This window comes from Lagopus leucura, unplaced genomic scaffold, assembly GCF_019238085.1.
Source record: "Lagopus leucura isolate 7727_CA_CO unplaced genomic scaffold, USGS_WTPT01 Super-Scaffold_100009, whole genome shotgun sequence".
Classification (NCBI taxonomy): Eukaryota; Metazoa; Chordata; class Aves; order Galliformes; family Phasianidae; genus Lagopus; species Lagopus leucura.
In genome coordinates this window covers 23,740,189-23,844,021 of record NW_024962266.1, presented here as the reverse complement: position 1 = coordinate 23,844,021, position 103,833 = coordinate 23,740,189, and the positions used below count along the sequence as shown (strand labels likewise).

Here is a 103,833-nt window from a genome sequence, read left to right as displayed (position 1 = left end):
AAGCCTTTTTTTGTGAATCTAAGTAATTGCAAACACTGTATTTATATCTTTTTTTGCTCTGTAAAAACGTTTCACCAAAACTGCTAAAGATACTAATGTTGTCTAGGATTCTTTATCTACAGACTTTGTGTTTAGTTTTAGAACAGCAGTAAGAAAATCACACTGATTTCCTGATCTCAAAATGTTGTACTTATCACCAAACAACACCTCAAGCCAAGGTGAAGCAAAGTGTGCATTTTTGCAAGCAAGCACAGCAAGGTAATGCTGAGGGGCAGCTTTCAGAGACAGGCATTCAAGTGTGATACATAACACCATGATCCTAAGTCACTGAAGAGCACAGTTTGCCTTCCAAGTGCCAGATTTATGAACCTTTTTTTAACCTAACTCTTCAGTAGAGTCAGTACCATGCACACACAGCGGCAGAGGCAGTGTGAGCCCAAATCCATAAGCACTGGTGCTAATGCGTCCTCCCCTGCAGCTCATAGGCCCTTCTGTGTAAATATGTACCAATCTGAAGCTCAAGCTCTTGAACTGTACACTTCACCCTAAGGGCAGACTGAACTCAAACTAGGACACGATGCTGGCTAATATTGGGGTTTTGTGGGGAGTCTCCCGGGGGAACTGGACTGCTACTTTTCATGATTCAGTTGTCAAACTACATTGAAAGTTATATCCCTTGCATAATTTACTGAATCAATTGCAATAAAATCTGCTGAGTACGTTTCCAATGTTTGTGATAGAGCACATTTTTAATAAACTTGCCGTTTCAAAACCAGGTGTCCGTGCACTTCTACCATTGGTGCCTTCTTTCTCTGCCAGAAAGAACAGGGGAAGTGAGGAGACCTTTTCAAAATTGGAGGTTGATCCAGAGGTTACATACCAGTTCCTACCAAGACACTTGACATATTATATGTAGCTACTCAGGACAGATCAGTTTCAAATAATACGTGCTTGCTATTCTAATACTCTTCTCCCACCTACAGCAAAAAAGAACCCAGTCAAAAAGGACAATGCCTACACTTAGCAGAAGCAGGAATGATTCATGCACATGATTAGTGGTTTTCCTGGTATGTGCATGTACACCTCTTCTTTGAGGGGTCCTTGTTCAGAAAATTCTTTTCCTACACGCTAATTAGTTACCCCAGATGGCTATAGAGTAGAGGTAGCTTAAATTACAAATGGGGAAGCCAGAACCAACAAATACATTTTATTTGCCCACAATTCCAGAGGTCCAAGTCCCCGTTGCTTCCACAAGGTCTGGCCTTGAGACTTGCTTCTTTTTTGTCCATTTCAAAACAGTGTATGCCACAATTCAGCAGTTTCCCACCACACAGGGGGAAATTCGTAGATTTTAAATGCAGCAATACAATTAATACAGTTGTTTTTGTTGTATGGACACTTGCAAGAAGCCTCTTACTGCTGATCAGCCACTGCTGATGTGCCCTCTGCCCAATTTGTATGCTGCACAAACACCCATCCCACACATCCCAGTGCAGTCACTCCTTCTGGTTGCTTGTTAAATAATCCCTTTTTGATTGTTCAGAGCTTTTCAGACAGTTGTCAGGTACTCAAGGCAATTAATCTGCAATCAAGAGATGTCCATCTTTAACAGAACTATTTTCCTGATTGATCCTAGAGTGTAGAACAATGAACACAGAACGCATGGAATAAAAAAACTCTCACATTATTCAGAACAATTTGCTCTGAACAAGTCCTGTAATGCGCCTGCTCTGCAGTGCCATTAAAATGTGTGATTTCAGGGGGCTGAAGCTCTCTGAGTGGGCAGCAGCACCAGCCAGCAGGCAGCATCTTGCTTTGACCTCAGCCCACCTGGTTCCCCAGGCCTCCCCTCCTCCCCAGCTCTACAGACCCAACTAGTTAGAAGGCCAGATGAATAAGCAGATGAAGAGCAGTTTTAATTCAAACCAGTTCACATATGTTTTTAGTGCAGTCCTAACAAACAGTTGTGTCAACACAAGTGGAGGGGTGACACAGGGACAGGAACAAACAGACAGGGATGAAGCAGTGTAAGCTCACATGGAGAGGGCAGGATCTCTGCACACTGGCTCTGCCAGCAGTCACTTTACAATCACTTGGAATACAGAGAAATGATGAAGCAAAGCCATGTAGATCCACTACCTAGTTCCAAACTAGAAGATTTTGGATGGGTCTGCCCACACCCCATGCCAAAGCACCTTGGTTTGCCAAGCAGAAAGTGCTGCCAGCCTTACCACCACCTTCCTCTCCATCCACATATAACTTTTGGCTGACTGCAAAGTGCAAATCCCTTTGCCTGCTTGCCTGAGCCAGCTAACCCAGCGTGCCACCCCTTAGCTTAGGAACATCTCCAGATATCCAAGCCAACTCCAGTGCAAAGAAGCTGTGTGACTTCTACAAAGTGAACTTCAGATGAATAAATCAGCAACAGAAGCAGCTGGTTGTGGTGCACAAGCCCTGCACAATACTGAAATCCACAGCTGTACCCTGTGTACCTACTCTATTTGCCACGAAGGGAATGGGAAGTCTCACGTGCGAAGGGCACAGTTTTATGGAATCAACAGGACATTTCAAAATCAGCCTTCTGCATACAAACTCTATTCACAGACTGTCCAGTTCTGCTTTGCCACTTTGAAAAGAATCGTTACTTCATATTGTTTTATAGATATCTGTCTTAAACTTGGGTTTTATACCAATACTTGCCTCCATTCATCCTAAAAATTATGCCAATTTAGCAGACTGCAGCACTTTAGTTCTTCATTCTGGTAAATATGTATATGTAGCTCAGCATAGCATGAGCTTGTCTGCAGCATCTGACTGCTACTGCAGTCATTCTGTGTTAAGAACATAAGACATTACTGTTAGCTGTACAGAATCAAAGACAGAGGTTATAGTCTTTTTTACTATGAGCTTTCCTCCATGTTTGCTATTTTTTGTGTCTCATGGTGTTTGTTGTCAAGCAGCTTGACACACAGTGCAATTAGGCTAGCAGCAGGTTCCACAGCATATTTGCATGTACAGATCTGTTCATATTTTCCAGCTATCACTGCACTTCAGTCTGATAAAAATAATGGAGCTGTTCACCATTGAGTTGGAGTGCAGGCTTTGTGTTGCTAAATATCTTCCTCCCACTGTCAGAGCATATAAGCAAGCACATGACCCTCACAAACTCAAAACATCTATGTAAAAATCAATCAATCACTAATTGCAACAGTTTGCATGGAATACATTCAAGTACACGTGGGAGGAACATATTTCTGAACTGGCAACATTCAATAGCATTTTGAAGTTACCTCCCCCTGCTGAGAGGAAAGGGAACTTAGCTGTTAAAAGTAGACTCATGACATCCTAGGGGAATGTGCTGGAAGGAGAGGAGAAAATGAAGAAGGATGATGTATTCCGTAGCGGAAGAAATAATTGGGGAAATACCCAAATTAACACATACTTATCAGAGGCACTAGTTTTATGTTGGTTCATCTGCAGCTGCATTATTCTGGAGATACTACTGAGAAGACATTGCTGATAAAACATCATCAAAGACATCTGACAGCAGGTTTCTGAGGATTTTGCCAACATCCAGGAAGCTCTGAAGTGCCAGATTTCTGTAATGAATCCTTGTGCAAAAATTAGAACTGAGAGAAGAAGCCCCAGCTGGGGCACTCACACATCCCACTGGCTCCTGGAGCTTCTGGTTGCCAACCCAAATAAAGTTGTTCATGGAACTGATGTCTTACTTGCAGCTAAGCTTATTTATAGCACCTGAATTGGCCCTATATACAAATCCCAATATACAAATAAAATAATTTAATAACTAGTTGAAGCAAATTGTGTAGTCTCTCTCCATGTTACACACGCAGTTCTAAAGCGCTTAGAAAACACAGTAGCTCTGTAGCATCCCTATTTGATGAGCTCTCTCTTTCAAAGCTACAACAAATATCAACATCAATATTAGTCCCTCTTTAACAACGGCAGAGCAGATCTGACATATTTTCTGGGCAGTCGGAAAGTCAGGTCTTCAAGCCGGATGCACAGCCTTGAAAATGACCTCAGCCTTTCTTGTGCTTTCCACAAAAAAAAATGAAGTAACTACTAACAGAAGGTGGTTGCTGTGTGCAAGCAAAATGTATAACCTGGGAACTGAACTGGGTCTGGAAAACTCAGGCAGCCTTTGATCATGCACAATGCTGAGTACTCCCGTGGCTGTCTCTAGTGAAAGCCCAGGTGCATTTTTACATCAATACAGCTCCCTTTCATTACAGTGGCAGTGGCCATGAGGAATTGCTGGTTTTCCCCTCCAGGTGCTGAGCTGGCTGAGATTGTAGCCTTCAAGCTGAGGAGAAAATCAAGGTAGGTTTTTCCAAGGTGATTCTACTGCACATCTTTTTGCAATGATAATTTTTGCAATAATAATAACAGCTGAAAAATGCCTGATTTTGCAGCACTCTTAAAGGAATCCACAGAAGAGATTACCTGAATGCATCCATTCTCTAAGGGCTGGGTTGCAAATGAAGTGGATGTATTAAATTTCTCACTTTAGCCTACGATGGCTAAAGATGCTCAAATTCCATCCCCTACTAAGTGCTCTGGAGCATGCTGAATGATCCTTCAGGAATTTATAAGACAGTTTGTTCCACATAACCCCAAATGGGAAAGAGTAATAGAACAAGAAGGCTGACCACTGCCTTAGTGGTCATTATTCACTACCTCAGACTTCTCATGTGATCCATGGTCAAAAGACCACAAGAATGTAGGGCTTGCTTCCCATCTGTAAACAAAGAAAACACACTTTTTAATTCAACAGGGTGTTGCACAGCAAGGATAAATCAGCTGCCAACATGTCAACAATCAGGGGTCTCATCTGGTTACTTCTGTCTCGCTGGAAGCACAGAATCACTATCCAGAATATTTACAGGAACCGTCACTTTTCTAGGTGACAAAACTTCAGATTCCATCATTTATATACTAACAGTTACATCTCCATAGCCCACATGATGATTCATGGGAATGGATTTGGCACAGCTGAGACCTTTGGCACATCTGTGACACAGAATATTTCAGATATTTTATAGGCTGTGAAAGTAAAAACACAGCAGTCTGTTACTGAGTGGTATTTGGGGGAAGGAATGAAGAAGGCTTCAAAGAGACAAGATGGTGAGTACTGCTAGGTGAAGAGAGAATGCTTTTTGTGGGACAGTGTGCGCTGCCATCCAAACCAGCACTGAACATTCAGTTCAGCACAAGAACCAGCAAGTGTTGTTGCTGAAGTGCTTTCAGTTAAAAGTCATTACAAAACCCTAGATTTCCCATGTCGCTGGGAAATACAGAAGAGCTCAGGATAGGTCTTGGTTTTCCTTTTCAGGTTCCATCATAGCAGGTTTTTTTTTTTTCTTTAAGATATAGAGTTCTATATCTGTTTCTTTAAATGCAGTCATCTTTCATCACAAAGAGGTATCTGCGTTTCGTTTAGAAATGAAACATATGCTTGTATGTGCATGCAAACAACACTAGCTGAAAGCCAGAATGTGACCCACCACATGAAACATACTGTAGTTAATTGTGGCCTTAGAACTTCCCTACCAAGGATGTAATACCTCCAGTTGGTGGTTATTTCCTCCCAAAGATGGGTATTTTAATAAGATGGAAAAAGCGGGGGAAGCAAAACAAGAAGTGTTTTATGTTCACAGATATCTCAAATTACATCAGCTACAAATACTGTATGGGCTGGATGGCAAAACCAAAAGAAAAACAAAACTGACCTCAAGATCTTTCATTATGATTTCATTGCTTCTAGTGGCTTTATTGGGCTTTACCTCTAGGCTATTAAAGGCATATGGAAATTGTACAGAACTCAGTTAAACCATATCTTTAACCCTAATCTTCCACCTTCTTCTCTTTTTTTAATACTATAAATAGTTTGAAGTGTAGAGATCTGGGCAGTGTGTGTGTAACTGATAGTTTACTCAATTAATGTGTATTCTTTCCTTTACAATAGATCATCTAATCTTCCCCCTCTCCTAACTGAAGAAAATACCCCTCTGCCATTACGTCCTTTCTAACCAAATATGTGAAGAGAGTGGAACTAGGAGGCAGGAGGGTACTGCAACCAGCACTCTGGTTGAACATAACTCCAGCAGGAAGTTCAGAATAGGTCTCTGAGCTCTCTTCTGATGGAGAGACGCTCCACTGAAATTTCTCATTCTCAATTGTTTTATCATTGGAGCCACATGTAGGACTAAAGTATGGTTCCTTACGATATTTTTTGTGCAAGTGATCTGCAGTTCTCCAGAGGAAATTTCACAAAAGGAGATTATCTGCATCACAGATGTACTGTTCCTTCCCTCTGCATAAAGCAGGTGGGAACAGCCTGGCAGACTCATTTCAGTTGTTCCTATTTAGCGTGGCATTGAAAAATTCACTTCGGTTGTTCCTGCTTGCTTTAAAGAAAGGGTACAAACTACTGAGGTGGGTCTTCCAATGTCAAATCTTTGAAGCTGAGGATGATGAAGGCACATCATGCTGTAGCAGCTTTGTCTTAGGTGTGCCAATAAAGGGCCTATGGGTTTCATTTTGCAGCTGCATTTGAATTAAACAGCCCTGACTAAGAGGTACACAAAGAAGGAAACTGTGATACATAAGCAATCAAAGTTCATTTTAATCCTGCAGAAAATATATACCCTAAGTAAAACCTCTCAAAGCTAATTACTGTCAACAAACACACAATTATATTCTAAGTAATAAAAGCAGGAGACTCACTCATTTCTTGTCTGCAACTGGAGCTGAGAATATTGTAAATCAATAAGGATTTTTATCAGAACCAACATTCTCAGTAAGATGATGATCACAGACTAAAAACAGATTCTGGAACTACCATGGGGAAAACTTGAGATAGCCTGTGCAACTGTGCTCTAAAACAGCTTTAGCCTGGTTTAAAACCATTTAAAGTTGGTATTTATTGATGGACTGTTTTATGTCCTTGGATACTACTGAAGAATTTTTATGGAAACACTGTATACTGCATTATTAGAACACATTTATCATCTGCTGCCTCCACATACATCTCATACAGCTGGCTGACTTTACAATAGCAGTATGAATCAGAGCTACAGGGCATACCAATATTTTCCTCACTAAAGGAAATGGAGCTCTTTGGGGAGTTTACTCACTGTTTTTACATTAGCAACACAATAAAGCAATCACAATGATAAATTAATGCCTTGAATAAAGCTTAATTCAGATTACATAAAACTCTAAATATATTTGAAGTTTTTAGAACAATAGTCCCAAACCCACAGAAAAAGACTCACCAATAACAGTACATAGTGAAATTGATTAACAGAATATTGGAATGTATCACAGAAGAGACTGCTTCCCAACAAAAATATTGTTTGAAAAATGTATCTACTCTTACTAAATTTTTGTAAGTAAAATTTGTAAAAATATCAGTGGGCTGGGCCAACACGGTGACAAATAGATCATGAACTATCAGGAACGACTGTCAAAAGAGAGCAAGCATGAAGCTTCAATCACAGTCTGCTGCCTTAAGCCACTGAAAGCATATGAAGAAGAGTCAATTGTGTCTCTGCTTTACAAAGTTGCAGATAAAATAGGCTCTTTGTTTCTAGAATTATCTAACAAGACTGACATAGGAAGCAAAGGAGCGTGAAGGCAGTTCGATCAGCTACCGGTAGTACTTCCTTCTGCTGCCCTGAAAGAAATACAGCAGGGCCAACCTAAGAAGTTGCTACAGTGAAGTACAACTTCAGCCTAGATCCTTCCATGGCTGCTCAGCCCGTGCAGCCAAGGATAACTGCTGGCAAAGCACCAGAAATTCAAGGCAGTTCAGCTGCTATGCTGGCACAAAGGAGGAGCTGAGAAGCACAAGGAAAGGCAGTGGTGTGCTCCTGCTTTCCCCTCTGCATGGACCAGCAAGGAGCAGGAAAAAGGCAATTGGGTCCTAAGGAAGACACTTCCTAACCTCACCTACTTTGTTAATGCATATCCATAGCTTCACTCCTGACCATATGTAACTTCTACTACTCTGGATCCTAGTTCTTTTCAGAAGTTCCTTTCCTGCAAAACAAATGATCAGTGGGGGGTTGCACCACAGGTGCCTCAAGGGCCGGGCTGCCAGCCCAACCCCTCAGCAGGGGTTGGAGGATCCTTTCCCCAGCTGCCCTCTTAATGGACACTGCAGTGATATTTGTGGGAGGGAGCTAAGAAAAACAATCTCCAAGTCTCCAAAGCAACTTATGTTTTCCACAGAACATCAACCGATGGTAGCAGGCTGATAGGGAGGGGGCTGCACAGAGGGTGGATGGTGACTGCTGGGGGAAGCAGCCCTGCAGCAGTGCTGTCACAGCACAGAGCTGGGTGCTGGTGGCTCCCTAGGGCCCCCCCACTCCCATTCTGACCCACCACAACTCACCTCTCCTGCCTGCACGGTGCTGGGGATGGCCGGTCACCTGCAGGTCCTGCTGTCCCTCACACTGGGCCTCGCTGGGCGCCATCTTGGCTGGAAGGACTCAGCAGGCACCACTGCCCTCCCCACAGAGCGCTGCTGGGCTGCACCTCTGCTCCTCACAGCACGCGGGATGGCGGCACTCCTCTGTGAGGCCTTTCTGCCCGCCTGGGGCAGGGAGATCCCTTCACTTCTCTGAACACGGGGAGTGGAGGGAAATGGGCTCCCACGGATGGCCCCAGTGCCAGCCTGGCACCCAAAAAAGACAAACGGCCACAACCCCTCTTGGAGGGAGATAAAATTGCTGCAGATTACCTATCCTTCTATCCTTGGCCTTTTTTTCCAAGGAAATCCACAACAACAAGCCCCCAGGATTAGCCAGAGGGGAATGTGCTAAAGAGAGGGGTGCGGATGTGGGAGCAGGTGCTGGGGCCCTCCTTTGGACGGCACGGCCATGGGGCCAGGAGCTGAACACAGACAGACGGGAGAACGGCTGCAAAGGGCCCCATCCACACTGTAAGCACAGCTGGGCTACGTGCCCACCATCTGAAGGAAAAGCTTGTTATACACAGGCTATTTTTGGCGTCTACTCAGTTCTTTAAAGCTTATGTGCTGCATTTGCAGTCTTGCTGCTGGGTAAAACTGTATCCAGTCTCAGAAAAATGCCATTTTCTGCAATACCCTCTGTAATGAGGAAACATGGTCTTAAAAGAAACATAGCAAATAAACCCAGATCTCAGTTTACATACAGACCACACATGAATACCGAGCACGGCCAAATGCACACTTAGGATTAAAGTTGCCAACTGAATGTTTCAGACTTCAGCATTTCACTATCCAGAACATCTATGTCAGCATTAAAAACTTGCTGTTCTTCTCTTTCTCAAATCTGAGCATCTCACAGGAAGAATGTCACATGGTTATGTTGTCTCTTTTTGCCCCAACTTTTTGGCCTAAAGAGAAGTCAGCTTCCCACCTCTCCCCATTTTCAGTTGAAGGCCATAAAAAGTAAGATTTTGTATGTGGGTCCTGTTCCACCAAAGGTTTGGGTTGGAACTTGGGAACAGAGTTACCATCCATAGCCAGGAAAAACGTGCGTGCTAAGTCTTGTGGACATGACTTTTCCTTATAATCTCTCAGGGCCTTTTATCCCTTTAAAGGAACTAAACAAACTATGAGCTTGGTTTGGCTTTTAATGTGCTGAGGAGCAGTGGGTTATTTTTCTTGTTGTTGCTGGGAAAAATTGTCCCATTCAAAGGACAGATTCCATTTGCAGATTCTCACAGAATCACAGAGCAAGGCATCAAAGTTTAAAAATAATCAAACACTTCTACATCAAACTGTATAATTGTGCAAACTGTCAGCTTATTCAGGAGTATAATAAATAGATCTATTTCACCAAAGACTAGCAAAACTTGCCACTGGGGTTTGCCACTAGCAATTACTCATTGATTTGAACTACATTCTGTAAATATTTCACATAGAAATCTATCCCAAAAGTCAGAATGCTATTCTATTTCTCATCTGTATGGATGATATTAAAAAATGTGTTTGTCTGGTTTGTTGGTTTTTTTTGTTTGCAATTGTTCAGGGCCAAGTTATGGGTTATTTGTTTGTTTGTTTGTTTCAATAATTAATCTTTCCTTCTGTGATCTACAACCATCATAAATTGTCTTAAGAAAATATCAGCTTGAAATTACTGTCATGTGCTACCCCAAAGGGAGAGTGTGGAATTAAGCCTTCTCCATCAGAAAAACAGCTGGTTAAAAAGCAGGCCAACTGTTTCCAAGTAAATCCTGGAATACAGCATGCAAAACAACATGTGTTCAACCAGAAATCCTCAAAAGAAAAGAGCATTTCCTCAAACATATTAGCCACCTCAGATGAAGGCTATTATAAACAAATAGGAACCCTGCCATCCTAGTACCTCTGTATATCTTCTTCTCGTTGGTTTCTTTATTTTCCATGATTTGGACAGGACCTGAAAATGACTCAACAGTGAGGTTTTAAATTAAGAGATTATGAGAACAAGTACCGTCACGAGACTTGAAATAAACAAAGAAATTTCTGTTGACACTTCACAGTTTCCACTCACTTATCTCTTTTGCTTCATTAGTCTCACTTCTGACATAAAATATGTAAAAAATTCTACTGCATATATCACACTGCATACTGATATTCAGTCTTCTGGGTGTATCCTCCAAGACAGTCACACCACTGCCACACGGTCGAACAACAGCAACACACAAACTATACCAAACCTTTGGAAAGTAGGCATAGGTTTTTTATATATATTCATAAGACCAGTTGTTGTATCTTAAAAACTTTCTGAAAAGGCATATACTGCAGGCAGTGGCAGTAGAGATAAAATATTATGGGATCCAGCCTTATTTTTTTTTTCTCATCCAAATATACACATTGTTCTAGCAGATGAACAGTTTAATCCAGACTTATTGCTGCTGCTTGATGACTCAAATGCTTCATATACTGCTCCACACATGAAACTACTGCAAATATCCATCTCGTCTGATCAACAACAGCTTCTTTGGGGTGCAAGAAAAGAAAAGAAGCATAATACATAGTTCACTTAAAATGCAGTGACAAAAACAGCATTTGAAGGCATGTGTTCAAAATAGTTCCATATTGTTATTACAGATGGAAACAGTAAAGGAAGAGAAACAAGGAACAAAAGCCAGCTTTTGTGAGTTCCAAAGCAATCCCTTATGATCCTGGGTCTTGTATAAGATGATTTGGAAGCTTTGGAAAGGCATTCAGGGTCTCTCCCTGAATAAGGCACTGCAACACACTGTCTTCCATAAGCCTGGCCCAGTGCCATGACAGTTTCTGTATAATTCATTGCACATTCTGCTAAGTGTTCTATATATATCTATATAGATATATACACATAGAAATATATGTAATTTTCCATATGCTTTGCTGCAAAACAAGAGAAAAACAAAATCAGTTACATAACAGAATACAGAATTCATAACAGGCTAAATTTAGTATCTGCTGAAAAGTTGCACATGCTCCAAACCACAGATGTGCTGATAAAGCTGCATATATTCTAATAATTATATTGGATTACATTTCTTTTTTTTTTCTCACAAAGGTTTGACACAGCCTAGCCCAGAGGTCTACTGTTCGACTTTCTGAGTAGCTTTTGTCCTTTCCAATCCTCATCATTTTTTCAGTGAATTAGTACTATTTCTAGCAATTCCTTGTGTCACCCTCCATGACAAAATATTCATCTGGGACTAAGCTAAACATTTATTTCCATTTCAAAGTCTTGGAGCTTAAATCCTCAGCAGTAAACAGTAGTACCTTGAACCTCATCATCTCTTTTAAGTATGAAAAGCTTAAGAGATGTCTTTTCTTATGGAAAAATACATACTCTTCAAATACCAATTTATCCTCGTTGTTTCTTTTGCCTTTGAAAACAAGAGTGGCTGGCCAGATTGGTTACGGAATACTGAGATCTTAAATTCAGGATTACCAGTCTGGAATTAAAGTCAACAGCAAACAATTTGTAACCACCCAGAGGCTTTTCAATAAGTCTGAGTGAAGTGATCGATGTACACTTGCCAAGACTTACCAGTAGCAAATCGTAGGCTGTTTTAAGAACTTAAGCATGGCTATCCTGAACCAGGCATCAACTCAGCTGTGCGTACTGTCTCCCAAAGTGACCTGAAGTGGATATTCTTTCCATAAGAAATATTCCAAGTATAGAACTATCTTCCTACACACTCCAGTGGTCAGTGATTTAAGGATTGTCTAAAATAGATGTTGCTTCTTAGCCTGGTGTTTAACAGACACTGATGGGCCTATCTTCCTTTAAATTGTCTTATTTTTTTAATCCACTTTCAGCTCACATGGTCTTCTGCATCATTGAACTCTGCAGTTTGTTCTTTATTTTCCTTTTAAACCAGCTACTTAATAATATCATGAAATATCTTCATTAAAAACTAAAAATTAAAAAAAGGAGAAAAAAAAACAGAGCTGGTAAATAAGATCCACAATCTTTACCTACTGTATCTTTGTGGTTATAAGCAGGAGTCACCATGAGGAGTCCACTGCCTCCAATAAAATAAAGATATTTACTGATTGTTTCATTTTAAAATTAATGTATTTTCCGCCTTTTTGTATTCTGCAATTCCTGGTCATACTGGGGTGAAAGTTGTTGAACCTATGGCTCAGACACCTCCTGTTAAGTTTCAATCATACTTGTAAATTGGAGTTATTTACACAAGTCTGAGAACTGAGTCCGTGATTTAACTAAACATCAGCTGTTACCTTCCACATGGTGTGCCTGTGTGAGTTCACATTTTATCTCAGTTTTCCTCATCTTCCTCATCTTCTAATTCCTCTTCTGAGTCATCCTTGTTCTTTGAAGTGTTGCTGAATTCAAGGTTCCCTTCAATATCCAGTACTTGTAAGTGCTGTAGACTTTGGAAGATATTTACCTTCAGTGCTCCAACTGCAATCTTATTAAACCTTTAAGCAAACAAAAAAAGACCCTCCTGTTAAAATAAGCCCGTTCCCATATCCAAGAGAGAAATGAGAGGAAACGAGGAGGAAATCATTCAGCAGTTACTCTAATTTTACAATGGCACACAACAGCACTTAGAAATGAAAGCCTTTGTAAAGAAAGCAGAGCTGCTAAAACGCTGGCATTGAATTCTTCATGTGTAGAACTGAACAGTGTGGAACTGTGGAATGATGAATATGTGAAGATAATTATCTTTCAAGGGTCCCAACAGTGTGCAAAGGTCCTGGCTGACAACAAAAAGCCAAAGCTCAAAACCAATGCTCCCCCTTCCAGATCCATCATTATTTTTTCCTCCAGACACACTGAGCTGCAGAGTACTGACTTTTCTGGAGAGAAAAAGAGAAGGAAAGTAGGTAAAAGTTATGAAGCAGGCAAACACAGTGACTGAACAAAGTTTTCTGATGGCGCTATGTATCATTGCAAAGGACCTTGCAGGAAAATAATAGGAAATGTTAAGCATCTCACACTGATTTCTAGTTCACTACTCAAGCTCTCAGAAGATTTCTGCCCCAGCCCATATGACCACCTCTTTAACTGTATTCTGCAAGGAAAAAAATCATAGTATTGGAATTCCTCCCTCACAGATTCTTTCTCTTGGCATACTGCTTTCTCCCTCCCAGGCAGAATCTATCTGCCTCATAGCCCACATTTCAAAGTGCAACTTGCTTTTCCGTGAGATTCCATGTCATCCCTTGACAGCTGAATTCTTCTCCCACAATACATGCAATGCTGGTGCAAAGAATCTCCTTAGAAACATATGCAGAAACTTTTCATCTGTTACATTGTTTTCCAAAAATGTAAATAAGCAAATGTAAAGTCTCAGAACCCCTCACATTTCCTGCTTCATTCTTTTGAACATGCTTCAAATTGTATTTTGTCTAATATTCCAGATGTATGTCATTGTTTCACACTATTAAAGGGATTAATAGCCTCCCATTAGGAAATACAGTTCAACTTGGGTGGAGTTGCCTCCTAACCATGTTAGCAAAAAACAGATCTGCAATTTTTTGTTTCTCTTTATATAGAAATATAGAATGTGGAATGTGGTTTTTGGTTTGCATCCAGGCATTCACAAAAATCTCATAAATGTGAGCAGCTGAATAGACAGACTGCTCTAATTTACACCAGGCTTTTTAATTTTATTTGCTTGGTATGGGACCTTTCATCTAAAAAGGTACGATTCCAAACTACAGAACAGTGCTGCTGCATACAGACAAAACAAGGCCATATTTAGTCTTGTGCTGAAGGGCATTCCAGGCTTTTTGAACACAACCACAGGATCAGCTTAATCACATATTCCATAGGTTTTCATAAGTAAGTTACTTCTAAGTACTATTTTCATTAATGTTCTGTTTGATTAAAATTGAATATATTATTTGGCCAGATCCTGGCTTCCCTTCTTGTGCTTAAGTCCTCAGTAACTCTGCTTAAAGTTACTTTATTGTGAGTTTACATTTGGTGTGAAACAAGTTTGGCATCTGCCACTTGTAAAATATTAGGTTTAATAAACAAGGTTCTCATCCAGTTGACAGAATAGGAAAAAAAACAGAAAATCTTTCTAAATTTAGTTGCAATTGTCACATTTGTGATAGCTGACAGCATTGACATCTGTTTCTGACAAAACTATTGCAGAAAAGCACACCACGTCAAGATCAGATGTGCAAGGCTCATGACAGGAGGTTTTTGTACACTATGAAAAGCCAGGGGCAGCAGACAGAGGCAGAGCTGTAGTCTTACAACTGAGCTGTATTTAGTCTGAATATTGGAATATGAGATAGTGTTAAACATTGACTTCCCAGAATTTCTAACACGCCTAATCCATTCTCATAAAGACAGAAAGGAAAATCTCTGAAGAGCACGTTTTATGTATCCATGTCTTTCCTCAGCAGATGAGCATAGCTTCATTGAATTTCTATAAAACAAAGATGCTTATTTAGAAAGTTAAAATTTTAAATAATTTCTAGAAAGTAAGCAACAGTAAAGTGAATAAAAAAGAAAAATCTTGTGTGTTGAAGTGGAAACCTGAACTCACCTGAGGTAAATTCCCTTTAGTTTGGGTGTGGACTCAAAAACATCCTCTGAAACAACTGTGATCTTGTTGTTCTGAAGATACAGATACTCTAGAGATTCTGGCAGGCCTGAGGGGATCGAAGTCAGCTGGTTGCCAGCCATGTCTAGTGACTGTAAGAGACAGCAAGGGGTTAAATAAATGATCAAATGTGAATATCAGCAACACTCCAAAAATAGAAGTTTCACAATAAATGAGCTTTCAAAAGCTGGCTGTGTACATACACCTCTCCTTCTACATGTTATCCACTGTTTTTATGTATATATATACATGTAAATATACAAACATTCATATGTGTATAACACACTTATAAGAAATTAGGATGATAACAGTACAGAAGTGATGTTAATGTAAAGCTCTATCCAGGATTTTTGTTTGCAAATCATCTGGAAACAAGCTTTATTTTTCAGATGTTGCTTTAGTGAGTCTGCTCACTACACCTTTCCCTTCTGGTGAGGTCAGGAAAAGAACACTGTGTGCAGAATGGAAACTGTAGGGTGTCATCCATGCAGAAAGGTTCTGTTTGAGTTCATAGTGGAAAACTGAAGCCATGTTTACTGTAGCATAAACTGAGTTCATGTAACTCGCGTCAAGGAAAAGGTGGCTGCTGCAATTCTGCTTTCTTGTGCTACCATTTAACATCACGATTTCACAGGACATGCCATGTATGCTGTTTTCTTAAGCAGTCCCAACACTTCTTTATCTCTGTCCTCAGGCTTTAGCCCATGACTACTTACAGTGGTTTACAGGCAGACTGGGTTTCAGATATGTTGGGAAGTCCTTGGAAGCTGCTACTGCAAATGCTTCACTAGCTGTGGTTATATTAGATACAATCACACATAAAAACACACAGAGCAACATATGAAAACATCAGGACTACAGGTCATGACACTTCCTTATAAAAGTTTTCAGCATGAAAATTGACTAAAATAAGTGTTGTATGCTATATGTAGCACTTCCCAAGCTGACATGCTAGTCACATTATTCAGCTACAGTTCTACAGACGATTGTCATGATTTCATTGTTCTTCTCCTCAACATAATCCCAGTCTGGCAAACAATTATGCAAATGCCTAGCTTTGCAATTGCTAGCAGTCTTCAGTGATTTCCATGGTAACAGTGTGGACAGGACTGCATGCTAAGTACTTGCACAATCAGGATCTTAGACCTGACTGTTATTTGTCAAATCTCCAGTGCACCAACTCATTAACCTATTGCAGAGTTAAGCCCTTCACGGTGAAAAAAGATTAATACATACTATCATGGAAATACTTAACAGGTAGTAAGGCTGCTCAAGAAGAAGTCACAACACCAAAAAAAAGACTGTCAGTTTAACAGAATCTTGCATACATGCTATTATCTTAATGTGAGTTAATATTATATTAATATTAATATACTTAATATGAGTCCTGCTTAATATGAGTGGGGTTTGCTGTGGAAAAGGTGCAGCTGAAAGGCCAGAGTTTGATTCAGGAGTGCATTACTCTGGCTTGACACCAACTACAAAAGAGTGACAGCAGCATAAAAGTGAGGTGAAACTGCAATGAATCAGGCCTTTCAAGAAGGTAAGCTTGTAATTTTTTAATTCCAACCAGTACTAAAGCTGGCAATAGGTCTCATGACCTATTTTTGTGTAGAGGGAAAAAAAAAAAAAAGACAGGTGACAATGGTTGCATTTCATTAAGCTACTGCAGGTAAATGGTGCCAGTATCTACAATTCTTATCAGTATCTTCCTTCCCAACTGCATTCTCTCTCTGACATATTTGCACACACGTCACTGAGGCACCAAACAAATGCAAAATATATCACTGGAATCATCAACCAAATCTACAGCTGATGCAAAGCAACAGTGCTACAGATGCTATTATTGCACTGCTGGTTTACATTAACTGAAAAATAAGCTCTTATTTATTCCAAGAAAATATTAACACAGATAAATGTTTACATTGTCTGAAAACACACTGGGGGCCAGTAAAACATACATTCCACATCTTCTATCCCTTATCTGCTTTCAGAAGTATAAATTTTGCTTGCACAGTGACCTAACAGTAGGCATCATAGATGGTTACCAGATGGCATAGGTAATGCCTTTTACTGCAGGAAACAGGCTGTTACCTAAGAGGAAATGCAGACAAATCCTTCAGCCAGTGTAACAATTCTGAAAGGTCATTTTGCACAGCAGAAACGAGATTGTTCCTGACTGCCTTATGGTTTGTGTTTAACTTTCTCGAACAATTAAGCAAATGATGAGACTGCTGATTGAATCCAGACCTCCTAAGTGCTATCCAGGTGCCTTAGCCAGCTGAGCTGCTAAATCCTGTAGCTTGGCCTGTCTGACTATAAGCTGATGTGGGGGGCTTTGAGAATTAAGAGTGGTTTTGTTTATGCATTCCTTCTTCCTGCTGTCTCTCTTCAGAGCTGATTTCAGATCTTTTGGAAGACAAGCTATTTGAAACACAGAGTTTCAGTTTTAATGACAACGTTCATTAATATTTAGCTGAAAATAAAGGACAGCATTAGGATTGAGAAACAAAAATGTCTTAACATTTCCCAGAATTAGCAGTACACGGTGGACCACCGCTCCAGTCAGCAGTGGGAGGTACTCACCTCTGGCACCACAGCACAACCTTTCAGTTGCTAGAAACAGAGCACATGGCACTTAAAATGCAAGCCCAGTACATGCATTCCAAGCAAAGCTAGTATTGGTGCCACATAAACTGGCTTAGGCAGACAGAGGAGGACATTAGCAATATGACCACAATAAGAGAAGGTGATGTTTCTACCTGGAGACTGCTGAGCTCCCTCCACGCTCTTGAATAAATGGAGTTTACTTTCAGTTTATTGTTGCTCAAATATAATTCCCGCAGTTTTGTCATCCCAGACAGAGTCCCTTTGGGGATGTCACTTATCTCATTTTCCTTCAGCTTCAGAACCTGCAAGTTCTTTGGAAAGCCATAGGGCACCGTGTTGAGGTTGTTTCCAGAAAGATCCAGGGACTTCAGTTGCCTCAGTTTACGGAAGGCCTCCCGATGGATCTGGGGACTCTTGAGCTTATTGTAGCTCAGGTTCAGCTCTTCAAGGAAGTAAGTGGTAGCAAAGTCATTCCTGTTAATCTCAGAAATCTGGTTATGCAGGATCATGAGTGTTTTCACTCGTCGAGGCAGCCCACTGGGAATCCTTTCCAGGAGGTTGTTGTACAGATGGACAGTGTGCAGTTTCTTCAAGCCCTGGAAGGCTGACGGGTGAATTCCTCGGGCTTTTAATTTGTTATTATGGAGCAGGAGGTACTCAAGGTTCTTAATTTGGGTCAGGACATCTCTACCAATCACCTTAATTGCATTCTTCTCCAGGTGAAGGAGGACGATGTTTCGAGGCAAACCACTTGGGATTTGTGAGAGGTTATTGCTGGACAAATCCAGATATTCAAGACTAGAGAGTTTCCTTGAGAAAGCAGGAAAGAAAACACTCTCCATTTAGATTGTGCAAGGTGAAACAATATTCAGCCTTCCCTAGGATTTTACAGTCCATTTCACAGAAACAGCCTGAATAATTTTTGCCTCTCTGAAATTGCATATTGAAACTGAAAAGTAGGCCTGCTTTTGAGACGATGAAATGTTACTGTAATGAAAATTAGAAATGCTAATTCAGTGTCCTAGACTAAGATACTGAACTTCTCCTGACCCTCCAGTATTATGGAAGTGAGTCAGGGGTAGATCTGCTTTGTGTAAGCTACTGAATCTGGATTCCATAGACTCAGTTGAAGCTAAAATAAATCCTCAGACCAGCCACTTACACCAACTGGATGTGGATCAGTGATGTTACATGCCAAGACTGAGGCGCTCCTGTGAGGAGACTGTAATCTGCATGGCACTACATAGCTCACTGCAGATGACTAGAAAGCTCTCAGGAAATACAAGAATTAATACATTACAGACATTTCTTACTGTTTACTACACTGTTGTTCAGAGCCCTCCAAGTACAGTCTGAATGAACAAATACACTTTCTGGGTAAAAAAGTACATTACTGCAGTCTGTACTGCTTCCTTAGCCTGGGTACTGTACAGCAAAGAGTAACATCCACCCCCATCTGCTGACTGTGACTGCTGCCTGAGCTACGGCCACTGCACCGTGTTCACCGGAATCTTAACAGAAATGTTATGTCCAACATTACCTGTAGGGTGACACAGCAGAACTAAGGTAAATTACTCTGGGAGGTTTCTGGGAGTGGTTCATGGAAAAGAGCTTCCTATTTTTAGAGACCAGAGAAGTTTACTAGACCAGAAAAGGATTCATGGCAAGTTATAGGCATGACAGATTATGTGGTCTGGATTTTCAGGTAGAACTAGGGCAGGACTCAGTGCAAGCAGAAAGAAAGGGTAAATAGGACAGCAAAGGCTATTCCAGTTGTATCAGTTTGTAGAAAAGCTTTTGCAGTCATCTGGCCATTGAGCAGCACCATTACATCCCCTGTAACTCCAGCAATCCCTGCACACTGGGGGACAGCTATTAATTCACAACTGTGTATCTGTGGCTGCTTGCAAGTCACTAAAACAGAACAAAACACAAGTGACATAGCAAAGGTGAAGGTCTGGCCTTAACTCCTAGTGAACTGCCCTGGAAACTGAGACATCTCAAGTAGCCTCACTTCTGTCTTGTTTGGAAAAATGGAGAGCAGCCTGCACCATCGTTCTAGATTGCCTTTTCTCAGAGGGCAATTAGCTCCTCCTGTGATTGGGTCTGCAGCAATCAAGCAGTGATGTGGTCTGATGTTCAGTGTTCTGTCTTCTGTATAATGGAACTCTGGTGTGTGAATTCAAAGCACTCACCAAGACCTGTGCTTTTCAATGACAGTATCTGAGTCTATGTCTTTTCATCTCAACCTACCAGAGGAATGCGTAACAGCGCAGCTTTTACTAAGTGTATTGTAAGTATTTGTGCTTTTTTTTTTGTAGATGTACTACTATATCAGAGGAGGCAGACAGACACAGGTGCAAACTACAGGCCTGAATCTCACCAGAAAGTTTCGTTGTCCATTCCTTCATTAGTCAGGTAGTTATTCTGTAAGTACAGCTCCCGCAGGCCTGTAAGTTCACTGAAGGCTCCTTTGGGAATCTTCTCTAGCTTGTTGTTCTAGAGTCATCAGAAGCACATTGCACATTATTTAGCATGAAACAACATAGGACACACAGGTTCTGCTCAGCTATTACCAGGCAATTAAATTTCAAAAGAGCTAGACTTCAGGTGTTTCACTGGAAGTTTTAATTCCACCTAAGAAATAAATACAAATACTAGATAAAAAGTATTACAACTAAGCACAATAATTGATTTCCAGTTGAATTTTTTAGGCTAAGAAGTTACAGTCTGGCACTCCAGGAGGGTTTCATTTTGTATTCATACAGCCCTTGCACCTATGTACACATCTACAGTGTAATCCAAGTAAGTGGCCCTGCAGTTTGCTCAGAATTTCTGAATTTTCTAAGACAGATTTTACCATAAAGAAGAATCAGTTTGGAAGCTGGGAACCAGCCATTCTTCCAGTGTTTGACATTTGAAAAGGCTCAGTTCCTGCAGTGTAGATTCTGAAGCAATTATTCCTATTGCTTTAGTGCTGCTTTTGAGTAGCCAGCCAGCAGACATGAACAAAATGCAAAACTAAATTCCATTTATGAATTCCATACAGGAACTGTAGGAATTATAAAAGTACACATAAAATATCGAAACTGAATTTGTTTAACTTCCCACCCTTCACAGAATCACAGAATCACAGAATGGCCAGGGTTGGAAGCCCCAACCCCCTGCCACATGCAGGGCCACCAACCTCCCTATTTCATACTAGACCAGGCTGCCCAGGGCCCCACCTCTAGGGATGGGGCATCCACAACCTCTCTGGGCAGCCTGTTCCAGTGCCCTTCAGGTACAAGCAATAATGTGAGGAGCAGACTAGACTAGGCATGGTCCCAATTCATGTGAAGTGGATACCATCACAGAGAGACTTGGCTGCAGATTACAGTGAAGAGTGAAGAAAAAGACCTGTCACACCTACAAGTACTCTTTCAATCAGTATTTTGTTTCTCACTGGTGTGTTCTGTTAACTTGTCCAGTTAGATGACAGGCAGTGCACTTGAAAACAAAATGCTTGTTTCCCTCTTTCATTTTTCTGCCCTGAACACAGCTGGGACAGCAGGGAAGAATATGAGTCCTGAAGAACAATCCCTGAAGGCTAAGCCTTCATCTAGGAGATAACAATTACTTATGAATTGCAACAAAATCCAGGGCTTTAGTAACTTCATAATATGACAGAGAAAATCTTTGCCTTCTTCAACCTACAGAAGTCTTTGTACAAGTTTTGTAGAAGACTTTAATGGAATTTAGCATGAAACCTTCAAGGGAAAAGGAAGCTGGGAGGCAACACAGAATGTCACAAGTCCGAGGGCTGGTAGCAGGTGTTCAATCACTTTTTTGCCTTAGTCTTCACAGGCACAGGCTCTAGCCAAACCACCCAAGCTGCAGGAAGCAAAGGTAAGAACTTGGAGAAGGAAGATCTGGCTCTGGGGGGACCTGAGAGCAGCCTTCCAGTACCTGAATGGGGGCCTACAGGAAAGCTGGGGAGGGAACAGAACAGGTAGCAACAGGACAAGGGGAAACGGCCTTAAACTGGAAGAGGGTAGTTTTAGACCATGTGTTAGGAAGAAATCCTTTACCTTGAGAGTGGTGAGACACTGGAACAGGTTGCTCAGCGAGGTTGCAGATGCCCCCTCTCTGGAAGCATTCAAGGCTGTGAATGACGTGGTCTAGTGGGCAGTGTCCCTGCCTACAGCAGGGGGTTGGAACTAGATGATCTTTAAGGTTTCTTCCAACCTAAACTCTTCTATGATTCTATAAATAGACTGCAGTCTACAGACGTCCAAGGAACTGTCAACACTGGGAACAAACAGAACCAGGATTCCCCACCACTGCAGCTCTCCCATTGTTAACAAAGTTAAGAACAGACAATTATGAAGTATTTTTCATCAAAATCAGATGACAGAATTAAAAATGCTGAAGACTAGATAATACCACAACTTCTGCATTACACGACTGCTGGCGAAGCTGTAGCAGTGAAGATTCACTGATCCAAACTTTCTCTGTGTTGACTGAATTGCCAGTTCAGTAGCAAACAAAATATCACTGGTGCTAGGGAACAGCAGTCTCCAGGATGGCAATTAGTGAGCACAGGCAATATCTAATGGGTAAGCAGCTGTCAGAAAAAGCACCATCATCAGTGGCAACCTTGACCTTGATCCGATTAGTGGATGGCCATGAAGAATGACCTACCTTCTTGTACTAATATGCATTCATATGATTATTGCCAAGAAAGAGATCAACAGTACCATCACACGCACATGCTTTTCATTCCCCTGAAAACACTGAAAAGTGATTTTTTCCCCCTGTGAGCATTGTGATATTTTGCAAAAACACTCTATTCCTTATGAACAAAATAGTAATGACTTGGGAAATAGCTACTGTGGCTACTGTGGCTACTAGAGCATAGCAGATGAGACTTACAGAGGGCCTGGGAATGTTTTCAAGTGAAATTACATTACTTGGTTGTGTAGTTTGAATCTCACACAACACAGTACTTTTGTCACAGTCGTAAAGGAATACAAAACCCTGGTGTCATTACCTTTAAATGTAATTTGTATAATGCTGGAGGGAGATTCTTCGGAACATATTTCAGGAAATTGCTGGACATGATGAGTATCTCCACGTTGTTAGAGCCATTGAACATATTATCAGGTAAGCCAGCATCTGAAAGTTTGTTGTTATGAAGGTAAACAGACCTGTCAGAAGAAGAAAAAAGATGAAGTCAAACAGATATTTAGATCTGTTTGTTCATTTTACCAAAAGAAAGCTGTTTAAAAACTTATTTCAGCCTATTCTTCTTCCCTTAATTAGATTTGTTATCAAAACATGGCCTTTAATTTGGCAAGGCATATATATACAAGCACAACCAAATGATTGGTCTGAATATTCTTTGAAATTTAGGTCTATTTAAATTCCATCCTGGATGTGAATATGAATTTCACAAATAGCCTCATTATCTTAACAAGAAAATGAATGTAAATTTGGGACTGCATTCCTTTAAAGTCTACATTTCAGTTTTGCCATTTGGACTTGGCTTTGCTTTTGGTTAAGAGAAATGAAACACATCAGTGTGGTGGCCTCACTCGAAAGGGTCAGAAATCCTATCGGATTAATAGGTATCTTAACTTCTTAAGATATCTCCTTAACTCCAATCTTAACTTCTATTTGGAGTCAAATCTGGGCTTCTTCAACTTGCAAAATCAACCTGCAGATCTCTTGAGGAAAGGCTGTTTCACACCCCTCCGTTCTTTCTGCTGCCATGAAGGCTCAAAATACCTCAGGAAACAGTTTGCCTTCTACTTCTAGAATTCAAAAGGGCAAACAATGATGTCAGAAAGAACAAATCTGTAAGAGTTTCGTTTTTTAATGACCTTTTGGGATCTAGAGAAAGATAGTTTCTAGCTTTCCCTTCTTACTTTTAACCTTTAATATTCACCAAAGAGTTTCTCCGATCAGTTTTAAAAATGATTTCATCTTCCTTACACAGGATTTAATTCTGTATAAAGCAACTGGCTTCTGTGAAGTAATTGCTGCTTTCATTGGTTTAACTCCTAAACAAATTAATTTGACTTCTTTTTAACAGAAGAAATTATGAGATTTTACATGCTTCCATTATCCCTTCATTTCCTGTGTGCACCCAAGATGCAGTAGCAGTTAAAGTCATGGACTCAGGTTAAAACTGCAAAAGAGTACAGTGTAAAGTTTTCTTTGACAGCTTATTCTTGGACTCTCTACTGGTGGCAGAGAACTTGGCATCTTTCGGGAAAGGAAGGAAAGGCTCAGTATGGAAACACAATAGTGTGACCAGACGCTCCAGGAGGTTCAGAGCCACATGAAAATACAGTTCACCTTTCATGGTCAGCTGTGCTTCTAACTCATAAATATTTGCCTTTCTGAAAATGTTATTTCCAAATAATGAGCCTAAGATCATTAACTCTGCTGGGGACAGAAACTCGGAAATGGATGAATCAATTCTCAGAAGATTAAAATGAGCGCTGTTGTGGGAAAGTATGTGAAAATCACTTCTGAAGAGTGCAAGAATTTTAATACAAGATTGGAACATAGTAACTTATGTAACTCAGATGAAGGAAGAATGTGTATAAATCTAGCTTTTTTCGTGATGAGATATTGCCTGAAACCAATGCCCGATTCAGTCTTTTCATCTACCAAGAGCTTACAAGACTAGAGGTCTAGTAAGTACTGAGTAGCTTCTGTTCTCAGTGAAACCAGAGGGAACTGAAAGCTCTTCAGTTCATCATAAGATTGGGCTCTAGGAGCTCAACTGGGTTAGCCATTTTTAAGTAGTTCTGAATTTGGATGCATAAATTGCTATCAACAGAGTTTGAGACATCTCTGCAGGATTTAGATGCTGTACTGTCCCTATAAATAGATTACTCAAAATGCCTTTGGGAAAGACTGTATCTCACAGGAGGTCTGTCTACGTGCAGCTGAATTTGAGATGGACTAAAGCATTACAATGGCTTCAGCTGACAAAATCAAAACCTGAAACTAGCAGAGAGGCCTTTGAAACCAGACCAGAGGGTATGAACCACTTGTGAAGGAAGGTTACTATGCTTAGGTTTAATACAGTTGAGTTATACTCAACTGTGTTGAGTATTGCATTCCCAACATGATTCTAATTTTTTAATGAATGGATTATTAAAAAATGGGGATTTCTAACTATTAATCCACATTCTGGGAAACTAAAGCTGTTCCTGAAGCACAAACAAAATGGAAATAATTTAATTTTTATCTATGCAAAAGTTGGCAGCTACTAGAAGCCCTTGGAATGTGTTTGTCGGATCCTTCATGCTGAGATTAACAAGTAGTCAGCTTCCTTCCAAAAAATATCAGTAGGCAATAAAATGGCTTAGCCAGAAAATTTCTTAAACTTATCAAGAGCCTCCAAGCAGTGTCAGAACTCCAGTCTTATTTCACTTCCCAATCCCTTACCTCAAGTTTGGTTTCTGTCCAAATGTGAGCCCATATATCTTAGTGAGATAATTGGCTGCAAAATCTGCACTGATCAAGGTATTTGGTAGGAATTTTGGAGCCACTGTTAGCTGAAAGAGAAATACAGATGCGAATTTCAATTAAATGCAACATTTTAAGCAAGCATTAGATCGTACACAAAACACTTGCAAATTTTTTTTCTCTGAAACAGAACACATATTGCATGAAAAATAATTTAAAAAATAAATTGTCCTCACTTGCTAATCTCTCCAGGAAGGAGACAGATTTTTGCTCCAAGATATGTGAACGTTTGTTTTGCTTGGAAGCATCCTGTCTCTTGGTGGAAGAAGTCAAGAAATTGTTATCCTAAGAGTAAATGCCATGCTTATTATTGTTCATAATCCTTGGTCTGGTGAGCCAAAAAAATCCCACCTCATACTGGCCTACTATTTACTTCCATAAGGAAGTCTGTTGGTTCACAGGCTGGGAATGTCATTTCACATGTCTACCAGTATTGCATCCATTTAAAACAATCTCTTCAACAAAGGATGCAGGTTCCCAAAGTGCAGAGACGCTTCTGAGTCAAATGATGAAATATCAAATGGAATCTCAAAGCTGTACAATGATACCTTGCTCACTAAGCAAGTGAGGTATCAGAAACAAAACACGAAAAGTTCTTGACTCTGCAAAACTTCTCAGTTGAAGAGAGGTAGGAGAGGTCCTGTTTGCTTTTGGTCTATTGCTGTTTCCATTGGTGATATAAAAAGAAATGCTCAGAACACTGTATTTGAGTAAAACTCAGTGGAGTGAGAACTAGTGATTAAAAAGCTTAGTTTTACAGAAGGTTTGGGTAATACAACAGCAAGCTTTGGTGTGTGGCTGCTAGTAGTAATTATTCATCTAGACACCAAGATTACAGGTTGCATTTTTATGGGCTGGAGGGCAATTCTGTGGAAAGCATGAACCCAGAAGATTAAGCCCCGGGAAAGAAATTCTCAGCACAATGCTGTGCTGGATACGAGCCTTCAGTCTCTTATGCCTTCTTGTATGCTTGTGCCTTCTGCATAAGCAGACTACTGAACTGCAGTATGCATGTGCTACCATGGTTACATGTGTTAACTATAGCACCAGTGAGACAACTGATCAAATACTTTACCTACACTCTGAAGGACTCTGAAGGACTCTTCTACAGACATTCTGACTTTTTTTGTTTCCTAAAGCCTTTGAATTTACTGGTAGTTTGTCACCTCCTGACCTGGGTAATAGGATACCGTGCAAGTGGACCCGTATCTGATTAGGAAGGTCTGACAGTGCCTCAGAAAGAACTAAGTCACTATCACGACATAACGGTGAAAAAAACAGGAAACAGAGTTAATCATTTTCATATATGGTGGCACATTAAAGCTTTTCTCCTGAAACCCAGTCTATTGGGTCATAACTTACACAAAACAAAAGGAATGGCTCAGATATATGAAATGAGAAACATCTGAACCACAAGAAAGGAAAAAGTTTCATTCAAAGAGAGTTTTCGCTTGCACAGGACTCATCTTTGGCATTTCGGCATTCAGCCACGAGACTGATGGATCTCCAGTGGCTGATTGCTTGAAGGATTAATGCTGGAGTGCTGTAACTTAGCAAAACCAAAGTGTCTGAGTAGCTTCATCTGATATGTTGCCTAACAAGAAGCAATCTGCATTTCTGCAGATGCAATTTTCTTGCAGCTTTACTGTCGAATCTTCCTTTCCATGCTATATACTGTTTCTCCACTAATAACATATAGTAAAGCAATGAGCTTAGAAGGATTATACAAAAGTTATTACTTGTTTGAAACAAATTTTCTTGCTTACCATAAGCTTTGGTATCAACAAAAGCACTGGATCCAAGTGAATCCCCTGTCACTACGGGAATATTTGGAGATGCAAAACCTTCTGCCACCAAAATCAGCAGCTTACAGTAAATAACAGTGGCAGCTCAGGACATGCTCTGTAGTTGGGTGGGAGAGCCTTCAGTTACGAGGCTCTCTGCAGCTACGATGTGATTGATACACACTGTGAGCGTGATGAAAAATTCAGAAGGAAACTACTGCATCAAATAAGCATTATTACTAAAAAGCCACTTTAGTCTATTATGATATTTCATTTCTCCAACCAACCAAGCTCGTTTAATGAAAAACAATATCTGATGGGATCACAAGTGCAGATAACCCATAAAACAAGGAGCAAACTACCAGCAAATCCCTGCTCTCCTCCAGACACCACAGTTACTTGATCTGCAGCACTTCCCAGGGCAGAGTGATGCAGTTTGAAGCCAATATGGTTTCTCCTGGCTTGTGATTTATAAAGAAATGTGTTATTTCTGTGGGTCCACAACTTCTCACCATAACTAGTTCTGACATTCGCTGATGTTTGCATTTTCTATTGGGATCCTTTTCTCTCTGCAGTCAAGCCAGAAACCCCAAACATTTTGTTTTGTCACACAGGGAAAACTGGAGTGCAAAGTTCTGGAATATGAGTCACAGTCTGGCTTATTCCTTTTTATGGAGTTATTAACTGCCAAGATTGTTATATGGAAATGGTGCTTGAAAGAGAGAAAAGAACACAATGTTACTGTACTAAATAATGGGTTCTATTCTCAATAACTCCATACAGAAAATCATGGAGTGATTCTGGAAATGCCTTGGCCTGGCTGAAACCTCAGTGTGGCCACGTGTATTTAAAGGAAACATCAAAGGGTCACAGATGTTAAAAGGATAATAAAATATATCTGCAGACATGCATAGAAATGCATATAGAGAGAGAGAGAGGAAGGGAAAGGTATTAGGCAAAAGAAGGTCTGTCTGATGTTTCAACTCATATATTTTTTGTGGTATTCTAGTTCCTTCTGTAGCAAATATTTGTGGGGGATCACCAGAGAAAAAGAAAGCCACAATGGGAACCTCCAGATATAAACATATGTGAGAAGGCATTTCCTTTGGCAGGGAGGGAAGTGCTTTTCTGTCATTACATCCAACTTGTATCCCCCAGTTGTGAACTTCTTCACTGAAAGAAGTCCAGCTCCTACCACTGCAGGTAAAACAATAAGTTAATGACCTGCTCAGTTTCACTGTGTGTGGGTATCCCCCCACAGCAAACCCAGTGAGAATGGGGGCCCAGGAAAATGGCATTTTGCTGATCTCGCTGGCACACACATACACAGGTAGCAGGATGTGTTTGTTCACAGGTTTTTCAACCCAGCCTCATCTGATGAGACAGGCAACACTTTGCACCATTACCCCACAGCCTATTTGCATACATGCAGCTACCAACTGTGTATGCAGCTGATCCTAAGCCTACTGAGAACAGTGGCAATTTAAATTGCAGAGGCTCTCCATGCCTGCCTACACACACAAGGGCAAGTTTTCACTAGCTGCACAAAGTAGGCCTTGAAAATATACTGTTGTGTGAACCTCCTAAGTTTTTATAATACCCACTGCTTGCCTTGACCTTAAATGAACCTTCACTAGAATATCACTTCAGGACAATTTTACTTACACAGGATATACATTTTAAAAAGAATAGAAGACTTGCTTGTTGAGCTTTCAGAACCCAATTAGAAAAGAATTCTGAAAGCCGTCTGAGCCTCTTACCTTATTGTTTGCCAAGTATAGGTAATTCAGGTTCTCCAGGTGCTCAAATGCTTCCTCTGGCAGCCCTTAAAAACAAGAAAAATTCTGATCAGAAACACTGGCATCCCATTGCCTCCCTGCTTGGAAGTACAAGAGGGTATTTTTCAGAGAATATTTTAAAACAAGATTTTAAATATTCTTCTTTGGCACTGAAGCAACCTGTTTCAGACCTATTGTTGCTTTTTTTTTTATAAAAAACCAACCAAACCAAAGCAGAGCATTAAGAGCAATGTACGACCATTAGAAACACTAAGCAGGCAGGGCTGGTGGCCAACCCCTCTGGCAGGATTCATGTACAGAGCAGGTATAGACTTGCTGTACAGCTGATTATAAGTGCTTCAGCAACCATGCTATCTGATAAGTTTATTTTGTCACTTTCTAGATGAATCTACAGATAACTTCTCTTGGTGGGACATAATCTGAGGTTGTTTAATGACCAGATCAGTATGATGTATGACTATGATGTTGCCATCATAACATCAGTAGCTGCATGTTGTAACTCCTCTTTCATTGTTTCCCCACAATCCATATAACCATGCAGTAACCAGCCTAGAGTCAATCCAGTTCAAAGCTAATCATGCTCCAATAATTACTGTTTTTCAGCTGAATTGCTCCACACCCAGATGATCCCACAAGCACTGTTTCAGTCACAATGGCAAGTGTACAAAAGACACTTTCACCCAGCACTTAGATAACCAAAAGTGAAAGGTGAAGCTATTTCCCATATCAAAGCATACATGAAACCTAGGGTTGCACTGAGGTTTACAGCACACCCAAAAGGTAATAATATGAAAGTCAGAATGTATTAAGCAGTCTTCTTTGTACCATGCAAGAATGATATGCTTTGGGTTCCATGAAACGTCTGCATTCTCAATCAAAGCTGTTCCCTATCTTTGCAATAAAGATAGCAGGAGCATTCAGAGCAACTGGATGACATGAAAGCAAACAATTCTCTCTTTTGTATTGTGTGCCCTGCTCTCTTACTGTTTACTACAACTCCTGCTTTCCTGACTGGGGCAGTTGTCAGGTCTCTCCAATAAACACTAGACTTAGCAAGCAACACCTGCCTACAGAAGTCACAATGATTTTTAAAGGGCAGAACTTGCCTTATTTGTAATCTATATTATTTGTTTTTATATTTAATTCAACAAGGACCAAACTGGACTAAACTGCAGTGACTGACTGAACGTTTAGTGGATTAAGAAACAAGGTCAGTCAAAAGGAAATCATTCAGCATGTAGACATTTCTGGTTCTCAAGTGCACTGCACTGATGTGCCTGAGGGACTGGAGGGAGTTTCCTGGATAAGCTCTCACACCACAGAACACAGTGCTGCTGCCAGGTCTCCTCCACTGGTTCAGTACGACTGCATTTTTATACACTGAGAATTATGTTTCAGACGATAAAATGCCTTCACGATCTGTGGGATGCTTACAGAAAACCACTACAGTCAAGTCGGCCCATGAAGTCTTACAGCTTTCCCTATCAGCTGTCACAGGGCTGCTGTTGTTCTGTGCACTTCACAGCTCTTCCACATTACCTTTTGAAGTCAGCCTGTTGTTTTGCAAATTTAGAGTTTCCAGTCTGTGAAGACGAGCAAGCTCTTCTGGAAAGATTTCTTCTATCTGGTTGTTCTAAGAAAACAGAGTGTTAATCATCAGCAAAGTGGTCCAAGAAAGTTCTCAATAAAACCCAGACTGTGAACTTCAATAAAATTTGGAAATTAACCAACCATGTAAAATCACTGTCAACAGCTTTCTCTCCATAATGAGCCAAGTTTGGATCTCAAAACGAATACATCAAAACCCAGCAGCATTTGAAGGCCTGAAACAAATTCTGCAGCCTGTGTCCATCCCTATAAATATCCAACTTATGCACTGGTAGCACAGTGCGATCATGCCTGGCAAGACCTATAATCCATTTGCCACAGCCTTGAAGTCGCAGCAAAGCATTTGCTACAAGGTTGGCACTGTGGAACTTCACATTTATTGCTGCTGTTATTTGAGTGTTGTTTTTAACACGAAGGATTTTTGTCCCACTGCAAACTTGTCATGAGCAGACAGTCAAACTGCACTCCTTTTTTCACTGGCCAGGAGTGACTACCATCAGATTTTCATTGACAAGTTTACTAACATTTAGACCATTTATGAATTTAGTGTTTTAGCATCTAGGAGGCTGAAAAAGGAGACCTGCTATACTGGAAGCCAAGCTAATACACAGAAAGTGACAGCTGCTGTTCCAAAGTAGCTTTCCTGTTTTTGGCATTAGAGCAGGAGATCCTGAGATGGTGGGAGACCCACAGGTGGGCGAGGGGAACCGAGTGCAGCACCAGCATCGGGCCCGCTGCTTCCAGCACACACCAAGGAGGCAGGATAGAGCCAGGGCGGGCGATGCAGACGCTTACCTGCAGCGAGAGGTGGTTGGTCAGCTCCGGCAGCAGCAGCGGGAACTCCTTCAGGTCGATGCCACCGCAGTCCACGACGCCCTCCTGGGTGCAGCCGCAGTCGCGGGGGCAGCCGTGGGCCGGGCCTGGAGGGCGCCTTCGCCCCACAACACCCTCGGGGAAGTCGTTGGCGGCGGCACAGCCCAGCGCCAGCAGCCCCAGCACCAGCAGCTCCCGGCCTCCGGCTGGCATCGCCCCTGGAACAGAGAGAGGGGTCAGCCCGAGGTGGGAGCCGCCCGGCAGCCCGGCCTCCTCCAGCCTTCAGCCCAGCGCCCACCGTGAGCTGAGGGAACCACGTTCCTGCTCTCCCCACGTGCCCTGAGGTGTTCCCGCTCTCCCTGTGTGCTCTGGGGTGCTTTTGAGGCCCCGCAGCCCAGCTGCTGAGGCCTGAGCTCCCCACAGGCCCCCAGCTGGGACCCCCGCCCCACTGCTGACCACTCACACTGTTTATTGCATCTTTCATATTGAGAAACACCAGATGATCCTGGAGATTTATACAGGAGGTTATGCAATGTTATTTCTGTAACTGCTGTCACACTGCTCCTCGCAGTGATGCACAGGGAAGCGAGTCTCGCTGAGGTACAACAGTGCCTCATCCTGCCGGCGCTGCTTGACACCGCCAAGCTCCACGACGGGCTTCCTGCTGCGCCTGGCAGTGCCCACCTGAACCTCCACAGCCTGGCTGCTGCTCAGCATTCGTCTTCCTGGCAGCAGGTTAAAATACTGCAAACAGCGGCGGAGCATCTGCCCAGCAGCCAGCTGGCCCTGCCCCAGCCCTCTGCCTCATTCCTTGCCCTTCTCACATTTCACTCTTAACGATTTGCACTCAGAACGAGTCATGGCTTTTTTCCATTTTTTTTTTTGCAAAATTATTTGAGAGTGATGAGCAATTCCTGTTTAGGCTGAACTTTTAAGGTAAAAAAGCAGAATGGATTCTTGACCTCAGTGTGAAATAAGTCCTCCATTCACCCCACAGGCCGGGCTGGCAGCACCAGCACTGCTCCCTTTGCAGCCCCATGGTCTGTCACTTGTACCTGCTGAAATTCCCCAGACTCTGGGCCCTTGGGAAGCACTGGGGAAATCCTGCTGTGAGTCACAGTCATGAAAATCTGAAGTTAATGTCTTTAAACATTGACTTACACTTGAGGAAATAGGAGAAGGTGACATTACAGGACAGAGCTCTGGCTTGAGACACGGGCTGTTTTGGTTTGGTCCTGGTCTTTGCTACAAACATGCTGGGTAATTTTAAGCATTTAACATTGTTTGCTTGATCCCTCTTACCCTGCTCCTTTATTCCACTGCTTCCATATCTGTAAAAGCTGCATGTAATGAAATTAATCTCCTTTATAAAACATACCAGGGATCAGATGGTTTTCCTTAAACGGCAATATAGCTAGATATTAATAGTGAGATCAAAATTGGCCATATGAGTATGCCAACAGTGGATTAGTAAAATCCTTAGTATTTGGTGACCTAACCTTAGAAAATATTTCAGAAATCTTAGAGAAAATAATCCCAGAAAATAATCTCAGGAAGTATGATATATCCGATCTCCAACAAAATATTCCCCCCCTATATCACTTCCTCTTACAGGTGTCTACAAACAAAACTAAAGGAAAACAAAAATGCTGCATACAGATCAAACCCAGCCCTGCTGTAACAGTGCCAACACTTTCCATGCCAAGTTACATCATGGTTAGTATCAGTCTCTGTGTTTGCTGCATGCTGACATTTCCACATCTATAGCTGAAACAATTGGCATGAAAACTAGCTAAGGAAAAAAATAATAAATAAAAGCATGGAATACTGCATCAATTGTACAGCAAAGTTGCTGAGACAATCTCACCCCACTGCCTTCAATATGCATGCTGCTGCGGTGATGCCTTTGAGGGGAATGCTGCCCTGGTACCATCGGGAGACACTTCAGATACATAAACATCTGCTTGCATCTGGAGTGCAGGCAGTAAAACCAGGCATGGCTTTTTCTTTCAGTTCAAAGAAAGCCTGAAGAAACTCGATCCATTTAAATTCATTCCCATGAGCCTAATCCAAATCCTTATTAAGAAACCTTATGCAATGGGTAGCTCAAAACCAACTGGAAAGAGTATTCTTCCCTTGCTGTCAGACTCATTCACCCAAAGACTGAAGTTTCACTGAAAGCCACTTCAGGGTTTTCTGTGGCTGCATCTTTGTGCATCCAGACAGAACCACCGCTGATTTCTGCACTTTGCTGCTGCACAGCCCCAGGGGCTGCAAGTTGCACAAGGAACCTCTCAAAAAGTGAGCTGAAGCATCAGGAGTTCTGTAGTTTCTCAGTGCTTATAATTACCTCAGTAAACAGCAGAATCACGTTCAAAATACCTCACCTCTGTTTCTGTTGGTTCTCCACACACATTCTCACACAACACGCACACAGCTGAGAAAACATCCTCTCCTTCAACATCAACAGGTTAAGCAAATTTGTGACTTACACTGAACGTCCCCTCAGAGCTGCTGACTGGCAGGCTGCTGCATGGGGTCTGACCATCCAGCTTTTAGAGCAATGAAGTGCTGAGAAACTCACCTCTGCTGTCAGAGATCAGATGAATGGAGAAGAGCATTTCCCGTGCTCCCACAGGCTCCCTCGGCTCATGCCATGTCAGTTACACGCGCTGAGCTCAGAGCAAGTCTCCCCTTTCCAAGCCAGATCCGTTTCAGATGTGAGCAGCAGAAGCAGAGAGAGTAACAGGCAACCCCCTACCAACGAGTTTTCTGCACTTCCCAGCGAAATCAGGGAGGAATTTTCCAAAGTCACCATATGGGAAAATGTGAGTAGGAAAGAGGAAGCAGCTATAGTCTGAATATAAAGACTTGGGCAAGAAACGATCTCCCACTGCTTTCTGTCAGTGCAGCTTGCGAGATCTGTGAGAGATGCCAAAAGAAAGCACGCTGGATTTGACAGAAGCAGAGGCGGTGTGTGTTTTAGCATTGCATTGCAGCTGCACTGCCTGTTACTAGATCTTTCATTTTAGCTGCCTTCAACACCAAATCTGAATTCCAGGTGGGAATGTCCTCCTGTTCCCTGGGGGCCTGGTTCAGATTAGCCAGGAGCAGACAGATCCACAGCATTTCCTGTATTTCATCTTACCCCCCTTTGCTTCCCCCTGATTTTAAACACATCAGCTGATCTTCAGAGACCAGGGGTACGAAGGTTGTGAAGTGACAAACGTCTCAGAAGCAAAGCCCTAACGTTTAACATAACACCTATTTACCAATCTCTTCTGTATTTTCTAAGCCCCATATTATAGCATTAAACATCAAAGCACTCCCCCTCAACTTGCTGCAGTCACGGTTAACCCCAAAATCTCACATTTCCTATTTCTTCCCCCTTGGTAAAAAGAGAGGAGCAGGCTGTTTATAACACAGCATGCTCCAAGTGCACCAGTACTTCCAAGAAAACAATGCAGCTGTTTGTCACCGGCAGCAGAGTTACTTCTTCAAATACAAAGCCACCTGTTTTGGGAATGCCCTGCAATGTACTGTACCTTCACAGAATCTGCAGAGGATCTCTCCTCACCAAGAACACGACCTTCTTGTTGTATTCCAAACAAAAAATAAAAGGCACACCAATCCTTTCCTCTCGATTCCAGCTGAACTGAAGTCTAAAGCAATTAAGTTATTTCCTCCCTCTCTTCTTCCAGGCTCATATCAACTGGAACTGATCCCCCTCTGTGCCACGTGTAAGTTGCAGAAGTTATTGTGGGAAGTATGCTTTTACTGAAACAAAAACAAAAACAAAGCAAAGCTGGCTGCTTAGTCTTACTGATTGAGATCCAGAATGGATTTGCTTGCTCCTCTTTCTTTATTATAGCACCCTGAAACCATATCACAAGATCACGCTCTGTTTTCAGGGAGGAGACAGAAGTGTGTTGTGTCCCCCATCTCACCCATCTTCAGATAGAGAAGAGGAACAGGAGGGATCCCCAGCTCACTGCAGAGGCTGGAGCAGCCCAAGAGGGAAAGGTAGAGAGCAGGATTCACCCTCCTCCAGAAAAGTATTCCTCTCCATGTCTTTGCTGTAAAATTCTTAGATATCATAGAGCATCCAGAGGTACTGCTGTGCATTACCAAAGAAGCGTCTTACACCTCCTTTAGTGATGGGGAAACAGAGACACAGAGAGGTGCCACAGCCAACTCAGGACTATCTCACAGCACAGAGACTACCCAGCAGGACTGAAAATCAGGTATTTCACCTGCAAAGATAACTACCTTTACACACTGTGCTACAGATTACCCACAGTCTGGTTTTTTTCTAAGCATTCACTTCCTCCTGCCCTATCCTCTTGTATCAACATATCCCAAACTTAAGATCTCCTGTCTCCAATTCCAACATCCATTCCAACAGGAAAACTGGAACTGGCATCAAACCTACCCAAAGTGTTCTGACCCACCGCTAAGCCGAGGGCTGTGCCCAGCATGGTGTGAGGCAGCCACTGCTTCTGTCACTGCAGCTTTCTGCTGCTTTCAGAGGAAAGAAGCTCCACTGCAGGACTCACAACTTAGAATCAGTTGTATTCAATATCTCCAGTCCAGCTCAACTCTTTCTGCCCTCGCGTGTTCCCTGCAGTGGTAGCTGCAATCTAAACAAAGCAACATTCAGGTTCAAAACATGAAGCTGAAAATTCAGTTTAAATTCTGGTGTGGTCATTTCTTTAGATCACATGGACAGCATAAACAAATAAAGCACATCCCAGTCAAGAAACAACAGGGAAGAGAACAGAAGGTGTAAGCAGATCTATCAAAGCATATTTAGGAAGGTGTAAGAACACTGGTTCAGTCGGCAGCATTACATCAGCTTCCTTGTGATAAGCATGGAGTGAGGCATAAGGCAATCAGGAGAGTTAAGTTTTAGTTGTATCAGTGTGTCATAAAATGTTCTTTACTTTCAGCTTTATTTACCCAACTTAAATAAGACTTTACAGAAACACTGATGTTCCTCAAGAGTCCAGTGCTGTATGCTGACATGTGCCTTTAATTGAAAGCAGAGAACAAAGCCTATTAACAATCTTTTAAGCAACCTGCTGTCATTTGCTTTAAAAAATGAACAATCAAAACACTGAGAGCAAAAGGCGTTTTTGTCTCCAACGCAGGAAGGGAAGTATTTTTCAAACCTAAGTATGCACAGCAGAGCCTGGCTAACTGCCTACTGGCATCTGTGTGTTGATCCAAATGAATTTTAAGATGTTTGTTCTCCCACAGGATATGTACTATTCAAAAAATAATAATAATAAAGAAAGAATCCATGACTGTTTTTAATCTACCTGAAATATGGGACACAGACACAGCATATTTTGTACTTGCTTTATGCTATACATGTTCCTTTTAGCTTGCTGCAGCACTACTAGGATAATTCTGTTATTATACCAACAGTAAATAACTAACATTTCCCAAAACAACCACACAGTGTCTTATAGTCATCTGCTTTTCTCTCAGCAATGAATTCTTGTTGCAGATATATGGTACAGCTCATGCTGTTACTCCAACAAATTACCCTGCTGTTTACTTAGGTAATAAGTGAATTTTTTCCACTTGTTGTGTTTTGTTTTTTTCTTTCTCCAGCATTTGCTCTCCACATGTGGTTCCACAAGGGTTGATTTCTCATAGTTGAGACTTTTTCCTGTCTTTTATCCACCAGGCTAATTGCAATCTTACTCTTCTCCGTTTAACCAGAGCTGACATCCAGCTCAGCACTCTGTGAAACAGGAAGCAGTGGAGTTCCTGTTCCAAGGAGGTGACAGTTTAAACAGCTCTCAAATGAACTGGGCATATGAGGGCTGCAGCTTCGAGCCCTATAGAGCTGACCCTGTACTGGGGTCACAGCAGCCTTGGTGGCTCAGAGCTCTATCTCCCAACAAGCCTACAGGGACAGAGCCCTTTCTGAGCCTTCAGAAAGGCCATAACACACAAGTCGTTCACCCCTCGTCCCAACTGGATACCCAACATGGCTACCCAGTACTGCAGCCCCAACAACTGACCTCCTTTGTGTCGCCGTGCCTCAGTGTTCCCCACCACCTCACTTCACCACCACCAGTAAGCAGAGATGGGCAGAGAGCTAGCATAATCCCAGAGCTTGTCCCTGTGCTGTAGGGTGCCCTAGAGGCCAGCAAGGCACCCTAGCATATTTTAGACACTACACAAGATTCCTGCAACTGTCCAGCATGTTTTATAGCCCCCTCCATACTCTCAGATGCATAAAACTCCAAAGAAACCTCACTGCTTTCAAGACTGCAGAGGCCTCCCTGGGTCAATAAATACACCCTCTGTGTTCTAGTTTGTCCTGGAAACTTCCTAGTATGCACTTAGAGAGCTCCACAGAGCCCCCCAAGGTACTCTAGGGCATGCTAGAGTGCTCCCAGGGACACTGAATGTGCTCTAAGCCACATTAGAGGCTTCCTAGTGTGTCCTAGAGGACACCCAGGTCCTCCCACTGTAGTCTGAGACACACTAGAACGCTCTCATAACTCTTAAATGCTCTACAGAGTGCCATAAAAACATCCTAGTGTCCAACAGAGGACTTCCAGGACTTCCCAGGCTTACTCAAGACCACTGTAGTACAAATACAGCCCCTCAAGTGAGCTCTAAAGCACCCTGGAGACCTTCCAGGAACACTCAGTGCACTCCAGGGTCTATTAGAGCGCTTTCAGTGCTCTTCACTGTGCTCTGGCACGTCCTATAGGAGGTACATCCTACAGCCCATAGGCAGCCTGGCCCTGCTCATCCTGCTGCCTGACACCTGCCAATGTTGATGCGATTGAATTTCATGACTACTTCTTTATTAATGAGTTCATTACCTACGAAGCTCTTGGACTCTGCCCGGAAGGTAACAGCATTACTGAAGCACACTGTTGTATGAAAATGGGAAGTCTTACAAATATCTTTTTACTTCTTCCTATCAGTTGTGTACTGGACAGATCTCATATATCTGAATGCCATATTAGCTAACCTCACGGGAGGAAAAAGCAAGCTGCCTGTGTAGTAACATAAAGATGTGTAAATCGTAGGAAGTATTTAACAAATTGGTGTATTATCGTGATTTCTAGAGAAGTACAGAAGGCAAATTAAAGTGTTGGACAACTGTATGAAGTAACATGGCAAGCTTGTGAGAGTAGGGGCTCCAGGATTGCAGTATGATGTAGTCTTTCTCTGAATTGCTTTTGAGTGATTTTGAGAAAACTGCATACTTTTGTCACTAGATGGTGTATTTTACTAAGTCTGAGCATTGCCAATGAGACAACTTCACAGACCTTCAGGAAACATTGCTATGCAGCCCCCCAGTGTTGATGATAATTTTGCAAGTAATTCCTCTCAGAGACAGCAAGGCAAAGATATTTTCACAGCAGTCACTCATTACAACTAACCTTCCTTTTACAAAAGAAGACCCATACATTTCATGGTATCTTCCTTAATATAACAACAATAATAAAAGCTATTTCTGTTAAGTTTGGGATCTCAAAATACTTATCTGATATTATTCCAACAGACAGTCACTTCTGTCCCTGTTTCTCAGCAGCACAGGTTTTCCTTTGTGTTCTTTCACATGAGATGGCTCTTGAGGAGCATTGGGATCTGTGAGGATAATGCACCTTCTCTGTTAGGAATGAGCAGGTGGCAGGAAGCTGGAGAAGAAACCTTGTAAATAGCACACCTTAATTTAAATAGCTGCAACAGGTCGATCACCTGCTGTCAATTTGGGGTTAAAAAAAAATAGTATTGGGAAAATTGGGAAGAAAAACACACCGGTTAAATGGGAGCATGGGTATCTGTGATGGAAGAATTCCATTGCTAGGGATGTGTTAATGCTTGGCAGTAGAGGCAACTACTGGTATCTGTGCCTCCCTCAATTTGAGAAGAGAACGCAATGCAGAACGCTCCATGCCTGCAGGCAGTCGTTTCCATTCCCTGCCCAGCAGCCATGAGGACAGCTATGTGCCCAGTGAGGGGCACACAAGTTCCCAACCATTCCAGGACATGGCGCCCTGTGGGCACACAGTCCTTGGTGCTGGGGAGCTGGGGGCGTTTTGCTCAGTCTCAGACATGGATGAAATTACAAAACTTCTTACTGGTTCTTTCCATGATGTTTCCCTTAGGAACGCATAAGATTCACAGCATTTAATGCAGGTTCTGCCTATGCCTTGCCCATGCAGCTGCTTATGGATAGGGATGGAGTTCTGCGGACAGTAAAAGGGAAGACATTTGTCAGTGGAACTGAATCATAACTGCAGAATAGTACAGTGAGACGAAGAGAAAACTATCTTAAAACCAAGGCTGCACTGAAATGGGATTAATATTCATTTCAGGCCTCCTAAGAAAATATCTTCTGAGTTATCTGGGTGATAAAGTCTTGATGCTCTCAAATCATACCGCATGCATTTAATTTATTATTAGGAAGGAAGATCACAGAGCACACCTGCAGTTCCTTCTGTCAACTAGCTAGGCCAACAGCAATTCCAATTGCAGTACAATTTGCAGTCGAGGAGTTTTTAATTCCATTGCAGTAGAGTACTACGTTCTTACGGCCATTTCTAATAGTCATAGAATCGTTTGAGTTGGAAAGAACACTTAAAGGCCATCGAGTCCAACCCCTCCTGCACTGAACAGGGACACCCACAGCTCCATCAGGTGCTCACAGCCCCAACAGCCTGACCATGGGTGTCTCCAGGGACAGCCACACCAACAGCCCAGGAACGTGGCTCGTAGGCACACACCAAGATGGCAGCCTGAGCACCATGCCCACAGCTCGTTCCAGCCACGAGGAGCCAGTGGGGCACAGCTGGTGCTGCAGCACAACCTGGGCCTCAGTGGGGGGGTGGCGGTGACATCTCTATGATGAAAGATGTGAAAGTTCCTCAGTCCTGACCCAGAGTTGAGGAAGAAAAAAAAAAACAAAAAGGATGGGCATGGAAGCCCTAAGTGACAATCTGTATAAAATACTCAATTTAGTGCACGAATATGAAATCTGTTTACAAATCCAAGGAAGAGATGCACAGAAGAACAGGAAAATTATATTTAATTTTCTATTAAACTTCCAACCAGAATACATGTTCCCAAAACAGAAGTTAAAGCTTTTACAGGTAAGAAATTTATAATGACCAACACCAGATTTTCTCAGGAGAAAACAGGTAAACATTGATTTTATTCCCTCTCTGCTCTCCTCACAAACCTTACCTTTGTTCAAGATTAAGTATGACCAAATTCTGTAAATCTCAAAGCAATCTCTAGCTACCTGTGGACAGCTTTAACTCCAAAGTAGTTATAAGAAAAGTATTTTATAGCAAATTCCTGAAGGCTATTTTAAAAACATTGTTAGAGATCCCCCTTTATAAGACCATTTTAATTTAAGCAGCAGCAGATTTGTTAGAAGTATGAAAGCATTCATATGATCTCCTATTACAGTCTTTTACAAATGCAAATTTAAGTGATAAATCAAACTATTTCTAACCTTGCTCACTCTCTTCCCAACCTGAACAACACTACACAGCCTCCATCAACTCTGAGTTTTATTAATTTTTTCTTAGATTAAAAGAAAAATCTGTTCTCATAATACAAACCACAAAGCATTTGCAAGAGTTATTGCCTCAAGCTTAGCCTAAAAATCTTTGCCATCTACAAACTGATGGAATTTATTAAGCGTTAAGGTCTCTAATCACTGATTTTAGATGAGAGGTCCAAATAAGCCCTGTCTGTGTCATGTTATCAACATCCAGCATCATTCTAATTTGCTGTAGAGAGTATGAATTAGCGACTGTTACTTCAGCAAGCTCAAAGTTTAGCTTTCCCTGGCTGAAGTTGTAGGTTTTGAAGTTTCATTGCCATGCCCATGTTCCCAGATATCTTCAATTTGCCTTGAAAGAAGGCCTAGAGAGAGAGAGAGAGAGAGAAAAAAAAACAAAAGCATGAAATGCAATAGCAATGCAACTCATGACCCAGTCATACTCCTCCCAAAAGTTGTGTTGTTATACTCCTGTAGGTGTTGGCCTGCAATACTGTAATTCCAACAGTCCTATCAGACTCCTGGCATTCATCAGCAATTGTTATTTTCTGACACTAAAAGGAAGAACAGAAGCCTGGGACAGTATACTGCCTATCTTTGTGATAGCTGAAGAGAATAGACTTGGTTCTGCATATTACTTGTGTTATCAGAAAGCCCTCCCAGCCATGCAGTTTTAGAGGAAGGGATTTATTCAAGTAATTTAAGCTGAAGTATGCTCCCAAAATATCAGTATTATCACACTTTCATCTGTGTTACACTTACTGTCTGAGGATTCATTTTGCCAGTCATCAGAGCTAACAAATCAGTGTCAGCCATTGTAATTGTACAGTCTGCTTTCTTATCTGTAAAACAGAGATGACTATGAAGATTTGGACAGAACAGGAACACAAGCTGCAAATCCCCAAAGAATCTGCCAGCACTCCAGATCAGCACAATGGTACCTGAAGCACTCTGAAATAAAGGCCATTAAAAAACATCAATAAGAGATCACTTAAGAGCCAACATGCATCTGAGCTGTATTGTAGCACAGACCATCTCAGTGCTGAAGGAAGATGAAGCTTTCTGAAAAGTGCCAAGCAAACCCATCTGTTAAAACAAAATCTACTTGTAATCACGTCGAATATTAATTACAAGTGTTCACAATCATCCTAAGTTTCACCAAGCTAGTAGTATAATCAACACAAAATGAAGGTGCTTTCCCTGATGCTTTCCAAAGATACAGTGCGTTTCACTACCTTCTACTCAAGTGGGAACACAAGCATTCCAAAAGCTCTCATTTGAATTAATTGAAATAAAGAAGGTTTTTGCATCTTCTTACAAGAAATGACTGGATATTTTTAAACATCCAGATTTAAGTATTAATGCATATAGTAAAGGGCTAAAACCTTCACACACCTTTTCCTCCAGTCACTGTATTACTAAACCTAAGTCTTTGATAAAATCTTGCCCACGCAACAGAAAAGTGCTTTTCTCTCCATAATATCCTAGATAAATGAATTCCAAATCAATCTCTTCTCACGTTTTTAATTAAAAGCTTTATAACACAGGATCATGGACAGACAAAATTTTGAGAACATAATGTTATCTTTGGCCTGATCTTTACATTAAAAGGATGCAGGTATTAGACAAGACACTTCCATGGCAAAGGTACAAATCCTTCGCCTCCAATACTTTTATTGAAAACCCACCACCACCACCCAGTCCTCAAGTCTTATTTATTTATGTCCATGCAGTTGTTTTTAAAATGGACCTAAAGTTTATGTCAGCTAGTACAGCACTGAAATCAGATAAGTTTTATTGCTTAACTAGCTGCAGAGAAGGAACTAGACGAGATAGACCAGTCTACCACCTACCGGTGTCTCCCACAAAGCACCTGACAAAACAGAACAAAAACTAACAAATAAGAAGCCACACACACAAACCCACAGAACAAGAGTTCTGTTTACTTCCCTCCTGGTCCCTGTGGGAGTTGAGTGACACAGCTGACAGGTACCTCTAACAAAACATGCACCTACACACACAGAATTCACAGGAGGAGAAATCTTGGTCCTAAACACCATGGAATAGAAGTGTCAGTATTAATAAAAGTTTATAACTAAAGTAACACTAACTCCAGTTTTGTTCAACATCACTAACGCTTCAGCAGAACAGAAGTTTATAATCACCTTATTCATCTTCTGCAATGACATGACAAAAATAACACTGACCTGCATTAACTGCTACTGAGCCTTTACCATTCTTCACGTCTACTATCCAAGTCGCCTCCTTCCCACCAGGACCATCTTTTATTTTGAAGGCAAAGACACCACCAATTTTCTTGACAAACTGCTCTCCTTCCTGTAATGGACACGTAATATGCACATTAGTCATCTTCTTCAGAAGAATATTAGAACAGTTCAAGTGCTTTAAAAAAAAACTTCACTCTTTCTACTAACAACTTCTATTACCTACAGAACTATTGCTTTCCTTCTACTAGCCTTTACTTAAACAACCAATGAGAAAACACACCCATGGCCATCTTTCTCTATTAAAATCTATCCAGCAAAACAAAAAAAGACAATTGCCCCAAAGGTCTTATCTTGCTGTCTACCAAAGTGTGATTTCTTCTTTTATTCATGCCTACAAAGCAATAGATAACAAACACGTTAGTGTGAGTTCCTTGTATATGGCTTAAATGTGTCTCTACGCAAATACTCTTGTACAGATAAGGGCTGTCTGAACAAAATGCTTTATGGTTCAGAACTGAAAGACATCTGACAGGGAACTGTTTCAACAAGCAGCACTGAAACGGTGATTTATGGTACTGCATTTCCTCCAGGTTTTGCACATGTCCTGTCATAAATTAAAAAGGCTACAGGTAAAAGTAGTCCCAGAATACCTCTTGGAGCTTCTTTTCTATCTCTTTGAAGACCAAGTCTGACTTAAATCCATCAACAGCTGCACTGAGAGGCACAGCCGTAACTCGGCCATCACTGGAGGGAAAAAAAGAAAAAAAAAAAACACATTTAATCACATTTTGAACATCTTCAAATTACTGCAAACAGGCCAACACCACTGAGAAGAGCCACACTGATACAACACCAGGCAACCCTACTAAATCCAAGCAGAACTGACTTCCTGAGGGTGAGGCAGCAGTGTCACAGCCACCTCCAGCACACAGCTGCTTCAGATGTGCAGGCAGGACTTGTGGCAAGGAAAGTAAAGCACCCAGATCAACCAGCCAACTCTATCGCCACACTGTGTGCAAAGACAGAAACAGCACAAACACCGCCTCAAGGACTACATGGACTACTTTTGGTTTGTTTTTTGTTGTCATCAAATAAACTCCTTTACAGAATGGATCCAGAAGTTCAGTTATTGTATTCCCAGAAACAATCCTAAGTTCTGCCACCTTGCTTAAGAACATTTTGTAGTTAACATTATTTCTAGCTTCAATTTACAGTGGAAGCTTCAAAGATTCACTGCCCCATCACAGCTAATATGCCAGAAGTCTTTTCTTTCCCCAGAAGAGGGAGACTCAATCATTTTTATCATTTCGAATACCTTCTATGAAATAGGTTGATACATTAAGTACCCAGTCAGTTGGTTACAACTTTTATTTTGTATATTTAAAAAATTAACTGACTACAGTATCTATTTTGGGGGATTCTGCAACTGCCAAGAAAAGCTTCAGCCCTAAGGGTCACTGGGCTCTGATGTACTTCCCACTTTCCCACTGAGAGCATTCCTGTATTTTGTGTACCTTCTCAACAAACCATCATCAAATCCAATGCTAAATGTCCTGCCCCAGCTCATACAAGACAGCAGTCATTCAGAGACCATCAGCGCTGCTTCCCCTTTTCCCTGACAATTCACATGCACCTGTTTGCTGTTTCAGGAGGTACTGAGCATTGCTCCTGATCCCGCAGAGCCATCAGCCCACATCTCTACTCTGCACACCCTGACAAGAGCATGACAACTAATTCCTCATTTGTGCAGGAGCACCTGGAGATTAATTGGGTATAGAAATATCCAAAGAAACAGCAATTCATGCAGTTTGTAATTATCATCATCTTCTCTCTTCAAACCAGAGTTCAAAGCCGTGGTCAGGTATGACACTGCTGAAGTGACAGAATCACTTAAAGAAGTGCTGCCAGAACTTATCTGCGTGGTGCTACGAGCAAAGCGCTCCAGCAGATGTTTGCTAGGGGAGCAATTGTAGGGACTGTGTCATTTGAAGACAACACATAGCTGCTAATAAATGAAGGATGTACCTGCAGGATGTAAAGCTGCAAGGTACCTACAAGAAGAAAAAAAAAAAAAGCAGCATTGTTTTAAGAACTAATCCAAACCAAATCAAGTTCTTCTATCATTTACATCTTAAATTCTTGGCAACTCTTACCAAACCCACAGGTTACGGGCAGGATCTGAATCTAATGAGTGGGTCTGTGCAGATCTCATAGCAGTGCAATGCTGCTGCCTTTCCCTCACTTACACAACGCACAGCACGGCTCAGTTACGTAACTGCTGCCTCAACACATCAGCTGCACTGTTTCATTCCAAAGTCTCTTACACGTTGATGGAACTCCCTGTGCCAAAGCCTTTCAGAGAGCAAGGGATCAGCAAACAGCATCAGTGCAGGTGAAACATGGACTGCAGAGGCTATGAGGCCCCAGCGCTACCAGGGCTGTGGTGTTCTGCCCCTGGAGGTGCCCACAGCCACGGCCGGGGCAGCAGAGCTGTGCTGGGAAGGCACTGAGGTGCCAACTCGACCGCTTTGTGAATCTTTGCCTCGGGATGCACCTGTGAAATAATGAAGGCAATTCTCTATGCCAATGAAAGTGAATATAGGAAATATCGCCTATAGGAAATAAAGGCAATTCTTTGGGAGAACCTCCATCTGCAAAGCCTCCCACAGCTGACGGGAAGGCGCTGCCCCTCGACGCCCGGAGGTGCACGTTGTACCCACAGACAGCGCACTGCTCCCACAGCTCCCTGTGCTCACACGGAGTTTTACAGACAAAGCTCAAAGCGACAGAAAAGCAGGGCACGGCCTACAGCATCGCCCTCAGAAAGCATCACCCTCAGACTGCCAGCTGCGCCCAGTCGGGCTCTGAGCAGCAAGCCCCGGCTACAGCTCGTGCCTTTCCCCCACGGAAAGGCAGGTCGCGGTGCCGGCAGCAGATCGTCACGTACACCCGGCCCCACGCACACACACGGCGCGGCCCCGCCGCTCGGAGCCGCTTCCCGCGCCGCACACACCACCCCATTCGGGGCTCTGTCCCCTTCAGGCCCGGCGCTCACCTGGCGGCTCCAGGGAAGCCCATGGCGTACAGCGTCACCACCACAGCCCCGCCGAGGCCCAGGTTGTGCTGCAGAGCCCGCCGCGCGCCGCCTACCTGCCGCTTCCCGGCCAGGCCGCGCAGCTGCCAGCAGAGTTCGGCGCACTGCGCCAGGCCTGAAACATCGAGCACAGAGCGCGTGTGGGCGGGAAGGAGGGGCGGCGGGAAGGAGGGGGCGGCGCCGGGCGGGAAGCTCACACGCGGCTGGGGTCGCGGCTGTAGTAAATCTCTCCAAAAGCTCAGCTTTAAAGCACGACAACGAATAAAAGTTATTGAAGCGAGTCCCGCTTTTGCCCGTGCAAACGGCAGTGGGAAGCACCCGCCTGCCCCAAAACAGCTCCGCGCCTGAAGGTGTGACTGAGTGCGATGTGTTTTATTACCTGTAGCACCGAGGGGATGTCCCTTGGAAATCAAGCCACCGCTAGGATTAATGACCCATTTTCCTCCGTAAGTGTTGTCTCCTCTGTCAATCAGGTCACACGCTTTTCCTGATGGAACAACAGTTAGAAAAAGAGAAATGCTCAGTGTTTTTTTAAAACATCATTTTTCAGGTCTAGCATCACAAACCAAAGACACTGCAAATGCTTTCTGTCCGTCTAAGCCTTAGAAATACACCAGCACAGATTTTACAAGGGCAGACTGAACTGAGACTCGGCTGACATGACTGGAGAGAGGGAATGCGGGAGAAGAGCCAGGTGTGGGTGCCTGGCACAAAGGCTTGTTTTAATTAGCGCTCAGGATACAGTGTGGAGATATGCCCAACACCACACAGTAATTAGTTATTATACTAAGGAAGCTACCGTGAAATTTATAGGTTTTCTTTTGTAAAAGAAAGGTTAGTTGTAGTTAGTGACCACTGTGAAAACATCTTTGCTTTGTTATCTCTGAAAGGAATTACTTGCAGAATTGTCATCAATGCTGGGGGGCTGCATAACAATGTTTCCTGAAGGCCTATGAAGTTGTCTCATTGAGAATGCTCACTTTGTAAAATAAGTGACAACCTAGTGACACTACCATCCACTGACAAAAGTTCAATGTTTTCTCAAAGTCACATAACAAAATTAGAGAAAGACTGCATCAGATACTGCAATCCCAGAGCCCTTCATTGCCTCCTCCTGCTTGAAGAGCCACTCCTGTACAAACTTGCTGTGTGATTTCATACAGCTGTCCAACACATCAATTTGCCTTCTGTAGAAATCACAGCAATACACCAATCTGTTAAATACTTCCCACAGTTTGCACATCTTCTTTATGTTACTATACAGGCAGCTTGCCTTTTCCTCCAGGTTAGCTAATATGGTGTTCAAATCTATAATATCTGTCCAGTACACAACTCTAATTAATTATATGAAGAGATAAAAAAAATATTTGTTAACGCTTTCTATTTTAGTAAAACAAAGAGCTTCACTGATGCTTTTACCTTCTGGGCAGAGTCCAAGAGCTTCATAGGTAATGAACTCATTAACTGAGAAACAGTCATGAAGTTCAATCACATCGACATCCGTAGGTTTTAGGCCTGCCTTTTTGAAACATTTTTCTGCAGCTTTTTTAGTCATATCATAACCAACCTGCAAGAAATTAAAATATCATTAAAGAAGCAGCCATCCATTTCATTCCTTCTCTTAATTTTAATGTGCTGCTATTCATCCTGCGAGTGAAGATAAGCTGATGGAAGGTGGCATTTTCATTCACTTTAGTGCATCTCCTACCATAGCCCCTCATGACCGAACAACAGGTTATTCCAGCTCCAGAATTATATTAACATAAGGAAAATGGATTTAAGTTTTATTCATCTTATAAACAGAGAAATTAAACAAATAGCTTTGCATGAGAAACTACATTTCTTCCATTTCTTCCATTCACATTTCTATTAAGTAGCCCTTAAATAATTACACAGATTTTTAATGTTTATTTATTTCTCAGTGTTATTTCATAACTATGCTCTTTGCCCACTTCACCTGCCCAAATCACAGTTTGCTTGCTTGCTGATCGATGTTCTATGCTATCATTAGGACTTGCAGGTATTAAAAAACAAATCCCAATTATTATGGACTGTAGGACCACAAACCTACCATCTTCATACAACTGTTCTCTTCAAATGTGCTTGGGAAATCAGTAGCCATCACCTGGGCCAGAATTTCCACAGCTTGAGGCTGTAACTTATATCTTTTCACAAAGTCCTCACTAGCCAAAACTGCAGCTGCAGCGCCATTTGATGTCGGACTAATGGAAAGAAAAATAATGTCACCATTCTGAATTATTAATGTTGAAAACAAAGGAAAAAATGCATTTTGACTGATGCAATTGTAACTACAAATTCCACAAGTGTTTGCTGAAGACCTCCAGTTTTTTTATTACTGCCCACTGCAGTAACATACATACAAACTTTGAATAGGATGACATCTAAGAAATTAGAAAATACTTAAAATGAACTGTAACTTTTAACTGAACAGTAAGCAAACTTTACTTCAGTAGATGAACTACCAAACCTGTCTGAACAAGATTTCTTTCCCAATGCAAAGTTCTCTCCTTACCAACACTGTAAGACAGTCAAGAAATCAAAAATTTTGCGAGACTGCAGAACTTCATCTAACGTGTATTCCTTCTGGAACTGGGAATACCTGTGGGAAACAAAGATGCCATCTGAGTTTTAGTGCAGTCCTTAGAAGTAGGCATTACTAATAACTCACTATCATTCAACTAACTATGTAGCTGTTTTACTGAGTAGAACACAGTGGATTCAGAATGTATAGCAGCTATAGCAGACAACACATTGTAAGTATTTCTAAGCATTACATCTGCTTTGCAGGAATTGCGTACAGGCAGCGTATGCTCACTATGGAGTTGGAGTGCTTTACTCACGGGTTGTTGGTTGAATGGCTGTGATTCTTCCATGCAATTTTTGCAAAGTACTCTGGATTTGTCCCTGGCAGGAGAAAGTAAGCCGTGTTGGAATACTTGCCTTAAACACAGCCTTCTAACCTAGCTTTCTAAATACTGTATTAGTGTCTACAAATTTGAACTTCACAAACAACTTTACAAAAGACTGCATCAAAGCTTTCATTTAATTCAACATAATTCTAAGAAAGGTGGTTGAGTTCTAGGTAACAGATGACTCTACTTGAATATTCAATGCTCCCTAATGTGAAAATAGAGAAAATAAATGTCTTTAACAATACCATATTTCTCCATATGTTCTTTGCCAGCATTTGCAAACATCTGCGGTGTTACTGGAGCACTTGCTAGGCCGTATTTATTTATCATTATTTCTAAATGTTTGTCCATTGGATTTGTTCTGTCCGAAAACTAAAAAGAAGAGAAATAGCTATAAAGCAAATCACAATTTCATTATTCCCGATTAACCCCGCCTTAAATGTATTTTTGCCAAGTATTAAAAGCATCACGTTTGCTTCAAATTAATTGTAAAACACTCCATATTAAATCTGCACTTCATAGCTGCAATCAGAATCATAAAACTCGTTACAAATTTCTATGAGTAAAAAAAATAAAAGGCTTATTTTGTAACTATCTACAGCAGCATGTCAAACCAGCTCACATTCATGAGCATGTCTCAGGGAATGAGGAGGTGTTTTCTATCCACGAATACAGTGAGATACATAAGATGTTCAGACACTTACACCTGAAGCAAGGGATCCTTTTGCCATTCTCTCAAAGCCAAGTGCCAGAACACAGTCTGCCAAACCTTAAAATGAAAGTTTTGGCTATTCAGAACACAACATAGCTATAAATGACAATATGTACAATCAACTTTCTCATTACAATAAATATTCATTACCGTTCTTCCTCCCTTCTCAATTTTCAAAAGTGGGACGGGGATGGTTCTGTTACAAAAACGTTACTACTGAAGACTAAACAAATCACCAGAGCACTTAGGGTTATTTTAGAACAGTCCTCCGCAGTTTGAGAACAAGTACCTTATCTGACCAAGCACTTGTATCTCTGCCAGTAATACTAGAATAATCGTAGGGAACCTTCCTGTAGTTGTTACAGAAACATAAGCAATCAGGTGCAAGAAAGTAGCAGAATCCACAAAGGAACTTAAGAAACAGAACAAGGAAGTTATATTTGTAGAAATAAAGCCTGAGTTACTCAGCTGCAGAGCAAAACAACTCACCTCCCTCTACCAGCTGTCTGGCCATGAACAAAGCAGTAGATCCAGTAGCACAGTTGTTGTTAACATTAATGATAGGAATGCCAGTTAAACCCAAACCGTGATAGATGGCCCGCTGTCCACAGGTTGAGTCGCCTTTATGCAAAGACAGAACATTAACACAGGACGTAACATTAACACAGTGCCACTCTTCAAGCCTGAAAGTCTGAGCTGTCATCTCCTCTATCTCTCAGCCACACACAACAGAAAAACCTCAGAAAGATACAAATCATCGGACTTTAAAAACCAGGAGTTTTTTATTATGTGAAACAGATGGGAAATTGATGGGATCCCCCTTCACTTCTCCACACAGACGTGGATAAACTTTACCCCCATTTGTGAGTGTCACAGATCACACACGTCACGCACACATCCCAAGCACAAGAGGATACTCACCATAAACATAACCCACGCAGGCCTGCTCCACTGCTGAATACGGAATGCCAGCGTCAGCTAAAGCCTTCTGGCCTAAAGAATTTTAAAAGTTGGGGAGAAAAAGAAAAAAGTTCTTACAAAAAGCAGCTCTCACAATCATAACAAGCAGGCTTAGCTTAGCGTGTGTGATTTGTGCGTCTGCACAACAAGCAGAGCAGTGAAAGTTCTCCATTATAGGACGTGAATGGTCCAAAAGTTCTGCATCCGAACAAAAGGATGTCAAGGCATCCTTTTGACTTCAGTCCCATAAGGCTGCAGGGCAGTTGGGATTCACTTTCAAGTGGTCTTTCTTATCAGTTTTAGATTTTCGTCTGGCTTAAAATAGAGTTGGTGGTCAAGCTAAATGCTTTTCTACTGCTGACTTACCAGCCTCTTTGGCCAGGTCGGGATAATCAACACTGTTCTCACCAGGCTTTGCAAACTGACAAGAAAAAAAGCAACAAACAGAACAAATCACTGAGATTTAACACATCCTTCGCTCAAATGGGAGTACCGGCCTCGACGACCCACCCGGAGACATACTGTGATCCTACGACTTAAGAGCTACTAAGGAACACGTTTGTAAGCAATCCAGTTTACTAACGTAAGCCATTTCACCGACCCAAAAACACGCGGCCAAAGTCCGCGTAGTTTTGGGAGCCGCCGCCAGGCCGCCCCGCACGGCCAAGGAACGAAGGAGCGGGCAGCGCCGGCACTGACAGCGCTACGCGCCGTCGGGCGTTCGTAGTTCACGCGCTTTCTCCTCCTGTTTGTCCCCCTTCTCTCCCGCCGCGGGGTCGCACGGGTACCTTGGTCATACCGACGCCCACCACGAACACCCGTCGCCCCATGATGGCTGCAGAACCACCTCGCTCCTCGCAGACGCAGCGGGCGACAGCAGAGCGGAGGTGCGGGGCTTAGCGCCGACTGGGCGCGGCCTCGCTCGGAGGGGGCGGGGCTTCTTCTTAAAGGAGCCGTGGCCCGGGCCCACCCCTCAGAGGACGGGGAGGAGCGGAACCGGCCGAGGGGCGCCATGATGCGGTTGGGGCGGGCAGCGCTCCGCTGGGGTAGCGGCGGGATCCATACGGCCGTCCCGCGGCGCGGCGCGGAAGTGCGAGTCGGCGGGGAGAGCGGCGGTGAGTCCGGCCCGGCCCCGCTCCGCTGCGGCAACCCCGGAGCTCGGCGCGGGGCACGAGCTCTTCGCGGGGCCGGGCCGGTGTCCCCAGCGTGCTCGGAAGTCACGCGTTGCGTGCCCGTGCCTCGCCCCGCCCTGAGCGGCCCTTCCGTCCCGGCCCTGGGAAGGCGCCGCTGAGCGCCTCCGCGCCGCCTGGGAGCGGAGAGGGAAGCGGCAGCGGGCGCTCTTCGTGCCTAAAGCGGCAGCCGATGATTTACAGATCGCAGCGCTGCTGTTCAGCTCGGACTTAGGAACTATGAGCGCAGTCCTCTCCCCAGCGAGCTGACTGGAGCACGAACGCAGCCTGTCACTTTCGTGCAAACTGCAGTTCCCACAAGATGTTTATTTTCACGTTAAGAGATGGAGTTAAATCTGACTATAAAATAAAGCCTGAATTAAGTAGCGCTTGAAACAGAAATGTAATATAGATTTTTTTTTTTCTATTACTGCAGTGCTTCTGCAACATATCCTTGGAGGTGATTTTCTTTTTAAGATCTGCTTATTTATATTACTTGTAGCATTACTGAATTTCACAGTCACCTTGAATACAGGATTTCACAGACACCAACTTTCCCATATTTCGTGGTACTGCCACTTTTACATTCATCAGTTGTTTTAGAATATACTTTGTATACATTTTCAGGAAAGAGAAGATGCAGCATATGCAGATATTGTTCCCATTTGATTTAATGCGGCAGAGGATTAAATGAAATATAACTGAACTTGTCTCCTAAGGTATTGCTGAAATCCTAATGAACCGACCCCATGCAAGAAATTCTTTGGGAAAAGTATTTGTAGATGAAGTGAGTATGGGCCTGGCCTCTAAACATGCTTGGAATCACAATCAATTAATCAATGTGATGAGAATAGCTGTGGGAAACATGAAGCCAAGATTTGATCTCCTGAAGGTTGGCATAGGCTGCGTTTGGGGCAAGGCAGGTTATCCTGAGGGAAAGGATGTGGGTCTGAATCACAGTAACTGCAGGTGGGGAGCAGCCCAGCAGTGGAGTTAGGTCAGCTAACTGAGATGTCTTCACTGGAGTAATCACAGCAAAGATGTGCTCACTGTCAGGCCTCGGCAGAGCTTTGATAATCTCTGATAACAGTTTACAGAAGAGCTTGGCTTGCACCAGGACAGGCAGGAGAGTGTAAGGGACAGCAATGATCTATCTTTGAATGGAGATGAGAAGGAGATGGGAAACATCCTGAGGCTGTCACAAAGGGATTGTGGATGTGATTTCTGGGAAACTCCTGGCACTAGCAGAGAAATTAAAAATAATTATTAAAAAAAAAGCATAGATTAGAAGCTTGCTATGATTTCAGTATATACATCCATCTACTTAAAGCTTTTCTCTCTCTCACTCACAGCTTTTCAGCGCTCTGGAACAGCTCCGCTTTGATGAGAAAGTTCGTGTGGTAGTGTTCAAGAGTAAAGTGAAGGGTGTGTTTTGTGCTGGTAGGTAATGGATCTGCAAACTGTGATTAAAAATCCACGGCTCCTAAGGCTGTGTGCTGCTCAGATTGTAAAAAAAAAAAAAAACAAAACCACAACATTCTCACCTTTTTCTTTCTTCTGATTTAGGTGCAGACTTAAAGGAGCGTGAGAAGATGGATGATGCAGAAGTTGGACACTTTGTTAAAAGGCTGAGAAATCTCATGGATGAAATTGGTTTGTGACTATCTGAGCTGGAAGACTGACAGAAATTCTATGGGAGGGGTAGGGTGCCACCCCCAGCAGGATGCCATTTAGGAGAGGTTTCCTGCATGGCTCCAGCTTATATCTGATACAGAGATCTGATCAGAATACCAACTATGTTGCTGCTGCTGCATGTCATGCATCTTGACAAGATACATTTCACTACTGAATTCTCTAAGATGAAGAGCAGTGGACAGATATAAATATCAGTATCTGCTAATAATGAAGCATTCTGTATAGAATTCCATGTAACCCTTGAGAAACAATGCTAGACAAAGTAAGTGATGTTAGTTGTCCCAATTTTAATATGTGCTCAAAAGCACTCATAATGATGGTGACCTAAGAAGGAGGGACTTGGACTTCTGAATGTCTTTGATAGCGTTAGGGTATTTATACCTGCTGCTGCCCACTCCTCTTTTTTTGGACCAATATCTTTCCCTGTTCAAGAACTGTTCTATTCTCACTAGAGAAATACCAAAGTTAAATCTGACTGAAATACCAGTGAGAACAGCAGAACAGCCAGAATAGAGAACTGCTAAACACTTTAAATTTAGGCTTTTAAATTCCAGAAGCGAATGCAACATAGTTTTGGGAAGAAAACTTTATAACCTGTGTTGTCTTCTCTAGCTGCCCTGCCTGTGCCCACCATTGCTGCAATAGATGGCTACGCACTGGGTGGTGGACTAGAACTGGCGCTGGCTTGTGACCTTCGAGTTGCAGGTCTGTGTGCTGCTTCATAGGAGACTGCATTTTAAAGGAAGCTTACCCTTGTGATAGCTGGCTGTTACAGGAACCTAGTAGGTGGATAAGAGAACTTACACAGCTCAAGAAGTAAGTGGGCATTTGTCCAGAAGTTGAAACATTTCGTTAATTCTGGGGAATTAATTTTCTTGCATACTTTTAGACAACATTAGGATTCCTTCAGAAAACTGTTGACAGGGGATTCAGTAGTTCTTAGGCAGTATTGAGTCAGCCCTCTGGCTAGATCCAACATTCACGACTTAAATCAGCTTGGGGAAGAAGTAAGGCTTTTGCTACTTCAGTTCTTTCATCCAATATATTTCATCTCCTGTGGGCCCGAAGTTCATTTGTCTGTGTAGTATTGCTACTTACCCCTAAAGTGGCAGTTATATACATTGTTCATCTAGCTTGAGATGGACATTAAGCATTGTAGCGTTCAGACTTTCCAGCTACCTGGAAAAACACAGTACAGCTCATAAGGACAGTGTGTACATAAGAAAAATAAACTAAATCTTTTTCTTTTTTTTTTTTTTAAATAGCTTCATCAGCTAAAATGGGTCTTATAGAGACCACAAGAGGGCTTCTCCCAGGAGCAGGTAACCTTCATTGCATCTTCAGCCTCTAACTTTCTCTACGTTTCCATAAATATTCTGCCATTAGAGCACTTAAGATGTGCTCCTTATTTGGTTTGGAATGCAATTTAAGTAACATCTTCTAGTATCTGAATATAGAGTTCTGCTCCAGGTCCTGTCTTACAATCAACGGTCCCTCCACTCTTTTTCTCACTTATTAAAATACTCAAGAATGCTGAAGACTTTTAGATATTTGTCGAATATCTGTTGGCACATTCAGCCAGCAGTTGTTAGCCCTTTATTTTTCAGACTTCCCTCTTGCATAAAAAACAAAGTGCTGTTGCTTTTTGGGGCATTTCTCAGAAATGAAAAATGGTGTTTTTGCTCTTGTCCTAAGGTGGAACCCAGCGCCTGCCCAGATGTATTGGAGTAGGTCTTGCAAAGGAACTCATTTTCACTGGGAGACAGATAGATGGGCAAGAAGCCGCCTCAATGGGATTAGTAAATCACGCCGTGCCCCAAAACGAGGAGGGAGATGCAGCTTACCAGAGGGCATTAACTTTGGCTAAAGAAATCCTTCCTCGGGTCAGTGTTTTATTCGTATTGTCAATGTAAAGGATGCTCTTTCTTAAGGGAAGCAGAAATGCAAACAACTGAGATCTCCTTCCATGAAATATCCAAGTCTTAGCTCCTGATATTCAAGTCTCTTAATTCTGTTGCTTTTGTGAATGCAGTTGCTGTAGGAACAAATGTAACATGCAGTTATTTAACCCATAGGATACTTTTACTTCCCAGACTTGCAGGTTACACATGCACAGTGTAAGCTGTCAATCTATTGATTGTAGGTAACACTAAACTGTATTTTAGAAGAAGCTAAACAACTAACTGCAGACTGCTTTAGACTGAAAGGTCAGTTGGAGGTAGGGTGATGCTATAACTGCTTCTGTATTGTGAACTGATGTGGCTTTTTTTTTTTTTTTTTAAATGAAGGCTCCAATTGCTGTGAAAATGGGAAAACTGGCAATAAACAGAGGAATAGAGGTAATCTTTTCAATACTGCAGTGAAGGAGGCGGATAAGCAGCTCTTACAAATTACTACAGTAAAAATACTTACAACAGTTAGCTATGATCGTTGTTTGAAGAAAGCCTTTAGAACTCCTCTTAGAGCTTTTAAAGACAAAATTAATACAGCAGGGTTTCATTCTCCAGCTGATAGCACTGCAGTTCTAATACAGGAGTGAAATCTAATGCCAGTCACTACCAGTTAATTTTTACTGTGTCCCTTTTCTTCCCTCTTGTCTGCAGGTTGATATTGCATCAGGGATGGCGATTGAGGGGATGTGTTACGCACAGGTAAGTTCCCTTCAGAATGCTTTTTAAAAGGAACCCCAACTACTGCATGTTTTCTAAAGCCAGATACTCCCAACGTCCTCTTGTATTTTCTTCTCCAAGAGGGAAAACTAGCAGCTAAATCCTAAGCTTTGACAACATAAACCAAGCACAGTTCAGATCTTTATTTTAGACTGTTAACTATTGTCTTGAATAGTCCTTCCTTAAATCAATATCCTTCTGCCTGAAGTTGAAACTAGGAACATACAATTACAATACATTAACTACAGCATGGGTTTTACTAACAGTTTTAGCCTGTTTAGAATTCCTTCTGTAGTCATTCTTTGACAAATTTGGAGGGTGTGCACCTTTCTTAGTTAACCATTTAACTGCTGTGCCTCTCAGCAGTATTAAAAGGCATGGAAAACTTCTCCCAGGTAGTTCACTGATCGCTGGGCTTTGTCTTGGAAACTCTGATTTTCACTACAACCCAACCTCTTTATTTTCCTCATTGAAAAATGTATTGTTTTAAGAAAAGCAATCTCTGCAAAGGGTCAAGACCACTACTGCTAAGTTAATTGGCCTAAGTTAAGTAATTAAGTGTAATTCCTTCATTACCAAATATATATTTATTTCTTTAATGCAGAATATCCCCACAAGAGACCGTCAGGAGGGAATGGCTGCCTTCAGGGAAAAACGACCACCTCAGTTTATTGGCAAATAATGCTTCCTAGCTTAACCCTTGTTGTCTTAATGGGTTTGTTTTTGTTGTTTGTTTGTTTTTGAGGAGGACCTGCTAATTTCTTAGGATTATTTTTATGATTGCACTCCCTATATGTAGCTCCTTCTTGCCTTGGACTGCATTTCTGAATACTCACTGGATCATTTTTCTCTAAGGATTCACCAATAAAGATTTAACTTTGTACAGCCCATTGATCTTAAAGAATGTACATCTTTCCTTGTTCTGAATCTGAAATAAGCTAGCCCAAAGGCAGTACAACCAGATGAACAAAAAGTTATTAGTTAATTATTTATTTATCCATTAATTAATTATTAATGTCAGGGTGGACTGCCTCCAGGCTGAACTGATGGATCTAGCTTCTAACCTTGTTCTCGTGCATGCTGCTCAGTTCTCCTTCTGTGCTTCAGTAGGTGACTGCAGAATAATGTGTGTGGGCTAAGGTGGGGAGCAGAGCTGCTCTCTTCAGACAGCATACTCACAGCCTGACCACGGATATGATTTCATAGATTGCTTTCAGCCAGCCAGCCCTGAGGAATGCTGAATTACAAACAGGGGTCTGGTGTTCACTGTGACTGAAGGGGCATAAGACTGTATTTCTAAACTGAAGCCTAACAGTACAGAGGCATTTGAAGTCCAAACATTTGAGGCCAGCTTCCTTCTTAGAGAAGAGGGGCTGAAATTGTCTTCCTCAAGGACTCACAAACTATGCTTTCCTGTGGGATGGCAACACTAATCTTACAGGATTGGCCTTTAAGAAGAGCTCCTCAAAGCAACACAGTATTTTCATAAACAGATGTTTATACTTGCAGCTGTTAGCTTGTCTTGTGGCTAATTTGTCTATCAAAAGTATATGAACCTACATTAGTACCTTAGCAGGTAAAACTCTGAAAGCAGGTAAAACAGAAAACTCTGTTCTCTTGACAACTTACAAAGAAATAAAACTTCCCAAAGGTTGCTTTCCATTATCAGTGCTCTTCCAGCATTCAGACATGCACTCAGTGTAGCTCTGTTGCTTCCAACTTCCCCAGACTGCAGCCTTCAAGCAAAAGTGAATTAATAAATAAGCTTTTAGTAAACACGAGAGGTTATCAGAACATACTAAGAAAATGCAACTTACCATATTAGAAATTGTCTTTACAGTCTTGAATCAAACCAGAACTTAACAATACTGTAAGAGAGGTAACCTTACTAGATTAAACAGTACAGGTTTCCTTTGTAATGGTCTGCAAAGGTAAAGCAGAGGCATTATCTTCAGCCTTCACAAAAAAATAAATGCCACTGGCCTCCAGAATTACTGTAACCTGACAGGAACTCCTGAAGCTGCACAGCAACATGAAGAGTCTTTTCTATAAGTGGCACATGCAAGTAAATTTTCTGTTTAGTAAGTTTACAGCTTGCAGCCATTCATGTTTTTCTAGTTCTGCTCACTGTTTGTTAACCTGAAGCAAATGAGAACAAAACAAGAAGGGCACAGAAAACCATTTACAATTCTCTGGCTATAGAATTTCATGGAGCGACATCTTTACAGTCTGGACCAATGCCTGCATCAGATTCATTTTGTCAGCACATGATAGCAGAGATTTAGTTAGGATGTTGCACCAATTTCTCCTGCTATTAGGAAAGAACAGTACAGTAACTGTAAGAAGAGCTGTCGTGTTTGGTTTAGATTCTCATGGAACCAACCAATTCACATTCATTCCATTAACACCAATTCTGACGGGTTGTGCATGCCATTTCAAGTAATAAAACTTTCACCACAGAAGCCTGATAGCAGACATCCCAAAAGGGTGGTAGATACAAAATTTGCAGATCATTATTTTAAACCACCTTTGTAATTCAAAGGCACAATCAATTTCTTTCTGAATCAAGAAAACAGCATAAAAAACATGCGAGCCAAATTATACCTTCACACAAATAGCAATTACACAACATGACACTGAGAGTTACTAGATCACTTCATTTTGAAGTTGCTGAAGTACACAATAACTAGATAACTGAATAATGGATGTGATGTTTTTATTTGAAGGATGAGAATTAGGAGGGAGAGGAAGGGGAAGAGTTAAAAATAGTAAAACATGGTCATCCTGAAGTAGTGATCCCTGCTCATAAACTATCAAACAAGTTGTTTTTTTTTTTAACTGAAGTACCGATGTATTTACAAAACAGTCTAAGAATATCAGTCAGTTCCTGTGGAAACATGGAGACTAACCTGACCAACAGAAACGATTCTTGAAATAAAAGTGAGTTTGAATCGACATGCAGTTTGCTTTCATCACTTGTATTTTATCAGGCATCCATATGCTGTGCAATACGTTTCATTCAACACATCATTTGAAACCCACAGGTAACCAAGAAATAAATTGTTACAATGAGCATCTTTATGTAAAATTTCACACCTCACAAAGCAATGCAATCGACGTGGGTTTTACACAGAACACTGGGTGATATTTTGCACTGTGGTGACTTGGAAATATAATTCACTGCACAATACTAACAGAGTATTTACAGAAAACAATCATTAGTCTCTTATAAATAAGGTGACCAAACATCCCAGGCCTCCTGCTAGGACATGCAATCCTTTTCAGGATGAGAACATCTCACTCTAGCGAGCCTTCTCTTTCCCTATCAGTTTTTCCAAACAGAGAAGAAAGATCCCACACACAACCAAAAGCAGTCAAACAGCAAAATCCCCTTCATGCTAGCAAGTTTAAAATCTCAAGCTTAGCTCGTTCTTTTAGTGTCTCCTATCAAACTTGTTTCTATTGCTTTATTTGAGCAAGTTTCCATTTTCCCTGACACAGTGCTGATCCCAACCTTACTGAGAGTGCAGAGGACTCGGGAGAGCTGAATTTCAAAAAGGCAAAGGCTGAGCAGCAAGGAAAACAAAAGAACACAGCTGGCAGACAAAAGAAAAAGGAGGCTGAAGTCCTCATGTTCAGAAGGGTTATGAGAAGATGGACATTTTGGTCGCCTTAGATACAAGTCTCGTTTGTAACTGGCATGCAGGAACTTTTGTTTAAATCTGGGAAAGTGTTGAATACCACAACCACTCACAGTTCTACTCAAACACCAGTCTGGTAAACAGTTTTATCAACAGCAATCATAGGGATGAAATAACTTTCTGTCCCAGAAGTCAAAACCCGAGGTGTTCCTAGAATTGTTGGGTTTCTTCCTTCTCAGATGTGCATAATTCATCTGTATGAGTCCAGTCTCTTCGTAGACAGCAGTAATCCTACAGGTATGACCAGCTCAAGCAGCAACCCTTTACAAGTTGCATATGTGGTTGCCATTAAAGTTGACATTCACCAAAGGTTACCATACATGGCTCTGGGTACCACAATTAGAGGCAAATCACTTTAATGGTGACCACTATATTACATGTTACTCCAACTACACACACATCAGAAGGGAATATTACAGAGACAATACTTTACACTCTTATACCTGCAGCTCTCAGTTTGGTTTATTTTGTTGCTGTTTTCTACATGGAGGTGGCCTCCCATGACGCATAATGTGCTTTTCCAAACTGTCCAGGATGGCAATAGCAATCCTCTGGACATGTGGATCAGTCTGGACGTTTTCCTTAATGTTGTACAAGTGCTGTAAGCCACCCTCTTCAATTAACATGCTGCAGTACCTGGCAGCTGTAATAAAAGAAGAAATCAATTATCTGGGGTAGAAATAACAGTTACTGTAAACAACGCTTGAGATTGACTTTCATCTCCTAATCCAGGCAGCATTTAGGACACTTCCACAAGTTCCCACTGAAGTGCATTTGTACTTTGGTGAGTGACAAGAAGACAATAGAGTTATTTTGACAGGATGCAGACTGTATCTGTTTTCATGTCTGTCTTAGCTAGCTGCCTGGAAAGCACCTTGTAACATGCACAGTATTCTCTTTCCCTCACAGCATTTTAAGTGCACATATGTAAGTTTTAAGAAAAGAGAAGCAGAAGCATAGTCTCTCTGAGTACCCAAATAAAGCTGTCTTCTTTAAGAAAGACTTTGATTTAGAATAGTTAACAAAAAATGGTACCACATATACTGTGTCAATCATACAGGCTTGGAGATTGAAGAGGAAAGAGCTCTCTAGAAAATATTTTGCCAAATGCTGCTTAAGCTGACTGGTACATGGTATAGCTTAACTAGCTGCTAGGAAAACCTTTTCAGAATAGTTACACTTATCTTTCAATTTCATTATAGCTTTTAAAAAGTCTGCATCAATTCCAGTGTTACCACATGGACAGATCAGCTATATGAAGAGCCACACACATAACCTAACACACAAGCTTCAGAGGTTGTTCCAAAAAGGTCAGTGACTGTAATGGAATCCACAGAGCATTATGTCAGATGCACCCAGTTGCACTGTTCATCTCAGTGAAGCACCACCTGAGTTGTTTAGATCCTGACATTAAACATTTCTGCAGGGATCACATTTACTGCAGTGCTACTGCTATTTTAGGTAAGTTAGCTCACTGAGTGGCTACAGCATCGTGAAACAGCAAAAAAAGGAAAAAAAACAACAAGAAAAATCAATGCTATTAAATCCAGACCACTTTTTATCCTCTTCTAAGAAGGTGACAACAATACAATGCATCTTCTCTCCAAGAGATAAAGTCTTTTTAGTGCCAAGCATCAAAAGCTTAAGATTTTTTCTCCCATAAAACACTCCATATTTCAGAATTAAATACATTCCTCCCCAGAGCACATTACTACATTTGCTACTGAGCATTTGGTTTCTCTGCAACTTTCTCTGGAAGCTTCTGGCACCAACTGCCATCAGAATTAAACTTTGAGACATATACTCAGAATATAAATATAGATATCTAATAAATACACAGAAAAAAATTAAGACTCTACTGTACTCAAATTAGGTAAACGTTATCCAGTTATTCACAGCCTCTGTGCTCTACAGTGCAGTTACTCACTGTCAGGACAAACCTCTGAGGCATGCTGAAAGCTCGGAGGTTAGGCAGCACAAAATAAACACTAAAAAATAAGACAGTACTCTGAATGAACAGGGTTGGGGCACAAAGAGGGGAAGAAAGCTTGTTTTAATTTCACTAACACCAAATTAGTTGGTCTTCATGAAAAAACTGTTACCCAGAGTCTGACCACTACAACTTAGTCAGATATTTTATTAAAAAAAAAATCATTAAGAAAGCCAGGAAGGTTTGTCAGCTCTTACATTTAGGTACGCTCAGGGGACTGACTTCCTACCTCAGCGCTCATGCATTTCATTACATGCCCTCAAGGCATTTTACAAAGAAGATGCTGGTCTTCTCATTTTGCAGATGGGAAAAACAGGTTGAGAAAGTGCTTTCATGTAGCAGCACATTATTGCAAAAGGTAAGAAAGAAGGCAACAGAACTCCTTTCAAATTAAAGGAGAGCAAGGATTATAGCAGGTAGTTGTCTTACTATCAGATCTTACAGGTACTTACAGCTTTCTTGCCTTTTACTAGCATTAACATTTCTGAACAAAAATACCTGTGCAAGCTGCAAATGTAGGTAATCTTAACACACGTATACATTTTGAAATTAATATTGTGCATCAAACAGTAAAATTCCGGCAAATAAAAAGGATGTAGAGAGTTTTTTATTACTCCTTTCCTGCCTTCTTTTGGGTAAGCCTCAATGCATTTTCTCCAAAGTACCAGAAATGAAAACCATAGAAATTCCTATTAATCCCACTTAATGCTAGTGAATAGTGTGCTAAGGAATAAAAACTGTATGGGTAATTTTATCTTAATACATACGATTTTTGCTGCAGACATGCTGCATGGCCCACACTGCCCATAACTGGACGCCTGGTGTCATGAAACAGCCAAGTAGTGGAAAAAATGGATTGAAAGACCTATTAGAAAAGAGACATGATCACCTTACTCTGTTATTAGCTGTCCCCTCAGAGATCATAACATTGCCTACTCATCTGCTGGTTTAACTGGGAAAGACTTTTGAGAAACTTGGAGTTTTAGATGCAGTGTCTGCCTTTTAACATTTAAGGCAATAACTAGCACAAATACACATAGTGGATACACAGTATATTTTTGCCACTACATTTTGATGATTCTTACTCCTTAAAAACAGGAGTAAACAGTGGAAATAAAGACTAAGCAGCACAGGACAGTAATTATCCAATTGTACTTTATATAGCTAGCAATAGGACTAGAAGGAATGGCCTCACGTTGTGCCATGGAAGATTCAGGTTGGATGTTAGGAAATACTCCTCTGAGAGGTGCTGAAATAGGCTGCCTGGGGAGGTGGGAGAGTCACCATCTCTGGGTGTGTTCAGGAATCATTTAGATGTAGTACTGAGGGACATGGTTTACTGGAAAATATTGGTGATAGGTGGATAGTTGGACTAGATGAAATTAGAGGCATTTCCAACATTGGTGATTCTATGGCCTCAAGCCCTCTTACTTAGGGCAGATGGTGCTAACCCTGTGCTCACTAGTGTAACTTTACTGGTTAACCTTTGCATTCAAGTCTTTTAGACCCAGTGGACCTGAATAACTGAAAGGCAGTCAGAAAAACACTACATTTACCTTTTACAGGAGCCCCTACCCTTCTTTGATCACAAAGGGAAAATCAGCATGCTGTGTATTTCAAGTTGACAGGTGTTTTTTTCACTGGACAAAACCATGTCAGGCTGGCAGCTTACTCTGCTTCAGGAACAAGTTTTAAATCTAGTTCAGTTCTACTGTATTTTCCAAACTCTAAATCAAGGCAATAGTTACCTGTAAGCCACCATCTCACATTCTGGAGTTGGCCAGTTCAAAATGGCAGAATGCTGCAAAGCACAGAACAAAGAATCTTCAATCTTACATACAAACATGCAAAAATTGAAGAGCATGATAAAGTGCATCATCATTTCAGTACCAGCTGTTCAAGGAGAGACGTTCTCTGGCTGCGACTTAACGTCCAGGCCTGCTCTCCTCGAGATATTAAATGTGCAATAATCCCTGCTGCAAAATAGCTGACCTCCACCTCCACGCTGTGCAATAATTTGCTGATGTGGTCTATAAAGTCCTTCCACATTAACTCAGAATGGAGTTCTTTAACTTCAGCTATGTTATTCTGGAGGGGAGAGGAAGAGGGAGAAAAAAATAAAACATTAATAGAAATAATACGATCAAAGGAAGATGAACACATATATATGAACTATTACACTGGGCAAGCAAACACGTATAAACACCAAGATGACAATCACATATCAAATACTGGAAACTTTTCCTTTTTAATACAGAAATTCACCTTAAAAGAGAGGTTTTGTCATAAGTAATTCTGACCCACAGCATGTAGATCACACAAATTTATAAGCTAGCTTTCATATTTTCAAAACACAATCTCATTAAATCTCACCAGTGTGCAGTTCTGAATCCCACTGATTTTCAAGAACTTTTTGCATTTAGATTTATCTGAAGCCTGACTCTCTGCCCTTTCTGAAAAGCTCTTCTTGTTTACTGTAACCACTGATTTCAACAAGATTAGGGCCTTTGGAGAACTGACCAAATAATCTGAAAAAACGTCAGTTGTGAGTGAGGAACACTGTAAAGATTAAAGAAGAATTTAAAAATACTCGACGCGTTTTCAAATTCACATGGAAACAAGATGGATTTTCAACAACACAGATTTCAGACGTTTTTGTTCATCTCACCAGAAGTCCAAGAACCTTCTGTTGAATGGATGATTCTGATGGAAAAGACTGTGGGGAAAAAAAAAGAAATTCTAGGTAACTGTTTACAGTGTTAATTATAAACCTAGGTTGACAATCCACAACACAGACTGTACTCCTCACCTCTAAAACCCTCATGAAAAGTTCAAGACCTTGATTCTCAATGAAGTGCCGACACGTTGTTGGTGATTCATCGGTGAGGTTCCAAAGTGCGCTCAGTGTGAACTTGAGGGTTGTATCTACGAGATTCTGATTTGTTTTCTGTTTAACTATTTGTAGTAGTTGCTGGGAAAAAAAACAAACTAATTATGATTGCATATCTAAAAACCTATCTGTTCCTCTGCTTGTTTCTGCACAGACTCAGGTAGTGCAGACTATCATTTATAAGCAGATTAAAGACCTAAATATTTGGGGTCAAACTTTATCCCCCAAAACATACTACTAAATGTTTTTTGTTCCCCCCTTTCAACACTGTCACCTGGCAGAGGAATTCCTTTGTTCCACCATAATTATATGCACAGTACCATCACTGCTGGCACAAAGCCATCCACATAACTCTGGGAACCACACGAGCATTGACAGCACTAACAATTTAATTCAAATATTCTCTTTTTAATCTTTAATCTTACACAATAAGTTTGAAATCAATAATCTCTTGCTATTTTACTTTGTATTAAATTTGCTCAAGCTTTTCCCACTTAGGTTTCTTTTCACCTCTAGTAAATTCTCCAGGCTTTGTTGTTCAAAAGAACTTTCAATTGAATATTGGCTAATGCATTCTTAGAATTCTCTCTCATTTTTGTATCATATCTTCAGAAACACTGTCCGCATGAATAGCTTGAGAAGTTGGTATTTTTGACTGTCAAGAAAACATCTGACATACCCTAACAATGAAGAGCTCTGCACCAAGCTGAGCAGTTTGCTCCGTCGAAAGCTGTAAATAAACAAAACTACAATCAGCATTTTTCAAGGACTTCAGAAATACTGCCTAATTGATTGCATCAAAGTTGTAGTTTTGTACCTTTGCAGCAAGAATGGAAATTATGGCTACAGCCATCCTTTGCATGTTTTGATCTTCATGATTACACAGCCACTGCATAACAAGTTTGGCTGCTTCAAACCTGAAAGTTAACGATAAGTTTAGCTTTCACAAGTCTCATAAGTCAATCAGAAAAAGATGCACACACAAGACCCTTCAGACAGAAGTGCATGAAACAAACAGAAGTGTGCCCTGTACCAAAAAACATCCAAATGAACCAGGAAAGTACAGGTATTGCATGAACTTCAGTCAACTTTAAGTTCTTGCTTAGGAGCTCTTACTTCTGATTACATCAAAGTGCACAGTAATTGCTTCCAAAGGAAGAAAACTTGATGTGATCTTCTGGAACAGCAGATTGACATGCTTCAAAAGCTTTAAGCAAAACATTCAAGTAGAAAGTCCATGCAAAACACAACCCCACTGCCCCCCAGAGACATCTGACTCCTCTTACACAAGAACAGATGTTGACCCAGCCAGGTGAAATCAAGAATACCTGCATACTAGAGGACTTTTTCAGATCATAATTCAAAGCAATTGTGAATTAAAGGCCCAGTGTACCACAGGCCACACAAATGAGCACACTGGAGTGACAGAAATTGAACAAACTGCAGCCAGAAACCCAGTGACTGATCAAGTCTTCAGAGTTGCCATGATTTTCCAAACATCAATAAATCATGAGCTTATTTCAGTACTCAGCAACAGAAAAGTTTTCTGCAATGCTACAGCTCATTTTAACTGGCATAAAACTTGCCTGTTAAATGGAACATCCTGAAGTATTCTGTCACTGCACAGAGAAAGAAGACAATTCTTTTGCAGCTATGAGAAATTAAAAAGAAAGATTTCAGAGATGCACATATTTCAGAATACTTTCTTGCTATGAATCCTTAAACATATTTCCAAAGACTGTACTGAAAATGATTGCAACTCAAGAAAAGAAAAAAAGGAGCATTACAGTAGAATTATTCCCACTATTCTCCCAGTGTTGGTCGAATACCATTTTGCCTGAGAGGATCACAAAACTCTGGCTTGGTTGTTTAAATTTTTCATCTAATTCCCAGACACACACACAGAATCACACATGACACCTTCAGACACTGACCAGAACATTTGTTAGGACATATATCTAGAACTGTAACTGCAACTATAGATACATAAGGAAACTCTACGCAAAACAGAAAATCAAAGCCCATTTAACTCCTAATATTTCACCTTAAAAATGGATATTTTCAATAGTGACACTTGTCCAGAATCACACCATGTCATTCAACACTGGCTAAGTAGATCAAACTTTTCATAAAGCCTCTAAAAGTCTTTATAAGAAGCCACATTATGGTTAATACTGATTCTACCAACTACAGTCCCATAAGGAGGAAGTAAAAAAAGGAAGCAGTATTCACTTAAATCCTGCACAAATGCACCTGTATACTTGCTTACAGCTACTCCTGAAGTCATGAGACCTGGAGAAACATTTCATGAAGTCCACGAGAAAAAGAAACCAGAAGATAAAGAGATTTCATCTTTTACCTGTTGATGGTTTGGGAAATGTTCCATGGCTTTCAGGAGCAAGTGAGTAACATCAGCCAGCAGTCTCACAGGCATGCCTGCAGCTAAATCCTGCTTGGTTAGGTTGAAGACACACGCACTTGCTGCCAACTGCACTGGCAAATTCAGGGGATGATTTCTCATTCCAACAACCACAAGCTGAAATGTGAGAGTTTTGCCCACATTACACACATATGCACTTGTGCACATATCCCATGAGCATCCCACTGCTGCTGCAGACCACAACAGTGACTCAGCAGCACCCAGAATCTGCCTCATAGAAGGCTGCCTCACAGCCTCCTTTTGCCTTCAGTGAAAAATCCATGTGGTGCGATTTTAATTCTCAGAAAGAATATTTCCCTCTGCTCTGAGATTCGAAACTGCCAACTCCTATTTCTCCATCTCCTTTTGTGCTGTTTGCTGCAGCCTCTCAAAGCAGATGAGACCTTCAAATATAGCAAAAGACCTGCATTTTTCACAGCTTTTTCCCAAAATACGTTTTTGGCTATGTATATTATGATCTCTGTTAAGAAAATATTCTTGTTTACCACTCATTGTTAAAATCTTTTTGATAGTGAAGCCAATGAGATCAAAGCCATTTGTTTGACTTGAAAGAAGATGGGGGGGGAAAGGGGACTAAGCCTATTTCACTGATGTTTCTCTTTATGATCACAGTAGAAATTAAACCACCTCTGGTGTTCTAATAATGAAAAGCAATTCCTAGAATGGGTGTTAAGGAACATTCCTAGGAATTGCCACTAGTTAGAGCCAAATAAATAAATTATTTGACCCAATACAGACTGGATCTAAAGGCATAACTTTGCACCTGTAGAAAACTCCATTCGAAATTACACGGAAAAATAACATAGGTGCTACCAAATTTGGACATTACCAAGTTAGTCCAAATCAATTTTACTTAATACAAAATGCTAACAGAGCATTCATCCACATCTCCATACTTAAGATGTTGTTAATTTTAATCCATCATAGAATTTTAACCTAAAGAAGTGTAACAGTTTAAAATTTTTTTTACCAGGGCTTTGAGAATGGCCTCCTTGAAATTCCTTAAGGAATGACACAAGACTTTCTCATCAGAATTATTATTTTACCTTCAAAATTTCAGGCTTTGTTTTTTCCATTACATGTGTCAAGCTGAATAAGTGGAAGAGTGCTTCCCTCACAAAGAAGGCCCGTTCACTGTAACGCTTCAGGGCTTCAGAAATCTGAGTTTCATTTGCTTCTCCTGATACCTGTGAGCAGAGAAATAATCTTTAGATCAAGATGTCATCATTTACTTTAAGAATTTCGTTCATAAAGTTGCAAACCTGCAGTTTGCAACACCAGTGTTTAACCCAAAGTCTTCCATAAGCAGATAGTTACATTAGCTGCCCATCTTCATCTGGAACTACATGGGATCAAACACTCATAAAAATTCACTTCATGAGCCAAAATTAGGCCTCAGTCGTCCCTATAAGCTCAGCTATATGAAACAGCTACTTACAGTAGCACTTCATAACTAACAGAAACTGCTTACAATACATCAAATGCTTAAGAGCAGCCCACAGAACTACATGCTGTACAAAATTCCTTGCTAAGCTGACAAATATGGTATTCTGGCTGATATTTTTGGTTTGTGGTTCTAGCACTGCCAACAAAACAATATTTCCTTTTTATGTCTGCAGCAGGTTTCCTATAAACTCAATCTGTAGCAATAGCTTTCCAGCACTGTATTAAAGAACACAATCATACTGATTGCAAAAGGAATCATCCTCAAAACCAGCCTTGAAATGCATGTGAAAACTAACAATGAACTGCTTTAGGTGAAGGGAGCATTAGAAGATACGAGCTGTTAACTAATACCACCTTCATCTTTAATACTCTTTAAACTATTAAATCAGCAACAAACTGCAATTTTTTTCCACTTCCCAACCTTCCCCACCTTCCATTTTACTGTATTTTGCCTACTTCACAGCTGCAATTGCACTATTACAGGTGATTTGTTCTTCAGCTCTGCTACTTAAAGAATCGCTGCTGCAAACACCTTTTTAAATACTCCCCAGGGAAGCAGGCAGAACTTGTTTTACCTAATTTGTCACACAAGGAAAAGCAAACATTCATAGATGGAAGTGACACATTTCATGCATTCTGCATTGCAGTAAGCCAATTTTTTCCAAACTTGTCAGACCAGGAAGATGTCACAGCCCTGACAGAAGTGATACCAGCTTGGACTTTATGCTCTCTGCTGATTAAAACAAAGCAATCGTATTTACGGACATGTTTTGCAGACAACCAAACACTACAGGAGGAACTTCCACATGGCTTCATGGTTTCAACTACTATGTTTGTCTAGTGTTTAATCTTATAAGAATTTTCTATAATCGTATTTCACAGGACTGTTATTAAGCTCATGATATTTTAGTCATGCTGTCTCCACGAGAGCTGTGTTCTGTTTATTATTTAGTACTGTCTAAACTGAGCAGCTGAATAGTTCAGTACAGTCACCAATAAATTCCAGGTCACCTCAAAAAAAAAAAAAAAAGCCAGCAACAAAAAAGACTGCCTTTGCACAGCAGTCAATTGTATGAAGCATATATTCTTAACAGCAAGGATTATATTGGGCTGTTCTATACCAAACGTGAGCTGTCATTCCCTGATGCCATACATCAATCACATCAAAGGGGAACCTGCTTTCTCCAGCACTGCTTCAACACTCATACATATTAACACAGCTTTAACAACTTGGCTGAGTCTCTCAAGTATCAACGGTCAGAAGTTCAAGGTAAAAATTATCATTAAATAACTGCCATAACTGCAATGAAAAGGCATTCTAAATTTTTAAACTGAAGCATAAAACACAATTTGCACAGGAGATATTTGGCCGCTTTATGCAAAACCTTCTTCATCCCCTCAGTGGTTTCCTTTCAAGACCTCCAAAAGGACTTTTAAGGTAGGCAGAAGAATTATAATGAGGAAATTACACAGTGATGGAACACAGCAGTAGCTCAGTTATTAAATTTTATCAGCTGTGTTAATCATTAACTGCTCAAAGCTGATGCAAACCATACCTCAGCCTCTAACACTTTGCTGCCTCGTGCTACACACTGTGCTGGAAGCAGGAGAATATTATGTCAGTAAATTACTTCAAACTAGATCAAGTTCAGCTCTCCTACACCTAGTGTATTAAGTCAGGACTTGAGGCTCACTGAAAAGGCACAGAAAAATAGAGGTAAATGTTACATTTCACAGTGATATTTGCATCTAGAAGTTTCCATGCCAGAATTAAGTAGGAATTTGAAGTCAGTAACAAAATTCACAGTTAAAAAAGGAACCTACATCCTCCTCCTCAAACACCCACACGCGTTTGTTACAAACGATTAGATCTGTATTGCCTGAACATTCACTTTTCTGAGAAATTCCCCCACTTAACCTTTAGGTTTCCTTCTCCTGTTAGGAATTCTGAGTAGCCGGCATCAGTAGCTAGCAATCCTACAAACTGCATGCTTGGCCGTTGCTGGATAAATGCTTCTACAGCCTTATCTGTGACATGCTTCCTTCCAGAAATGTCCAGAGACACGAGGTTTGGCAAAATATCTTTCTGTTCCAGTAAACGAAGTGCTATGTCTGATGTGAACTGTTTGTCATCTGAAATGTCAAGGTGATTCAGGTATTTTAGTTCTCTTATAACATCCAGAATCTGCGTTGTGGTCATTTTCAAGCATTTCAGGTGGTGCATGGTCAAAGATTTCAGGCGGTCTTTGCAGGTGAGAAGTGCTGTTATGTCAGTAACAGAGGTGTTTGATATATCCAGGCTTTCTAACCTAGGGAGCGAAGCGACGTCTGCCAGGTCCTCGTTGTAGAACAGAACGTTGGTAATGCTTAATGCACGAAGCCCACACAGCTGACTGAAGCACCTCTCGTAGGGGTCTTCCAAAGAAAGAGTCAGCGAGTTCAGCACAAGGCATTGAAGGTTTTGTTGGATCCATTTATTGCTGCCAAGCCCACTTATAATGTCTGTGATTGTTATATCTGCATTCACCCCAGTAGCATCAAGTTCTACCAGCTTGTGATGGCAGAATGCTTTCCGGAAGGCCACAGCAGAGATCTTTGCTTTCCGGATGCAAGCTCGTTTCAAACGCATCTGATTGCCTCGGAAGATGCCCACAGTGCCATCGTTCAGAAGCCCTGTTGGAAAACAGCATTAGTGTTTGGTTCTAGTGTTCTAAATCAGCACTTCTACTTTGAGAATCCAAAGGGAAACAAGAAAGAAGCGTTAGCAAGGAGAACTCATTGCAAAACAGCACACCTTGGACCGCTGCGCTCCTGATCTCACAAGCTTTTGAAATTCTGCTTTGAAGATTATGCATGCACCGTTGGATAATCTCGTGTTAAAGAACAGGACAGTGAAATTAAGATGCAGTACATTCAAAACACACATCGTGTTCAGAAGGTGGAACATACAGCAAAATGAGACACGGGTCTAGTTTGAAAACTTCAGGCTACAGCCTGCTGCTTTTGGCTTTTCTCACTAGAACTGGATAGAAACAGAATTCCAACATGCCTTGAAGGTTTTATTCCCTGGACACAGTTCAGTTAAGCTCAATGCAGCACCAGCAATCAACAATCCACTTGTGTCTTGCTTTAACCCAATTGAATACTGAAGCATTCAAATGAATTGGTAAGCAGGATCAATACTCTATATAAGCCAGTTATGTCACAGCTCCTTCATGAAGAAGGTAGGAGTGTTGCTCAGAAACAAGCTACGTGTCAGAAAGAAACCTAAAAAGTGTTTCAAAGAGAAGCAACAGAAGGGTAAGTAAAAAGTGGGAAGGAGAGAAAGAGAGAAAGATAGCAATGAAAAAAGGAAATATGGCAGTCTTGCTGGAGATTATTATGCACTCCTAATTTTGCACAAAGCAGAAAGATTAATAGTCTTTTCCTACAGAATACTGACAAAACACTAGCTGAAAAGATTAGTTTCATGCACAGGATTATCCAAAACATACTGGAAACACCAAGGTACTTTATTTGTGTCATCAACAGAGCAATTACTGTTTTATAAGCAACCACATGAGATGGGTATGTGTACACAAGCATACACATAAATGCAGTAGGAAGAGTCTCTCCTTCTAGTTCTGCTCTAGAGAACTGTAAATGTCAGTGTCCCTGTTTTGTATCTTCAAGCATACTGAAGACAGCAAAGAAACTGAAAACAATATATTTGAATAAAAACATAATTAATGCTACAGTTTGTCTAGATTTAAGTCCTGAGCTAGTAAATGCCTCTCTAAGGAAGATTAATATTAATTTAAGATCTGCAGATCTTTCTAAACAACAAACAACTCAGACATTTCTGACCAGGTAGCTGAGGAATGCCTCTGTTGCCCAAAAAGGAAAGATATAACAGGAGGCAATTGCTATTCAGGAAATAAATATAGTGTAATAGCTTGGTTAAAACATAACTAAAATGTAACTACTTAGTAATCTTTGCTACCTTTCTAAATGAAGGATGAAGTTGAGCTCCCTGGCTGGCCTACCTTAGCTAACTCTGTTCATCTGGCAACATGTGTTTTTTGGCCTTCCTGCACTCTGACACAGTGCCTGTGATGTTTCTGCGGCTGCCCTCATCACTGTTAGCACTGGCAGTACTTTTCTGTTCTTTAAGTTGGATTTCTCAAGACTACTCTAAACCATTACTTAACAGAAAGCAATGCATGCTGAAAATTGAGGTTTGTTGCATTTGCATATTTCTGGGACAATCTCTTCTGTATAGCAGACTGGAAACAAGTAGGGGAAACTAGAACACTAATATTTGCTCAGCCAGCCAGCCAAATCTGCACCTACAGGAGGGGGCCTTCACTCTGTTTACAGCAATTTTCTTGTGTCTGCCTCATCTCTAAGGGAAGTTTGAAGGAATGGGAATCCTGCCTCTTCTCTAGGGTAATCCATACATTCACTGCTTTCATCCCATGAAGCTTTTAAACAAGCTTAACATTGTCCTTTGTCAGGCTTAAAGAAAGCAAACAATACAGTATCTTTCCCTCCCAATGCCCTGAGACAGGCCAGTACCTGACACATAAGAACACCACACACACTTCAGAAAACAATGACATTGCAGCAAAAGTGCTAAAAATCAACGAGAAACCATTTCAATGAAGGAATCACGAGGTCGTTTCAGAGTTTAATTACATGGACACACATAATTTGGTTAATTGGTCTGCAGGAAGTACTGAAACATTTGAGCACTGTTCAAAGTTGAGTTAAATCTTTTTAAAAGAGATTGAAAGATCCACTAAAGAACAATCACTTAAAAGAACATTTGATTATAATCCTAAACATGAAACAAAGGCCTTTCTATTTAGAGCTCTCTGTATGGCTGTGCGACATCCAGCTGAACTTATGGCACAGCCAAAACGCCAAAAATTCTCTACTTGGAGACTAAGAAAGCATTTTAAGTAGCTGCAACACATTCTGCTACAAAACACACCAGAACTGCGCTGTCACACCCCAGTGAGGTGCTCTCACTGATGACCCACAAAGAATTGTTTTTACCATGAAACGCCATCGTCTGCAGCAATCGATCAGCCACTTCCTGAGGAAACATTCCTGGCTCCTGCAAGCACAGCGTCCCATCTTGCCTTTCTGTACAGAACTTCTCTAGGTTAGCAGTGAGGAAATTCAAGCAGATGTCAAGTAAGGAGTAAGGAGAAGCTTCCTCCTGTCACATGCAAGACACAATGAAACAGAGGTGATTTATCAAACCATTTTCTCTGCGATTCTTCCACATGTTTGTTTTGGGGAAAATAATTCTTTCTGTTAGCTCTGCTTACCCTTGAACAAGCAAATATTACAGGTGAGAAGCCCCTTAGAGCAGCACTAAGCTGGTAATCCAGGTCACACAAGAAACAACGCCAAGCTGGTGGGCATTTCTCTCTCAGAACCCACCCGGTCTGCCTGCTGGCGTTCACAGAGAACACTCCTTATTTCTGATGAGAGAATTTGAGTGCTTGAAATCTGCTGGGAATTAGTCAAGATAGACTGAATATATTTGACTGAAATAATTATTTCTGTCAATCTTCCATTTAAATCAGCTCACGCTCAAAGCTGACCACCAACTTACATTAGAAACAAAGATAAACCTCGTGTAGCTTGGAGGAATTTTTGATATCCAACAGGACAGGTAAAGCTTTGGATTTTAAAAATAAATAGATAAATAAATTCTGTGCTGCAACAAGGTAACAATTCGTACACTATTCCTTCTAATAAAAGATACCAGCCTCCTCTTCATGCTGACGACCTGGAAATCCTCTCTAGCACCTCAGCACTGGGTAGGGAGGACAAGGTGGAACATGAACTTCAACCTTTCCTTTAGAGACTGAGATTGCATATTGATATCTGAACACCCCTGAAGTTTCCCTTTTTTCATTCAGCGTTAAGAATAGCCTTCTGTTTTGGGTCTGGCAGATTAATCACAGCACTGTGAATCATCCCCAGGCTGCACAAAGGAGGGCTGACTGACTGACTGGTACAAACTCCCCCAGAGAGTTTTGAAAATAACAGCATCAACTGTTGGCACATCTCATCTGTAGGGCTAGGGGGAAAAAGAGGCAGCTTGCTTCTTGTATCGAAAGTTGTAGATAATTTCACCTTCCTTTTCTAGTTGTTAGCCTGATATCCTCGCTCACCATTCAAGTACAGAAAGATACAAAAGTTACATGGAAGAAATATAAAGAAAGTGACAATTGAATCTTATAAAATGACATGAGCCTATGTAAAGACTGGGAGGCACCACATTATTAGATGGAACAGCACTTATCTTTAATGAATCATACACTGTCAACAAAGAGAGACTGCAGCTCAATAGCTCCTGAAAGCTTAAGTACAGGTTTGGGAACAAGAAACTCCGAGTCACTCAAACACAAACTCCTTCTGCAGCATTCAACATGCCACTTCCAACTCCTTTGACTTGATCTCACTTAATTTTTATTCAGCTTGATTATTAAATATTATGGTTGAAGAAACAGGAGTTATTGTGTGAGGCGACTCACAGCATTACCAGAAAACAGCAATTTGGGCTGCCTCCCACCCTGAGCTGATAGGAAGAGGAGGGACAGAATCTGGAATCATTAACGCCTTTTGTTTCTTACGATGTGCAAAAAACACCTGAAATACTTCCCAAGAGAAATTCAACCAGTTATTTTTAAATATTGAGAGAAAATGAAAGAGGAAAATATTTTTCTCAACCTGACATTAATACGAATACAAGGCTTAAGACAGCTGTCGATTCAAATGGAAATCAGAATCCTTACTCAAAGGAATATGAAAATCATTCTCAGTGCAGCACAGACAGGCACATCTCTCATTAGCTCTGGTGCTTCTAATTTGATCCTTAGACATGACAAAAGCCAGAATCCGGGCTCTGTTCATCCCTTCTGGCACTGTTGCATAATTTGTGCCAGAAGAGCTAACACACTTTCATACATCAGAGAACAAACTCTGATGAGAATTTTTAGCCCTGCAGACAGGCTGCTAGCATATGACTCACAAAGCTATTTTCTCTAGCTGGCCAATCTAATCCAGAGACACCGCTTTAACTTCCGTATGAAACAGGCACTTCAGGAGTCCACCCAGTACCTCTCTATGGCAATAATGGGACCGAGTCCACAGGCAGGGCTCAGTGACACCTGTGAACAGCACTGCCATTTTTATTCACTTCTTTCCCAGCAATTGCAGGAGAGGTTTGTGACTTTCTTCAGTTTTCTGCAATAGTTTGTTGCAGAAAGGCTGAAGGAACTCAGCGGAGGCGCTGGAGGTAACAGATAGACAGAGGAAACGCTTTTTTCCACGCCTAATAAAGTCTCTTGACAAGAACCATAAAAGTGAATTCCTGCTACTGAAGTAGAATAGCTTGAATGCTACCTGTAAGCCTCTCACGTGACCAGCAGCATTCCTTTTCTTAACTTCTCTTTGCTTTAAGAGAACACTGCCCACTCAAGGAGCTCAGAATGAGGCTGCAGCTGTACTGAAGTCTTACCCGGTCAGGATTTCAGTGCTTCCTTTCTATAGTTATGCTTCTGCACATCAGAACAAGCCTAAAGAACAAGCCTGGTACTTGTTGTGCAGTTCATTTAACTTTCTGGTTGTGGTACTTTAATGCAACACTATAAATGTGTGTCACCTTCAGCTCGGGATTTATTCCATAAACATCAGTAGAACTTTTATCATATAGGTCTGACTTTCTTATAGCCAGCTTAATCATCCTAAACTAGCAATTTCTTTCATTTCAGCAAACTAATTCACTGATCAGACCAAAAAAGAAAAAAAAAAAAAAGAAAAAAACAATCCTCAAAGCACAGGATTGTGCACTACTGGGTAGTGCTTTGTTTGCTAAAACATGCATATACAAAAGCAATGACATATCTCAAACCAGCTAGTTAATGGAATAGTATCTCTAAGCAGCATAATTCTGGAGAGGCTTTTTAAGGCTTATTTTGATGAATTCTACAAAAATATAAGTGCTCAATATCACCAAGGCCAGCTTCATAAAAGGAGAAGAAAAAAAAAGGCGACAAAAAGGGGTAAGGAAAGAGGAAGGGGAGCACTGTGTGTCTGCCAGCACCCAGCAGTAATCCAGTACAGCAGTGGGCTGAAATGCAGCCCCAGCCTCGGTGTGGAGTTACCTTGCTTGGCCCATAGCGCATCCCAGGTTGGAAAGGTTCTCCCCAGGAACACCATCCTTCATGTGGTCTTTTAAAAACTCATTGTATCAACATTAGTTATTGCCGGACTACAGCTACTCAGTATTTCAAAATGCAGTCAAGAAGAAAACGAAGAATTTAAAGGGACACATTAAAGTACCTAGGGCAAACAAGAACCTTAAACCCAACGTTATGGCTATGTTGATATGCTGGGTGTGAGAATCCAAACAAAACCTGGTCCTTTGGGAAGGTATCACCATGCAGCCACCTGTTTATACAACAATAACAAGAAAAAAAAAAGAGACAGGTTTATCCGATGTTTTCCACCAGTAATTGCAATCCAACTTTGCAGGAAAACTAAACGCCACTGCTGTGTGAGCCTTTTTCACTATAGGGATTGTGATCCTACCAACTCCAGCTTGAAAAATCCAGTTCTTTCCAGCTTAGTCTCAGACTCATAAAAATCAAATCACTTTCTCCCCACCCCCAAGTAGTTTTTGATCCGTTTTTCCTCAATAAACCTGTACAAAGCCTTGGAAGACACCAACTTCAGCACCAAGAGAACTATTTCTAGGATGCACCCTCCAATTGCTACACCTAATTACTGACTCACTATAACAAGACTCAGGTGTGTGAGGTCTCTCTGCTCCAAACTCATCCCATTGGCTTTTCTTCCCTGAAAGCCCAAAGAAAGGACACAGCATAAGGGACTTTTCAGACAGCAGCAATTATTTCTCTCAACAAGTCAGCAGGGAAACAAAAGGTGGCACTGCCTTAGGCTTCAGCCCTAAAACAAACCCTCTTAAAATGACAAATAAACAACAATTCTGTGGTGTTCATCAGAATCATTTTGAGCACTAGCAAAGGGAGGGGAGAGCAGCAAAAAATCAGCAGGTGGTTTAGGGATTTACGCTATGAAAAAGAAGTGTCACAGTTATCCTACTGAAATTAACGGAACGAAACAGAACTAGACAATTTATTAACCTCTCAAGGAAGTATTATGCATGAAACTCAAATTTAATACTTTCACTAATTACTCTGGCACATATGGGAATGCACTGATTAGAGTTGGTGGCAATGCAGTCAGCAGAAACCACAAGAGGCCCAAAATTAAATAGTGCCACATGAAAACCATGCAGTGAGGCATATACTTGAAAATTAATATAAAGAACTTCCGATATGGGTCCATCAATTAGAAATGAGTGGAGAGAGGAGCCCGAGTGGTTTGCTTAACCACAAGGAAACAACGTGGGGCTGCCAAGGAAGGCATCAGGAGGAGCATCAAGCAGAAATAAGCAACTATTATGTCACTTGCAGGGCACTCCTGGGGCTATCTGCATTAAGAGATATCTGCACCATCGCCATTTGAAGATGGAGAATATGCTGGGGGGGGGGGGGGAGGGGAGAGGGTGGAAACACCTATTAGGCTACAACAGATCATATGGGGAGGAAATAAATGAACAGCGCTCGTAAATAAGGCACAGCGAATAAACGCTGCTGAAGAAAGCAAGCTGTGGAGGCGACACACAGGTGCACAGAACCGCCATGAGCTGCAGCCGTGCCATTAACTTCCATGTCAGCTCCCCGCACAGCTCGGCCCCAGCCCGCTAACAGCACAGCGGGTGCAAACGGCACCGACCTTAGAGCTCAGAAACTTTATTAGGAGATTCAAACAAAGGCAGCTGTCGGGCCGGGCCGTACCTCACGGGGACGCGAGCGGCAGGGCGGGAGGCGGTACGCCGCGGTGCAGCGGGCTGCAGGACGGTGCTCTGCCCTTGGGGCCGGCCGCTCGAGGGGCTCTGCTCGAGGGGCTCTGCCCGCCGGCTGCCCCCCGCCCCGTCAGGCGGCTCCGTGAGAGCGCAACAACCGCCCCTCTCCACAGCCCCCGAACCCGCCGACTCCCCACCTCCTTTATATAACCGGCAGGGCGGCAGCCTCCGCGTTACACAACAGTGAGGGCAGCGCGGCCGGCTCGCTGCGCGCGTTCCCTCAGCGGCGGAGCTCCGCGCCTCATGGCCGCCGCACCTCCCGCCCGCGCGCTGATAGAGCAGCACCGGCGGCACCGCCATCGCGGCCCCCGCTTCCCTCAGCGCCCGCCTGTCAGCCCGCAGCGAGAGCGGCCCGCCCGCCTCGCGGACACCGACCCTTCCCCTCCGCGGCACCTCGGCCCTACGGTGCTCACTCACCATCGCGGCGCTGCGTGCCGGCGGCGAGCGCCCAGCCGGGTCCGCAGCTTGTCTGCCTCTCTTTTTCTTTTTTTTTCCTCTTTCCTTCCCTCCGCCCCCCTCCCGGTTTTTGCCCCTCCCGACCTGGAAGTGAATGCTCGCACCGGCCGGGACGCAGCGCCGGTCCCGCCTTCCTTAAAGGCGCCGCGCAGGGCAGCGCTGTACGCGTTTCCTGCCCGCAGCGATCTGCTCCGGTGCGGTCGGGTTTGCTGGAGAGGAGCTTTGCCAGCAGCCTTCGCACTGAATAATTTCAGGCTTCGGATACAGTAACAGCGATAAAGACAGCTCCCGTAGCGCAGGCACTGTGAATACATTTTTTGCCTGTTGGCAGCACAAAGTGAGCAGCGATACAATTACTCTGCCCAGGTAACGTGGAGAGTTCGCAGTTACACCTTGTGAGGAATTGCTTTGTACAACATTTGCTCGCAAACCCCCAAATAACAAATAACCCCAACCCACCACGGCCGAACGCCGTCTCGCAGCAATGCCGGACGCGGCCAGCAGGGGGAGCAGCAGCCCTGCCCGCCATTAGCGCTGCTGGCGGCGTTCCGGGTTCGTCCCGCGCCCAAGGTTTAACTGAGCTCTGTTCATCCCGAAAGCCCCGCAATCCCGAGTTATCGCACTGAAATCACCTCCCGTTTACAGAACTCATCTGTGCCGCGCAAGGGGCGGCCGCACAGAGCGGCGCCAGGGGAGGCAGTCCCGGCCCCACCTCCGGGCGGGCGGTGACGGCCATCGCCGGGGGCGGCCCCGCAGCATGGCCGGGCTGATCGACTTCGGGGACGAGGAGGAGGTGAGGAGCTATCTGGAGAACTTGCACGTCGAGTACAGCTACCAGTGCTTCAAGGAGAAGGACCCCGAAGGTAAGCGGCTCTCCGGCGTCCCTCGTCCCAGCCCCCCGTCGCGGGCGCGGCTCTGACGGTGCCTTGCAGGCTGCCAGCGCCTGGCCGACTACCTGGACGCCGTCAAGAAGGACTTCGAGGCGGCCGCGCGGGTGCTGAGGGACAACTGCGAGGTGTACGGGCACAGCGAGAGCTGCTACAAGCTGGGGGCCTACCAGGCCATCGGCAAAGGTGCGCCCGGCGCTGCGTCGCGGCCCTTTCCTCTTTCCCTTTTCCCTTTTCCCCTTTTCCTTTATCCCCCTTCCCCTGCCCCTTCCAATCCCCCTCCCCGGGCTCCGTGCAGTCCCTGGGCTTTTTGATCCCAACACTCACACGTCCTGCCCCTTGTATTTTCCTAATAAAAGCTAGGAAGGATGGAAAACCTTAAGTTAAAGTCTTAAGTTCATCACCCAAGGAAAGAATTTCAGGTTAGCCACGTGTGCGATGTTTTATAAGTGTGTCTGCGTAAGCAGCAAGTATGTATGTGCTGCTGAATGTTGCTGTGTGCCCTTTCCTTAAAATCTGCATTTCTTCCATTTATTTATATTATAATGTCTGCATAAACTAATTTGGTCACCAGGAAGCGGAGGAGGGCCTCCTAAGGTTAGCAGTTTGGCCTCTGAAGCCCTAAATTCTGATTGTAGTGCCTAAAGTGAGGGCTGCTGTCTTTCCCAGAGAGAGCAGTGTGGAGCAGAAAGCTCCCATCCATTTCAAGCTGTCCTTGCAGTAACCTTGGTTTCCCGGTGCACAGGTGGACTCGCTGCAGACTTGAAAGCTGCCTACAAGTCTTTCCTGAAGTCATGTGAGAAAGGCGGGAAGAAGTCGGTGAATGCCTGTCACAGTGTTGGGCTGCTGGCCCACGATGGGAGAGTCAATGGTAAACCTGACCCAGTTGTTGCTAGGGACTATTACACAAAAGCCTGCGATGGCAGCTTTGCTCCTAGCTGCTTCAACCTCAGTGTAATATACCTCCAAGGAGCAGCTGGGATCCCTAAGGACATGAACCGTGCTTTGAAGTACTCGCTGAAGGGCTGTGAGCTGGGTCACGTATGGGCTTGTGCCAATGCCAGTCGAATGTACAAACTGGGAGATGGTGTTGAGAAGAATGATGGCAAGGCGGAGGATTTGAAAAACAGGGCAAAACAGTTGCACAAAGAACAGAAAGAGGCCTTGAGTTCTTTAACGTTTGGGGAGTAAAACTGCCTGTCACAGTTGAGACTGCAGGTGAACTTTAAGTGGCAGGTGAACTTGCATTTTGAATGTCATGAACATACAGTTTTCACTCAATAAGTATCTTGGAAGTATTTGTGTATGCAAGTACGTGTATATTTTTGTGGATGCAATAAACATGACCAACTCAGTGGCTTTCTACATTTTTAAATACATATGTTCTTAAGTGTTTTATTTACATCCCATTCCAATGGAGGAGAAATTCTTCTGGCCTATTGGGAGTTTGTCCCCATGGTTTCAAGCATGGAAGGCTCTTTCCTGTCTGCTGCTTTGGTACTGAGGCTTGTTTTAGGACCAGTTCCAACACACTCAGGTCCACACACTCATTCCTAATTTTGCTGCCTTTGGATACAAAAGTACTGTCCTTGCACATCAACTCTGTTAGTTGTGAGATGTTCCTTCAGGCTGCCTGTTCATCCTAGACAGTGCCTGTTGCTGTCTCTGGTGATTATAGGTCTATGTGGATGTTTCTCTGTTAGTTTAGACCTAGAAGCATTTAAGTCACGTCCAGGTGATTCCAAGCCCAAAAAAGTAATGTGTCTGCATGACAATACGTATATAGAGACATGTTCCCCTATAGATCTTGCAAATGAAATGGACAGGAGAGATGAGAAGCAGGAACAAAAGGAACTTAGTTTTGTTGGGCAGATGAACTGAAGGAGCAGAGTTTAAGAGAGAGGCTGTAGTAGAAAAAGTCAAAGAGCTGGGAATTGACCTACTATGGAACAGCAGGTAAGTGCCTAAGACAGGAGATTCCCTTGGACAAAGCATACAAACACTTCAAAAAACAGAATGTTGTTTGCAGCGCCTTGCCAACTGGTTTGTCACTGTGTTTCTGACTTCCATGTCTACCTGGCTGCTTTAGGATCACTTTCCAGTGCACAGTAATCACTCCTTGCTCAATTACAAACTAATTGTTTTTAGTTTCCAGCCAGCTTTTGAAAGGCTCTCTCTCTATATTTTTTTGATAGATTTAGGAAGCACAGTGCCAACTGATCACATGTTGGACTCCAATTAAACAAAATCATATAGCTTACATATATACAAACCATAACTGAAACAGTCTAAATATGTAGGGCAGTATATGTAAATAGACAATTTTATGCATACACGTGTGCAAAGCCTGTGATACAGGTGTGTACATTTTGCTGCAAAGGTACAACTGATTCAGAACATGAAAGCTCTGGCTATGGTTTGAATAAAGAGACAAGCTTGCTATTAAAATAAACTGAGCAAAACGAACACAGATTTGATCACAGCCCAGAACTGAAGGTGTACATGGCAGAATAAATGGCTAAAGAATCTCAATGTGTACTATTTCAGACAGATCATGTATGAATTACAGTAATTCTTCCAACTCAACTGTACTTGCAACAGATTTCTTGCAAAACATTCCTTGCAAGGGATATGCTTGCTGCTGGAATAATCTTACAATCACAGAGGCAGTGATAAAACTGGCATGCTGGAACGGCAGATGGCAGTATATGTAAAATGTTGCATACCTTAGGTTTAAGGCTCTTTGCTCTGCTTTTAGCAGCCTGCAAAAACATCAGTAATGACAAAAGTGAAATTATTTTTTTCTGTTAAGTCAGTTAACATTTTGTGGCATTTCAGGAAAGTAGATCTGTTTCAGATGAAGACACGGGAAAGGTTACCTGTGCACTAAATGTGGCATTCCATTAATAAAACAGTTTGCAAGTTCTGTGTTCAAGAGTAAGCAATTACAGGTAGCTCAAGGCATTGGAGAACAGAGTGAAATGTTCAGCTTTTGAGTTCATAACGCTCGCAGCCTCTGAGTACTTTGTTCAGACCTTTGATCCAAATGAATCTGCCACACTGGTACAAGCTTTATTCCAATTATCAGTGTTCACAATACAACAAGCAGGGACTTGGGAACATCCTGAATAAAACACACACACATAGCAGATAATTAAAGCCACATATAAGTGCACACTGAAGAGATTTGTAGTTTGTTTGCTTGTTTTTTAGTAGCATGTGAACAGAGTTTAAATATTATTAACTTTGCATTTAAAAGGTGTCAAGTGTGTTAGTACAGATACGTTTGTGAAGCATCATCCAATTTTGTATCTCTAGTTTTGGCAAGCCCAAATTAAGGAAATTCTGTTGCACTAAGACATGAGAGTGGTAAAGCATTAAATCTGATCAGCCTGCTGCATTTCAGCATGTTATAAATTATACATAGTTAGTGATGTTCCCAGCAATCTATTCTCGACCTAAAAATGGTGTTCATGAGACATAATCAAAATTGGCTGAGATATGAGAATTGCACTGCAAATCTTGGCTTATAACCATCTTGCTCCGATATTACAAGGGCATTATCAAAAGGCCAGTGCTCCTGCTCTTTCTTTTCAACTGATGTTACAAAGGATAAATTTTATGTCCTCTTGGGAAGAAAACTGTTCCTCCAACTCCTCTGAGGTGATACAGTGAGTGTGATAGATCCACGGTTATAATAGCGTACTTAGAAATACGGAACACTTGCTGGTCTCTTCAGGATTGGCGGATCGTCTTAGGAGTAAAGCAGCTTAACTCAGTCTCACAGCTTCCAAACCATTCTCTGTTTTCCTTTTCACTCATTTGTATTGATTTAAGCATACGGCCAACTTCCTTTAATAAAGCAGCAATGTACTCGAAAAGGAATTGTGACCAGTTTTAATTTGTTAAATACACTCTCAGATGCGTAGTTTTAAATCACAAAAGCATTCACAACAGGGGGCCTCCTGCAGCTGTGAAAAGATTGCTAATGGACTGCTGTTCTTGTGCTGATATTTGAAAAGCACTGCTGCCACATCCTGTTGTGTCCCAAGTGTCCTTTGTATTCATTCTGGACAAAAAAAGCTGTCAGGTAAAGAAGCTGCATGATGTTATGTAAGCAGAAAAGGGCTTGTTCTGGTGGCTCTGTTCCTGCATTGCATTGTAAAAAGCAGCTTTGCAGCTTGCCAGACTGTGTACATCTGCCAAAAACAACTTATTTCTGCAGCGTGTGAGGGTAGCGTGTGAGCATTCTTATGTCCACACCCACTGCGATGGTCTGGGAGACTGCGTGTAAATCATCGCGCTGGGAAAGAATACTGTCTTCAAACTTTGTATTTGATACGGAAAGAAATTCAGTCTACTGACCATTTTCATTATCATGAAACTGAGAGAGAGGAACTTGCCCAGGTAGCTTCTCCATGGAAGTGCAACGTCCCTGGAAAATATCTCAGTGTCTATCCTGCTCTGACTTTCCAGACGCTGTATCAACAAGATGACCCAGAATCTAAACAAAGCAGATTTCTCCAAGACTCTTAAGACTTCAATGATCTAATTCTGTACGAAATTTGTGATGTCTAACTTCTTGTTCCATATCTGTAGCCTCCCAGTGCTTTCATATTCAGCATCCACGCTTGAAGCAAACACTATAACCACTAATTATACTAATTTTAGATACCAAATCACATATATCTAGTTTGTAGTAAGAGTAGAAGGCAATAACAACTAGTTACAATTACCAGTGGTATATTAGTTCCAAATATAGTGCTTTATACATCTTGCTTTGTTTTACAGTCTTGCTTGTAATATGGGAACTGGTTTGGTAATATAGTCTGATTTGTTATCCTTTCTTCAGCTAGTAAAAAATTTGTACAACGTGGATTTGTAAAAGTAAGACCACTTTGGAGAGGTGATTTCAGATGGGGGTTTATGAACAGCATGATAGTAATGCATACATACACTCATAATCGTGAGTATAGTGGGAATTCTCATCCTGTTAATGCACAACTGAAACATGGTGCTTTAAACATACCCCAGAGAGTTTTTCTTAGCAGCTGAAAGCCATCTGATAAAACAAAAGAAAGAAAAGAAGTGAAAACTCCATGTTTGTACAGTAGTTGTCACCCAGAGCATTTTAGTGCACTTCAATCACTACAAACACTGAACTGCTTCTCAGGTCGTGGAGCCATTATGTACCAGGCTGGGATAGGAAAGCCACAGAATAAAACTGTTAGTTGTTTGGCCACTGTGTAATTTCCTAACTTAAAGATGAGGCCATTGTGAACTTACATGAAACATTCCTTATTCTGTCAGCCCTCTTTTGGCACTTGGTAGCTTGGTCTGAGCATTTCATTATGTCAGGATAAACACTGGAAAGAAGTGAGTTGATTTCCTGCCAGCTCTCCTGTAACTGGAAGCACTCCATGTTCCTCTGGAGTTTCCTGCCCAAGAAACTGGTTGTTCAACAATAGCTTTACAATAACCAGTGCTGCAAACTCCTGAGAAGAAAACCTGTATTTTCCCTACTGTACATGAAATGAGAACAAGCATTGAATGATTACTGACTTAATTAAGGCTACACAGTATCACAGAGGCCCAAACTGACTGTTCTCCAAACAAGCAACGGTTAGCATGTTCTTCACAAGCCAACACACACTAAGATGCCTTTGAATTTCTGATAATATCTGTGGGATGCTATTCTATAAAGATGCAATAGCCACCTCAGCACAAGTGTTTGTTATTAATAGCAGCTGAAAAGAAGATGAGAGACTGTGAGTCTGCCAACACTGCAAGCAGCTTTTTGTGGCTGCTATCTTCAGGAAAGTCATGGGCCTTTTCTCTATGGCAATGTTTGCTCATTTGTTCTGCAAGTGGGACAAAGGAAACATGTAGTATCTTGCTTTAAAGGTAAGCCGAGATAGAGCAGATCTAGCTGTCACAGTAATGCAAATGTCCCTTGAACTGGCAAATTCAATTAATATTTTGCCTCAGCATCTCACAGCACCGAGCCCAGAATACTTGCTGTCATCCCACATGACACCTTGCAACACTGCAAGAGCTTGGTGCCCAGTTGTGGAAAAGTTTCACATTTTAGAAGGATCACCGAAACACTATCCTCTGGAGAACAAAGGTGAAGCCCTCTGTCAGACTGCGATGACAGCATTGCACACACAAGCTGGGAAAATGGCATTTAGAGGCAAGCAAAGACACCTGGTGCTCCGGAGCCTACTGCTAATGCTACAGAAGAGCAGTGACCTTCACGCTTCGCTTAGCGCTCTTGAAAGGCATTAACATTGGTGGGGACATAAAGGACAGAAAAAAATTAGTGACATCTTTTCATGTTCAAGAATGAAAGAACAAAGGTCTTTGATTCAATTCTTATTCATTAGGCTGAATCAGAGATATTGTAAAACTGAGAAACAGATATAACCTTGAAATCTAATGATATTGACCCTTAATACCAACAGCTCTGGAAACACTGCTTTTAGAAAGGTCCTTGTGCAATCTGGGCTAGAGAACATTCATTCTCTGCTTTTGCTTTGTCACTACAAATTGATCAGATGACTGTGAGGAGAGGAATTGATTAAGCACTTTCTGTGCTTGGTGGCTTGAACTAATAAGTGACAAACAAATGCTGTTTCTTGTTGGAAATTATTATGTGCAATACTGCTCAGACATTGAATATGGTTAAAACAAGGGACTCTGTACTTCCTCCAGTATGTCAAACATCATCTTCCAGGTGGGCCCCATGTCGTTGTTCTAAAGGACTTGCTGAGGACAAACACTGCAAAACAAAACAAAACAAAACAAAACAAAACAAAACAAACCTAGCTTATAACAGAGAAGTAGAAGAAGAAACAGGAGGGCCTGCAATGAGTTTAAATCCCTGCATGGCAGAGGACTGGGACAGAAATACAGCTCTTCATCGTAGACATCTTCACCTTCTTCTGCAGCCAGGGTTGAACCAGTGCACAAACACAAGTCTGATATCAGAGACCAAGCCAGCTTTTTTTTTTCTGGGCTACCTGTGCATTGTATTTGATGGGATTGCAGTAGCTCTTTGAAGCTCTCCTACACCCATTAAAGGCTGAAGAGTGCCTCAGCACTTTAAGCTGCAGGTGGTCTAAACGCTGAGAAAGATTAGAGCTATCCATCTATATTAAAATAAACAAAACACCTAGCCCACAACAAAACCCAAACGTTCTCATGGTCTGGTGAGCCTTTTGTGTGTTGTCCTCTCTATGTGCTGCTCAGCTGTACTTTTTAAAAATTTTTGCTGCAGGAGGGCTGTTCCCTTGGCTACCAGTGCTGGCCAATAATAGTTGGCATTTGGACATTCAGAGCTAATAGGATGAAAACATTTCCCTGTTTTTCCTTCATTCCAGTAGGAAAATGTTTCTGGAAGGCAGCAGCTCCATGGAAAACCACTGCATCTACTTGGGTGCTCTAGCCCCAGTGCCAGGTAGTTCCGTGGGGTCTTTTCCTGCTGGCCCCTACCTTGAGAGAGAAGTGCCCATGGGAGGTGAGGCTGGTGGCTTGTTTCTCTTCCCTCCTGCACGAGATCACATATGTTACCTTAGCTGCTAACTCAATCAGATATATTTCATTTTAGCCACAGGCACCACCGGCAGTAGAGCATCAGGCATAACGGACACAGCCAGTCTCATGCAACCAGGAGGGGCAGGGCACAGCAGACACAGCTACCATCTAGGAGCTATAATCAGCATCTCTTAGTCTTGGCTTTCTGTGTTAAGGACACCGTTGCTTTTGCACTAGAGGAATGGAAATAATCTCCACTGAAGACATTCTGCCTCAGTGTTCTGCCTTCACTTGCCATCAAGTGCTCCATGAACTTCCATTTCATTAAAGCCTTTGCAAATTAACTTTTGCACAGTAACCTGCTCTCCATAGACCCTTCATAGACTGAATCTGTTCTAATTTAAATTTGTGTTAGTGAGGGACTCAAATACATCTTTTTCTTCAGTTAAGTGCCCGGAGGAAACTAGTCCTTTCACAGTCAAGCAACACCACAAAGGGACACTAATTCAAAAGCCAAGGTGAGGCTTGCAGTATCTATGGAAACTGGAGACCAGTCTAAAGAGAAAGCAGAAGAGAAAGCAAGAACACAGGTCTATCGGGTGACCAGGAGATGTCAGATCTCAGACAGAAGTTGAGAAAAGGAGGCAGTAAACAAGGCAAGTCAACAAAGAGTTTTACACTGGATAGCTGGGAATCTGGTAAAGACTCATGGCGCTCTGTAAGTACACAACCACCAAGTTCCATGACACAGCAGAACCAAACAATGACCACTAATCTATAGCAGGAGAAAAGGAAGAGTTACAAACACACAACGCCTTTACTGTCTTTCACTTTTTTCCTCATGTTCTCCTACTTTGGCTATACCAGATGGAAATATGAGCAAGGCTGTTTATTTAGGGATGTATCTGCTGCACATGCTGAATAATTTTGCATGCAGGGCTGCTGGCTCTGAAAGCCTGCAAGAGCTCATAGGGAAGAGAAGGCAGCTCAGGGCAGCTTTCACAAGGGGCTGAGGAGAAACACGGGAAAAGTTCGTAGGGAACTGCACTCAGGCCTTACCTATTTTTCAGGAATTTGTAACACTCGTGTGTAGTTGAAGAACAGAGGGAAGGTGATCAGCAAGACTGCTTGCTGAATTTGCATGCCCTGCTTTACACTGGTTATCGGGAAGATGCGAGGGCAGACATCTCTCTTTTCAAGGGCCAAAGAAATTAAGTCATAGCATCTTGCCACGCAAAAAGTGTCACAGTTCTCCTACATTTTGACATCAAGAAACCATAACTAAAGAACTACTGCAAATCAAAAAAGCATGGAAGTGCTGGGGGTCCATGAGCAGATCAATGGAATTAAGCAACCCGCCCAGGCTGTAACAGCTCCTGGCTCTCTGCTAACCCAATTGAACTCTCCATTTTGTTTCCACAAAGCCACTCTCTGTTCTGAGGTTTCCATAGGATACTATGGAAAAAGTCCTTTATGATCAACCCATGACTCAGGGCTCCACAATTCCTACTTTGTTGAAGAGGCAGCACTTTAAAGCACATCAGTCTTATCTAGTTCAAGGCACAGTAGTGCAAGCATATCAGACACTGCTTGTCAGCATATTGATCACTGCTGACCAATTTGCAATCATGAAACCATCACTTATTTAGACACAGAAGTCATACTCTTTTCATTCTTGCTGATGACACAAGGTGATCCTGCATGAATGTTCTCTAGGGGAAATAAAGTTTTATTGCAGTAGAAGTGATATTAAGACACATCACACTGGGACACTAATATGCATATTAATAAAGCATGTGCTACATAGAAACCTAGAAAAATTGAGCTAGCAGGGACCCTGAGGTTATGCAGTCTACCGCACCGCTCCAAGCCAGAATTATCTGTATTTATCACACCTGACAGCTATCTGCCCTCCAGCCCAACCTCTTCTACTGGCTCCACAATCCCTGCAAGCAGTCTTTTCCTGTGTACATTGGTCTTCCCAGCAAAGCACAGGGTGAATGCAGTAAAAGGACAGCATGCACACAAGAAAGAACGACCCCATTCCAACAGCAGCATAGACTCAGGTGTCCTGGCAGCCTAAGGGAAGTCCCACTCAGTTCAAGTGTTTATTTAACGTTGATTGCAGTAGAGCATTATTTATAACCAGTTGAAAAAGAAGTCTTTTCAGTGTGATGGGAAGTGCAGGCAAGATACAATTCATCAGCATCAGAGCAGAGAACTAGCAATGAGTCATGTAAAACAGCAGTTCATGGCAATGCAGGAGTGGCAGAAGAAAGGAGTAGCCACTCGCACTACTGATGAGGATTGTCCCAGATTCATTTTTTGCTGTAACTGCTCTTTATTTTTGTTGGTGGTGCAGTTGTTAAAACAGCATGCTAGAAATTAGCTGCTTTGTTTTATTTACTTCTTGGTAAGAAAAGAGATTTACCTGCCACATGACATGCTGCTGTTTTCATATGGATAAAAAGATCACATCTCCAATCCCAAGCAGCATGCAAAAATCTGGGATTAGGGCAAACAGTGGAAACCTACAGCTCCCAATACCTGTTATAGAAGGGGTGTTTTAATGTGCAGTACATCTTGATTTTACTTCAAACACTTTTAAATAAAAATGAATGCTCTCCAATGTCTGTGGTTCAGTTCCCCAGAAAAGAGAGCCATTGGCACAGAGTCCATTGCTGGCACAGACAGCCCTGCTCTGTCACATCCTAGGAAGCACAGCCAAGAGGCCAAAGCTGTTGATCTGACTAAGAAGCCCAAGTTGTTCTTCCAGCCTTAATGTGGTAAATGTGCCTCTAAGGATTTGTTTCATGTTGATGGAAAAGGAAAAAATACATTGTCCTCTGCACAAATGGCTTAATCGATCACTTTTCACCGTAAAAAAATTTCCCATTTCAGACAAAGTCCAATAAGGATCATATAATGATGGAACTGAAGCACTACAGCTAAATTATGGCAACTGGCAAATTCTAAGGAAAACACATTCGCAAAACTAAGTAATTCTGCAGGCTCTTCAATAGCTGTTATTCGGGTGCAGGAAAACAGACACTGCCCCTTCCTATGCAAAGCCTACTCCTCCTACCCACAAAAGCTCTCACGTACCTCCCCATTTGCTTGGTTAGCTGTCATTCCGCGTGTTTGTGCCCCAGCCAAGTCCCTCACATATAACCTCATCTCTCAAATCTCAGAGTTTGCAGTTAAAAATCCCAAGCCTGGTAGCTCAGCAGACACAAGGAAGAACTGTCAGACCTTACAACTCTTAAGTTCCTTGCCTCAGGCTTCCTGGGTATAGCAGTGCTCCTATGGAGCATCTCAGCTGTGGGGGCAACTGACTGACAGCCCCATTTGAAGCTTGTGGGTAAGGCCCAGTTTTCATTTAGCTGAACACCAGGATTTATTGACACAAACAACAAACATCACCTAATGAAAAGAGACTTGCAGAGACACGTTATATCCTTGATTCGAAAGAGAAATCCATACGTTAGAGAGAGCAATCTCCATTATAAAGCAGAGGGATGAGACAACTCCATTCTTCACCCTTGTTAGGGTCCCCTAGTTTATAACATGTTTTAGTCTTTACCTTCAGTCTCTCTGTCCAAGCTGATGGGCACATATGAGATCTGCCTCATCCATCTGTCCTTACTGATCCCTGGAAATCCCCAAGCAAGTACCAGACCCTACTGGGAGGAACCTTTCCCAAAGTACCTGAAGGAACAGCAAGGAAGAAAAAGATCCAGAAGTTGTCTTTTTCCCCCCATCAATTAATCAGAGTGACTAGAAGATGCAGTGAGGATTAATTTGATCCCTCTTACGCTATCATGTTTGGATTCATTCATTTAAGAACAATTACTATATTGATACTGATGGTGTCAGTGGTTCCTCTTTTTTTGCCAGAAAACTGATTGACATCAATTCAAACAAAATGAACATGTGAAGTTTACTCTTTGTGCAGGTGTCCTTTCAAAAATAAATAAGTTAAAAATAATAAAAAGAAACAGCATGAATCATTGGCAGCCTTTTTGTCTTATGATAGCTTTTGGTGTATTTTACTGAAATGAAAAATTACTGGGATATTACTGCAATTTCACTACTTTCCTCCTGAAACAGTTACTAGAATCTCTCTCAACTCCAAGTTGCCCTGTGGCCTGTGATAATTTTGAAGACTATCCTGGAAAATCTGTTAAGACCAGCAGTAACTATTGATGATGTGTCTTGTTTTCTATATTCTCTCCTTAATTCCTGCATACCAGTGAACTTTTTTACCCTTTCCTTTGATAAGAAGCACCAAATTCACCCCGTAAACCGATGTGCAGTCAGAGAACTGCAAGGAAGTGCTGCCAGCTCCTTTGGGTGCACTGCTGTGTTGCACAAGGCCAAGAAGCTTCCCTCCAACAGGGGGGACATGAGCTGCCCTTGGTGCCTGCTGAGAGCACACCAGACTGGCAAGCAGTCTGCCCAGAAGGAATGACTTGTACTCCTGACTACTCACCTACACCCATTGCCCTGCTGAAATACTTTCAATCTGAGTCAATTACTGCCTCAAAAATTTGATCAGGGTCTTTTATTTCATCCACTGCTAGGTGCTGCCTTGGCAAACCATCAGTGACAACCCTTTCACTGCTGTTTGGCCTAAAATGTAGCTGTGCTATCCACAAATGGAACAATCACAAGATGCTGCAGCAGTTCATACAGAAGAGGCACAACTACACCAGAGCCTGAACTTTCAGAACAGATATCCCTGCAAATATGTGTACAAACATATTTTTCAGTATATGCTTTTTCTATACAAACATTGTGTCCAATTGAACATGCTCTACCAAAAAATCAATTTATATTTACACTCTGCAAACTAAATACAAGTCAAGTTAGGCTGATCTGATTTAAGAGCTGACACTGACATTGCTTCCACTCCTACCCTAACATGAGTTCTTCCTGCTCTCCCTTGAAGAGGAAACACATTAGACCTGGAGTTTTATTAGCTGTAATTAGAAAACTACATCTGTAGTTGAGCAGTGGGAGGCTTTTCAATTAAAATGGATTTCAAGAATACACCTCTGTTTTAGAAAGACATGCATCTTTTGAGAAATTTGAGCTATAAAATTCATTTACAGATAGTTTTTCTACACTGATAGTAACACTATCAGAGAATGAGGTATCTTGACTGCAGAAGGGATTCATTTCTGCTCTTTGGAACTAAACATAACTTAATGTCACTAAAGATGTGCTGGAGAGTTTTTCAGAGGAAGAGTAGTAGAACAGTCAGTGTTTACCAGTTGTACAAGAACAGATCCCTTTTTCCTTGCTAAAGTGCCCAAAAAACATCACTGAATTGGTAGGTTCAAGTAGGCCTCAAATACACTGAACACCTTCACTTATGCTCTGCTCCTGGTAATGGTGCTTTTTTAACACATGAAATAGGGAAGTCTGCCTTGAGGGCAAACCTGGACAGCAAAGTAAAGGTGCACATCCGTACCTCAGGCCCACTAACGCATGTCAGCACTAACCTCATAGAATAACACAGCCTCTCCCAGCACGCTGCTTCCCCAGGACAGCAACACGAAGTGCTCATGGTGTAGGAGTACACGGAACAAGAAGCCATCTGCCTCAAGGCACGCCTGCAGGGAGCCACGAGCAGGAGGGAGCCTGCAGCTCTGAAATGCCCCTTCTGTCCTTTGGCATATTCTGACTCTGGTCAGAATAGAACCCAAAAGACTGCACTGGAAGGGCAGCTCCAGTGAGGATAAACCCATGGTGAATGCTGAGGAAACTGCACTGTGACTCAGCTCAGTTCAGATTTAAAACACAGCTCCAGGGGCCGTTAGTGTTGGGACATGCACCTGGCACAAAAGCAGCCCAGAAAACAATGAAACAGGAGAATGCATGAAGGAGGATGGTTATTTTCAAGGGAAGCAGCACCTAACTGAAGCAAGTGATCTTTATCCATTCTGACTTCCAAGTTTTTGCCACCTTTAACTTTTGACAAATCACTACTAGAAGAAAAATCCTACATAGTAGTTTAACTTTCTCACCTTCTGGTGAAATTCTAAGGATGTTCCTACCCCTGGTTTGCCAAGTTCACAGTAAAGTCAGGGGAAGGCAAGATTTTGTATTCCAGCTTAAATTTAAATGTAAACTGTAAGCCAAATTATAAACAACATTTACAAGCCTCATTCATATGCTATAAAAAGATTAGAAGAGTACTTCTGTGCACTTCTGTGTCCTTTTCATACTGTCATCTCACTGTTTATACTTTTCTAAAGATAAAAGATAATAGTATTAATCTATTCCTTGAGGCTGCTGGGAGGATTCATCAGTTAATATTTATGCAGCAAACTGGAATAAGTGCTTTTCAAGTGCTAAACATCATTATTGTTCTCTTCCTCTTCGTTAGTACATTATGTACATCCCAAGTAGACCAGAGAAATACTGAAATTGTCTTCAGTATAAGGGAAGTGGAAAAAGTAACAACCAGTTGAGAGCTACTACTTATAAGTGATGTGAGTGACATCTGTGTGTAACAAAGTAATCCACTGCATTTTGCAGAATTACACATATATAATTTTTACACTCATCAAAGCAAGATTTCCCTGAGCAAAGATCCGAGAAATGTCTAAATTAAATACCTCAAATGCTTCCATGTGCCTTGCAAACTAAACATATAATAAAACATACAGGAAGTAAAATTTGCAAAGAATCACTGAGGAGGTTTCCAGATTTTAGAGTGCAAAACCTACCTGCTGCTTCAGTTTGCTTCCTTCTTTAGAAGTGAGCTGTATGGGAAGGGACAGCCATGGAGGAGCAGAGCCAGTCCAGAGCTGGAAAACACCCCTTGCTGGAAGAGGAAAAATAAAATCAGAAAAATACAAATTCCATAAAAGACAACTCAGCAGATGGCATCACTGATGATGGAGGAGCAGATGTGAGCAACAGCACACGAGCATGGAGCCATAGTGTGCAGGACCCATGCACGCTGTCATGCACCTTCCCTTGCCCCCAACCCCTGCCCAGTGCAGTGGCAGGCACTCTGCTGTCCCATCTTCACCCAAACATCCCATACTATTTGATTTATTTTTTTCCTATTCCAGTGATATAGGAACAATACAGTATGTTTATCAAAGTGCAAATCGATTGGAATTAGAATTTTCCATAGATATTTGTGGGAACTGTGAGAGATGGGCAAAATCTTAAGGCATCTCTTTGCTTTTCAATACTTGCCTGTTGTTAGTAGTAAAGTACATTGCAGCCTTGCAATCTGAAATTCATCTAACCAAGGTATAAATGAATGAAAGGCAGGTTCCTGTTTCAAGACAGCCATCTGGGTCTCTTCCAACAGCAAATGACAGGAACACATGTTGCTGGAGGGTAGAATCTCTCCTGGGCCCAGAGGAATTGCTGTGTGCTGGTTACTGTATTTTTCCCTTGGCAGTGGGAAAGCTGTGGCTGTATAGCTGAAACCAGGTAATTAATTTTTATGTGGTTAAAACAAGGTGGGACGAATCTCATCTTTGCAGTTCTATTTTGCTTTGCTTTTAAAAGATCTGCTTGGTTTTACAAAACCTGAGCAAGTTTTCATCACTTCAGGACAAAGCCATGAAGATTAAAAACATTCAATTAAAAATAATCCAACGTGCTCTAGTAGCAGGGAGGAGCACAGTGGTATATGGTGGAGGGAAAGAAGTACACTGCCTGAGTACTGGCACTGCTGTGTGTGTGAGGCAGGAAGGTGCCAAGAGGAAGGTTCCCGGAATGGACCGTTAGCAGGACTGTGTAACAAAGTTAACATATGGACATTAAGGACTGTTGAGATCATGCTAAAGGAACTGAAATAGGAAACTCACCTCTTAAGCCTCTTGATGAGTTCCTAACTACCCTGGTAGCGCTGATGCTCTCATGCATAAAAGAACGCTTTTATTTTATAGCAAGAAATGATTCATTAGTCAGCCTCCTCTTCTGCTCCCTGATAATTCAAATTAATGACACTTCTGTTTTTTCCTTAAAGAAATGGTTATTGCAACCTTCCTGTGGTGCCAAAATATACATATATATATATATATATATATATATACTTATTGTTCTTCATGCTATTACTATAATTTTTTAAAGTCTAAGCTGCTTTCTTGTTCATTTGAACAAGGAATATGAACAGAAAAAGCAAATGACATTTGCATAAAATAAAGGCAAAATAATTTTTTTGGCTTCTTGTTAAGCATCTTGAAAATTCCCACATCCCCAAAACTCATACATGTATACACACATCGAAGGTCAGAAGCTTGTTCAAAGGATGATTCGCTTCATTATTATTTATACTGTTTGGCCAATGAAATGATATGCTTTCTCCTCTTTCCAGAAGGATTCTGGGTAACCTGAAGGGATCAGTAACACATTTGTTGTGGGTAAAATTGACTAATTATTGACTATTACAAGCTTTCTTTTGCTTCTCCCACAGAAGGGTGTTTTTTTTCCCCTATTGTTTTCATTTTGGCATTAGTGGATACACTTTTAGCATAAGTTGCAGCAGCTCAGTCTTTGTCTTTGAAGGGTTGAGGGTCATTCCTATAGGAAGGCTGTGCATGATCTCTAACATAACCTGTCAGATGTATTAAAATCTTATGAGTTATTCCAAAATTTTTCTAATTAGTTCCAAGGAGAATGTATTCTACTGCTTGATCAGCCTTGCAATAACAGGTACAGCAGCATCTTACCCATCATCCATACTTCACGTTCTTTATTTTGATCTGGTTATGGAGTCCACAACAATGCATGGAAATCACAGAAAGCCTGGAGCACGTAGGAGCCAAGAGCCAGTGGTGTGGTGGATTCAGGGAGGCAACTGGAGAGCAGCTGGCAGTGACAAGCACAAGGCAATCACAGCATCCAGGCTTGGGCAGACCTTCTCTTGTGACGCCTTGGCACATCAAAATGGGACTTTATCAGCTTTCTCTCAGAGAGATGATCTGAATTGTTAATTGTCTGGGAAGAGGGAAAAATCACTGCTACACTTTTGTTGAACAGATTGGTTACTGTGATCTACATATCTGCACTAATTAATTTACATCCCCAGCTGTCCTTCACGCAGTACTTACCTCACACTAGTAATATGGTATCTTTTAAAATTTGGTTGGAACGAAGCAATTTTCTTCTCTCACTAATTCCAGTTGTTTCTAATTTGAGTCAGAACTGATTGAGCGCATCACTAATATCCCTCAGCAATCTTCAGCCGCCGTCTCACCACTGGGGAATGCTTTAGTGGTTGAGTGTCACTTTTTAGTTAGACGGCTTTGCTGGAAAAGTTGCTTTGTGTCAGTATTGCACCCTTTAGAGCCACATAAAACCAGGAAACTGACCTGCTATTTGAAAAAAAGGGTATTGTAAGATGATGTGTGTATAATGGGAGTTCACACAGTTTAACACTTAAAAATCACATGGTGTCCAGACATGCAATATTGAACTGTCCTAAATGCTAAAGCATTAGGGTCATATTCTGGAATTATCCTGAGGGAGTTGCAGCACACTTTCTCTGATCCTTGGTATGCATAAGCAGATAATATTTCATTTAAAGAAAGCACCTAGCAGGATGAATCCTCCCTCCAAATGCATCAATTCACATTAAGCAAGCTCTTTAATTATATTCAGCTATATGGAGATGCAACAAAGTGCCTAATTTGCAGGGTTTGAAGGAGAAATAGGCTATGATGTGCCATAACTCTTTATTCAGTTTTGCTAAAATTGGCCTATCTTTTTTTTTCTTCTCCAGTTCTTTTCCCTCAGCTTTCTCCCAGTGTTTCAGGCTGGCTACAAGCCATAGCAGCAACAATAGCACAGTTCTGAAGTGGAATGAGCAAATCAGAGCAGAGCAGGGCTTTGCTAACCCATTGTTTGGAGAGGCACTTTCCTAACAAGCAACGAGTGAGGTCATGTCTGCTCATAAAAACGTGTAGGCAGACCACTAGATATCAAGTTAGCATCAGTTATTCTTGCAAATTGTTTGCATGTGAAATGAAAAAGAGGCTAACAGAAAATCTGGCCTTAAAACTCCGTTTCTGTGCAGTGCTGTTGAGGACTCTGCAAACATTCTCAGCCAGCAAACCCACAGAGAATCCCCTTATTCTGGCTATCATGCCCAGGAAAATAAACCATTGCAGCAGAAACAACTAGAAGTGGAAAACATCTGCATTATTTAGCATTGTAGCCCTCTTTCTGCAGAGAAAATACAGTTGCTAGAAGAATGAAACCCATTTTGATGAATCTTAAATTCAAACTGTGACAAACAAAACCTGGGCCACCCAATACACACTGCAGACTTTAGAGAAGATAGTTTCCTGTTGAACTGCTGTGCTGACACCAGCCTCCAGCTACAGATTATACCTTTCTGGAACCTCTGAAGAACGCTGCTGAACCTTGGAGCTCAGTGTGAAACATCAGTTCTCTCTACACCTTCAGCTGAAAGCATCCTTGCTAGTGTCCCTCAGTATTACCCAGCACTGGTCTTGCACTGGAAAGCACAAAAGTGGAAGATATCTATCTTTCCTAATACCAAATAAGGTGTTTTCCAATTTACTTATGTGAAAAGCACAGCGCCTTAGTAATTAGTAGTTTGGGGATTTATCATTCTGCCAGGTCTGATGAACATTAGCAGCTGAGGAATCCTGCTGTGAATAGCCAAACACTGCCGTAGTTGTTTGCGAAAGGGAATTTTCAATCTAGGTCAGACATAGTGGATTACAAAAACAGTTTATCAAGCTACACTGGATAAAATAAAGGACTTGCTACAAAAAGAAAATGGGAAAGCTGTTATGCATAGTTTTAGCTTAAATAACTTGTTTTTGAAGTGTCATTTGATGTCTTTGTGAGGCATTCTATTTTGGTACTCTTATGCCACAGGATTTCATCAGTCAGTATAATAACAACTACATGTTAAAATGAAAGTTCAGTCTTGTAAATTTTTATCCTAAATCTGTATTCATACAGGTGTCTTCTTTAAAGTCCTTAGGCAGGAAAGTAACAGCAAAAGCTGGTTTCACTCGAGTAAAACCAGTCTGGTCCTGTTTTCACATGGATTCAAGCCTTTTCACAGATCCTGGTATTTCTTATGTTTATCTACACTAAGCTACAATCACAAATAAAAAGCAGTCCTAAGACAGCTACGTCAATGTGATCAGACTGTTTAGAAATATCACAAGATTTTTAAGTAAGTGTTTATGAAGGGGGAAAACTCCAACTTGCTGATACACAAGCCCTCCTCACCAAAGACCATAACATCTGTTCTTGTTTTCAGAAAGATGTTCATTATAAAGCTGGAATTAAGGCCAGGTGATGTCACAAACAAGCTTGGGAAGGTGAAATAATGATTTATTGAAAGTAATTGCTACCTATTTTGATTACCATAACAATTAGATTACCATAACAATTCCCTAAGAAGCTTTGAGTAATAACTAATTTACTGGAGAAAAACAGCAAATAAATAACTTTGTCTGCTCTAGAAAACATATTAGTACCAAATCTGATTTACTATATAGACAGCAGGAGAGCTTCATTGTCCTTAGCTCTTCTCCCCTGCTTTTGAATGTTTGGCTTAGTGGAAGTTATGAGTCAATTAGGCTGTTGTCACTTAGCAACCACAACTGGGTTCAGGAGCAAAGCTCCTGGGAGCAGACTGCACTTGACTACTAAATACTGCCACTCCAGCACATCAGCACCACTCCCTCTTACTGACAAAAAATGAGGAGGAAGGGAGCACGGGAAAAAAGTGGCTTCTAGAAGTATTCACATCCCCTTTTTCAAGCTACCATAGGAGCTTTATCTTCCCCGACTTCCCGTCATCCATATAGAATGCTTTTTGAAGAAGTGTTTGAGACAGTAAGGACTGAGGTAAGCCTCTCTGCTTAATATTATCGGATTTCAATCCCACCAGTGTTTCACCCGTCTTGTACCTTCTCCTAATACTATGGAAAATAATAAGCATGCGAGTGTGCCACCAACTGCAACGTGGGGCTGCCTTTATCCTAATCAAGTTACAGTTGGATCTTCATCACAAAGGTATTTGCTTCTGCTGCGAAAGTTGGCTGGGAGCTTTGTCATCAAGCACAGTGATGGAATATTCCTGAGATTAAATCCCATCTCACTCTGATTATTTCAACAAACCTTTTTTTGCCTGTCAAAATTTGAGTCTAAACATACAGAGAGAATCCTGCAGATACCATGGCTTATCACTGGCTGATGCTGGAATACTTTAAAATATGTACTTAGGATGTCCCTGGATCAATAGCAAGTTTTGAATAAAAATATTACTGTAATTTCACATTTCCTGTAAATCATGAAAATTAAGTACTTCCAAAGTAGTAGACACTGCAAATGTTGGTGACAAAAAAAACCATTATTCCTTTATATTAAAAAGTACTTCAATTAACTCCTTTTTCCCTCATCCAAAGTACCCTAGGTAGATTTATAAAACTTACATGATCCCTTCTGCCCACTCTCATAGCAGACAGAAAGGCCTGGAGAAAGCAGTGGGAACTCATAGCACCCAGAACAAGATTGCAGACATTCTGGTCCAGATCTTGATGCATCCCTACAGTGCAAATAAATAAGTGCTAAGAATTATTTGTGAAAATAAAATGCAGACAACAAATAACTGATCAATTTAGAAAGATCACAATGCATTAGTTGAGATTCAGGGCCTAATTCTGATGCTGTTTAGAGCCATTTAAACCATGGACTCTGAAGGAACCTAGCCTGGTTCCTTCCATACACTGGTGCATAGGAAGGCAGCCTAAGGCACATTCTATTTACAGCTGTGACCTGCCAAAAGCTCTCTGGAATTGCAAATGCACAGCAGAAGGCTCAAGGCCATCATCCAAGAGTGTGTCAAGTGAGTGTTTTCCTAGAAGTTTAAACGTAGGCTTGAAAAATGTTAGACAGATATCACAGGAACTCCCAATGCAAGCTGAAGCCCAGTGCAGCTGGTCTCAGAGAGCAGTGACTGGTGAGCATAATTTTGCTCAGATACTCTAGCATCCAGTTAAACCACTCTACAGTTTTCAGATCTAGCTGAAATTACCAGTAGCCAACTCTTTGTCATTATATTTTGCCTCTGAAAGACACTGTGGAAAACAAAGGTAATTAATTTGGCTGCTGCATGCAATGCTTGCAGGGTAGCCCCTAAGTATTTTGTTCAGCCCCAGTGCATCTGAAGGAAAAACGTCTCAATGTATTCAGGGAGGATCCAATTTTCTGCTTGTCACACGTAGCAGAAAAGCCTTGGCTGGAAGGAAAGTGCTGCTGCTGCCCAGGGAAGAGCAGCTCTCTCTTGCTGCACCACTCACCTCATCTATCTCTCCAGTGACTTGCTCACTGATCATTACCTGAAGGTCCAGATCTACAAACAGCATCTGCCAGGGATGCAGATATGCAGTAAAATGGAGTTAGGTATGAAGTAGAATCTGCTGCTGTGGAGCTTTGGCAACTCAAGAGCTGTTGCCTCCCCTGCACAACTCAGAGCAGCAAGAAGCAGCAATCCAGAGGAAAAGCTGGATTACATTCCTCACAGTGGCAGTATGGCCTGTGTGTATCTGAATCCCTCACGGCACCATCCCTAAGCCTTTGCCCAGCCAAGTTCCAGGCTGCATATCAGCTGCATACATTTGTGTGTGTTTTTCTTCTCTGCTACCCAATCCACAGCTGTCATACCAAGCTGCCCCATGCTGCCACAGATCCTTTTCCATGGCCTGTGCACTCCCATTAGTCATGAAGCTTAGCATCTTCTTAGGAGCAAAGAATTTCAAAGACATGGGCACAGGACCAATGTAAACAGCAGAAGAATGAGAAATGCTTAGAGTCCTGTCTGATAGCACTCTTAAGTTTTAGAATATGATGTTCAGAGTTCTTGGGAACAGCATCACAGCAGTAGCAGTGAGGTAAGAAGTGATCACTTCAATACGAACCGAATATTTCATAAAGCTGCTAACACAAAGAGCTAACAGCTTTAGAGCTAATAGGACGTTCAAGATTCCTATGTCTAAAGTTTTCATGTTTTGAAACTGAAATTAGTGTAAGATCCAACAACATTCTTGGCAATTAGAAGCATATTAAATAAGTTCTACAGAGCAATGTGATTACATTTAAATTGCTTCTAATAACATAAACTGCACCATGAAACAACTATATTTCCTAAAATAAGGAAACAATGTTTAAAGCAAAAATATTGTTACAATAGGATGTATATATTTTAGACAGCATAAACTTATGCTCCTAACTAGCACAAAATAATGGACAAGCATTGATCCAATTCTCAAGTTTAATTTATGCTCAACAATACTGTAAACCTGCTCCTTAACTGGCAGAGAAACACGTGCTGCTGAGTGTTTTCCTCTAGTTCCCTTAAGCACATACAGCACTCCTGGCTCCTAAAAGCTCATTCTATAACAGGCTACTGTGTGTGTTTGATAATGTAGGATCCAATTTGTCGTAGTCATTAGACTGGAAAGTCTACGTGCGTTACAATCAGAAAAGTCAGCGTGCTGGAATGGTGATACAGGACTGTAGTAACAAAGAGACTAGTACAAATGGAACAGTGTTACAAAGGAAAAGCACTTACCTCTGAATATCTCTGAATATCAAGGCCCCCAAAGAAAAGCCCACAAGGGAGAGATCTCCAAACAGAGATCCTTTCCCAGTGGCAGTCAGCCTTAAATGAGGTCTAAGAGAGGTGCAGCCAGGCTCCACCCCTTCTGGTCACACAGTTGAATTGCCTTCATCTGTGCATCCAAGGCTGAGCCAGTCCTTTCCCCAGGTGCTCAATCAGTGGTTCAGGCTGTGACTCAGCAGTTCCATACAATGTGTTACCCACATATTTGTTAAAACGCTCAGATCTCAAATTGGTTTCAAGACTTACCTTAAATAAATTCAGATTCTGAGTTCAGATTCTGAAACTTACCTAGTATAATGTTTCCCACACAAACCCCGCAGTTTTGAATACTGAACTGAACATGGTGTTCCTGAAAGGGAAGGACAAAGTAGAGAAGTGTAAGTGTTAGGGGAGATGAGCCAGAAGACAAAGTGCTAAGCACTTTTCCTGAATCACCTTCTATTGTGGGACTGGAAATTTGCACAACTGCTGTCCTCTCTTAAAGCAGAAACAAGCAAAGAAAAAAAAAAAAAGAAAGAAAATAAAAATGCAAGATTGGAAATAACTTCACCTAAATTCTCTCACATTTCTGTTGGCAAGATAAAAACCAGAAAAAGCACAGAAGTGGGTGAGTGTTTGGGTGCAAACACTTGTCATGCTGTCATGATCTATTGTTAGACAAATGTCACAAGAATGACTCTAATGCAAGCTTTACTGACAACGATAGCATGAGCTTTGGCAGTTGCACAAGGATAAGAAAGCAATCTGTACTGCCCCATGATCTCTGAGTGCAGAACTGTTTTGTCTCCCATCTGGTCTTTCTTTTCCTCTTTATGTGCTTTTCAAATATTTCAGAAAAACAGCTGGTGTACCACTGGCATTGCACCTCACAGCTTTATCCCAGCAGCCTGAATCCTAGTGATAAAGCTGAACCTAGGTGTCTATTACCCAGTTTCTTGACAGGACACCAACGCAGATCTACAGATTGTATCACTGGTGTAAACAAGCAGACAAACCAATATGTAATGCCTTCAACAGGCTTTCTGTTATCTTGTCTCTCCTTTAGAAGCAGTCCTTTTGAACACTGCTCTTTTCTAATACATATATACTTCTTTCTCCTTTATTTCCCTTTTCCTGTATGTTACTGTGTGGGATTAGTGGTAGATACAGAACATCATTCAAATGCAGCTCAACAATTTGCCAGGAAATTCTTTCCACGAGTGTTTAAATCTTGAAGTTGCGCTTGAGATATTCAATTTAGTCCCACTGTATCACTGGAACAGAGTTCTGCACTTTCATTACTCTCAGTCCTGGAACATTTTACGCTTTCTCATGCTATTCCAGAAAAGATACATATGCAGATAGATGAAATGTAATGTTCTATGACATTTTTTGTTTTAGCTGGCTCACATTTAGCAATTACTTAGTGAGTAAAAGCATTATTCCACACATCCCATGACTAACACTACAAAGTGACTGCTCAGTGCAACCACTTTTGTTGTTTTGTTTTTAAGATACTGTAATCTTCTGAGTAAACTAGAAAATTACTTTACTGAAATGCTACCACTACCAAGAACCCTTCAGCTCCTCATATCATTTACTGTTGCCTACCTGATAAATACAAAACAGTACCAGTAGATAACCTGCAAGGAACATTATTAT

At 41.7% G+C, this 103,833-nt stretch overlaps 5 protein-coding genes and 1 long non-coding RNA gene across 10 annotated transcripts; 2 read left to right on the top strand and 4 right to left on the bottom strand.

The window, feature by feature from the left end:
- Window positions 1-10,721: 10,721 nt before the first annotated feature.
- Window positions 10,722-35,065, bottom strand: PODN (podocan). Of its 3 annotated transcripts, none has more exons than XM_042873758.1 (11): window positions 34,780-35,065; window positions 31,217-31,452; window positions 30,353-30,446; window positions 28,775-28,839; window positions 25,150-25,259; window positions 22,736-22,892; window positions 20,087-20,202; window positions 17,856-18,513; window positions 15,037-15,185; window positions 12,749-12,949; window positions 10,722-11,392 (listed from the first exon to the last, which is right to left on the bottom strand). In XM_042873758.1, exons 2-10 carry the CDS (start codon window positions 31,445-31,447, stop codon window positions 12,787-12,789), a joined length of 1,743 nt encoding a protein of 580 aa, XP_042729692.1. In that variant the 5' UTR covers window positions 31,448-31,452; window positions 34,780-35,065; the 3' UTR covers window positions 10,722-11,392; window positions 12,749-12,786. The 3 variants fall into 3 exon arrangements, with proteins under 3 accessions (XP_042729692.1, XP_042729691.1, XP_042729693.1); XM_042873757.1 differs by lacking the exon at window positions 34,780-35,065 and adding an exon at window positions 33,819-34,202; XM_042873759.1 differs by lacking the exon at window positions 34,780-35,065 and adding an exon at window positions 33,727-33,802.
- Window positions 35,066-40,284: 5,219 nt separating this feature from the next.
- On the bottom strand, window positions 40,285-51,638 carry SCP2 (sterol carrier protein 2). Its single transcript, XM_042873930.1, has 16 exons — window positions 51,500-51,638; window positions 51,078-51,132; window positions 50,673-50,744; window positions 50,241-50,372; window positions 49,744-49,808; window positions 49,285-49,411; window positions 48,968-49,031; window positions 48,640-48,726; window positions 48,178-48,328; window positions 47,526-47,673; window positions 46,486-46,593; window positions 46,068-46,221; window positions 43,663-43,756; window positions 42,992-43,121; window positions 41,547-41,626; window positions 40,285-41,149 (listed from the first exon to the last, which is right to left on the bottom strand). The coding sequence occupies exons 1-16, from the start codon at window positions 51,539-51,541 to the stop codon at window positions 41,054-41,056; spliced, it is 1,605 nt and encodes a 534-aa protein (XP_042729864.1). The 5' UTR covers window positions 51,542-51,638; the 3' UTR covers window positions 40,285-41,053.
- An 83-nt stretch (window positions 51,639-51,721) lies between these two features.
- Window positions 51,722-57,132, top strand: ECHDC2 (enoyl-CoA hydratase domain containing 2). Of its 2 annotated transcripts, none has more exons than XM_042873931.1 (10): window positions 51,722-51,826; window positions 52,600-52,667; window positions 53,233-53,320; window positions 53,447-53,533; window positions 54,188-54,280; window positions 54,841-54,897; window positions 55,271-55,458; window positions 55,864-55,914; window positions 56,179-56,226; window positions 56,849-57,132. In XM_042873931.1, exons 1-10 carry the CDS (start codon window positions 51,724-51,726, stop codon window positions 56,924-56,926), a joined length of 861 nt encoding a protein of 286 aa, XP_042729865.1. In that variant the 5' UTR covers window positions 51,722-51,723; the 3' UTR covers window positions 56,927-57,132. The 2 variants fall into 2 exon arrangements, with proteins under 2 accessions (XP_042729865.1, XP_042729866.1); XM_042873932.1 differs by having other exon boundaries at window positions 51,751-51,826; window positions 52,508-52,667.
- Window positions 57,133-59,206: 2,074 nt separating this feature from the next.
- On the bottom strand, window positions 59,207-79,290 carry LOC122181442 (protein zyg-11 homolog B). Of its 2 annotated transcripts, none has more exons than XM_042873928.1 (14): window positions 79,207-79,290; window positions 73,752-73,917; window positions 70,630-71,384; window positions 68,312-68,452; window positions 67,185-67,361; window positions 66,412-66,476; window positions 65,643-65,742; window positions 65,505-65,555; window positions 64,745-64,906; window positions 64,604-64,651; window positions 63,826-64,023; window positions 63,684-63,736; window positions 62,703-62,800; window positions 59,207-60,588 (listed from the first exon to the last, which is right to left on the bottom strand). In XM_042873928.1, the coding sequence occupies exons 2-14, from the start codon at window positions 73,801-73,803 to the stop codon at window positions 60,398-60,400; spliced, it is 2,091 nt and encodes a 696-aa protein (XP_042729862.1). In that variant the 5' UTR covers window positions 73,804-73,917; window positions 79,207-79,290; the 3' UTR covers window positions 59,207-60,397. The 2 variants fall into 2 exon arrangements, with proteins under 2 accessions (XP_042729862.1, XP_042729861.1); XM_042873927.1 differs by lacking the exon at window positions 79,207-79,290 and adding an exon at window positions 79,084-79,194.
- A 62-nt stretch (window positions 79,291-79,352) lies between these two features.
- Window positions 79,353-81,384, top strand: LOC122181443 (cytochrome c oxidase assembly factor 7A). Its single transcript, XM_042873929.1, has 4 exons — window positions 79,353-79,488; window positions 79,768-79,985; window positions 80,055-80,195; window positions 80,755-81,384. Exons 2-4 carry the CDS (start codon window positions 79,880-79,882, stop codon window positions 81,198-81,200), a joined length of 693 nt encoding a protein of 230 aa, XP_042729863.1. The 5' UTR covers window positions 79,353-79,488; window positions 79,768-79,879; the 3' UTR covers window positions 81,201-81,384.
- Window positions 81,385-96,256: 14,872 nt separating this feature from the next.
- Window positions 96,257-100,105, bottom strand: LOC122181635. The gene is made up of 3 exons (XR_006179519.1): window positions 100,004-100,105; window positions 96,632-96,895; window positions 96,257-96,518 (listed from the first exon to the last, which is right to left on the bottom strand). It is a non-coding gene; the product is annotated as an uncharacterized LOC122181635 (long non-coding RNA).
- Between the last annotated feature and the right edge of the window lie 3,728 nt (window positions 100,106-103,833).

Bases quoted from the DNA above. Each gene is read 5' to 3' on its own strand.
- ECHDC2 (XM_042873931.1), top strand. From the start codon at position 51,724: ATGATGCGGTTGGGGCGGGCAGCGCTCCGCTGGGGTAGCGGCGGGATC. The intron at 55,459-55,863 runs GTCAGTGTTTTA...TTTTAAATGAAG, and splicing joins CTAAAGAAATCCTTCCTCGG to GCTCCAATTGCTGTGAAAAT. The intron at 55,915-56,178 runs GTAATCTTTTCA...TCTTGTCTGCAG, and splicing joins CAATAAACAGAGGAATAGAG to GTTGATATTGCATCAGGGAT.
- PODN (XM_042873757.1), bottom strand. From the start codon at position 33,855: ATGCTCTTCTCCATTCATCTGATCTCTGACAGCAGAG. The intron at 31,453-33,818 runs GTGAGTTTCTCA...TCTCTGTTCCAG, and splicing joins TCTGATCTCTGACAGCAGAG to GGGCGATGCCAGCCGGAGGC. The intron at 22,893-25,149 runs GTAAGGGATTGG...TTCTTCTGACAG, and splicing joins GGACAGAAACCAAACTTGAG to GTCTGTTTACCTTCATAACA.
- LOC122181443 (XM_042873929.1), top strand. From the start codon at position 79,880: ATGGCCGGGCTGATCGACTTCGGGGACGAGGAGGAGGTGAGGAGCTAT. The intron at 79,986-80,054 runs GTAAGCGGCTCT...GGTGCCTTGCAG, and splicing joins CAAGGAGAAGGACCCCGAAG to GCTGCCAGCGCCTGGCCGAC. The intron at 80,196-80,754 runs GTGCGCCCGGCG...CCCGGTGCACAG, and splicing joins CTACCAGGCCATCGGCAAAG to GTGGACTCGCTGCAGACTTG.
- SCP2 (XM_042873930.1), bottom strand. From the start codon at position 51,541: ATGGGGCGACGGGTGTTCGTGGTGGGCGTCGGTATGACCAAG. The intron at 51,133-51,499 runs GTACCCGTGCGA...TTTTCTTGTCAG, and splicing joins TGGGCGTCGGTATGACCAAG to TTTGCAAAGCCTGGTGAGAA. The intron at 43,757-46,067 runs GTGAGCGCCGGG...TTTTCCCTCCAG, and splicing joins GGCTTCCCTGGAGCCGCCAG to TGATGGCCGAGTTACGGCTG.
- LOC122181442 (XM_042873927.1), bottom strand. The intron at 66,477-67,184 runs GTAAAAGATGAA...AATTTCTCATAG, and splicing joins ATTTCCCAAACCATCAACAG to CTGCAAAAGAATTGTCTTCT. The intron at 64,907-65,504 runs GTATGTCAGATG...TTTTTTTCCCAG, and splicing joins CAGAGCTCTTCATTGTTAGG to CAACTACTACAAATAGTTAA.